The sequence below is a fragment of the Danio rerio genome, chromosome 20 (genome assembly GCF_049306965.1).
Source record: "Danio rerio strain Tuebingen ecotype United States chromosome 20, GRCz12tu, whole genome shotgun sequence".
Classification (NCBI taxonomy): Eukaryota; Metazoa; Chordata; class Actinopteri; order Cypriniformes; family Danionidae; genus Danio; species Danio rerio.
Window position 1 is genome coordinate 41,116,515 of NC_133195.1, and position 144,179 is coordinate 41,260,693.

Below are 144,179 nucleotides of genomic sequence, written 5' to 3' on the forward strand. Positions count from 1 at the left end.
TAAAATGTAATGGAAATAAAGCATTTTCAATATATTTTTGAAAACTCTATTATATATATTTACACAGCCATAATGTGAAAATGGAAATAAATAACATTTAATAACAATAACCCAATGCATTGGGTTAAATTAAATAACCAAATGCATTGGGTTAAAATAACCCATAGTTGGGAAGGTGCTATAATAACCTGTTGGGTTATATGATTGGGTATTTTAACCCAATTATTTTGACAGAGTGTGCACATAGAATACAGTAAAGAGGAACAGTTAAAATCTGGATTATTTTCAACAACTAAGGTTACAAAAATGTATGTATATATATATATATATATATATATATATATATATATATATATATATATATATATATATATATATATATATATATATATATATATGTTAGGAGCTTTACAGAAGTAATCTTTAATCGAAATTAGATATTAATCCAATAAACATCCATTCAATAATAACTGCTTAGTTAATAAAGTTGCTTTAGTTTTCTATTTAGAATTTCCTCTTTCTGGTCATATGCCCCCAAAGTAAATGTTTTGTTGAGTTTGGGGCCATTTAACTAACTTCATGTTTAACTGCTCTAAAAGTGCTGGGTTGTTTTAACCCAACATTGGGTCAGTCAAATATGGGGGAAAAAACCCAACATTGGGTTAATTTTATAAATGAAATTTAAATCACACTTTTTAACCCAAATGGATGGGTTTGTTTATATTTTGACCCAACATTAAGTCAAAACAACCCATCATTTTTGGAGCAGTTAAACGGCATATATAATCAGTAAGAAGATAATCTAAATAGAAAACTAAAACAAACTCTCTGCCATGTACAGGACTTGCTTATTCTAAAACATGCGCTTATAGCCTGGAGATTTGATACTTATTCATTCTACCTCTGAAAAGGTTACAGTGATAGAACGTTTAAGATATGTTACTTTAAAGAATACCCTTAGGGTTTGTTTTAGGACCCCTAAGTGTTTTTGACACGGGCTAGTTGTGTAGAGTAGGAAAAAGGCCCTTGAAGCGACAGTTCAGCAGTGTGCCGTGTAGAAGAAGGCTTGTCTATTAGCCCCGCCCCACCTGCGCTTTCATTGGTCCTCGCCAAGCCTATAAATCTACTTACAGTAGCGGCAGACAAGCCGAAGCGGAGTAAGCAAATCCGACGAGGATGCGCACATCACGCCACCTCCATCATCGTCACTCTCATGCTGCTGAAGCCGGTAGTTATCGCAAACGTGGTGCCAATTTAGTCCGTAGACAATAATTACAACGTATCATTTGTGTTGTTAACAATTGGACGCTTCTTCCTTGTCTTTCTTTTATACGCCTACCGCTCCAGGAAACGCACCCAAAGCCACCTGGCATGCAGTGAAAACGTTCATATCACAAGGAAAGCGTTACTTTTGTCACAATGGTGGCAGGTGAGTTTCTCCAGGAGCAGCATGTTCTGCCCGACAGCGCACCTGAAGGAAACACAGACGAGGACAGCGGCTACAAGGAGCTCTCCAACGGGTCGGTCCACATCACGCTGGACCCGAAGGTGCTGGAGCAGGAGCTTCCACCGCCGGATGAAAAAGAGGCGATGCTTCCCGCCGAACAGAGGAGCGATGCGCTGGAGACCAGACTCTACTGGAGGCGCTTTGCGGTCCTCGCGGTGTTCAGCCTTTATTCGCTCGTCAACGCCTTCCAGTGGATCCAGTACAGCATCATCACGAACATTTTCATGGACTATTATGGTGTAACAAGCATCGCCATCGACTGGCTCTCCGTGGTCTATATGGTCGCGTACGTGCCTTTAATCTTCCCTGCGACCTGGCTGTTGGATAAGAAGGGGCTGCGGGTGACAGCGCTTCTCGGTGCCGGGTTGAATGCCCTGGGCGCGTGGGTGAAGTGCGCCAGCGTGGGGCCCGGCCTGTTCTGGGTCACCATGACCGCGCAGATCATATGCTCAGTGGCACAGGTGTTCATCCTCGGCCTGCCCTCCAGAATCGCCTCGGTTTGGTTTGGCCCGAGAGAAGTTTCCACGGCCTGTGCCTTTGCTGTGTTGGGCAACCAGGTGCGGGCTTTAAATTGCATTACTTCAGTTACACATGTGGTTAAAGATTAATGGGAATTTACCATATTGTTAATGTGGTTTTACAGTTAGCAACAACCAAGCACTGTTAAATTTGTGCGTTTACCGTAATAAATGGATAATATCAGGGTAATAGTTTACAGTAAAATGTAAGAAATTAGCTGGAAGCTTTGTTTTTAACATCGAGGATCCATTCAAGCATTGAAATGCCTTTAAGCATTCAGCTGGTTAGAAAATTATTTTGTTATTTTATAATAGTGGTTTTAAGGGATAAACAGTTTAGGCATGTTGCTCATGTAAGAAATTTTCAGTATTTACTAATATTTGTTTGAGATAGATACACAACATTATTTTTTATATATTGTATTTTTAGAAAGATAGATAAAATAAAGTGTAAATCCAGTGGATTTGTTTTCATTCTTAAGGGTTGAGTCCGTTTTCATCAACCTTTATTATTATTAAATAACTTTATCATTTCAAGTATATATATTTTATAAAGTTATATTTATCTACCTTTACATTCTTTAAGCATTTACTAACCCTCCTTGCTCCAAACAATATTGACATTCTATCTCTCATTAAAATTAAAAAAAAAAAAAAAAATATATATATATATATATATATATATATATATATATATATATATATATATATTGTGTGTGTGTGTGTGTGTATGTATGTATTTTTATTATTATTTTTTTTTTGTGAACAATTGTTTTTATTATTTCAGTTTTTATATAATATAGAAAGAATACAGCATATGAGTAAAACAACCCCGAATCCCCACCCGCTACCCAGGTAGACTTGGTCTATAATAACAGAAGTTAAAAGATTGCTGTAAAAAAAAAGAAGAAAAAAAGAATAATGTTAAACCAAATAAAGAGTAGAAGTTAAGTACAAATAAATAACGATTACATCATGAGATACATAAATTACATATGAACAGAAATGCTGTACATTAGAAGGGAAACAAAATATTTAACAATATTAAAAGCTATAATCCAAGACTTAAGCATTTTTTTATTTATTTGTATTATGTATGGAGTTGTTTGTAATATGGTCTCTTTATTTCCCGTCAGCTTGGTGTGGCCATAGGATTCCTCCTCCCCCCTGTACTGGTTCCCAACACCGCAGACGACAAAGATCTCATGGGCCACAACATCAGCATTATGTTCTACGGGACAGCGGCAGTTTCAACTTTGCTCTTCCTTCTAACAATATTTGGTAACAATCAGTATCTGCATTTCACATTGTTAAAACCTTTTTCCCCACAAGTTGAGTAACAGAGGTTGAAATAAAGACACAGATATAAACAATCCTGCTAAACAACTTTCTCTTATTCAGTCTTCTGAACACTATGATTTCTGCACTTTTTGCTATTATGATGATTCAGAATGCATATAAACAAGTTGTAGCATGTTGAAGACCTTGGGCATTACCATTGCATATTATAATGTGTATCGCCAGAATAAAGAGCTGTATAATAAACACTGACAGCAGCGATGTATGCAACATTAACATTTTGAGGAGTATCAAAAATAATACAAAAATGTTTATCTCTTAACAACAGCTGGAAACATGTTCAGAAGTCAGTTAATGAGGATTAGAACTTCATTTATGTGTTTTGTTTTTATTCAGTCATTAAGGACAGACCTCCACTACCACCCAGCAAAGCTCAAGCTGTTCTTTCCACGGGTCCAGCCGAAGACTATTCATACAAGAAGTCAATCATTAACCTCTTCAGAAACAAGCCCTTCATTCTGCTCCTCATCAGCTATGGTAAGAAAGACAATTGTTCAGTAATAGAAATAGCAAATACTGTCATGACTTCTCATACTTAGCATTTTGGCATAAGGAAAATAACACATTTATAGTCTACTGAGGTCTGTCAAAAATAACTACACCCTAGCAATATTTTATACTGTGTGGTCTCCTAAATTTTTAAATGTTAATTGCAATTTTATTAGGCTACATATTTCTTCTAACACATTTCTAGCTATGTATCTTATTTACTTCAGTGGTATTTAAGTTTACATTTATATATTTTTTATTTTTTTATTTTTTATATTCATGAAATTAGTTTTAATTTTATAATTTGTGTTCATTAATTTTCCTTTAATCTGTTCTAAACCACAGTTTTGTTTCTTTAGCTTTCGTAACTTAAAATTTTCCCAATTGCAATCATTCTTTATGCCATTTTATTTTATTTTATCATGTTCATGGTTGATAGCAAACCTTTCTAATACTACTATTATGCAGCTTCATTATATAAAACTGACATACTTTACATTCAAAATGTTTCACTTTTATGTTAACATTTAAATTAATCATTTGATACAGTATATGTATTTAATAAAAACATATATCAGATGTTCTTATGTTTAAAAATACCACTAAAGCAGTAATTCATTTCTTTAAATAAAATCTAAACCAACCCTTAATCCTACCTATGCCACTAAACCTGTTCCTAACCTTAATCATATCATTCATTGGCAACAAAAGTGTTTTGCAGTACACCATAAGCATAAGTGCATTGTATTTACAGGTAATCTTGTTTGTTGTATGTACATAGTAGTAGTTAAAGTAATAATAAGAAGAATACAGTTTATTTGTAATGCGCTTTTTTTAAACTCAAAGAGCTACAAGGCAAAATGCCAGCAACACAAGGCAAGCAAAACAGCACAACAGTAAAAGATGCAATAAAACAATAAAAATATGAACCATAAGACAGAATAAAAAGTTAACGAAATGATCATCCTAAGTTAAAAGCTATGCTAAAATGGTGAGTCTTAAGAAGTTTCTTAAAACATTACAGAGAGGCAGTATTCCTAATGCTGATGGGGGGAGTGCATTCCACAGCTTAGGCACACTGTGAGAAAGCCCTCCCACCCATGGTCTTGAGTTTACACCATGGCTGATACAAGGTAAGTCCCGATGCAGAACAAAGACTGCGGGCTGGAGTGGCGAGGGTCACCAGGTCACAGATGTAACTGGGTGCTAACCCATGCTCTACTTTAAAAGTTAAAATCAAGGTCTTAAAATCAGTCCGTGATTTAATAGGAAGACAGTGCAATTGTTGTATCACAGGAGTAATATGGTGGCGTGATTATGTGTGTGTCAGAACCCACGCAGCGGAATTTTATATATTGTAGTCTTCTGAGAGAACTTGTAGGTAAACCCCCAAATAGTGAATTACAAAAATCAAGATGTGATGTGATAAAGGCATGGATAAGCCTCTCTGCATCTGGTCGTGAGAGAAATGGTCTGATCCGTGCAATATTGCGGAGATGAAAGAAGGCAGTTTTTGTTAAGTGTTTGAAGTAGGAGTTATAACTGAGCTGTGCAAAGAGCACCCCAAGGTTACACACCTGGGTAGAAGGAGCCAGTTGAACGTTATCAACCGAAAGTGAAAAATCCTTGTACTGGCTAACCTTAGTAGGGGTGCCAATTAATAAGACCTCAGTTTTAGAACTGTTGAATTTAAGGAAGTTTTGATTCATCCAAGATTTTATTTCTAAAAGACAGGCAGATAAAACTGAACTGAAAGTCTGCATGAAATCAAAATTTACAATGTATATTTTGCTAGCACACGTTGTTAGTCTTAAGGTGAACAATTAATGTGTTCACGTTAATCCACTGATTAAAGCCTGGTGTGCGTTAAGTGATTGGCGCAACCCACTGCGCATGCCTTGCTCGTTGCTGTGCATTTATACTTCTGCCCGTTGTTGTGTTGCTCTGCAATAACACTTCTGAAACGTTAGCTGGCAGTAGGTTTTTATGTTCCTCTATGTGGTGTTTCTTCGCTGGTGTTTTGTTTTTTCTGAACTCTACATTATCATTTTGAGGCTGGAATCGGCAACAACATTAATCATAATGTAAACACAAAATAAAACTTTCCATCTGGAGCTTCTTCACGTGATTCGACACTTGTAAACACTTGCTCCATCTGGTTTGTGTAGCTCGGTCCCACCCACTCTCGTCACCGCTACCAAGCCGTCCAATCACGGAGTTAGCGCTATGCGTCGTTGCGGCTTGTAGTTACATTTTTTGAGAGGTGTGCGATGGACATGGCAAGGGCTATGCATCCATGCGCAGACTGTGCCGTAGCATACAAGTTCGCTTGACGCAGAAGTATAAATCAGCATTAACCAATCCACTTTGCCTTTAGTAATATTTAATCAAAATCTGACAATTTGCTTCCACTCTGAATTGGCAGTTCTTCTCTGATGATGTCAGTTTGACGGCTTAGGCACGCCCCCTCCAACTGTTAGTTTGCTGCGAGTGAAAGATGAGTGGACAAATGCAAAAATTAAATCCGGCCCCTACTTAATATTCTGTTTCAGATGGAAATATTGGACTTCAATAAAAGTTGAAGTAATGTCTGGTTCACGCAGACTTTAAAAGTCCTTTAAAAGTTTTTTAGATGTTAGTATCAGTATGTTAGTTTTAAGGATATAAGCGAGTCTCCTCCAAAATAGTGGCAAAATTTGCATTTAAAAATGTAGAACTGAGATAAATTTCCAGGGCGGCATGGTGGCTCAGTGGTTAGCACTGTCGCCTTACAGTAAGGTCGCGTGGGTTTCCTCCAGGTGATCCGGTTTTCCCCTACAGTCCAAAGAAATCCAGTACAGGGGAACTGAATAAACTGAATTTGCCATAGTATGAGTGTGGATGAGTGTGAATGGATGTTTCACAGTACTGGGTTGCAGCTGGAAAGGCATCTGCTGTGTAAAACCTATGCTGGATAAGTTGGCGGTTTATTGAAAATGAATGAATATAAACATCCAAGCTTGCAATTTGTCCCTTCTGCCTAAATGGATTAACAATTTTATTCAGTTTCTCATTAAATCTTGACCAATCAAGTGCTCTCTAGTATCTGACATGCCCCACCCTCTTCAAGATGCTTTTCATTTGCTTTTAATTTGATGCACTTGAGCTCAACCACTCTCTATGGCAGAGCTGTGATAAAAACAAAATGCTATTGGCTGTTTTTTTTAAAGGCAGGAGCTACTCTATGTCCCACTGTCTCTTTATCTCTTAACATCAAATAAATGAATGCATAATTCAAAGCGCTTCACGGGATCTTTAAAAACACTTAACATAATGTGAGAAAAGTTCTGCATTTGAATCTTTTATCTGCTCATGTTTTAGGTATCATGACCGGATCGTTCTACTCTGTCTCTACACTCCTCAATCAAATGATTATTACTCACTACAAGGTAGGTGACCTTTATTATATACTATTCATTTTCATGTGCAGCAATCGGTGTAAGGATTTTTTCTGTCTCCGTTTCTCCATTTTCACAATGGAACTGTTTGATGGGAATGGGCGGCTGAGCACCAGTTTTTTTGTTCAGGCTTTTGCAGTTCATTAGCAACTTTCATGCATGCCTGCTACTCATGATAGGGTCCAAATGAAAAGACAAGCACTGAATGTACTGTACATTACCAAGTTCGATCTGTCCAAATGCTCTGCAGGCTTAAGTTGGCTTAAGTTTGATGACCATGTGATCCCTCTTATTGTGCACTTCAGTATCTGGTCGTGAGAACCGTTTAAAAGGGGAGACGGGTGATTGTTAGGCAAAGTGTTGTAGTAGATTAGGGCCAATATACATTCTGCTGAGACTGATCACTTAAGCAAAAACAAAAAAAAAAAAAAAAGATTTAGCCATTTATTTTTGACCTCAACGGTGTTTTTTGGTACCTGAAAATACCTGAAAAGAATTATACAGTTATTGTGTAAATACATTTATTTTGGTAACACTTTAGAATGATGCTCCATTGGCTAATGTTAGTCTATGTATTTACTAACATTTACTAAATATGAATAATCTTGTAAAGCATTCATGATTCATGGTTCAACATTTACTTATGAATTATTAAATTCCAAAGTTTACATTAGTTAAAGCACCGTTAGTTAACATGAACTAATGGTATTTAACTTAAATAACATTAGCTAATGTTAACAAAGATTAATAAATACGTAATAAAAGTGTAATGAATTGTTTGTTCACGTTATTAAATACATGAACTAACAATAACTAATGGACCATTATTTTAAAGTGTTACCCATATTTTATGTTCATGTATATTTTCTTTAATCTGTTATTATAACGCACAGTTTTGTACCTTTTATCTAAACTTAACCTCAACATAACCTCATTTCTTTTTGCGTTTTTGTCATACACAATGAAGATTTTGATTGTTTGATCATATTTATGGCTTAATTTCTTTGCAAACCTCTGCAGTTTATTATTATTGCAGTTATTGTGGTCTCTGTGTAAACTACAATAGCATGATTTTGTGACGTCATTCTCATGGGTATGATGTGTTCATACTATCAGACTGCATGAATACTTGACAACTAAAACAATAATGGTTGATTACACAAGAGAGTATGTGCACAGGTTTGTAGTGTTTCATTCGCAAATTTGCTTCGCCAGCTACTGACCTGTACTATATAACACTGTTTTTAATTATTTAAATAGGTCTAGGTAAGCAAGAATTGTTTTGACATTTTTTATACAGAATTTTCTTTGTTAGGGCTGTGCACCCACCAATGCTTTTTTCAACCAAGGGTAGCACATTTTTCCATTTGGTCTCAATGGGAGCATTGGTTTTAAAAAGATACAGAATAAAAATCTTTATAAATTCTCACCCACTTGTCATCCAAGATGTTAATTTCCTTCTTTTTTCTACTGAAAAGAAATTCAGTTTTTGAGGAAAACGCCCTAGGATGTTTTCTTCATATAGTTGATTTCTAGGGTGCTCAGTAGTTTGAACTTGTAAATTGCAGGTACAGTGCAGCTTCAGAGAGCTTTACATGGTCCCAGCCAAGGAATAATGGCTTTATATAGCAAAAAAGTCTGGCTTTTTCTTTAAAAAATAAAAAATTAAATAAAAAGCTTTTTAATCACAAATGCTTGCGTCACAAATTTAGTGTCAGCTAGTGCCAGTGATCAACTTTAGGTAAAAATAATTGCTCATAACTTTCACCTTTTTAGCCAACTTTCCAATCACAGTGTAGGAAGGGTAGTTATTAACAGTATCCATAGGTATTTTACAGTTAAAGTCAGAATTATTAAACTTTTTACATTATTATTAAACCCCTTTGAACATTTTTTTCCTTTTTAAATATTTCCCAAATAAGGTTTAACAGAGCAAGGAAATTTTCACAGTATGTCTGATAATATTTTTTCTTCTGGAGAAAGACTTATTTGTTTTATTCCGGCTAGAATACAAGCAGTTTTTGATAAAAAAAAAAAAAAAACATTTTAAGGTCAAAATTTATTAGCCCCTTTAAGCTATATATTTTTTGATAGAATACAGAACAAACCATCATTATACAATAACTTGCCTAGTTAACCTAATTAACCTAGTTAAGCCTTTAAATGTCACTTTAAGCTGTATAGAAGTGTCGTGAACAATATCTAGTCAAATATTATTTACTGTCATCATGGCAAAGATAAAATAAATCAGTTATTAGAAATGAGTTATTAAAACTAATGTTTAGAAATGTGTTGAAAAAATCTTCTCTCCATTAAACAGAAATTGGGGAAAAAATAAACAGGGGTGCTAATAATTCAGGTAGTTTAATAATTCTGACTTCAACTGTATATCATATCTACCAAAACATCTCAACTTATTCAAATCAAGCATGCACTGCTAGGTGTTTTCACTTTGTTTTCTTTGGTGGACACACTGTCAGCTGCTGGTTTCAACTGGAGCCCTAATGAATTTGCTTTTGTAAGCTTCTAATATAAAGTCTTAAGATCAAGGCTAACATGTTTGAAAAATGATTGAAATGTTAAGTTACACACTTTAAAACACCTTTTAATCTTATACAAACTTGTTGTTTTAGGGTGAGGAGCTAAACACAGGCAGAATCGGCTTGACCTTGGTGGTGGCTGGAATGTTTGGCTCCATACTTTGTGGAATCTGGCTGGATCGTACTAAAACCTATAAGTAAGTATATGCTGAACAGGTGGATTTTATCTTTTAATCGTTTGCTTGTAATTTAAAGTGCCCTATTATGCTATTTTAAAGGTTCTTAGTTTTGTTTTGGAGGTTTCCTACAATAGGTTTACTGTACATGCATCCAAGGTCAAAAAACAACTATATATTTCACATCTTCTCATTTAAAGAATCTCAAACGATTTGCTCAAAGTTTCATTAATTTTAAATTAGGGCTGCACGATATTGGAAACATTTTACATTGCAATTTTTTTTCTATATAATGCGATATAAATACAATTTAATCAGATTACTTAAATAGCTCTATTTGCTAAGGCATTACTTTATATTGAGTGGGATGATTCTGTAGAGAAGTGAAATATAAATATAGTTTTTGTCATTTATTTTTTTCAGAATTAATAGCCCCCTTTGAATTTTTTTAAATGATGTTTAACAGAGCAAGGAAATTTTCTTCTGGGGATTCTTGTTTTATTTCAGCTAGCATAAAAGCAGTTTTAAATTTTTTATTCATTCATTCATCGCACCTGGAGGAAACCCACTTGAACACGGAGAGAACATGCAAACTTCACACAGAAATGCCAATTGCCCCAGCCAGGGCTCGAACCAGCAACTTTCTTGTTGTGGGGTAATTGTGCCACCCACTGGACCACTGTGCTGCCCCTTTTTATTTAAACACCATTTTAAGGTGAAACCTAAGAGGGGTAATAATTCTGACTTTAACTGTACATATAATAAACCAACTACAGCCATAAATAAACACAATGGAGCAAATCTCAAAGTGAAATAAACCATGCTTTATGGTTTTCTGGAGAGAGTAACTATATTCAGTACAGAAATTTAATAATCAAATGTAAAATAACACTGCATAGTCTTCATCATATAAATAATTAAATAAAACTAATCTTCATTAAACTTCTTTATGCTCTATTCAAATGTTTTAAACTCTCTTACAATACTAAAAACACATGCAGATGATAAACTTTCAGTCTATTGTGGTTGAATTATGCAGTGACTCCCGAAATATCCTGTGTTTTAACCTATGGTCATCTATAATCAGACTCAACATTGCATATGTTGCGATGTGACTTGTGGATGCACACAATGCGATATATGAGACATTGTGCAGCTCTATAAATCCCTCCTTTAATAGGGAACTCTGCACGGTAATAGTCTTAGAAAAGGTCTTAAGAGTTATTGAATTTCAGTTTCTAATGGAGTTGATTAAACCATATCAACTTGAGCCAATATTTAGTGATAAATCATTGGAAGGACTAGCTCACAGGTGTCAAACTCAGTTCCAAAAGGGCTGCAGCTCTGCACAGTTTAGTTCCAACCCTAATTAAACACACCTGATCAAACTAATCGAGTCCTTCAGGCTTGTTTGAAACCTACAGGTAAGTGTGTTGGAGCAGGGTTGGAACTAAACTGTGCAGGACTTCGGCACTCCAGGAATTGAGTTTGACACCCCTGAACTAGCTGATCAACCTGAACCTCCATGGCAAGTATGACTTAAAGGGTTGGTTTACCCTAAAATGGAAATTCTGTTATTAACTACTCACTTTTTATGTCGTTCCAATACTCTGAGACCATTGTTCATCTTTACAGCACAAATGAATTCCAAGAGACTCTGACCCTTGTTATACAGCACTGGTCCCGTCCCAGACAAGTTCAGAAATGGAGTCAAAAACATTGTCAAAACTTTCCATGTGACTTTAGCAGTTCAACTGTAATAATAAAAAGTTTGAAGAACACTTTTGTCCTCCAGAAAATTTGTAAAAATGACGCCAATTTCTTGTCAGAGTAGGGTGCGTTTATCCAGGAAGCCAGTGAAGAGTGTAGTCTGCCATTATGCAAATGTTTATGGATGTAGATCAGTTTCGGTTACAGAAATGAAACTGAAAATATTCAGAATCTGTTGTTCTTTTATAATCACAACGTCTGGTGCCCACATAGCAGACATGCATTAAGTAGTACAGTTCATTCAAAATACAGACAGGAGACCTTTAAAGGTTTTGCATTGATGTTAACACAAATTACAGACATTGATTAAACATTCATTATTTATTAAAGTGAATGTTTAAAAAAACAAACAAAACTGTGGCACTTTAAAGGGGTAGTTCATCAAAAGTATATATTCATCATTTATGCACATCCCAGTGGTTCTAAACTGTTATAAATTAATTTCTTTCTTTTGTTTAACACAAAACAAGATATTGTGAAAAATGTTGAAAACCAGCAGCCATCAACACCCATAGTGGGAACAAAAATACTCTGGAAGTCAATGGCTGCTGTCTTCCAACATTCTTCAATTCAAGATATCTTCCTTTGTGTTTAACAGAAGAAAGAAACTCAAATAAGTATTATGAAAGTATTAACACATTAGCTGTGGGTCTCTAAAGTATTAGATTTTCAATATCCACAGCAGCTAAATTATAATTGATTATTGTACAAATGTTTTTATTCACTAGTTTAATTGTATTGGGTCACATTAACAAACAATTTTGGTGAACAATTGTACATTTCCAATAGAGCAGAAATATTAAACCAAGCAGCTTTCTGTTCACCAATAAAGATATTTTATTTCGATCAACTTAAAGGTGTAGTAGGTGATCTGCCAATATGCTAACTACTTAGCATATTATCTTTGGACGGCAGGGTAGAGACTGTGTTTCAAAGTCACGCCTCCTGAAATCGCGAATGCGTGTACTGAGACATGACAGCAGACAACCCACTAGTCCATGCCATTCACCAGTTAGAAATGTAGTTATTGGTTGGCTGGTAGGCTACAGGAATTTTACTTGATACTAAGCCACACTTAAACGCTATTTCAGAGCGAATGTTCTTATTCGAATATTCCATTCTTTCACTGGGAGATTTCAGTGGCTGAACAACACGTCTGTGCATATAACCCATTCGTAACACAACACTGTCTTAATCAGCTCTGCTTGAAGCTAAAATAGTTTTAAAACAGAACATTACCTGTCTAACAGAAATACTTCAGCCGTGGTTTCGTCCTTATTCAAGCATGCCAAACTAACTCCAATATTGATTCAGGGTTTTAAAAAGTTTAAATTCAGCATTTGATTTTATCTCGACTGTGACTGTCTTATGTGCACCATGTCGTGAGTGCGCAGCACTCATGCAGATGGGCACGCGCTAATGGCGGATATGAGTGAACAGAGATGAGCAGAAGTCCTAATCTACATTTGCTGACAGACAGTCTGAGCTACTTATTAAAATTATGGGAGATGTCGGCCTAACAATATTTAATTGAATGAACATTTATTATTTTATGCCCTACCAAGAATATAAAAATACATATAAACACATTTAGATAATTTACTGTAATCATTACTATTGGAGTGTGATAAGACTTTCGACCAACACAACAAAAAAAAAAATTCTGAAGACAATCGCATATTGCACCTTTAAGCATTTATAAAAATTTGCTAGGAGGTATTATTCAGCTTTACACCAAATTCCAAATTGTGTAAAGTTCTGTTGAAAAAAAATGGATTTTGCCTGTGAATATTCACAGAACAGTGGTAAATATGATCACACTCTCACTAATTTGGAATAAATAAACGTACGGCAGTTCCCAACCAAACTTTGTGATCTATAAAAAACAAACAATGGGAGAATGTGCTCAGCTCTAAGGCCCCGTTTACACTAGTGCGTTTTAGTTTTAAAACGGTGTTTTAGATCAAAAACCATCGGCGTCCACACTAGCGTTTCACTTCGCGTTTCTGAACATATCTCCGTCCACACTACGCCAACAAAAGCGTATATCACGTGATCATTGGCGCACTGTGGGCATGCGCGTTCTAGTATAAACAGAAAGCATGCGTCTCGCTCGGCATTTGGTTATTGTTAGTCAACACACGGCGGTTGAACAATAAACGCGATGGCAAAGAAAGCAAGAGAGGTACTTTTGTGGACAGATGACGAGGTCGAGTTGTTACTAAACGTAACAAATAAATAACTGCACAATGGTGCATAAAACAGACAATAGTGCAAACAACGCTCCCATTTCTGTGTCCATGTTGTTGTTTTCAGTAATGTCTTCCGGTAGCGTTAAAGCCATGTGTTATAGTCATGTGATAGGGGCTTGACGAATAAGGGAAGGATACGCAATGACACAAAAGCCCCAATCAGGTAGCAAATCTCAGCAGTCCCGCCTCCGTTTTCAGATGTCTCCGTTTTTCCTCATCCACACTGAGACGGAGCAGCAGCATTTTAGAATGAAAACGGCCTCTCCAGCGTTTTCGAAATGCTCCGTTTTCAGTGCTCGAGAACTCCGGCGTAGTGTTGACGAATGGCGTAACCGAAGCAAAACTTATGCGTTTTAAAATGAAAATGCATTAGTGTAAACGGGGCCTAAGAAGTAAATCATAAGTAACATATTTAACTTAAATATGGACTTAATTAAAACACTTTACATCATCATATAAGCCATTATGAGTCATAAAGCATTGCCTCTTCTTGTTGAATTGCTGAATGCCTTCTCCATTGTAAGTCGCATTAGGCAAAAGCAGCTACTAAATGACTACATGTAAATGTATAATCATTAATAAATTAATAGTAAATGTATTCTGCCGTACGTTTACTTTTAGACATGTTTTTACACAATGTTTTATATATTATAAGACCCCAGATCTGAAAAACTTGCCAATTTTTGACTTTGTTTTCTCACTGTTTAGATTGACAACACTGATCGTCTATGTGCTGTCCTTTATTGGAATGGTGGTCTTCACATTCACACTGAACGTGCATCTGCTTGTCATCTTCTTCACTGCTGGAGTTTTAGGGTAAGCTTGTTACTTGAGTTCAACTTACTCTCTGCGATAAATGTCTTTCTTTTTAACTTGTTTCTAGTCTAATATCTAATAATTCTGAAAACAGAAAGCTTTTTCTAGGCAAGTGAAAAATATTGTCTTGTTTTTAGAAATGATACGTCAAAATTAAGTACGCTTTTCTTTAAAACAAGCAACGAAGAAAAAAAATAGAGAGTCAAGGCATGTAAATGCATATTTGTACTCTTTTCATTATTAAAATGACATTAAGTGAAAAGATATATAGGAAAAATATTATCATGCATATTTAGAACACAATTAATTTGATGACATATTAAAAGATTTTAATTTACAGTGAAAGTTTACCAAAAAAAAGTACATGTTCTCACTGTTTACTCACTCACTGTGGTTCTAAACTTTAATGAATTTCTTTCTTCTTTTGAACATAAATATAAGATATTTTGAAGAATGTTTTTTTTTCAACATTTTTTAGAATATCTTTCTTTGTATAAGTAGCTGAAACATACTCATAAGCAGTGCTCAAAATGAAAGGTGATGCAGGGAGATGGCATTCTACTCACCACAAAGCCTCACCTTTGTAAAATTACCATCCCCCCTTACCATCCCCTTTAGATTAACAACAATGTGTGTAATGTAAAAGTTATCATGCAAATTAAATATTAAAGTTCTCTCTTTATGGTAATTTATGACTTACAAACATTGACGATTGACCAATCAGAACTCAGTATTGTAAAAAGTATTGTTCACATCAAATTTAATATACTTAATGATAATACTTATTATTTGAGATTATAAAATATTTATGCATTAACGTTATCTTTCAAAAAGTCTACCCATCTGTCAATCAGACGTTTTTATTCAATTCAAATATAAAATAGTTTAGAACGATCATTTATTTATTTATATTTTTAAATAAGGACAGGTCAGAATAATATGTCATGCCTTTTTTTACATCTGTTTAACCAGTGGTTACCAAAGTGGGGACAATGAGGGGGTCGCTTGGTGATTTGCAAAAATGTACTTTCTTAAACTATTAGAATTACCACATTTTATCCATAACCTACAGAAGAAAAAATATAGTTAATAGTTACATAAAAACAACATGCAAATAAAAAGCCATCAGCCTTTTCATTTTTTGAAAGCAGATTGATTTTATGGCACCAGGTTAAACTTACTAACACATTTATGGCACTCATGTACATTAAAAATAAATACAGACCAAAACTGAACATGGAGGATGGTCTCCATGTGGCGTTCTTTAAAATTAAATGATTAATAGACTTGGACCTATTATTATGTGTGCGCAGTTGTGTGCAAGGTTTATATATTTATAACCACCTAAGAGAATATTGGGGATCGTGAGTCACTGGCATTGTTATTTTGGGTGTCGCAGGCTGAAAAGTTTGGGAACCCCTACGGTAAGCCAGGATAATGGAGCTGATGATTGTTTGACTTGTATTTCGACATTTTAAGTCTTTGAAACATTTGATTTGAAGCAATTGATCACCTCTCTTTGTCTGGAAAATAAAGTCGACAAATGTGATTTGATCACACGCCTGTTCTTTTGTAAATATTACATATATATATATATATATATATATATATATATATATATATATATATATATATATATATATATGTATATATATCACAATATAATATTGCAATATAAATATTACAAGAGAATGTTTTAGGAAACTATTGTCAATTATTCAGGTATGTTTAAAGTTGCCCTGAGAAGAAGCAGTGACAGGTTTTTCTTCTCTATTGTTGTCTGATTCCCTTAAACATGTTTGTACATGCTGATCATTTGTACTCACTGTCTTCCACGTAGGTACATATGACTCATGTTACTACTTTTTTTTACTTAAGGTTTTTTATGACTGGTTACCTTCCAATTGGGTTTGAATTTGGTGTTGAAATCACGTACCCCGAGTCTGAGGGCACATCCTCTGGTCTTCTGAATGCATTTGCACAGGTATGTGTGGCCTGCTGTTGTTCGATTTGTTTTTATTGTTTCTAGGCTTTCATTTCCATACACACCCTGGTAACTCTTTCAGATGATTTGACTTGGTCCCCAGCATTTAGTCTGTTCATATCTGATATTCTGAAGAACTGGTTCAGATTCTGCTTTGAGTAACTCACTGTCTCATACTCTTATCTTTAATTGTAGGTGTTCGGTATCATTTTTACTCTTATCCAAGGGAAGCTCACAACAGATTACAACCCACTCAGCGGAAACATTTTCTTGTGTGCCTGGATTCTCCTTGGGATTGTGCTGACAGGTTGCTTTTTTATTTACGAACCGTTTTATTGATCAGTATTGTTGATGAACAACATTAAGAAGCTTTTTTTTTGTTCTTGCAGCTCTGATTAAATCAGACCTCAAAAGGCATGATGTCAACGTGGGCAATATTAACAAAGCACAAGCAGTAAGTGTTGCTTTTCATCCCCTTACTGAATTAAATCTACCAAAAAGACTTAGAGGCTCATATCTTATAATGTAATGATAATATGGAGCAATAGATATCACTGTGTTCATAATCAGTTTAGTGCCAGATCAAAGTCAAAAAGGACAAAAGTCGAGCTGTGTGCCTGAGAAGATAAACTATTTTCAATCTGTCCATTGTTCTATCATTATCAGTGTTTAATTCCTCTCTTGTTTACATTTTTGCATTGGTCTGATGCTTTTAGCTAAAGTTGTTTACACTGCATTGAAGACACATGTTTGACAAGTCCTTGTATTTCCTGGAAATCAAATTCACAGCATATCTGTTGCTAGACTCACGCTGTACTACTAGCTACATATTGTTCTATCTATCTATCTATCCATCTATCTATCTATCTATCTATCTATCTATCTATCTATCTATCTATCTATCTATCTATCTATCTATCTATCTATCTATCTATCTATCTATCTATCTATCTATCTATCTATCTATCTATCTATCTATCTATCTATCTATCTATCTATCTATCTATCTATCTATCTATCTATCTATCTATCTATCTATCTACCTACCTACCTACCTACCTACCTACCTACCTACCTACCTACCTACCCAYCCATCCATCCATCCATCCATCCATCCATCCATCCATCCATCCATCCATCCATCCATCCATCCATCCATCCATCCATCCATCCATCCATCCATCCATCCATCCATCTATCTATCTATCTATCTATCTATCTATCTATCTATCTATCTATCTATCTATCTATCCACTGTATCTGTCTGTCTGTCCAACTGTCTGTCTGTTCATCTACCTATCTACATGTCTGTCTGTTTGTATGTGTCTGTCTATCTACCTAACTACCTGTATTTATCTGTCTGTCCATCTGTCTACCTAACTGTCTATCTATCTATCTATCTATCTATCTATCTATCTATCTATCTATCTATCTATCTATCTATCTATCTATCTATCTATCTATCTATCTATCTATCTATCTATCTATCTATCTATCTATCTATCTATCTATCTATCTATCTATCTATCTATCTATCTATCTATCTATTTATCTATCTATCTATCTATCTATCTATCTATCTATCTATCTATCTATCTATCTATCTATCTATCTATCTATCTATCTATCTATCTATCTATCTATCTATCTATCTATCTATCTATCTATCTATCTATCTATCTATCTATCTATCTATAAATCTATCTATTTATCTATCTATCTATCTATCTATCTATCTATCTATCTATCTATCTATCTATCTATCTATCTATCTATCTATCTATCTATCTATCTATCTATCTATCCATTCGTCTATCTGCCCGCTCGCCCATCCATCCATCCATTCATCCATCCATCCATCCATCCATCCATCCATCCATCCATACCTGTCTATTAATTTCTGACATCTGTCTGTCCATCTATCTAACTAATTGTCTGTCTTTCAGTCTATCTGTCTGCCTACATATTTATGTATCAACCTACCTATCTATTTGTCTGTCTGTCTACTTCAAATATACATAATCATATTTTAAAGTCTTTGATTCTCAACTATTAAATAGTTTTGCATTTTGCCTTTAACTGGTGGGATGTGCTCAAAATAACAAACTTAAAAATAATCAATGTAAAAATGTATGGCTTTTTATGGAAATGAAGAAGAGTTCCTGCTCCTAATTAGGCATCAGTTCATCAAGTGTATTTCCTCTAAAGGTTCCCACTGAACTGCCTTCAGACAAAGCCTCCAGCGACGTCAAGATGGAGTCTTCAGGTTTACCTCACGAGACCACCATTTAAGTCTTTACCGTCTCCAACAGCACATCGAACATCAGAACTGATCACAGACCGTCCTGAGATGACTTGAAATCTCTTTCTGCAGTAATCATGTTATAGTACAATTTTCAGTGAAAACAGACTTTAGTAATTGTTCACAAATATACTGTGACTTCAATCTAGGTTGAAAAGGACAACGTTTACCTTCAGTACGTCTCTTAATTATCAAAGCATGGTACTTTTTATCTGTTTCAAAAACTGTGGACCAAATATTCCGTATTTAAGAGGCTTTCTAATGCCCGTATGCACAATCCTGTTAGTGTGATTAGACAGCATGTTTGTTTGCTTCGTCTCAAGGACCTTTCTGATTGTGTGTGTGTACTGTAAAGCAATTTTGTTCATGTTGTGAAACACCCAAGGCCATGAACTCCTATTTTATTTATTCAGGATGATGAAGAATTGCCATGCTTTAAATGAAAAGTGTTCTGCAATCTAAAAAGCATCGCTCGTAAAGCGTCCACAGTAAGTGTGACATCATTTTAAGTGCTTATGTAATCATCGCAAGGTAAAATCAAATATTGTGACCTATCACACCATTAACAGAGATCAGACTTGTTTAGTTTTTTCAGGAAAGCACAAAATGAACCTGTCGGCATTTGTACCACATAAGAATGCTTCCTTTAAAGGAATGTAATCTGTCTATGAGAGTGCATTCCTTACAGGCCTAGCGAGGTTTCGTGAAAATGCCATACCTCAGATGTGTGGTAGAAAAAAGCACTATTGTTTTATACGCCTAGGTTTACTTTCCATTAACTAATTTTTGTATTGTAGAAGCATATTTATTGAAAAGACGTCTTTTTCAGAATTGTTTTTGTATTTATTATTATTTTTTTGCTTTTATCTTTACTGTTTCTACTTAGTGTACTTGGCGGTTAATGAAGGCAACTGTGCATATTGGTCTTTCACAGGATTACCACAAATGATGCTGGGAAATTCAGTGTAAAGTACCACTTTCTGCAAAAGCTCATGTCTCATCTTTTCATCTCTGCTGTTGTAACAATAAAAATAATATTGCTAAACAAAATGTGATTTGTTGGTTTTTGTATAGAGCAATATATTGCTTATATATTAAATCAAATGGCAGGGGGTTTTAAGCAATATATTCAGTTGAAATCAGTAGTATTAGCCTTCCTGAATTATTAGCCCCTCTGTACGTTTTTTCTACAGTTTCTGTTTAACATAAAAAATTTCTAAATATAACATTTCTAAATCTAATATTTTAATAACTCATCTCTAATAACTGATTCTTTTTATCTTTGACTGTACGTAATGTTATACAAGATAGTATTCAGCTTACAGTGCAATGTTAAGGTTTTATTGGGTTAACTAGGGTAAATAGTGTGCGTGTGTGTGTGTGTGTGTGTATATATATATATATATATATATATATATATATATATATATATATATATATATATATATATATATATATATATATGATTATTAAGATAAGTTAACCATTTTAGACCTATAAAGTACATTTCCCTGTAAATCTTCCATAAATGAGACAAAAATAATAATGCCAATAAACTTTTTTGTCCATTTCAATAGGTATCAGGTCAAAACAGTTGTACTTTAAAAACAATGTACTAACATGAAAATAAAAATAAAATAATATTCTAAATAAACTCAACTTTATTTCTGAAGGGTTTTAAATTAACAACAGCATACGGTACATATAAACAATGTATCATAAACACATGCAGAACCTCCCAAATACATACAAAACATGATAGGCTAATGAACATAAGTGTTTTCATTTACCTCTGAAGTGACTCTAAAGTGACTAGTAAAGTATCTTACACTGTTTTTTTAGGACAGTATAAGATCAAATTGTTATTCTGAAGGTTACAACTTAATACAGACAATAAACCATTTTAACTTCAAAATTTTAGGTTTTTATTATACGGACTACACATTATTTGAATCCATTGTTTTAAATAATCAATAAAAATTACTAGGGATAGTTCACCCAAAATTTTTAATTCTGTCATTACTCACTCTTCATCTGTTCCTTTTTAAGTTTCTTTGAACTCAAAAGAAGATAGTATTTGTTTTATAGCTTTATATAGCTTTATTCAAAATACTTTGTGTTTCAACAGAAAAAACAAGAAACTCATACAGGTTTAGGATCACTTGAGGTTGAATAAGTGAACAAACCTTTTAAAGTCTGCTTGATTTAAAGCTTGCAATCCGCCTCATTTTAAAATCTGACAGGCATCAATATAGACGCGTGAAAAACTAACTTATACTGTAAAAAAAGATAGCACTCATCACATTGATTATAATTATTCAATTTATTTTTTCTCATTTTTGGGTCCCTTAGACAGCCTTTCTTTTTTCTTTCTTTTTTGAGGGACGTTTTAGAAAGTATATTAAGTAGAACGTTTAAAAGAAGCGAGGGGAAATCAAACACGAAACAATCGCGTCCTCTAGTGGTCACATATAAACACTTGTCATCAAATGCACTTTTCTGCATTAAAGAGATAGTTCACTTCCAAATTAAATTTACTTACGATTTACTCTCCCTTAAGCTGTTCCATACCATTATGAGTTTGTTATCTGATGAACACTATCAAAAATATTTTGAAGAAAGCTGAAAACTTGCAACCATCGTAGTAGTAGTAGTAGTAGTAAAAAATATTATACAGCACTTTGAGAGGACTCATTCTACTCATATCCTCTCTTTTGGAGATCTGTGAGAAATAGGGTGTAGTTGCAAACCACTTTAAAATGTGTTTTAGATTCTTAACCATGTTTTAAACACTATTGTCATATTTATTGATTCTCTAGTGTAAAACCTGAATGAAAGAACGTTACTTAAAAAGGGATAGATCTTTCCTATGTTGAACACAAAAGAAGATATTTTGAAGAAAGCTAAACAATCTGTAACCATAGACTTCCTTAGAATTTGTTATTCCTATAAAAAAGTTGATTGTTACAGGCTTTCAGCTTGTTTCGAAATATCTTCTTTTAGGTTCAACAGAAGAAAGAAACTCATAAATGTTTCCAATAGTTGTCAAGTAGCCTAAACATTTCTCATTTGCATGTAATGGTCTATCTTGGTGTACAAGTACAAAATAATTAGAGCCATATAGTCTGTGCATTGGATCCTAAAATACATTAAAAAAAACAGATGAACTATTAAAAATCAACAAAAACATTTAATAAAATGACCAAAATAAAAGTAAAGAGTTCAGTCTCAGTCTGGTAAATAAAACATCCACTATTCTCTTTGCTGTAATATAGTTACCAATAAATTGTGACACATCTAAATAAAAAACCTGAGTTTATGGTGGTGTTAAAGAGAGGTGGACATTGTAACATAAAATTATACAGAAAGCATTAAAAAACAGCAGTAAAATACTAAAATATTTTAAAGGTAGGCCTAGTTTACTCAAAAATGAAAAAATGTTCTCTGTTTACTCAAGTGGTGTAAAACGTATGATTGTCTAATTCCACTGAACACTGAATAAGATATTTTGAAGAAAGCTGAAAACCTGTAGGCTGTCACCATCTTCCATTGTAGGAAAATAAATATCAGTCAGTGGTTACAGATTTCCAGCTTTCTTCAGAATAAGATAAAAACATGTCAAACATGCCAAGAAAGCCAAACATGTTTGAAACAAGTGAGGGATGTGCAAGTAAAACAGAATTTCACTTTTGGGGCGAATTATCGCTTTAACTTGCATGTGAGGGCATTTATTGATATCCAATCTAATGTAAAACCTGAATGAAATAATGAACGTTACCTAAAGAGAGCTAGAACACACCAAAAAATTAAAATTAAATTGTTTATATGTGTATATAATTATTATTATTAGATTTTTTTTTTAAGAAAGCTGGAAACGTGTAACCTCTGACTTCCTTAGTACGCTATTTGTTTTTTCTACTATGGAAGTCAATACAGGATTTTTCTTCAACACATATTATTTTGTGTTCAACAGCTGAAAGAAACTCATAAATGTTTCAAATAGTTGTCAAGTAGCCTAAACATTTCTCATTTTTTATAAAATTATATGGAAAACATTCAATAAAACAGCAGTATCTCAAATACTTAAAATATTTTGAGGCCTATACCTCACCCACAAATGAAAATGTACTCCCTTTTACTCAAGTGGTTTTAAACCTTTTAAACCTTCATAATTGTCTTTATTTTGCTGTAACCATCTTCCATTGTAGAAAAAACAAATAGCCTACTATCAGTCAGTGGTTACAGGATTCTAACTTTCTTTAAAATAAGCAAGAAACATGTCAAACAAGTCAAGAAAGTCAAACATGTTGGAAACAAGAAAAGGGCGAGTAAATAAAACAGAACTTTAACTTTTGGGCGAATTTTAACTTGCATGTGTTTTGAGGGCATTTATTGACGAAAAGGATTAAAATGCGCTAATTATTTTACTTCTTAGAAAAGAGAATCGATAATTAAACAGTTGATGATTTCAATGTGACTTTTAGAAAATGTATCTTTGCATTGTCTATCGCTTTAAATGCACAATTTAAAAGCTCACACAAAAACCCCCAGCTGGATACTCAACAAAGATTCACGCCCACATCCGCTATGTTGACCAATCGCATACATGTAAGTTTACCTTATATGGAATTGAGCCCGCCTTACTTTGTTGCTTCATCCAATGAAAACCCGTCAAAGCGTGATTGGCTGTTGTTTATGGCAATACAATAACAGTATCAAAAACGCTAGAGTGAGTGACCATTTGTTGAGACCGTCGGTGAACGCGGCAACACGCCTACATGGGAAGATAAATCATTCATTGATACTTTACAATCAAATGTTAAATTGATTATACAGCCCGTGTTTCCTCTTCGGCAGTCGGACGCCTCCTCGGTGTTTTTAACCAAAGAACGATTAATTTAGTTCCTGCGGAGATCCGAAGCTGAACGCCAAACTACAATATGCAGCTTATTGGGAATAAATGACATTTTCTGAATTTCATCTCCTCTGCACGCACCTTCAGCCATTGGTTTCTACAGAAATGGTACCTAAAGCCATTTTTTCTATCCTTGGATCCTCTCTAAGCCACCAAAATTTTTACACTTGAGCAGAACTGAGAGGTTTTGGCACATTAATATGCATGCTCGGGGCGCAACATGTCTTTGTACATGAATGCTGGGCGATCATAAGTGATTTGGGGAACAGCAAGAGGAACCCCCACCATCGGAAGACTTCTAACAATGACCGGACCAAGCGCCACCAGCAGCGGCTCCGCGGCCAAGATCAGTAGACACGGACGGTCCAAAAGCACCAGTGCATACTGTCACAGCACGGGTCCTGCTGCTGAATCCTCCCCGTCCACTGCCGCAAATAACACCGGCAGGTCGTCCGGCGAGGAAGAGGAGAAAGACGGCGGGGTCCCGTTTTTCGTCAACAGGACGGGCTTTCCCATAGAGAGTGTCACCTGGGAAAGAATGTGGTCTCATGTCGCCAAAGTTCACCCTGATGGACAGGAGATGGTGGACAGAATACGAAATGCAACACTCCTCCCTAAAGTAAGTAGAACGGAGGGGATTATGTTTGTCTGCGCTTCAAAACATCAAGCTGCATCCAACATGTTTTGGGGAGACATCATAGATGCTCAAAATACCTTAACACCTTTTTTGGCTATCATATTGATCTTGAGTATCACATTGCCCATGTTGTGTTGATATATGATACCTCACAATGTTGCCTTGAAGTGTGATACCCCAAAATGTTGTCTTGGTATGCAGATGATTTAATATGATCCCCAGAAGCCTGTTACCCCAAATTGCTGATAGAATATGTGATAAATATACAGCTGCAATCAGAATTATTAGCCCCCCTGTTTATTTTTCCCCAATTTGTCCTAATTCCTATCGAAAATTAAAACTTAAAGTGGCTAATAATTTTGACCTTAAAATTTTATTTATTCATTTTTTTTTATTAAAAACTGCTTTTATTCTAGCTGAAATAAAACAAATAAGACTTTCTCCAGAAGAAAAAACATATTATCATACATACTGTGAAAATTTCTTTGCTTTGTTAAACATCATTTGGAAAATATAAACAAAAATGTAAAAAGGGTTTTCTTAGTGTTGGCAGATTTTTTTTCTCTTATGAAGATTAACTCTGGTTTTATCACCATCAAAAACTCTGTGGTTTTAGTTTTAACCACAATATTCACGGCTAAACCTTTTTTAGAGAAGCTGAAATCAATACAACAAACAAACAAACAAACAAACAAACAGTTTCTATACATTTACTACATTAAACTATAAAAGGGTTGCGAAACATTATATGTGTGTTTTTGTACAGATGTCAATGTACGATTGGACAATATACAGTGGTTCTTTTATATTTTTAATAAAATGTTTAAAGTACTAATTTAGTACAGAACAAAATGATTGTTTTATATCCTGGTATATATATATGTATAGGTATACAGTAAGTACAAATTTACCTCTTTCATAGGTATCAGCATAGAATACCTAGTATAGGATACATGGTACCATCCTGTTGTTTTCTGATGCTGGTGTTCAAATGTTTGGCGTCTATTAGATTTTTGGTGACACTTTCTGCTGTTTGTTTGTTTGATTGATTAATTTATTAATGTAACACTATTTAATTTCAATCAGGTTAAGAAATACAATTAAATAATTTTAAGTTAAAATTAAATAAAAATTTATATGAACTAAGATTAATAAGTGTTTTTCCTTGTTAGTTCATGTTAAGTGGAGTTCATGCAAAAATGAAAAGTAAAATAGGTTAATTTACTTCCCTCCAGGCCATCCAAGATGCAGCTGACTTTATTTCAGTTAAACATTAAAGAAGATATTTATCTAAAATTGTGGTCTTTTAGCGGAACTTAAAGAGTATAAACATTTACAAGAAGAATAAAATTAAAGCCAGAGGCTCCTAATGATACATCGAGGTCTTAAGGAGCAAAAACAATTGGTCTGTGCAAAAATAAGTAAATAAATAAACAGCTGTTAACTAGATTTTTATGAATATCCAAGTACCCCATTTACAGCAGTGGACATCAACATTGGCCTATATATGAAGTGTCAGGCACATTTACGGGAAAAGTGTGTTTATATTTAAATGCCGTCTCTGAAACTGCCATTTGCTTGACCCAGTTTCCACACAGAGGAAGTGTAGACATGTGAGCGGATTTACTCATCCATGCTTTTCCAACACTGTGCTATATTGTCTTTTGCCATAATTTCATTACAAACCAGTCAAACGAGAGCTCTGGTCCAGTCACCGACAGCTATGCAGAAACATTCCTCCATTAATACACATTAAATGAGTAATGATGCCATGTGACCTTCCCTGAAAAAAGTGATTCACTTGATTTACTACATTAAGTTTTTAAGTATGTAGTTGCAAACAATTTATATGGGCTGAATGTAAACAAACGAGTATGTTCAACTTAGCCCATATAAATTATTTGCAGTCACTATACCTTAAAAACGCATAGTAAATCCAATAAATCATTCTTTTTTAGTGTTGTAGGACATTAGGATTAAAGACGTTGCCATTTTATTAGTTCGTCAATGTTGCTTTAACCTCCAAACTTGTATATCTGATCAGGCTTAATAGAGCATTCAAACGAAGGACCTCAAAGGGGATAAAGCAAGTCTTAATCACAGACTGAGTAATCCTCAGTGCTCAGACGTACGGCATTCGCAGGGTCAAGCTGTGTGTGTTTATAGTGGCTCTTTTGTTTTAGTTAACACTATTGTGCATTCCTACACTCTACAATGTGCTGATGCGTGCAGAACAAAGGCGTCTGATTGGTCAGAAGTGCCGAGTAAGATCCCCAGATGTTAAAGTGATTTATTAAGGGACATTCCTCACCAGTTGGTGTTGAACAGGTGTGTGGGGTCAGTCCGTCAGATTAGGAGTCACTCAAATGATTGCGACTCCAGCCAAACATTTGTGCTGGATCTGTTAGATTCAGAGTGACATTCCATGGCAAAGACTGTATTGATAAAGAATCAGTGTCCTGTGATAACCTTGGATATGAGGAAACTGCACTTATTGTGTAAACAAGACGCATAGCTGTGCAGCAGGGTTAGGGTTGGTGCAGAATATTTGAAAGTTAAATTAGCTGTATTTGTACAGGACAGAATGTGTTTGTTCTTTATAACACAGCTGTACTTAGGCATGTCACGATATCTATTTTTTGTGGTATGATCTATAGCACCAATATTTATTGCGATTATATTTTTGTGATATTAAGACCATTTTGATACTGTAATAGCATCAAAATGCAAGTACACTTCCAAAAAACACATTATATTTTGAAAAATTTAAAAAGCCTTTATTCACATGCATGTGAATAAAGGCTTTTTAAATTCTTCACATTTTTCGAATGCCTTGGACTGATTCTTGTTGTTGTTTTGATGAATCCCTTACCCAAAGAGCACCGACCAAACATTTGAGTTACCCCAAAGCGCTTTTTGTTTGTTTTTCCTGGATTAAAACACATTATATTTTACTTTTAAGAATGTTTCATTTAATCAGTCATTGTAATGTACAGAGTTCATACACATTTTTACTACTAAAATTCCATGACTTTTTCAAGACTTTCAAGTCCAGTTTCATGCAATGTCTTCATATGCGTGGTAAAAGAAAAACAAAGCATGTTCAAATTTATTACTGCATATCGTAATACATGCAACAATGATCTATTTAGTTTAAATTTATATCAGTGTAAAATGTATTTAGATAAGGATTACACTACACTAATAATGTGAGATCATGTGATTGGCCAAGGACAGAAAAGAAGTACAGACAACTAACCTATATTCAAGTATACAAATATCTGTTTTCCATGACTTTTCCAAAACTTCGTGGGTTTTTTAGGTTTTCCAAGGAAAATGTCAAGTCAAAATTCCATGACTTATCCTGGTTTTCCATGACCGTATGAACCCTGATTGTAGCAATTTAATAGTTGGAATCAGAAACATATATGCTAAACAAATAAATAATGAAAAATGTTATCAAAAAAGTGTAATTTAGAAAGAACTAGAAAAAAATTGACTGATTTATTTTCATTCCTCAGGCACCCATGAAACTATACTATAATAATTTATAGTAAATACAGTAGTGTTTTTAACCATACTGACACTCCTTCAATAGAGATAGAGAGGCTGTGCAATCATCTAAAATGTGGCTAGAATTGGTATTTATGTATGGGCGATATATACTGCATCACTAAAAATGATTGAGGTCATGTCCATGTGTTTTGCGATTAGTCAGTATATTTATTATTGTGCCTAGTTGTACTTTTAAAATAATGCTTTGATGTTATCCATTTGCTAAAGTGCTATTAGGGGTAATCCATCTAATTCCTGTTTGCCTGCAAATAAATATACCACTGTTTCCACGAAAATATTAAGCATGAAGTTAAAACAAACATAAAATGACAGTAGGCCTGCATGATTAATCGTTTTCAAATCGATAATAAATCGGTGATTTATTTCAATGCGCTACCAAATGTGGTATTTTTATAGCATATAAGCTTATTTTTGAGTTCGTAAGCACATTATACTGAACAATGTAAATAAAAGTAACACAATCTAAATTAATCTAAATAAGTTTTAAAGGTGTTATATACAGTATACATTTTTCAACACATTTCTAAACAATAGTTTTAAGAATTCATTTCCAATAACTGATTTATTTTATCTTTGTCATGATGACAGTAAATCATATTTGACTAGATATTTTTTCAAGATACTTCTGTACAGCTTAAAGTGACATTTAAAGGCTTAACTAGGTTAATTAGGTTAGGGTAATTAGGCAAGTCATTCTATAGCGATTGGTTTGTTCTGTAGACTTTCGAAAATAATGTAGTTAAACGGGGCTAATAATTTTGTCTATAAAATGGTGTTTAAAATATTGAAAACTGTGTTTATTTTAGCCGAAATAAATCAAATAAGTCTTATTCCAAAAGAAAAAATAATATTAGACATACTGTGAAAATTTCCTTGCTCTGTTTAACATCCTTTGGGAAATATTTGAAAAAGAAAAAAAAATTCAAAGGGGGGCTAATAAATCTGACTTCAACTGTATATAATATTTTTTATATAATTAATTTAATTAAATAGAAAATACTGTATTTAATTTCATAGTTAATCATAACAACTGGCAACTTTATTGGAAAGAATTGCAACAACATTTAAGAGATTTCATTGTACATATTGTAGTGTTCTTTGTGATTATGCTTTGTCTTTCTTTGATGCTGTTAAAACCACTGCATCAAACTTGTAGCTCTTCTATGAAATGGTAGTAAATCACATTTTAATTCACAATTTTCATCAGATAAATTGCAATTCGATGTGTTTTTCTCCAAATCATGCAGCTCTGAAGGATCATGAGCACTGTTAAAAATACAGCTTGTCATCAAATAAATAAATTACATTAAAAAAAAAAATTTAAACAAAATTAACTACTAACTTCACAATATTAATGTTTTCATTGTATTTTTATAATAAATAAATACAGTCTTGATGAGGATTTGATCATTCTATTAAAGCATTAATCTTTGTAACTATTAACCAACTATAAGCCTTATAATGGTAAACTATGGCATAAATGAGTTGAAAACTACATTGTATGATATCCTGGTGTTTTCTGGGCAAAAAAATGTGCTCATCATTCATTTTCTTTAGCATTTATACATGAATCATTAGCTGACTACTAAAACTCTATTTATGGATTACATTGGAGCCCTACAATACTAAATAATTATAGTTTTAAATCTTTAAATTTTGTAAATATATATAGATTTACAAAATTAATATATAAAGACAAAATAATTTTTTACATTAGTCAGAAGTGTTTAATAATAAAAAATGTAATGGCATTTATTATGATCACATATTCTTTTATATATTTTATTTATGACAGTGCACAATAAGGAATAAATCATTTTCATGCATGTCATTTGATGTGGACACCAAAACACAAAGAAATGTTGGTAATCCTTTGGTAATATTATTTTTTTGGCTTTGGATATTGGTATAATTATTTTGGTACAATGCCATTCGGGATCATACATAATGTTTTTTCTTTCTATAAAAACTGTTACATTTAAATTGTAGACTTTTTTTTCATACTGACTGAAATGTCCACATCTGTTCTGTTGGATGGAGAAATGTTTTCTGTAGCTGGTATCGTCACCTACAGTAAGTCAGCCTCAAGTTTCAGCCCAGTCCCACTGGTGGGCAGAGGTCAGCTAATGGTCCTCTGAGTGTGGAGTGTGGCCTATTTATTGCTGACCTCCTTTCTGGGTAGCAGAGACCCAGTTGATCCAGTGGAGTAGAGCGTAGATGTAAATGAAACCTCTCTCTGAGAATTCAGACGGTCAGAATCAATATTCAGAGTGTCATTTGTGTTTAGATACACTTTCTGGAAATCAATACTAAATTTAAAGCCTGAGTGTAAATTAAACCGATACCAGACTGCCTTGATAAGATTATTTAGAGCCCTTATTGTTTTATTTTATTTTTTTCTCTGTTGTTAGGTTGGTTTTTGAACAACAGGAAAAACAATGCTAAATGTAAACTATACCACACTGATATATTTTGAAATATTAATACAAACTTTACAATGTTTTAAAATGTAATTTATTAATGTAAATATAATTTACAGCCTAAATCTTCTGCTGTGGAATTTTTCAGAAATCCCTCTACACTCAAATTCTTTTGCTGCTGGTTCAAACTGCTTATTTAATACTATTGAACAAACACAATTCTTACGTTTTATGTTTTATGTTCAATCCACTTAAATTTGTAAAAATGATTAAGTTAACTTAAGCAATTTGTGTTGGGACAACATGAAGAAATTGTGTGGAACCAAAGTCTAATTTCACTAGGTGGCCAACATTGAAATGCCTCTCGGGCAGTATGCATGGACATTTTGTCTGAAGGGGAAAATATCAAATTATAAAAAAACTGTTCGCCAAGCTTATGATTACATTACATATCTGGAATCACCAATAAAATCAAAGTACAACTGTCTCACAAGTTTCATTTCTAAACGTTAGAATCAAACAAAATCAAAATTTTTTCAGGTTGCCCGAGCTAATGCACATGCGCACTCAAGAAGAACGAGATCATGACACCAACCTCCTTTATGGCCATGTTTACACATTATCATCCTCTGAATAATGATAAAGTCATTCACAACTTGGTCTTGATGGCGAATCTCCTCCAGAAATGACAGTGACTCTTTGTTCCTTTGTTCCTATCATGTGATGTGCGCTTGACAGGATGGACTGTATCTCACGTACGTTTCATACTAGGGCTGCATGATACATCGTTTCAGCATCAAAATCGCGACGTGCACACCTGTGATAGTCACATCGCAGGAGGTGCGATGCAAAGCAAAAAAAAAATTATATATATATGTGGAGCCGAACCCGAATACGGTATTCGGATAAGCACGAATAGCATGTTTTTACCAATGCTTATTTCAAACAAATACTTGAAAAATTATTTGTATTTGGGAACAAGAAAAACATTATATCAAAAAGCTGCGTTTCCTCATGAGACCGCAGTGCATGCCCGCGTGAGTGAGTGAGTGAGTGAGTAAGTGAGTGAGACAGACGTTCAGGAGTCGGGGGGCGGGGTGGGGCCGAGGTAAAAGGTGACTGACGCAGGCTGCTGCTCCACACAGCAACAAAGAAGGCTTGGCAGAGCGAAAAATACTTTACTGCATTACTATTTTTGTTGAATAATTTTTTGTATTTGAACTGGGTTCCAGAGGCAGTTTATAAACTTGTATCGTACTTAAAGCGGAGTTTGATCGGTATATTATTCCATTACGCTGCATTATTGACGTCTGCAATCTGTTGCTCTCTGTTTACGTAACTTAGCTCTGTTAGCACGATAATTAAGACAATAGACTGTTGACAGAGTAATGTTAACATTCGGTTATAAAGGTTAAACGATGCTTGTGTAGTTGTGTCGAATTGTATGCACTTATAGGAGTTTTATGGTACGTTTAAATTACTATCATTTGCAGACAGCAAGATATATGCTAAGCTAGTTAACCTTAGCATAGCTTCCCGTCACTCATAGATACATACATATATGCCCGTCACTTATTAACTTTTAGGCACCCAAAAAGATGAGTGAAGCTGCTGCGGAGTCGTTCTTGGTCCTCCACCAGCCAAAAAAAAAAAAAAAAAAACTTGCTCTAGTTCTTTGTGGAAGAATTTTACAGTCAGTGGTGCAGCAGATAAAACAGTGATACTGTATGTAATGTGTGCAAAAGTATATCTTAAGTATATATATATATATAAAATATCGCAATATATATCGCAGGGAAAAAAATATCGCAATGTCAATTTTTTCCAATATCGTGCAGCCCTATTTCATACAGATTACAAAACTAAAAATCTTTTGTTTTCAAGTGTTTAATTTAAAAGTAAAGATTTCAGGCTTTATGTGGATATATTTCTTATGTCTGTCAAGCAAGTATTCGCTAAGAATTCAGTGTGTTTGTTGACCGCAAAAAGTGTTGTAAAAGCATATGTCTGGTCTGAGCTTCTCTGCTGAAGAAACGTCATATCATATGCATCAAATGTCTATATCGATTGATGATTGGCTCTTGTACTAGTAGGCGGGGCTTCATTTGCCATGTTGATCGTTACACTTTTCCCCATTTAAAAGGATGCAAATGACATATCTTGTGTGTTCTATAGTCTCTGGTGGAACCCAGCATTTTTCACTGTGCAAAATGCTAATTTGGTGCTCAAAAACATTGTTATTATTATACAGTTTGAAAACATAATATAGTTTCATAATTTTGCATAAAACACAACATAGATTTGCTAAATTATTACTCCTTGATCACCAAAAAAACAAACGTATACAGGTAAAACTAAAATAATACCTGTGATGATACATCAAGGTTATGGAAAAAAATCGCTTTGTGAAAGTAAGTTTGGCATAACAACAAAGTTAGGTGGCTGATCTGAAATATGTTTTGTTTATTTGTATACAAAAAATTTTGGTAGTATTGAGTTGCCATTTGTGTCCAAGTTGAGTACCACTGTATGGGGAAACAGTACCTAGCTAGTACCCAGTTTGTTCAGAAACACTATTTTAATAAGGCTTTATACTTTTATGACATTTGTCACACCTCAGGTTTCTGAACACCTCTATTTAAGTAGTGTGAAAAACAGTGTGAGTTCATGGGAAGCACTTCTGTCTGCTACTCAGAACAAGAGCACTGTTATTCTGCAATTATAACACAAAGATTTTGTACAATGCATTTCTTCTTTATTATACATTTGAAGTCTTTAAAAGTCAAGACTATCTTCCTGCGGTCTCTCATTTTGTTGCACTGGGCAGAAAGAGATAAAGAGGAAACGGGGGATGATTCCCTTTCTCATTTCCTCCTGTGACCCAGTAGTTCTGCAGCACATATGCAGCTGTGCTTATTGAAAATAAATACAGATTCTTTCAGTGACAAGCTTTGGTTTGATGCTGTTAAAGTGTCCTAATAAAGAGCCTGCTTCAGATAGAGGGCAGCCTCTTTTCTAGCTTTCCTTAATTACTTCTTTTCTTCTCTTATGAATGGAGGCTAATGTGTGAGAGGATGACCTTTGTTCATTTCTTAATCTCTTCACTGTCCTTTAGCAGTTAGAAGTGTCATTGTAAGGATGCAAATGATCAGTGCGCCACTGTTTCTACAGATGACAAGGACTTTTCATGCCATTGAGGCATCAGAATCTGATTGATGAATCTGCTTGTGGCTGCAGGGGTGGAAAGGTCAATCCAAAATCACAAGAAAAGGTTGCCAACTTTAGCTTGGTCAAAATAAGTAACCTTGTGCTTTTTAAAATACATTTTTATTTGAGACTACAGGAAAAATTCTGAAAGATTCTTAGTTGTTTGAGCGAGAGATAGTAATGCAGAGTTTAGACTAGATTATATTTGTGTTTAGTCACTGTGATCCCTGAGTCCCTGTTGTCACTGTTGACTTCTACATTTTCATGGACAAGAAACATTGCTTCTCGAGTTTTTTAACACAAACATTGCCTAAAGAAGCATGATAGTACTATTCAACCTTTCCCACATTGCTTATTTCTATTCTAATGAATTTGTCAACATGATTGAGAAGAAGGCCTATTCAATAAAGAATACAGTTGACAGTGATGAGTATTAAATGGCGCACCAGTAACAAAATGAATTGCTGCATGGTAAATAACATCCAGTTTGTGAAGGAGAGTTTTTAAAGCTGATGTATAAATTAAATCCCCATAATCCAGAATGGGTAATACTGTTAATTTGACCAAATGCTGCTTTTTTATAGTGCGTAAAGGGAGACTTGTTTCTGTAAAGAAAACCAATCCAGGCTTTAACTTTTTTGAGCAATTCATTTATGTGAGTTTCAAATGACAGGTTACCATCTAACCAGATACCAAGATATGTATAATAGGTTTGACTGTTTTTAAAATGTACAATTTTTCAAAGCTGAAAAAGCAGGATTTGACCGCTGCATTTATCTGTTTATCAAATCTCAAGCCATCATCAAAGATAACGACCAGAAATTTTCTTTCTTTTTATTCTCATGTAAAACAGAAGTTTACATGCGCATATAGAGGAAGCATATATTGCTCAAAGAGAAAGTGGATGTACAGAATTTGTTCATATATTTGTGAGTGTATTCAGAAGTATGATCTCTGACATGCATCTGATGTAAATTTAATACTATTTAAGAAAATAAAAAAAGATAATTATTAAACAAAAGAAATATATCTGCTATAGGAAAGACAAGATGTCTGCAATGTGGGAGTTTTTGACATCAGAATTGCACTATGTAATTGATTTTGGGAAAAGAAAGATTTTTCCTTGAAGCTGATTTGATGTCCAAGAACATTTCTTATAATTTTCTTATTGCTTTACGTTTTTTAAGATTCTTAGATGAATAGAAAACATTTCTGTTGCATTACTTGTCTTTATTGACACTTTTGAACGCGTCCATGCTGAATAAAATATTAATTTCTTTTTTTTATCACTTAAAGTAATTTTCACTGAGAGCATTCAGAATACCCCCTGTTTATGTATAACTTTTAATATATAAAGTATATATATTGAAGCAAAAGAACTATTCCATGAAAGACGACATTTGAAAATAAACAGTTCAACATTATCTTCTGTTGGATTCCAGGTCATGTGGGACTACATGAAAACAAACTGGCAGATGAGGCAGTAAAACAGGCTATTTTCTTGAAAGTAACAGAATGTTTAATTCCTCCTGAAGACCTGAAACCTACAATTAATCTGTATATAAATGAAACATGGCAAAGGAAATGGGACAACAACTGCATGAATAATAAAATACATGAAATTAACCCAAAAATAAATGAAAGACACTTTGCAAATTATAATTTTGAGACCAGGCATGAACAAACTGTGTATACTAGCCGTTTAATTGGACATTCTAGGTTGACTTATTTGTATATGCTGAATAACAAACACCACCTAAATGTAATTTACTGCCAAGCTGTTCTTAGCATCAAACATTTTGTTGGAACTTGGAAGTTTGAATACCATTAGACAAATCTTTTATAAGGGGAGTACTTTGATGGACATTTTTAAAAAGGTACCACTAGGAAGAATCTTAAGTTATTTATCAAAATTGAACTGAAAAATCATATTTAACTTTGAAAATGTTTTTTGTGAATTGTATTTATTTATTTATATTTACATATTTGTCTGTGTAACTACTTTTATTGTAATACAAATTAGTTTTTAATCATGTAATATTTTTATGTATATCTATTTTACCATAAAGTAGCCATAAGTTGCTAATTTGGAAATAAATAAATGAAAAATCAAATCCCTAAAAGTAATGTTTTCCTATCTGTGCAGTTTACTATCTGCTAATTCTCTCTCTGTTTTCACAGCACTCCGTGCCATCAGTTCCAAACTTTAAGCCATCAATGTCTGTGCCTGATTGGCTCCATGCCGTCCAGAACTACATGAGAAACCTGCAGTATCCTTTGCCCTGCACAGTCCATTTGTTCTGAGGAAGTTCGACAGACGCTTTCTAAATCTCTGCTTCTCCTTAATGCATTATGGATTCATGAGTTCTCTTTTCTTTTGGAGTGTCAGTTATGCTTTTTCGTTCAGTGTAATTTATTCAGCCGGCTTGAGTTACTCAAAGTACCTTTTTGGTAGGAGTGTCAGTCATTTTAATGTAGACTGAGATTAGCCACAGGCCTGCATACTTCCACTACATTAGTACTTGGAGTTTTCAATCTCATGCTACACTTTAAAGTCTGCCAATGAAAGATAGGGCTTTGATATAGCTTAAGTTGAACATTGCATAACAACTTAAAATACCCATATTAGGCTTTTTTGGATATTACCGTTCATGTAGCTGTTTGCTAATGTAAAAGTGTTGCAGTGCTTCAAACAATATGCAGTAAAAGTTCATAATAAAAGGAGAGATTTTCCCCCAAAACATAGAACGGTAATACTTTAAAGTACAAATTTTCTTAACTTTTGGCTTATTATCTGTCTAATAGTAAGATATTGGCTGCTTATTAATGCTTCTAAAGTACACATTCTGCATGATCTTATTCTACATAAGCAGCAAATTCAGAGTTTGAGCCCAAAGGCATCATTTTTTTCTTTCTCTTTTTTTACACTATCATTTTTTTCCCAAATATATTTGACTTTTTTCTCCTCCCTCATTAACAGCACACATCCACACCCTTCTTATTTATATGTATATACACATATACATACACACATATGTAATATATTATATTATACTATATAATATTATATATAATAAAATAAATAAATAAATAAGTAAATAAAAACAATTTTTTTAATTCAAACTGAAAAATAGAAAATTATAAAGTAGCAAAAACAATAATACAATGAAAAAAAAACATGTTTACAAACACACAATTTACATAATATTCATATATGGTTCCCAAAGATAGTCAAAGTCCTTCTGCTTGCTTTTGATGATAAAAGTTAGTCTCTCCAGTCCAACACAGTTCAATATTTCTGCTTTCCACAATTCTATGGATGGAGCATCCATCTGTTTCCAGTATAAAGCAATAGCCCTTCTAACTTGAAGAAAACTAAAATCTAAAATTTTTGTCTTTCTAATTGTAAGTTCAGTAGGATACAAACCAAGAATACAGAGCTGGGCATTTAAAGGGATTGTAATATTAAACATGTCTGACATGCATTCAATTATCTCTTTCCAGCCCAAAGCAATAGTTAATGCTTTTATTAATAGTGAGAATGGTACCCTTGAATGAAGAAAGCACTGACTCTAAACTGCCTGAAACGAGTCATCAGCAATTCCAGCTTTACTTCCTGCACAAACTAACAAACATTTATACGAAATTTGCATAACGGCAGCATATGATCTCCATTGGCTGCTTGCAAACAACTTTTTTTGGGCATTGTAGTTGTTGTTAATTCATGAAAGAGTTTGGTTTGTTAACATGTCGAGAGGAAAGCTAGTCTTTGCTTCCACATTTAATGTATATATAGTTGGGCTGCTCAATATATTGTTTCAGCATCGATATCAAAATGTGTGCATCAGCAATAGTCACATGACAAGAAATGCAATTTTGAGTCTGACTTCTAATTAACCAGGAGCTACAAAATTGTATTTAATTACTGTATTTATATGGATTATATATGATTTATGCAAAAAATAAAAAATAAAATAGTGTTACACAATTGTGAGAACTTGTGAAAATTGTGAAAACAAGATTATTTTGCTAACCCAACTGGCAGATAATTTTACTTCTTTTAAGGACAAACTCTTAGTTTTAACCTATTTTTTCTGAAGTTGAAAACAAAACCATATTTTTTCTTGATTAGGAATTTTTAGATATTAAGACTACAAATGAGACAAAGCAATGTGCATGCATATTGATTATTCCATTTCTATACCTGAATACTGTTAGACTCCCCAGAAAACGATCAAATAGTGCTATTCAAACATCTTGTGAAACTGTATTCATATCGCAATATTTATCGCAGAATAATTATCAGATTTTTCCAGTATTATGCAGCTCTTATATAGGGCATCCAAAGTTTTAACCGTAAAAATTAGATGTTATGAGACACTAACAAGGTGTGGCTAAATATCAACTTTGATATAAACGGCCTTGGGAGTAAGTAAGTAATGTTTTTTATTTTATTTTATTTTTTAAATACTTTTGTTGTTTCAGAAAAATGTGATGCATACATACTGTATTAGTAACCAAATACCAATCAAAGAACAACTCCCACCCCATCCCGAAAGAGCCATAAAAAAAGTATGTAGTCACATGCAAAAAACAAAAAAAAAAAAACACATAAACAAATAAATGGAAAATAAAAAAGTAACTAAAATAAGATAAAATAATAATAAAATAAAAAGGGCAATTTAGTAAAAATTTAAAAAGATAATTAAGGTTTATACTTCTGTGTCAAGTGACTGGCATAACCCATGCCACATGCAACGCGCGTAGCTGTGCATTTATACTTCTGCACGCTGTCTCTGTTGGTCTGCATTAACACTTCCGATATGCTAGTTGGCAGTGAAGTGTTATCGTTCCTCTGTGTCTAGTTTCTTCACTGGTGTTTTGTTTTTTCTGAATGCTTCCTGAATGTACAAGTGACTCAAACTCGCTCATTTTGAGGCAGGAACCGGCAGACGTGCAACAACTTTAAAACACAAAACAAAACTTTTCATCCGGAGATATGGGTCAATGCGTAAGCTGCGCCGTAGCATACGCGTGAGCTTGACGCAGAAGTATAAATCAGCCTTAACACAGTCACATAGTTTGGGTTTACTAAACGGTCAGTCCATTCTTATTTAAAAAAATGAAGGAAGAAGGTCCAAATCTTGTAAAATATGTGCAGTTTTTGTTTGATTGAGTAAGTCAATCTTTCCATTGCTATACACAAAGACATTTCCCTAATCCAGAGTGACAAAGATGGACTATGGACCATACTCTTCCAGTGAATGGCAATCAGGCGCTTCATATGCAATAGACACAGATTTATAAGCTTCTGTTCATATGACTTCAGTGATAAGGCAGGTGGGAAAAGACCAAGAATACAGATTTTAGAGCAAACAGGGATTTCTTTACCAATAGTTTTAGAGATTACACATAAGTAATGTTTAATGGATATGGTAAAACCAATGCCATGATTACAGTTTGTATCACTATTGTTTGTATAAAATGTTGAAGAAGCCTGTGGATCCTGATCAAACTATATGCAGAATAGTATGTAGAATAGAACAAATGTAGAAATTTCCCACTGTCGACCTTATTAAATGCATTAATAACATTTACTTATGAGAATTTGCAGTAAAGTGTTATTTGTTGTACTTTTTTTGCGATTTAAATTTGTTTGAAACATTTCTTTAACATTTATTTACGGTAAAGCAATTAGTGTAGAGTTATTTTTGTTATTATACCCGTTAAAGAATGCTTATTTTATATTGTTATAATACTATATATTGTGATTTTTAAAACTTCAGCAATTATTACAACAATACAATTTTATCCTAGCAGATGCCTAGATTGCTCTAGCTGCAGATATTTATAATCATAATTTTATTTGGTTAGAATTTTAGCGTTTGTACTTCCACAAATACAGTGATATCAGTGGCGGGTAATGAGGATGTTGGCTTCTACAGGATATTGTTCGCAGCTGTGCATTTTGACACGCATGAGTCACAATGAAGCAGCAGGAAAACAAGGCTTCCTAAATGAGGCATTCAAACATCACGTCCTCTCATATCTCCTTAACTGCTGACAGATACAACCATACGGGAACGCAGTTCTTTGAGATTAAGAAAACCCGACCTCTGAGTGGGTAAGTGATGCCATCATCCTGTCCGTCTAGCCTGTCTTTCCTGTTTTTAGTCTTTTTCCTGTTCCTTTTACTTCTATTTTATGGTCTAAATGGAAAATCCCTTTCTAAAAAAGAAACTTTTGCATGTGTGATGGAATGCATTTACAAAATACAGAGCTTTTATCTTTGTTGAAGCCATTGGTCCTGCTTGACATTTGATTTATTTTGTTTTGAAGGTTGATGGAGACTGCGAGAGAGATGATACGAGAATCCCTTCCCATCAAATGCCTTGAAGCGGTTATCCTTGGGATGTATCCTTTAGCTTTAAGGACAGAATTTTGTCTTATATTCACATAATTCCTCTCAATTGTTAGAATATAAAAATGTTTTTTATTAATTGAATTATAGTATAATAAAAACATAAAAATATAAAACTTACAATGTAAAAAAATGTTGCTTTAAATAATCCATAAATAAGAAATACATAAACAAATAATAATATATAATTGCCTTAGTAACTAATTTTAATATTTAATCTATATAAGACTAGCTAAAACAGAAATAAAAATGTAGTAATGCTAAATATGACACAAAATAAATAAACAAATTCAAATAAATAAATAAGAATTGTAATAAAAATATTAATAAATAACCCCCCCCCCCCCACACACACACACATAATAATGAATAGCATAATAATACAGATATTACTGTATATTAAAGGGTCATGAGCCACCCTCCCCTCTCCCCATCTTAGCAAGGTGTTTTTAGACCTCTAGTTTGAGAAAAGGAAAGTATGTGAGTCCAGTTTTGTTTAGGTGGGATTGTCAAATAACGAAAGAGGGAAAGGGTTTGCATGAAAAGGGGAGTTTTGTTATGTGCAGTACAGCTGATTTTCACTCCAGCAACAAAAACATAGACACGGGAGATGGACAGTGAATTGTAGAGCAGCTTTTACAGCAGATCTGAGAGCTGTGTGGAACTGGAGGATTTTCAGTCCATGATATTATAGTGATATTACTGTAAACTTAGTAATATTCATTTTGACTAAGCTATGTCTTTAAAAATGCAGCACTGCTGACGATACTAACTTTGCCATCTGAATAAACATAAACAAAGAACACTGATAATCACACACTTACCAAATATGGCAATCCACACCAACTAGAATCACATATTTTTTTAAAGGAGACAAGCGACTCACAAGTTGTGGTCTCATTATGGGGAAAAGAAAACAAATTCTTGGTTGCAGCACATTTATAAATGCAACACTGACCCATGTCTCCGAACAATTCTTCTACTACTTGTTTAAATTACGGTTAGGTGGCATGGTGGCGCAGTGGGTAGCGCTGTCACCTCACAGCAAGACGGTTGCTGGTTTGAGCCTCAGCTGGGTCAGTTGCCATTTCTGTGAGGAGTTTGCATGTACTCCCCGTGTTTGCGTAGGTTTCCTCCAGATGTTCCATTTCCCCCCCACAGGCCAAAGACATGCGCTCTAGGTGAATTGGGTAGGCGAAATTGTCCGTAGTGTATGTGTGTGAATAAGAGTGTATGTGTGTTTTCTAGTAACGGGTTACACAAGCAAAATGCATGAATCCTTCACACTCATTCAATTATACAAACAATAATTAAAGCTCAATAAGGCACATTTAAAACATTGAGTTGTTTTTATTTAATGGTGACGTATAACACTCTTGAATTATGGCTAACACTTGCTTTTTCTATCAAAAATCTAGAAATCTAGTGCAAAATCAAGCAAAAAGTGCTCATGGGTAGCTTAAATAATGTGTCGGTGCTCTTTGGGCAAGGGATTCATCAGATTAAACAGCAAAAATTACTTAAAGGCACTCGAAAAATGTGGAAAAATTACTAAAAAGCCTTTATTGACATGGCTATTCCTAAAAACTGTGCCCACAAATTCGGCAATTGCTTGCCCTCATCAGAGTGTCAGTGATCATGTGCATCTGGAGTTTCTTTTGAATACTATGGTCTCATGACTAGAATATCTAAACTATACTAAAATAGTATATTGAACACGAGGTCAACCCAACAATCATTATTAATTCAACATTGAGAGATGAAAAAAACTGTTAATGAAAAAAATAAAAATGATGGTGAGTGTCTAGTGTTTTTGTTTTACCTTAAATGTCTGTCGGTCCCTAAAATGTAAACCAGTTCTTATAAAAGAAATCATCTCCATCAGACACATGCAACTCTGTTCATTCGTGCTGAGGAAAGCCCCGTTCCTCTCTTACTTCCCTTACTGTACTTGATTTCTCCATTGCTAAAATTGGGACTGAGTACTAAGCAGCGATCATCAAAGGCAATGTGCTTCAGATCACTGTCTTCCCTCATGAACCCCCACCGCTTCTCAACTCGATGCTTTTAACTTCAGCTGTTGCTAGGAAACTAGTAGTCGTAGTAGATCCTCCTGAAGGTGGGTGCAGATTTCTGCCTATATGCAGTGGATGCAGCTGTGCCATTCAGTGCCAGTGGGAAGAGTGAGTGTTTTCAGAAGCTGTTAGTGTCATTTAGCCATCAGATCAAGGCCAGGGGTGAACACAAGGTGAATGTCAGCATCGTCTATTCAAATGCCATGTGTCGAAGAAGAGCGTTCTGGAGATTGTGGTTTGTTTCTCTAGAGCTGCAGTGTGGACTTCACTTTGAGTTAAGCACTTCATGGGTCATTAGCTGTAAATAGTTGCTTTCTCTCTGTGTTGAGTTAAGCGGGAGGATGAAGGGTTGCAGTTTGCGTCACTTTAAGATTTGTATCTTTGTGTACAAAACCCCTTTTTTTAATCTACAGTGCTCTAAAGGGACTTCTTGTAAAGAAGATAACAGATGAAGAGGATTAGAGTATCAAAGAACACCGAGGCTTTTGTTGTTGTAAAGTTGCTGTAAGCTACAAAAAAAAAACAAAAAAAACAAAGAAAATGGGTGTTAATGAAATAACATGTTTTAGTGACAGCCCTAAGCACTGCAACAACCTAAAACCAAATAAACAAACAGCCCAGGCTCATTGGAAATACGTGCCTCAGCCTACATTTTTGCAAAACATAAAATACGTTGCTTTGGGTTAGTTTTGTTGCTTGTTTTAGATGACAAATCCACTAGAGGGCATCTGCGTTTTTGCATATTTGAAATGCATTCGTTTTAGCGCAGGGATCTCCAACCCTCAGGTCTCTGTGAAAGAGTTGCTACCGGGCCACAACAATGCAAAAATACTCTATTTATGATCCCATTTTATTGTGAGATTCTCCTTCTAAGATCCAATATCCATTTTGACTTAGAATACTTAACAATATTGTTTTTTATGAGGGCCGTGCCTGTTATGTCACCCACTTAAGATTCAGCTAATACAGCATGAGTGGGAAACAAACATCTCACGAAAGTTTCTAATATGGTTGCAGAATAAGCAAGCTCAATGCTCACATCGAATATAACAGTGAGTTTAATAAATTAGTTTTAGTTTGTTGTTGCATGCATTTGTGATTTGCAGATGTAAAATCGCATTGATCAAATTTTTGTTCTAAATTGTATTTACTTGATGGCACCTCCCCAACCACTGACCTAAACCTTTCCCAGTAATGCTTTCGAAAGTAGTATCACCTTGATTTCATCTCTTTTGTGGAACTGTGCTTCACCAGAATCCAAGCCGAGCTCTCTGCATCATAGTTACATCACTGTACAAATTGAGCTATACCATGAAAACTGACCATGCCAGAAAAGTTGTTCATAAGGGCAGCAATAAAGTAGATGAGGCAAACATATTAGTTTATAAATCATAGGCCATGTTTACACTGTCAGGTCTTGATGCCCAATTCCGATTTGTTGCCTATATTAGATTTGTTTGCCTGTTCATTTATACATTCTTTTAAATGTGACCCATTCATGTGTTTACACTTGCTATAGAATTTACGATGCCGTGCATGCGTAAAGGCGGGTTTTAGCATCTGCGCCACACTAGCCACCATGGAAGAAATTGTCTTGTTTTTAGCTCTGTGGAATATGCGAAGTTCGCCCAACTTTAAAATGATTTTGAGGCAGAGAAGGAGGGAAAGGCCCGTTTGTGGCACATTTTGATGACGCAATATGCTACCTATCAGATTTTCTTACGAGTGTAAATTTTTATGTGGAGTAATGTTTTATGAAGCTGTAATATCGCCCTAACCTTCTTAATCCCTAACCCCAACCTTGGGACTATTCAAGTAAAGTGTTGGCAGCACAATCTGATGGGTACGTAGGATAAAATGACAGAACACCAGTTATGATCTCTTACTGAACCAATAGCGCTCTCCTACTGATCTTGTACTTAACCAATAGCGCTAACCAACAGTTGTCCACGTCGCAATCAAGCTGTACCGAAGAAATGGTTAGTTTGGAAAACCCAATAGACATCAATAAGTTGTTTGTGGTATTTATTTGTAAAGGGCTACATGAACATAATCATTTATTCATCAATAATATGCCCCTGTAAGTATCATTAGTATAAAAAGGAACCAAAGTTTTTAGCGTCAAGCTTCCCAATAGCATTAATTTTACCTAGAAACTGCAGTCAAACGGATGTTTAAGTGCGTTTTTGCAGTTTCACATAAATGTAGCCTATAGCATGTTTTTCCAATGAGCCTGTTTTGGGAATAAAAAAAAAGTCAGTGGTCTGAACGGGATGATCTTGGCCTGCTTGCAAGCAAACAAACTCTGGACCAGTTCACTTAAGGTGAGAAAGCAATCTGGTCCAATGGATGCTCAAACCACTGTACTTTGCTTTTATATCGCAAGGTGGAATATTTGGTTTTTAATTTTCACTGCCTTCAAAGTTTTGGATAAAAATGTCTTATTTTGTAAAAGGCATCAAAGACTGTCTGCATATTCAATGAAAAAACAATCCGGGAAGCTATAGCAGAAGTAGTAATCCCAGCAGGTTTGGGAACGCGTGTGCTGCAGATAAGAATGTTGAAATCCACAGCGCTGCCGTCGAGAGGATCACATGGCCCTGCTGATGGGTAATGTGATCCTCTGCTGTCTTCTCATTACAGCACTGCTGGGGGGTTTAGTGGGTGTGTGTATTTGTGTACACACCACACACACACACACAAAGAAGGTACTCAAAAGAGCTGCAGAGGAACAAAGTCTACTGAAAGGGTTTGTGTTTACTTCAAATAACAACAATGTTTTGTGTGCAAAATAATACAAAAAGAAATAATTGGCTCGAGTTCACTTTTTTGCTTTCTCTGTGGCTCACATCTTATGTATGAAGCACAGAACAATATTCTAAAAGCTAAAAAGTTTACCATTCTCACAACTGTTCATGATCCAGTCAAACCCTGATGAATATAAATCGGTCTCGCCCTTTTTTACTCTTTATTTTTAGTTTTATTACTGTTTTGACCTATACACTACAATTAAATCCACTAGATTCGTCAAAATACCTCCAGCTTTAATTATATTTTGTAATTAGATGGCAAATGGATGAAATTATATGATATAAATGTCCACCTCACCTGATTTATATCACCACATTACCTTGTTATACAATGATAACCAATTAAATTTAAACAATTAAACTTATTAGCTAATATAGCATGCACATATATAAAGAAACCACATATCGGAGTCATTAGATGCCAGAGTCCCATGCAATCTGTTGATCAATGCGATGGGAGCATTTTTATGGTTCAGTACCTATGTCTTCAACAGTGGTGATACTTTCAATAGTACGGGCAGTGTATAACCACTCCTCGCCACACGACATACTGATCCAGTGCGATCAATTTTCGCCAACAAGTAATCCTATCCACCTTTTGTCCAGTTTTTAGTTGGAAATTCAAGAAAACTTGAAGCACTGTAGCCGTTCAGTTCTCGTAAACCTTTGCTCAAACTCTTTTCTACATTCTAAAAGACCATTTTTATTTAAGCCTTATGCAGCTAAAAATAAATAGGACACATCATTACCTAAGGATTATTCTAATGCACAGATTGCGCTGTTGTTCCTGTACAAAATTTAGTCATTCTTATTCCTTTAGTTCGATATATTATATTATATTGTATTATATTATATTGTATTATATTATATTATATTATATTATATTACATTATGGCGAAGCAGTGGCGCAGTAGGTAGTGCTGTCGCCTCACAGCTAGAAGGTCGCTGGGTCGCTGGTTCGAGCCTTGGCTCAGTTGGCGTTTCTGTGTGGAGTTTGCATGTTCTCCCTGTGTTCGCGTGGGTTTCCTCCGGGTGGTCCGGTTTCCCCCAAAGTCCAAGGCCATGCCGTACAGGTGAATTGGGTAGGCTAAATTGTCCGTAGTGTATGAGAGTGTGTGTGTGGATGTTACCCAGAGATGGGTTGTGGCTGGAAGGGCATCCGCTGCATAAAAACTTGCTGGATAAGTTGGCGGTTCATTCTGCTGTGGCCACCATTGGATTAATAAAGGGACTAAGCCGACAAGAAAATGAATGAATGTATATTATATTATATTATATTATATTATATTATATTATATTATATTATATTATATTATATTATATTATATTATAAATTAAAATATCTTATTCTATTAGAAATTATTATATTATATATATTATTATTATTATTATTATATTATTATTAGAAGTTATTACATTATTTTAAATTATTATTATTATTATTATTATATTGTTATTATAAATTATAATATTATATATTATTTTTATTATTATAAATTATATTATAAATTTTATATTATATTATTATTATTATTATTATTATAAATTATTATTATATTTTATTATATTATATCATATTATATTAGATATTGCAGTTTTGTTTTATTTTATTTTTTTACAAACAAAGTAAATTTATATATATTTTGTTTGGCCAATTCACCCATTTTTTTCTGGATTTCTCAATAAATATAGTTTCAAAATCACTCAAAACTGAATTTTTGACCAGCAGTGTACATATACCTAACATACATTCTTTGAAAACAAGTTTTAATGTATTTGATGTTTAATAGAAAACAAGTAATAAAATCTAAATAAAATCAGGCCATTTTAGTTTGTGGAATGTTACTTTTTTGCAATTTTACTCTAGAGAATGGCCTTTTTTTGTTTATGCACCACTAGGCTCATTGATTAATAGATGAATACGTTTGTGTTATGGAGTACCAGCATATTGTCTTTGAAAGGCAGATGGAAGAGAAGTGAAGCAGTCCCTGGACACACACACACACACACACACAGATTTGCGCTATGTGGCAAACTTGGCAGCTTGTTGCGATGCCCGATAGCAAAAACGACACTGGTTACTGACAAATGTGATGATAATGATTAATTTAAAGGGTGCTTGCAAAAGAATCAAGCATCATTTCCTCATTTTAGCAATCTCAAGGCTACTTGAATTCAAGATTTAGCATCAGAAAAAAGAACTGCAGTTTTCTTTTTTGTTTTGCTTACTTAACAAGGATGTTATACATTAATAAAACATTTATGTAAGTGTACCAGAATTATTCAAAGGCTACTTTCCCTGCACTGAATGCTACCAGTTGCCCTTACATGATTAAAATACACACTTAAAAGGATTTACCATTACATAAAACAATCCATTAACACAATCAACCAATATTCAAGAGAATAGATCAAATACAAAAACAAGTGAATTAATTCAACTCTATTTTCCAATAGCAACAGAAGACAGAGAACAATACAAACCACACAATATACATTACAAAAGACAGTTATGCCAATACTTCCTCAATCTAGTAATGCACATCAGTAAGACTATAAGATTTGTCAGGATCATTAAACTTCAATTCTGAGAATTCTCCAGTTAACAAATAGGTTTATACATCAAATTTCTTATCAAATGATCAAAGTCTTACCGAATAAATCACTTGCACTGCATTCGATTGTTTTTAAGCAGAATCCTCATACAATCATTGTACGCAACCTGCAGCTTAAGGAGACTCTTTTTTTTAAAAAAAATTATCCTACAAAGGAACTGTATATAAACAACTGCATTGTGTTCTAAAGAGTTTTACTTTAACCTGCTCCAAACACGTATAAAACTTTCTCACCAGCATATTGGCTAGAACATATAACTTTTGTCCTTCCCTGTACATATCATTATCATCAGTAATGATATGCACTAAGTATTTAACAGTTTTACTAATGTTTAAAACTTGCCCTGACAAAATAAAAACAAAACAAAACAAAAAATCTGGCAAAATCACATTTCGTTGGTTTTATATATCATTGCTACACTCTTTAGTATTATATTGCACATCATATCTCTTTCTGTAATCTGCACAAATATTAAGCAGCTGCTGAAAACTGATATGGACGTAGTATTTGTGATGTCACCCATAGGTATCTGATGAACACAAATGAAGCTACAAGTGGGCTTGGCCAACTGTCGCTATTTTGTTCGCACGTCATCGCGCTGACCGGGGGACACCAAAAAAAGGGCAAAGAGGCGGAGCGTGGGTGGAGCTACAGACACCTGCTGGCATTTTGCTTAGACTGGGTTTTCTTTTGGAGAAACGCTTAATACTTCATTACTTGTGCTTGGTTGTATACTATATTAATAAAGTGTTTAGTCTTTTAAAAACACAGCTGTAATACATTGAGCCACTAAACATTGTTCTTATTATGTTTTTCTACAGGAGGAAAACGCAAATTACTTCCAAGTACTGTGTTAGTAAATGCAAGGCTATTTATGAAATCCAGGCATAACACTGTTTGACAGTGTTTCAGATGACAGTGTTTCAGAGCCTACAGCTAATCAATCTGTCAGATTCTGGAGTGCATTACAGGTCTAAAGAAAAACATAAATGGTGAATGATTTTAAATAAAACAAATACATTTATAGATGTGGTATATAAGAATTTCATTCACCTGGGAAAGGGGGGCCACTTGAATGGTTTGTTAACACAATTAAGTGCACAGCATGCCATATCATCTGATAATTGTAGGAAATAATTCCAAAAGGCAATTGGCTGTGTAAAGCCACATAAAAACAAAAACAAAAATATGATGTATATTTAGCGGAGTTCAGCAGCTAATCAGCCGGAATCAGCTGAGGTGATGTGACTGTGACCAGCAAGACCTAGCTGCCACTCAAGTGGCCACGCACTTAATTATGCAAACCTAATATAACTCAAAATAAATTAAACGGATAAGTTATAAAAAAAAAAATTACCCCCTCACAGTTGTCATGAAGTGTAATATTAGCTATATAGACCAAAATTGTTTTTTGTACCAGGCTGTAAACACATATTTTCTGCTGTAAAGTTGGCCATTTTAACATTGGGGTCAATAGAAATGTGCTCTATTTTGGAGCCAGGCCTAGTGGAATTTCGATGAATTGCAGTTTCAGTTACTTCTGCATTAGCTTCATGAGGGAGAGAAGCATGTTGTTGCTTGCTGAAAACCAGCGCTACTTGTTGAATAATAATAATAACAAAATGCGAAGACGGATTGTGTAATGTATACCTTTTCTTGTTTTGTTTCTCAAAAAAAACAACAAAAAAAACCCCACAAATTCGGGCAAACAATAGTAGGATAGCCAGTAAATAAATCCATACTTCTAATTTTTACAAAGTACAAATGAACTACTTCTTTAAATGAACCCTGAAAATTGTATAGGTATCTACATCTCTGGTAATTGTCGGAAAAATTTTTAAGTGGTATAAAGAAAATAGATAATAAAAAAGATTATAAGAGGGGTGAAGTTAGCCCATGAATAAACATGTAAATCAAGCATATATTTGCATACTTAATCATATTTTCCCAGCTCCACAGATTATAGTTATATGATACCCACCGAGGACAAACACCAGTCATTTGACTAATGTGACAGTTGGCTTGGATGTCAGGAAGAATTATTATAACTATTTTAGTAGTTGCAGATGAGTCCTGGTGTGAACTGTGCTGATACGCTCACAGTCTGGTGACTCCTCATGGCATTGACTGCCGCATCATGTGTGGCCATGCCGCAGTGAGCACTGATCGCTTACATAAGACTACAGAACAGATCAGGCGGATGCAAAGAAAAGCCCAGGGGGAAGGCCAGTCTAGCCGAGTGTCTGCTGACCAAGTCACTTCAAGGAAAAGGAAGGATTTGGTTTGACTTGAGAAGATGTTGTTATATATGCACCTTCATTTGTTTAATGGTATTTTTTTAAACTGGATTTGATTAGTCATTGCTACAATGCTAGTGTTTATGGTGTTTATATTTGTAACTTTTATAGAGTTAACATCTATCATATAGTTAACATAATAACTTTATATTATATAGTTAACATATGGGGCGTCACAGTGGTGCAGTGGGTACAATCGCTTCACAGCAAGAAAGTCGCTGGGTCAGTTGGCATTTCTGTGTGAAGTTTGCATGTTCTGCAATTGATCGTGTGGGTTTCCTTCCACAAGTTTAAAGTTTCTTCGGTTTCCCCCCACAAGTCCAAATACATGTGGTATAGGTGAATTGGATAAGCTAAATTGTCCGCTGTGTGTGTGTGTGTGTGAATGAGTGTGTATGGATGTTTTTAGTGATGGGTTGCAGCTGAAAGGGCATCCACTGCATAAAATATATGCTTGATGAGTTGGCGGTTCATTGTGCTGTGGCGACCCCAGATAAATAAAGGGACTAAGCTGAAAAGAAAATGAATGACAGTTAATGTATCATTAAAAGTAGGTTGGTATGCGTCAAGCGCATAAGTATGCTACGGTGCAGCCTACGCATTGATGCATAGCCCCTCGCCGTGGCCTTTGGCGTTGCTGACGCGTACCTTTCAAAAAAATGTAACGCGTACACGTAGCACAAGCTCTGTGATTGGTCAGCTTAGTAGTGCTGACGAGTTTGGATGGAGGTGAGAGCCGCGCGAGCGTGATGCTGCAGGTGTCTACAAGTGTGGAGACTCATGAAGGAGCTCCGGATGGAGACTGCTGTTTTGTTTTTGCCTTATGATTAAAGTTGTTGCATGTCCATCGGTTCCCGCCTCAAAATGAGCAAATTTGAGCCACTTGTACATTTAAGGAAGCGTTCAGAAAAAACTAAACACCAGCAAAGAAACTCGACACAGAAACATAAACACCTACTGCCAGCTAGCGTTTCGCAAGTGTATTGCAGTGCAAAAGAAACATCGCGCAGAAGTATAAATGCACGGCTACGCGCAAGGCTTGCGCCGTGGGTCACGCCAATCATTTGATGCAGAAGTATCCACCAGGCTTCAGGCTTTATAATAATATGTTGCTTGGTTGCTAGTGAGTACTAGGTGGTTGCTAGGGTGCTTTTTCTTTTCCTTTCTTTTCTTTTGCATTCATTATGTGTTTTGTTGCATCCCAAATGACACACTATACACCAGTGTTTTTAAACCACATTTCTGAAAGACCACCAGCTCTGCACATTTTCCATGTCTTTTTAACCAAACACACCTGTTTTAGATTCAAACGCACCTGATTCAGCTCATCAGCAGAGCCTGAAAGACCTGTAATGGATGTGACAAACAAAGTAGACATCCAAAACATGCAGTGTTGGTGGTCCTCCGGGAACAGACGTCAGAAGTCAGACATACTGTACACTGGTTTGGTGATTCTAGGCCTCTTTTAACCTTTTTTTTTCAAGGGCAGGTAAATTTGGGTGTCATCAGCATTGAAATTAACTAACATCCCATGCTTCGTAAGGATGGACCCCAGAGGAAGTATACAATGATAAAAGAGAGGGGCCCAAAATAGAGCCCTGAGGAACTCCAAAATAAAAAATAGAGCTAGATGAAGAAAAACCATCAAGAAAAAGAGAAATTTTCAGTCTTTCATTGCAATATATAAGAATTTTATGATTAATTGTGTCAAATGCAATGCTTAAATCTAATAATAAAATGAATGCACTACTTATACTATAGAATGGCAAATAACAGAGCGATTTGGGATTCACCTTTTTTGTTTTAAATGTGATTGCTGGGAATTGTGGGTGTTTTTTGCTGTATTTAGAATGGGGCAGGATGTCAGAAAAATACACCGGGGGTTCACTCTCTCAATTTTTGTCAATTTATGACAAAAATAACAATGATTTATAATGAATTATTTAGGTTAGCTGGTGGTTTCTAATGCAAATGTTGTTTTTTCCAATGCTATAGTGAGTGTGAGCATTTCTATGCAGCTTATAAGGTATTAAAAATGGTTTTTACTGCGTTATGTGGTTGCTAGGGAGTTCTGGGTGGTTGCTAGGTCATTGCTGCAGTGTCCTTGTTTGTGCTTTCCAACTCAATGGCACACAGTGTTATGAGTAGATGCTAAACGATTGCTGTGCAACGTTAAAGGTGTTTATTGTGCTGCTTTTCAAAACAAACACACTAGTGTTTGCTGTTCTCTGTCTTATTAGAGTCTCAAATGAGAAATCTGTCAGTTCATTGCCCGATTAACAAGCACAGCAGCTTCTTATTGACTTAAAGTAAGACAGCAGATGATTGATTTTCAGGCAGTGCGAGTAAAAAAGTTCACTTACTGAAAGTTCAAAGACAAGTCAGATTTGAAAAAATCAATAGTGCACACCAAGTTAAGAGAGTATGGGGAGATTTTGATGTGTTTCATGAAACGCTTTGCTTTCATTCTGGAGTAGTTTGCCAATTAATTATCACCTCATTTTCAAACAGCTGCTATTTTTAGGCTTGAAAATTATTCTGATTTCACCCAACTTTTTTGATTAAATGCATGTTAAATGAATGTGAATAAATTCCTTGACTTTATCCCATTAGCTATCTAACCAACGGTTTAACTTCTGTGGAACGGTTCCCTATCAGCTTTAAAACCCAATTCTCTGGGCACCACTTCCATCACGTGGTGTTGGGCGTTTACTGTAACGGCCGCTATGGCACCCTGGGCATGAGTCGACGTACTGACCTTATGGACAGATCTCTGAGCTTTCGTACACTCAGCGAGTTGGTGTTTGACTTCGAGGACTCGTACCGCCGCTACCAGCACACCATGAAGAAGATAAAGATTGGTCTATATGTACCGCACAATCCACACGTTTTCCAGCCTATTGAGTGGAACTATCTGGTGATAAATGCCAGTAAGCAGGCCCGTGAAGACATGCGTAAAGAGCTGGAGAAGCATGGACGTGACATGAGGATGAAGGTGAAGCACATTATAAACTATATTTGATTCTATTATAGATTCTATTTATGTTTTAAATTTGATTTGATTGGTACATCCACTGTTTTAAGTAGTTTTAAGATTGCTTATATTAAAATGTTTATTTGATTTGAATATATTAAACCTATTAACATATCTGCCATACCAGCCAGTCCAATAGATCCATCTATCCATTCATCCATCCAGTGGCATTCCATCCATCCATCTATCAATCCCAATTCCAAACTATCCATTCAGTTGTCCATCTGTCCATCCATCCATTCCAGTCCATCCATTCCCGTCTGTCCATCCATCCAATTCGTTCCATCCATCCGTCCATTCATTCAGTTCCATACTATCCAATTTGATCCATCTGTTCATCTAGCAATCCAGCTATTCATCTAATTCAGTCCATTCATCCATCCATCTATCCATTTGTTCATCCCAGTTCGCTTATCCATCCATCCATCCATCCATTCTATCCATCCATTCCAGTCCACATGTTCGTCTGTCCATCCATCCCCAATCCATCCGTCCATACATTCTCAGTCAGTCGGTCCATCTATCCATCTATCCCCAATCTGTCCGTCCATCCATTCCCAGTCAGTTCGTCCGTCCATCAGTTTCCATTCTCAATCCATTTGTCCATCCATTTCTAGTTAATCCATTCGTCCATCCATCCATTCTCAGTCGGTCCATCCATCTTTCCCCAATCCGTCCATTCATCCATCCCCAATCCGTCCATCCATCCATCCATCTATCCATCCCCTATCCATTCATCCATCCCCAATCCGTCCATCCATCCATCCATCAATCCATCCATCCCCTATCCATTCATCCATCCATTCTCAGTCCGTCCATCCATCCACCCATCCATCCGTTCATCCACCCATTCATTCTCAGTCAGTCCGTCCATTTATCCATCCATCCTTAATTTATCCATCCATCCTTAATTTGTCCGTCCATCCATTTCCAGTCAATCTGTCCATCCATCCATTCCCAGTCAGTCCATCCATTCATCCATCCTCAAACCGTCCATCCATCCATTCCTAGTCAGTCCATCTATCCACCCATCCCCAATCTGTCCATCCATCCCTTTCCAGTCAGTCCATCCATTCATCCATCCCCAATCCATCCGTCCATCCATTCCTAGTCAGTCCATCCATCCATGTTCGTTCAAATTTAGAGTTTCTGTGATAGGCAGAGTCACATAACAAGAGTCATGATTGTCTGTATCGTGTGTGCTATATAAGCAAATGTTTTAGCCTGGATCAGAGTCTATGTTTGTCCTTGAACATCTATAAGGAGTTAGACCAGGAGTCTATGCTGTGTGAGTGTAACGTGGGACATGTTTATCATGTAGACAGTAAAAACTAGGTCATGTTCTCCCAGTTTCTCAGATGCGGCCTTGACTTTATGGATGACCGCAGTCAGCTGCGACATAGTTTCCATGAACCACATATGCAGTCAGAGAGTGGAAATTGCACTCTAGATGTTGGAAAGCAATGTAGCCATCTTTTTATGGATGTTGAGGAATTCAGCACTCAATCATCAAACCTAAATGTTTTTGCAATCTTGCATATATTTAAGCTAAATGAAGAGCATGTTACAGGAAGGGAAAGGATTTGCAGATAAAGCTTGTGCATTTAAATCAAACATGAAAACGGATGCTGTTTTTATTTTGCAATCCATCTTCAAAGCCTCTTGGTGCTGAGCTCATTTGGCATCATCAGAAAGGAGGTGATAAAGTCATTTATAATAAAGATAAATGTCAGCTTTATAAGACTGAAAACATTGCACTGTCAGATTACCTCTCATAGCTTGTGCTACTCATTTATGGAACAATAATTGAAAGAAATGAAAGTTTGGGAAATCTGCTGTTTAGTTGCATAACAAAGTTAATGAACATCATCAAGTAAATGAATGTAACGTGGAGTCTTTTGTAACGCTAGCTTTATCTGTGCTGCAGACACTAATGAGAAAACACTATGAGAGCATTTCAGCTTAGCTCCCTGTGGTGTGAAATAGTTCAAGTCATCCTCCTTTAATAAACTGATTGTAGATCTGTTGTTTCTTAGTGCTGAACTCCTGGTGGGCTGATGATGGGCAAAATTCCTCATCTGTGCTGTTCTCAGCTTGCCTTTTACCACTTTGTAGATTTAAAGCTCTTTTTCTTTCTAATTGCCTCAGTCTTGATTTTATCGAAAGGAAGATGAAAACTAATTTTAGTACTTCATTGAAGATATTCGAATTAACATATTAAGTAAATCTAAATCCATTCAATCTAATCTATACAAATCAAGTCATTTATTCATCCCATGCACCCATCCCTCCATCCAAACTAGTCCATTGCCATCCTATCCTATCCCATCAATCCACTTGTCCGCCCATTGCTCAGTCCATTAAGTCAGGGATCACCAAACTTGTACTTGGAGGTCTGGTGTGCTGCAGATTTTAGCTCCAACCCTAATCCTACACACCTGAACAAGCTAATCAAGGTCTTACTGGGTATACTTGAAACACCCAGGCAGGTGTGTTGAGGCAAGTTGGAGCTAAACCCTGCAGGGACACCGGCCCTCCAGGAACGAGATTGGTGACCCCTGCATTAAATAAACTAATGAATATAAATATATCTCAATAAATATGTTCGAATTAACATATTGTTTAAGTTTCTTAGCTGTTTGTGTCTCCATCTAGTTCCATTCATTCTAATTCATACCATTCAATTCATTCATTCATTCCATGCACCCATCCTTCCATTCAAACTAGTCCATCCATCCATTAATTCTATCCAGTCCAATCCCATCCTATCCCATCCATCCATTTGTCCACCCATCCCATTCCGTCCATAAATAATCAGATGAATATAAATTGTTTTAAATTTACCGTATTTTATTGCAGATTCTTAAGTCGTCCAGTGCTCAGTCTCCAATCAAAGAACGAACTCGAGGCAAGTCTTTATCACCACGCCGCCGACCAGGCAGCAGTCCCCAAAGACGCCAACATGCCCACAGAAGAGACAAATCGTAAGTAATGGAGCCTTTGATTTTGTGGAACCTCAGAGAAATAAACTGTGAAAAATTTGCAGGGAAGTCGCCCAAAAAAAGTCTCTGTCAAGAAAATAAGTATAAATGCGGTCCTAAGCTGCTATCATCAGTGACTCACTATGACTCAGGCTGTGGAAGCTTACAAAGTAATTACTTCGGATCCATTTATTAAACGTCGGCACATTTTTCTTTTACTTCTTCACTTTTGGGATGCGATTATGCTCTTGTAATGTGATTAGACATTTATTAGGCTTTTATTAAAAATCCAGATTGGCAGATTAACTGCTGGATCTCCAATATGGTAGGAAATTAAATAGGAAAGAAATTTGAGCGATGTGACATGATGATTGACAGGGCACGAAACTAAGCAACAGAATCATTCTTTAATGTGGAAGTAGTATATCCCAGTTAGGGCTGCACAATATTGAAAAAATCTGACATTACAATATACAGTGGGGAAAATAAGTATTTAACATGTCATGTTTTTTCCTGGGAATAATATTTCCAAAGAAGCTGTTGACATGATATTGAACTAGATTTTGGTTAAAACCCAAACAATACAAAAAAAATAAATAAAAATAAAACAAAAAAAAAAAATCTGAAAATTAGTTCTGTGTGTCTCGTCTATCAAATCTGATCTTTATTTTGTATTTTCTATTGGATTCGAGTCAGGTGATTGGCTAGGCCATTCTACAGCTTGATTTTCTTTCTCTGAAAGCATTTAAGAGTTTCCTTTGCTGTGTTTAAGATCATTGTCTTGCTGAAATGTCCATTCTGGTTTCATCTTCATCATACTGCTAATGTAGATGTTGGATTGAAGCAGTTAATATGAATTTACAATGATGATGGTTGCTGAAGAACTACTGAAAGATTTCAGCTTCTGTCTGGGCTTTCACTGCCTTTCTACACCTCCCTTTCTTCATGTGTTCAATACTTTTTTCCTGTGTCATTTCATTTAATTACGCATAACTTAATTTGTAAACTAATTAGATTTGTTTTCTTTGCATATATATATGGATTTATTTAGTTGCTACCAACATCCTGGAAAATTTTCAAGTCAACGGCACCTTTAGAAATATGTTTTCTGAGAAAAATGGTGACGTGTTCAATACTTATTTTCCTCGCTGTATATTGCGGTATGAATATAATTTCACCTGATGAATTGAATAGCTCTATTTGGAAAGATTTCATATATTTACAAGCATATATAAATACAACAGAGTAAAGATAAAAGTGAAATAAACAGTGCTTTGTGGCTTTCTGGAAATAGAACAATCAAACATACAATAACATGGACACCATTTTATAATTTAAAATATCTTTATCTTTTAAACTTGAATAAATAATCTAATCCTGCGATGTGACTATTGCGGATGCACTCATTGGGATATAGATGCTCAAACAATATATTGTGGAGCCTAGTCCTAGTGCTTGGATACTCCTCAGTTACTGTATGCACTCAGAAGTATGTACTTTTTCTTCACAAATAGAATACATGCATTTAGGACGCAGTATAGGCGAACTAAAAAGCAGCAATTGTCTAAATTTATAAGCTAATGATAGCTTAACCCTCAAGTAATTAGAAAATTGTCTTCGCCAAATCAAACTATCACCAATAACTTTATGCTTTTGAATGAAACCATAGTTATTCTTTTTGGTCCTCCACAGCATTCTAACAAACCACCTACCGATCTCGGTGTATTAAACTGTTACTCCACCTGTGAAGTTAAAAACCTTGGTTTCTACTAGACAGTAGTCTAAAACTTGACAAACAAATAAGTTAAATAGTAAGTACAAGTTATCATCTACAACGACAAGCCAAAGTTAAACCCCTCCTAAGCAGGAAAGGTTATAAAATAACTTTATAAAAGGACTATTCATGATTTTATTTATACGCGATAAGATTATTGTAATTCTTTATATATTGGTCTACCTTCATCTTTTATTTCTAGACTTTAAATGGTCCAAAATGCCCATTTGCTCACGAGTAGCCACAAAAATGACCATATCACACCAATTTTGCAATCACTACATCGGTTGTTGGTAATTTCCGAATAGATTATAAAATTTTACTCTTTGTTTATAAAACATGGTATAACCTAGCGCCACCGTATCTTTCAGATTTGATCGCTACTACCAAACCCGATCGCTTAAATCAAATTCCGACTGCCATCTATTGCAAACATACTGATCTCGTCTCAAATGCAGGGGCGATAGAGCTTTTGCAGCTGTGGGTCAGAAACTATGGAATAAGTGACCATTAAAAATCACAATAGCACCCGCTCTATCTATTTTAAATCGATGTTAAAGACTCATCTTTTTTCGAGTGCATTTAATATTCCCTAATAGTGGTTCCAGGCTATCCTAATTGATTCTTTCTTGGAAACTTCTACTGTTGTTACTATTGTTTTATATTGTTGTTTTTATTTTATTGTATTGCTGTTTTAGTCAGGCCCGGATTGGCTAATCGGGAGGACCGGGAGAATTCCCTGTGGGCCGGTCCGTTTTTTTGGCCGCGAGGGCCTTTGTCCCTAGCTCCAGAATCTGTTGCTCTCAGCAGTCACACTTTTTTAATTAATTTATTTATTTACTTGACCACAGTATTCTTATTCATTATTTCACCGCAGATCTGCTCTTTTTGAATATAACCACCTCTCAATATACAACTGTTGTGGTCCAGTGGATAGCACGTTAGATTACGATGTCGCCGACCCGGGTTTGATCCTCGTCTGAGTATTTTTTTTTTTTTCATTTTTATTGTTAAGACATATAATACTGTTAGGGTTATTGAACATTTGAAGTTCTAAAGCAGCTGTTTTCTCAAAAAAAAAAAAAAAAGACGTGATAGTGTAATTAGAAACTCAATTGGAATGACCTTATTTTAATATAGTCAGTCGTGAACTGAGGTGGGCCGGTCTGAGGCTTGAAACTCCAGGGCTGAAAAGGAGTCCCACTCCAGCCCTGGTTTCAGTGCTACTGTACAGCACCTTGGTCGACCAAAGGTTTTAATTAAGTGTACTCTAGAAATAAACTTTGATCTGATTTGATACGCATGTTTTGCATTCATGCAGTGTCCTTAAAACCCGGTGTGGCTTTGATGGTGACGCTGTGAAGCAGGTGGTGGTAATCTGTTGACTAATCTGCTCTAGCACACGGTTGCCCACTTCTCACGTTACCAAAGCATGTTTCTCTCGACCAGGCGGTTGACTTAAGGATTCAGGGTTTCTATAGCAGCGTGGCACAAGTACTTGCTCTTTTCTTGTGCCGAGTGCACAGAAAGCCCCTTTTAGCACTGATGATCGCTTTACAAGGCCGACCTCGGGCTACTTTTGTTTGTGGTGTTGAGAGAATAAAATTCCTTTTTTTAGTTCTGCCCCTGGGAAATATAGGCAGGAACAGAGGCATAAAAAGTGACATTGTGATGAATCGCAAAGCTTCCTCTCCAACAGAAGTTGCGGTTTTAGCTAGACATACACACAAAACGGTCTATAAACTAGGAAAGTTCTTAAAAAAAAAGAGTTGGTTAAACTGAGAGGCTTTTTAAACACTGAATGTGCCCCTCTCTTTTGCTGTCAGTACAAGCTGGTTTGGTGTTTGCTCTAATAAGATATGAGTCCAAAGCAACAGCTGTGGTGGACGCGGACATCACTGACATGTCAAACTGAATTAACCAACGAATAATCCTTCTACAAGAACATGCAGCGATAATAAGGAGGTCTTGTTGCATTTTAGCATATCAGAGCTTAGCGTTTGATGATGTAACTTCATCCTCTGATGCAATGGATTATGTTGAAGCTGGCATGCTTTCATTTTTGTGTGTTGGGATGCAACTATTAAGCATCATTCATGTTCACCACCAGCAGCATTAAGGAATTTAGCATGATATATAATGCTTTCATTACATGAAGCAGATGTCAGTTAAATAAATCAGGCTTTTCATTTCATTGAATGGGTTTATCCAAAAGAATTCAGTCGTCCTGTAGTATTGAAAAGTTCAATCAATTGATTCATTTAAATAAACACTTTGGCTTTGATCATCAAGTCTTTGTTTGGATATTTGTTTTTTCAATCATTGTTTTTTGATTGTATTTGTTAAAAAAACTACATTAAAGTTTTATATCTGAAATAATTTGGTTAAAACCCTTTATTTTTAAGTACTAGGGCTGTCGCAGTAAATCTGGATGGTTCAATAGCCAAACACACCAGCATAAGTTTGCACACCGCTGCATATACAGCTCTGGTGTCAGTTTATTATGCATTGCATATCTTAAAGGGCACCTATTTTACCTTTTTTTAAAGATTAAATATTAATATTATGGTTCTTGAGTGTGCCGGTTTAGGTTCAGTTCAAAACGCAATTCTGATTTTTTTATTATAGTGTGTTTAAAAAGTGTCATTTTGGGGGCGTGTACACAGGTCATTGTTTTAGGGGTGTGTTACTTCACATGAAAATTTATTTCGACTTCCTGCCCAACTTAACAAGGGGGCAGAGCCAAGTGCTCTCCCGCTCTGTGTATGGCAACACTCAGGCAGACAGAGAGAAACAACATGAATAAGAGGACCAGCATTTAGTTGTACATGTACGACCCAGACTCATACACAGACCAAGCAGAGACTACTGTTGAGGAATCAATATTCCTAATGTGCCAGAATGTGTCAGAGTGGTAGTTACAAAATCATTTGTGTTTTTGTATAGTTTTACAGCCGCTATGTAATGATGCATGTGTCATCCATATAGGGACGCAGCGATTAACCGGTTTCACTATTAACCATGCTTTAATTTGTCACGGTTAATTAATCCTAAAGGCTTCTTAACACCTGTTTCTGCACCGTACAAAACTACGACAACTAAACAAAGTTATGGCAACTGTGTGCTGTTTTCCAAGCTTGTACACCAAGACTAAAAACCACGCACACTGGATTAACTGAGGCTATAACTAAGGCAAGTTCGTTATTTCCTATGGAGGTAAGTGCACACGAGGCAACGCGCTCACACTTTACAGCCGCACCTAGTTTAGATGACTGAAGTTGATGACTGAAGTTTAAGGAAGACGCAATGAAAGTACACATGTTTGCAAACCCACCTAAAGTTACAAACAATGGCAACAATGAGAGCGATCATGAGGTGAATGTTGATCCGCCAGCCGAGATCAATCAAGTTTGAGTGCTGAAAGACTCGGTGGATCAGCTGTTTTTAATGGCCTGAATCTCAATACGTTGCATTCACTGCGTGTTCAGAGCAAATAGCCGCTAAATGTAAAATCTCTGTTGCTCATTCGCAGGAAGACGATGAAGGCTCTTGTGTTGAGCCCATTGAGCCTTACTTCCAAAAATAGAGTAAGGGTGTTTATAGCAGCCCAATATGACTGTCTATACTCTGTACCTACAAACATTTCTGTCCAAGCAGCTTGAAACGTAGCTTTTTCACCATAGCTGACCTTTAAATAAGATTGTGACACCTTTATAAAATATTTAGCCTTTTTTGTTAAATCCCAAACACAAATCAACAGAAATTAAATAATGCAATATCTAAATGGCAAACTTTTTATTTTCATTATACAAATAGTGTTAGTAAAAAAACAAATAGCATACTCATTAAGCTGAAATGGGCTATTTTTTTAAATAAATAAAACAAAATGTATATATTTTTATTTATTGAAAACATATTAAACATTTTTTTTTCTATTAATATAATTTGAGCTGACTTAAGCTACACAAATTGTACATAATTGAAAGGCTCTGACTGTGCTTTCGCCAGATTTTCATTGATAATGGCATAATGGCAGCTGAAAGGCCTTTATACCTGTTACTTTTATAGCTTAATTTGATGGATTTTACAGAGGTATCAACTACTCCTAACAGTCAGCTGGTACCGGCATCCATTGTCCTTTTTGAGATTTCTCTGTGACTTGACACTTGTGGGGCAGTTGAACTTAATAGATGGCTGGATGACAGCGAGACGAGATCTCAGATTTGCTGCATGTCACAAGAAGCTTTCTGCTGCAAATTTTGCATATTGACTTATTTAAGTTGCCTTTTTGTTATTTTTTAAACCAAAAAATTGCCAGACTGGTGACATAATTTTCTGTTTTAGGAAAAGATCATCTGCAATTGCTTCAGTCTTAAAACACGATATGCAGACTAAAAAATCTGACTCTTGTGTTCATTTATTTGAACTGTCATCGTCCTGGCCAACGTTAAGTTACATCACTGTTTTTACATTTAAATCCTAATCTAATAATGACAAACTATACATCGTTGGAAAGGTCTTCTGAATGCATTTACCACAGTTTTTAGTTGTTTTTTTTGTTACATATATAAGAGTATTAAATTAAAACTCTTACTGTCACTCTACAAAATTTGGGACTGTTTATTTTGGTTACCCTTTTAAACCATAATATTGTAGTAAGAAATCATAATAAAATATAGGTCATTTGAAAACTTAAAATTACTAGTTTATATCTAGTGATATTCTGATAGATTTTATTGAGCAACAGTTACTTTGTAATTTAAAACAAGGATACTCATCAGAGTCGTAAAGAATTACTTTGCTACAGCAATCCACATGTAAAATTTGCTTTAATATTTTTAGAGGTTAAATCAAATCAAACACCACCAAACTGCCCATACTACTTTAGAATTGTGTGCCTACTTTACAAATATTGTCAAAAGTATGACAAAATACATTTCATGTACAGTATATTCCTCAAAATATAATGGGGGCACCTTTCTATGGTCATCAGTGGAAACTGTATGTCATGGTTTTAATGTTTGGTACTGTGGCCAAACAAAATCTCACTGAAAGCTAATGTTTCAACTTCAAATTTGGAATATAATTTGTTCAGATTCTTAGCTCTGGTTTTTATGTCTATTTATGCTGAAACATGTTTTATGTATTATAAAAAAATAAAACACTTGTTTCATTTTTTTTTATAAACATAAAGGCACATAACATTTTTTATGTCACATTTTGTGTCTTTTTTAAAATTGAGACCAAGCCTAAATATGAACACCAAAGCATCGAAGATTGGCAGTCATCTAGGTTAAACATGTCTTTTCATTAAGGGGTTAAGGGGTTAATATTAAGTGCAAAATGATGAAGTGCAAAAAAGAAAGGCATAGCATTGAAAAAACATGATCACGGTGGTTGCTGCAGTTTATGCGGTTGCTTTTATTCTTCTGCACGTTGACATTTTCAATTATTCCACTCTATTAAGTATATTATAACAGCCCTATTAAGTTCTTTTTAAGTATTTGATGTGACATCTTAAAGTCACGTAATATACTGGAAAAAAATGCAAGCCCTTTCACAACTGTCAAAGAAGTGTGTTTGTGTTAATAAACAAACGAAAGATACCACAGCAACACCCCTGCTGTTTTGTTTAATTGCATGTTGTTTTATAGCATTGGTATTGTGTTCCAAAAAGGACTCTATCATTGTGTCTTACTTAATGCTGTAATTATTTAGTCAATCTAATGCACTGAATGAACCGCAAAGGCTATAAAATGATCCCAACTTTAAGGTCTCACACCCGTGAACCTCCTGCCTCCCGATCGGAGCTATTTTTGCTGCCTTTCATAGCACCTTCCTGTCACATGACCTGAGATGTTAATTACTGCACCCCACACATACGCTCGCGAGCCAGGCAGCTGCTGAAACACACCACCCATTTAACGTCAGCATCACCCTCAATTACACAGATAAAGTGCTCAGCACACACATCTCTTGGCAGACCAGTTTGTTAATTCACTTACAGTGGGAAGAATTATAAAGTTACTAATGAAGTCATGCTGAATCTGCTCTCCAACCCCCCACAGTTCTGCTTTTTACGATTATTATGGGGTTTTGTCACTGTGATGTAGTTTTCCAGAGCATGTGACAGCGCCTGAAGCACTCGAAGGAAACTTACACAAACAGAAGAACAACACCTCCTTTATAAATACACTTCTTAAAGGCATAGTTCTGTCAATAATTGATGTTCTATCATTACAGTATTTACTTTACACTTATGTGGTTTCAAACATGCTTGCTGTGAATTCTTGTTCCATAAGTTGTTTAAACATATTTTATTAGATTTTTAAATACAGTGCTCAGCATAAATGAGTACACCCCCCACAAATCTCTCATTTAAATTAATATTTTCTATATGATGCTCTTCAATATTCTATGTGTGCAGATGCATTAGTTTATTCAGTACTGAAGCCAAATCTGGAGCTAATCTAACAAAATAACTTCCGATAACGGTTCAAAAATGAGTAGCCCAAATTTATATATTAAATCAAATTTTCAAAAATAGCAAAAATTAAGAGAAAAAAAATATATATACAGTATTGTTGAAATGCTGTAGTTTGCAATTTTTTTTGCAATATTTTGCATGCATTTAAATGTATTATATTTCCATTTCTAAAGATGTTCTGTAACAAAAATATTATTTTAATAAATATATCTGTTTAATAAATCTGTTTTGTTTATATTCACCAATAGGGTGTACTCATATACAGGTATGCTGAGCACTGTATATTTACATTTACCATTGTAAAATCTTTGTATTTATACTTTGTAATGTGTCTTGAGAAGCTTCTTTAAAGGTGCTAATGTATTATTATTATTAGTATAAGACACAAAAGTTGGCATTTTTTGAACAAACTTTGATTTAAACCTAACTTTGTTTAGCTTTTTAAGCTAACAGAGTATAGAAAGCTCAAAAAGGGATTCAAGTAAATGATTTTATGTTCAAATCTTTTATTGCGAAAAAACAAAAATATTACAATACAAATTGTTACATAGTGTTATCTTTTGTTGTTGTTGTTTTTAACAAAAGGTAAGAAAATAGGGAATTTAAAAAATGATAGGGAAAATTTATTAATATATTAATCAGTGAATATATTAATTAATAAATAAAGGAAATAGAAAAATAGAAACGGGTAATAAAAGTGTACATAATATGTACCTGCAACCAACTGAATGCAGTCATTCAACAACTACAATCAAATGTTCAGATATGTTGTTAATGTTTAAAGTATGTATAATTAAACAGTATAAGACAATAGTAGTTCAAAACAAATAAATAAAATGACTAATAAAAAAATAAATTAAAATGAAGGAGAGTGCATCTATTACATGGAAGGCAAGATGTTAAGAGACCGGAAGTGAATCATAAAACATTGACACTTTTTAAAGAATTAGTTTTCCCAGAGCATCTAACTTTTTCCAACTTCAGAAGTAAATGATTTTTTAAAAATCAGAAAAGGGATCCACACGGCTTGCAGTCTGTAATATGAAGTCTTCTGAAACTACTCAAAAAATGATTTCAGCAAAATTGTTGCAAACAATTTATATGGGTTGAATTTAAACAAACAAATTAAGTTTAGTAGTATTCAAATAAATTAAGTAAATAATTTGTTTACAACCACGTAACTTTAAAAAAATTGGCAAATCCAAGGAATCATCTTTAAATAATTTTTTGTGTGTGGAACATTTTGCTAAATTTTGTAAGCCTGTAAACATTTATGATTGTGTTTAGTTTTTTGGGGAAGGGTATAACAGCACAACAACATGAGGAAGAACAAAACAATGGTCATGCACACACTTTTAATTTTAGAATTGACAACCGCATTTAAATACAAGAGTGAAGTAAATCCCCTTAATTAAGCCTCATTGTGTGTACAGAGCACAGCTCACTCCTATAATTGTGACATCTGACTAATTGAGCAACATTCAGGCGTCTTTCACATATGCTATCCACTGTATTTTTAACCGGTTTAACGTTACAACATCACACCCTTGTCATGTTCTCCAGTTTAAACCATGAGCAACAGAGGAGTCATGTTTTGTTTACGCTTAGAGGGCTGTTTCACAGATCGCAGTCTTAAAGCGTTGCCATGTTCACTTATTAAAAGCATCTTTGAACTTAATTTCGGATGGTTGAATGTAAGAAAGGGACATATTTAACCATTTAAAAATTGTAAAAAGTATTTAATTTTTTAAATCAGAATATCACAATTGAATGTTTCATAGTCAGTAAATTAATTGTTAATTTAGGTCAAATGACAACATTAAGGTTTCTAACTTGCATTTACACAACTGTACATCTATTTTCAGCATTTTCCTAAGCACCAAACCAGCATATTATAATGATATCTGTTTTTGTCCTTATGATGCAAAAGAAGCAGCCTTTAGTACAGTCTTAAGATTTGAAAATTGTTATTTTTTAACTGTAATATGATAAAATAATTTTAAGAATAATTTATTTTTATTGTGGTCAAGTAAATGATAGGAATTTCAACTTTCCCCCCAAAAAATATTAGTAAAAAAACATTAACTTTTTATTTAAGGACATGAAACAGCCAGAAGATTAAATTGAAAGATGCATTTGAATTTTTCAGACTTTACACATCAGATCTGTTGAGTGAACGGTTGAATTCCTCTGGGAAAGTGAAATTCAGCTTTGGTACAGCAGATCTGCTCCTGCCCTTTTCCTGCGTCTCCTCCCTGTCAGAGTGCATTATCTCCACTCAGGGCTATTTCTAACACACAGGATGTTTGCTTGTCTACAGACTCAGCCCCACCTCTACTGTCTGCTCCTTTCAGTTCAACTCGCATATACACTTTCCTTGTCCACTTTGTACATCTTTGAGTTTGCAGTGTAAAAAACTTTGTTCTTCATCTGTCAAAAAAGTAGTGCATTGGGGGGAAAAATTCATTAAAATGCCTTTGTGTCCAACAGTGGCGGTATACAGTCACATCGCACTGCTACAAGTGTGATATTGTGTTTATACAACAGTTCGACTACATTATTGTGCATATAAAAAATTAAATCAAACACGGAGAGTCTCAAAATGCTTTTAAATGAGAAAATACTTTTTTCCTACATTCATTCACATCTGCAGTGAAGCCAGAACAGCAGAAACCGTTGCCAGTTCACAAATGTCACTAGTATTTGAATGATTCTCCATCGTAATGTCTAAAGTGATGACAAAACAGGTGATTTTTCTGGCATTTTAGGATTATAAGGCTGAACGGCATGAAATGCCATCAGTCTACAGAGATTTCCCAGTATTTCTTCTGTTGCTATCGGGATATCACAATAATTAAACCTGAAAAAGCAACGCAATCACTACCAAATTACTGTTGTGTTTGCGATAAGGAAATTGCGGGAATTTCTTCTTTCTTTCTTTTTACTGCAGTAGCGAAAACAGAACTCGTTATAAACAGATGAACATCACCAGTTTAAAGACTTAAAGATGAGTTCCATCTCACACTCACACTACAATTACTATGGTGTAAATACAGCACTGCAACATACAAAAGAGAGAGATCGACTTAGAATATCACTTACCAGTTTTATAATGATTTGATCAGCTGTAGTTTAAACTTACTCTGAATTTTTCCTCCTCGTAGGGCTTATTATGTGGTCTCTGTCGCCATATTTTGGATGAACAACGTCAACCGTCTTTGCTCAAAGATGCACTGTCTCTCAGAAATTATAAATATTTTAAAATAAGCACTATCCTTCTAAATAAATTATGTGGGTGGAGTAATACACAAGGGTAATATCGCACTGCTATCAGCCAATCAGATTTAAAAACCAGGCAGAACTGTTGTGTATATATATATATATATATATATATATATATATATATATATATATATATATATATATATATATATATATATATATATATTATTCATTTTGTCTATTTATTTATTTTATTATATTATATATTTATTTATTTCTATTTAAAAAAAGGCTCTTAGTTTGAACTTTTTATTCATTAAAGTATAGTTTTAAAAAGTATACATTCTACTAATAAATCTTCAACATTGATACTAGTTAAACATTTTTCCATCATATTTTTTTTTTTTTAAATCAGCACATAATGATCTGTAAAGGAACATTGAAGACTGATAATAAAGCTGAAAATCTAACTTTTTTACATCTTAGGAAAAACATTAAACTTTAAAATATATTCAAACAGAACACCGTTATTTTAAACTGTAACAATATTTCTTGAACACCGGTCATAGCATGTCAGATATGTGTTTTCGGGTGGAGTTATAACAGTTTTTTTATTCTGACTAGCTATTCTGGTTGTGGTTTCTTATAATGACAGACCAAGTTGCTTCTGTTTTGTAAGTGATGTATTTTAATCCTTCATTCTCAGTCTATCATGAAGGAAAGTGATTGTAAAAGGCATAACTTTAGCATGAAAGTCTTGCTTTGGCACTCCTGTGTGACTGATCGCCTGGCACTGAAGGACCTGCTTCAAATAGCCAGCATCAGTCAGAAGAACATGAAGGCCTATTGATTTCTTCACAAGGGTAGCAGCATAAAAGTGAATGGTTAAAGAGAGTATGATAGAGCAACAACAGTTACGGCAGTGCTGGAGGTCTGTGATGGAGCACTTTGTTCTTCAGCAACTCTGTGTTCTCAGCTGGACTGAAGGTTGAATGTGAATGTGAATATGACTGGAACACACCTGTGGGAAAAAACAAGAGAGATTCAGACTAATGGTAAATCGAAGCAGTGGTTAGTTCTGGTTTGTGGACAGTGTACGTGTTACTGAACTAAGTTGTCAATGCTGTCATTGTGTTTAAAGTCTGCATGAACCGAAAGCTGCAACCTTTTTTTTCGTAATGTGACAGTTTCTAGAGAAACAGAATATCAAATTAGAAAATAGTGTGTGTGGTTTGTTTTTCTACTGCAAGCTGATTGGATGTAGTATAGTAGGTATTTCATTCAGCAAGATTGGGAAAAGGGTTTCAGGAGAGTTATTTCAACCTAACAGACACCACCTCCTCCTCATCATTTCTGTTTGTTGCCAAAACTGACAGTTGGAGGGACATCGTCAATCATGTTAACCAGCTCAATACCTCAGACAGACCAGCAATAGGAGATAACAAAATCAAATGGTTAGGTGTGATTTCATTTGTACTTTACTTGGTGTGGCTGGGACACACCAAGACGCTTTGTTAGGTCGTCGGTCAGCAGCGGTTCATTCTGTTTGTTTGGTGTGTTTCACATGTTGCTCTTGTTTGGTTAATGTCGGATCAAGTTGGTCCATTTCAGGATTTAGAATCGGCATTGGCCATCAGTATAGTTATAGGTGAATCAGGTAAACAAAATTAGCCAAAGTATATGATTTTGTGTGTTAATGTGAAAGTGTATGGGTGTTTCCCAGTGCTGATTTGTGGCTGGAAGGGCATCGGCTGCATAAAACATATGCTAGAGTAATTGGTGGTTCATTCTGCCGTGGCAACCCCTGATAAATCGGGGACTAAGTTAAAAGATAGTGAGTGATGGATTATTCGATTATCTGCAATCAAACAAAATTTTTAATTGTCTTGTAGAATTTTTCTTTACAGATCTTACACATTTGCTACTGTGGTGTTTTGAAACTAACATAACGATCTGTCTTTGCAGGCCAGCAGCACTGGACAGAAAGCCAGCAGAGCTCAGCACCCTCAGCGACGGCTACCAGATCCGCATCTGAGACACTACAGCACTGATGTAACAGCTTTATCCTCCACACGTCCTCCCGCAGTCAGATCCACACATTGTTTAATGCAAATTGTGAACTGTACAGTATATTTATCCTATTTTTAGTTCTGCTTCTGTGTTAGAGGGAAATTGGGTGCCCTTCTCAAATTTAAAAGTGATTCAAAAAAGGTTTTAAACAAGAAAAGACATTCGTTTTAAGCCATAAAATGTTGAAATAGTTCATAATTTAAGTAGAATTGAACCAAATTTCTTGCTAAAGAATATGTTTGTACCCTAATAATGCTCAAGTATTTTAGAAAGCTTAAAAGTGTGACTGACAAAAATATTCACGCAAATGTGGGGGAAAACTGTATTTTTGGACAGATCGTCACTAGCTGTGAGAGCTGGAGTGTGAATGGATTGTGTTTGGCAGAGAGATGTGAACCTCGGTGCCTCACTATTGGTAGTTTTGGAGACTGACTGTCAAGAAGCTATTTTGCCAGAGGCGTAAGGACACGAGGGACCAGAGCATCAGAGAATCCGCCATTCTGCCCACAAGAACTATGTTCAATCCACTTCCTTTTTGTTGATGTTACCTCCACACACCTGTAATATGGATGGAAATAACATGTTTTATTGATCTTTATTGAAAGTTTGAGGCTAACAAACATTGATAGGTTTTGTATGTTTTTTTCTTATACAATATCATGGTAGCGGTTGTAGATGAACTTTTTTTTATTTAAATGTTTTTATTATTTATCATTTTTCGCTATTGTTTTTAACGTTTTTTTAAGCCAGTACAGTATTTTATGGTTCTGTGCATTTTCATTTTACTTTTCTTTTGATGAAGAAACTCTCAGAGGTGTGAAGGTTGAAGTGCTGTCCACTGCAAATAATCCTGAAAGTTTCACATATTCATTTAAATTTTATATTTTCTAATTACTTTTTTTATGCGGCAGTCAGGAACCACATTGTTAATGACCATAAATCAGAGGGTTTTTACAAAGCCCCTAAAGCAGGGCTGCCCAAACTCGGCCTTGGAGGGCTGGTGTCTTGCAGACTTTAGCTTTAACTTTCCTCAAGACACCTGCACGGATCTTTCTAGAAAGCCTAATAAAAGATTGATTTGCTAGCTCAGGTGTGTCTGATTGGGGTTGGAACTAATCTTTGCAGTACACCGACCCTCCAGGATTGAGTTTGGGCACCCCTGGCCTAAAGGGACATGGTGATAGGAAAAAATATACTTCAGTGTTTTTGTGTTAGCTTGCAAAACTCTGAGTGGAAAAAAATTGGAGGGGGAACAATTTTTAAGTGTATTTGCTAGTAAATGTGGAACGCTGTACTTTTGTCAAGTTTTGCAAGGAATTGCAAAGATATTAAAGTATCATCAGGGTGCGAATTACAGGGGGGTTTGACCCCCCTAATTAACACTTGATCCCCCCTGAAGGACATCAAAGCAAGATGTATAGGGTAGGGGGTTAGCCCTTTAATAGTAAGAAATAGCTTTCTCTGATCTCTGATTTATATCTTAAATATTAATAATTAAAAATGTATAATATAACTATACATTTGACACCCCATAATGATTCATACCTTTGGAAATGCATAATCGTGCTAATCAATGCTAGGAAAAATACGATTCAACAGTCTGAAATTGGCAGTTCGCAAGCACCAATAGACATCTTAAATATTCACAAAACATGCTTCTTGTAAAATAGATGTTTATATCTGCATGTAGCCTAAAAAATGTAAAATTTAGACATAATTTGTATAGTTTGACCGACAGTAACGTCTAAAATAGTCACGAAATATCCCCCAAAATGCTAAAAATGGGTACATTTTATCAATAAATGTGATATAATTTAAATACATTCGTAAATTTGATTCAGCGAAGCATGCATTACCAAACTACTACAGAAAAAGTTGACCCCCTGATCGTCAATGTCTAATTCGCACCCTGAGTATCATGTTATATCGAATACTATAGTTCAATGCTTTTTTTTTTACTGATTGCCAAGTTTTGGGAAATAAAACACTGAGACTGAACTCAATAGTTTTGCGTGGGAATGCAGTGTTTCTCAAGGGAATGAAATGCATTGAAATGTAATTTTTAGATTTTAAATTGGGAGGAAAAGCTATATTTAAAACTTATTGTAGTGAAGGCAAAGCTTCACGAGGAAATACAAGTAAAGACACACTAAAAAGAGGGTAAAATTGTAAATGCAAAGGATCTTGGAGGAATTACCACTATGAAACTTAAAAAGCTTCTTGGAAAAGCGAAGCATTGAAATATAAATTCCTCACTTCATTTTTTTCTATCCTCATGTCCTCTTAATTCCAAAGTAAACTTCTGTTTTATGCATATGTGAGGGTCTGCTTACAGTGTACTTGATGTGAATTTCGCCATTTGAGCAGTATGCACAATACTTTACACGCAACAGTATGATGAGAAATATGACAGCGCATTCACTGAGCACCAATATTCGCAAACATCATTAAATGAAGTCTACTTTCAAAGGTGCGTTTGACTACACCATTGCTAACATATGCATAGACTAATAGGATATCATCTCCTAATCAACAGCATATCACTTCAAACTTTACCACCTCATGAGAATAAGCTATGCACGTGGAGCAGATCTGCGCTATGATCTGTTTTGCTCAACAACAGACCTATTTTTAAAATTGTAGCAGTGACATTGTTACTAAGTCTTTGTGGGTTGTGCGAGTGGTTCCTCTCTGAGCGTTGTTTATTGAGTGCTGTTGACTAAACTACCACATTATAGCTCATTCTGCCTTGTAATTGGTACCAGCTTTCCTATCAGAAGCTATCAAACCACACAAGTGCCAGACCACTGAGTACGTCAAACTCATCCTTAAGGCTGAGGGTTTTATCTTAGTCACATGAAGATTAAAAAAAAGGTCATGAGTTTCAGTGACATATCTAATGCTGAATTGTTCAGACTCTTTATGGGAGAGAAGGGGTCTGCTGCTTTTTTTTTTTTTTTTTGGTATGTGAAGAACATCATATTGTTACAGATTTTTTTTTATCATTTATAACTTGCTGTTTGGAAACTTATTGTGTGAAATTGAGTGGAAAAAGTAAAAAGCAGTAGTAAAAGCATTCAAGTTTCTGGTTTTAAAGAAATGCAGTGATCTCCCCTTAAAGGTGCTAAGATGAGACATTTTACCCATATTGTGAAAGTCAATATTTTAGCTTTTGTATGATTAAAGAGCACATTAATCTGGCTTCTGTAGCACAGTGATGGAACTGCAACAAGTTTAATATTACACATCACCAATATATATTCATAGGTGATGTAAGTAATCAGATTATAGATGCTTTTGTGGAATGTTTGTTTCCATGTCTGAAAATACAATCAGTTTGAATGACAAAATAGTTTAATCCAATTTTATGGGAAATGTTTTTCTCAGTAAGAATGTTAAAAATGTGACTTTATGAAGATCTCACTACTTCAAGCCTATCCTGAGTTTCCTGTGTATTTAAATGTATCACAAAAATAAGGACTTTATAAAATAAGTGACCCTCAACATATTTTCCTAAGCCTTGCAACATAAATCCTCTTTTCTGTCTGAAATTTGTGTTTCTGGGTCACTTCCATTTCCTCATAAGCAAACATTGAATTAATTTGTTCACCCTCAGTAGCATGTTTTAATAAAACAAGTTTTTTTTCTGTGATGGAACGTTTACTGTGTTTAATTACGCGCGCTTTCCGGGATACGCGATACTGATTGGTTAGTCAAGTGAATAAAGACCAAACGGCGCCATCTTGCGTGTAAATGATCCATTGCATTAATATCATTTTCAGTTGTCTTGTTCCTTGAATCACTATTCACATATGTGTCAATGGACTGGGTGGTAAAGCTATGGAGTATTTTCCAATACTTTCCGAATAACTACATTTGTTGATTAGCAAAGAAATCTAGTTTTCAATGTCTCTTTTTGTGTGTGTCCTGCCATCATGATGTCGTGTTATCTTAAAAACAGCTTATTTGCTACAAAACCAGTATCCAAGCCAATTATTGCTTGCTACCTGAGCAATCACGTAACGTTAGAGATAATTTTATCACAAAATGGATGCAAATAAATGTCACGTGACAGGCCCATAGCCTGCCTGGTGAAAGGAGTGATTCTTTTTTTCTCAAAAAGTGAACTTTTTTGCATTTATTTGCCTAATTTTCTTTTAAATCGTTAGATCTAAATACTTCATTTTGGTGATATTTTAAGCACCATTTATAGCTGGATTAGCTTGTTGAATGGCCATCATAACCACACTTGTTTGATGTACCAAACATTAAGGATTTAGAAGATAGAAATATGAATAAATACTTATTTTTAAGTTTATTACATCACATATCATTAGAAAAAAATCAGGAATCCAATAATATATAAATTTAAAAACTGCAGCCTATTGTCATTTATGCAAATAACAGGCTAGCATATTCAACTACTCAGTCAGAATTTATCAAATTGAATACATAGTAAAAGTGTAGAGCTTTGTGATTTTTTTTTTTTTAGCCTCTCTTGAAAGAAAGTACATTTGCAGCCAAATGAGTATTCAAATTAATTAATATGGGCCGCTTTCGGTGCTTAATTTTTTTATTGGTCATTTCTGTTTCAAGAATAATGTTGAAGAATTTTAGTAAAAGTTACTTGTTTACATTGGTCAAAACTGATTAGCTGAAGTCTCGATAGCCTACAGAGGATTCCACTTGGTCTAACACCTTTTCGATTGGTTATTTTTACAATTTATGATGGCAAAGCAGTCAAAATAGGACAAATGAGCTCAGGTATGGGACAAATTCCTGACCTTTGTCAGTGAGTGGTGGGTTTTTCGAACCACCTGAACCCCCCTAGTGTGAGCGTGAGCTACACTTACTAGGCTACCAATGGAAAGAAAACAAAGAATAGTATAGCCTATCTACTTCTAAAAGTGTAGTATTAAATTAAAATGGGCCCTATAAAAAAAGTGTATTAAAAATTCTTTACCAGCAAATAGCCATTGTGATAACTACCAAAAATTATTTCATTATTTTTTCATCCTTTAAGTTTGTTTACAGAATGTTAAATAAAAAAAAACACAACTTGGATTATTAGTATTATTATTTTTAACATTAAAAAAAAACAAGTTACAACTTCAAACTAAAATAGAAGCATCTATGACTTTTTACTTAAACTGCACTAAGAGGAAATTGCGGCTTTAATGAGGACATTGTGCCCTAAAGTCTCGGATGTAGCCTATTTTTGTACTTCTAGTGTAAAATAGATTTCTAAAAGGAAATGAAAGTTACAATTTCAACTTATTTTTAATAATGCACAAAGGTTAAAGAGTTAGTCAGTTTGACTCACAACGTCATTTTTAAAAAAAAAATACATTTTGTCGCTTGTAATTTATAAACTTTGTAAGGTCCTGAATACTGTTGGCCGCTGTCTCTGTAAGGAGCTGTTCTTGCCAAAACAGAAGCTTTGAGATTAAACCAGGTGATGTAACATCAATGTTGCCCTAAATCTCAGAGTTACAGAACCCAGTCTGACTGAAGTGTTTCTGCACAGTGGGAATACGCCCGCTTTAATCTGCTTACAAAGACAGCGTCACACACAGGAATATAGCCGCTGCGGATTTACAGAAAAATCCGTCATTTCTCATCTCCTCTCCCAAGATAAAAAGACTCCAAGAACACCCAGCATTGTCTCAGGTCGGTCAAAGCATGCTCTGCTGAAACGCGTCTTATCAGCTGAATTTTAATAATCCAGAAACAGAGCTGAATTCTTTAAAAAAATATTCACACAAAACCAAACCACTGCAGAAGTAACTCAAGGTGTCAGCAAGTTGAACTTCACTTTCTAATTATATTCAGAACTGCAATGGCTACCTGGTGTGCACAGTCATGCAAAGATAACTTGTGGGGAACAAATTTTTGTATATTTGATAAAGCATTAAAAAGTTCATAGTTCAGCTTTTTGTGTCTGCATAGTGGCAGATTTAAAAACAAGACTAAAGCCCCATGTTATTAAGTGAGATCTTCACTAATGGACAAGACTTTCTGCTTCTGATGACATTTACAAGGAGAAAATGCCATTGAAACTTGATCAAATGAAGTACATATATTTATTAAAAAAATGAATGTTTTTGCCATTAGAAACTGGTTATATCCACAGACTATTGCACTTTAAACTCCTTCTAAAATTAAATTTTGCAGATTAGGCCCTTTTTAAACAAACCCATGGCACTTCTTGTAAAGAGTAGGGGTGTAACCCCGGTGTCCTGGCCAAATTACCTCCCTCAGCCCTTTGTCCACTCAATCATCCCCAACCGCTGAATTGGCTCTATCACTGTCTCTCCACTCCCCCTATAGCTGGTGTGGTGAGCGCACTGCTATCATTGTCCTGGGCTGCCATCGCATCATTAAAGTAGATGCTGTACACTGGTGGTGGTGACGAGAGACCTCCTCACATGTTTGTAAAGCACTTTTGGTGTTTGGTCATACACAATAAATGTGCTATATAAATGTATAATACATTACACAGAGTACTATAAATGTTCAAACCACAAGTGAGAAGTAATTTTCCAGCTTGTCTCAGTTGCTTCAAGTCATTTAATTTGACTTGGCTTTTTTCTCCAAATTAATCCTAATGTTAATCCTCAAATGTATCACTGTTAAAACAAACGAAACATGCAAAATTAAAGATTTTTCATTGTAGCAGTCTCTGCTCACATTATATGATATTGATGTATTGCTGCCATCCAATGATGTGTGTTTGTTTGCTTATTTACAATAATACAATAAGCTTAATACAGGGGTGTCCAAACTCAGTCCTGGAGTTTCGGTGTCCTGGAGAGTTCAGCTGCTACCCTAATCAAACACCTGAACCAGCTAATCAAGCTCTTACACTGCAAAAAAAAAAAAAATCTTAAAGTCTCCAGGACACCGGCCCTCCGGGACCGAGTTTGGACACTCCTGGCTTAATATATTACTTGTGATCCATCACAAACGCCAATAACTGTGATCAGGGTAAGGTTTTTGACAGATGTAGTTCACATAGTTTGTTCATGTTGATCAGACTTTTAGCTTTTATTGGAAAAATCATGAAAAAAAAGGTGGAGAAATTTTTTTTACAAATACGATTAATCAAGTAGTGTAATTGAGAAAGGTATTTGTGTTAACTTAAGACAATCCAACTCAAATATATTTCAAACTTAGATCATCAGAAAAAAAATGTTTGTAATTTTATATATTGTCCTTTTTATTTCAGGAAAGTAAAATTACACATATGCCAGCTTGAAGATAAAATTATTCATTTTTCATCCTCTTTTTTTTTTATCACTTTAAAATGACGCAAGTCTGAAAGAGATATTTCGTAAAACCTTGAAAATAAAAAAATATTAATATCTTTATGAAATCACTTGCTTGGTGTCAAAGCTGCCTTGTTCCAAAAAAAAAAACATCCCTCATTTGGTTGTTCCAGCAAGCATTTCACCATCCCATAATGCACCAGCTAAAACAATGTTCATAATGACACTTCTCGAGCTTAAAGGATCTGTAAATGATTTCTTTGCTTCTTTCTTTTTCTGCCCCAACACATATTCAAAGGCAACACATATGATATTCACAAGCACTTTTGTTCTGTCAGCTGTCGGCTTGAGGGTGCAGACGAAAACGTGTCAGAAGTGGCAGGTGGTCAGAGGAGTTGTGCTGGTTGGGAAGGCCATTAACCTTCTGGAGTTCCTCTTCTCCCACTAGAGCTAACCTGCCCAGCAGCTGTAGACCCCTCTCTGGCGGAGCACTGTACTCTGGGTAAAAGAAGGAGGGGGACATTGTCATGGTAACCAGCAGCAGCATAATCTTTCCTGTACAATATACTGCACTGCAGAAAACTGCAGCATCACAGGTCACGTGATTACAGGAGTGGTGATGTAACATTTACACTGATAGTCTAGTGGCATCACCTTTGAGGATATTAACAGGGCTCATAATATGGATTTATTCATTATTATTATTATTTTAGCATGTTCCATAAGGATCACATATAATGTTAATTCATATTTTTTTACTCTAACAGTAATATGCATGCAAAAAAACATTTATTTTCAACACTTATCCTGACCCTCTATGTCAGGGGTCATTAATCTCGTTCCTGGAGGGCCGGTGTCCCTGCAGGGTTTAGCACCAGCTTGCTTCAACACACCTGCCTGGATGTTTCAAGTATACCTAGTAAGACCTTGATTAGCTTGTTCAGGTGTGTTTGATTAGGGTTGGAGCTAAAATCTGCAGGACACCGGCCCTCCAGGAACAAGTTTTTTGACCACTGCTCTATGTGAACATCCTGCTTTTAAAGTGCCCCTATTATGGATTATAAAAAGGTCATATTTCGGTTAACAGGCTGACAAATCACCGATCAAAAAACACTTATATCATCTAAAAATTTTTTTTTTTAAATAGATATCGTGACAGGCCTAATGGAAACTACATTTTAAATCCCTGGAAAGGAAAATTAATAACTTGCATATTCAGTGAAGCTGCGGTCAGATAAAGTACAGCTGACTGCTTTGCTTATGAACAAAATTCCCTTTGCAATCTCTTCATTGCCCTCTGCCTTGTTTACAAAACAGAGGAACAAAACCTCGTCACAAACCTGTTAGAGTTTCTCTTTTCTGTTGAACACACAAATTATTTTTAAAAATGTTGGAAACCAGTTACCATCATCTTCCATAGTATTTGTTGTATATAAAACACAGTTACTGTCAAACTTAGTTCCTGAAGGGCCGCAGCTCTGCACAGTTAAGTTGCAACCATAATTAAACACACCTGATCAAACTAATTGAGTCGTTCAGTCTTGTTTGAAACCTACATGTAAGTGTGTTGAAGCAGGGTTGCAACAAAACCATCTAGGACTGCGGCTCTCCAGAGTTTGATGCCCCTGCGCTAGAGGGTGAGAAAGTACATTTTCATGTGGTGACAGCAACCCCAATAGCTGCCGTTATTAATAATCTAAGTTTGTATTTGGAAGAAAATGTTACATCACACACACCAACTACCGAGAATGAATGTATTTTCTTGTAGTTTAGACGACAGTAATTGCATAGTCGAACCTGCTTGTGCCATCACGTCTCCCAGAGCCGCAGAGTAGAAGATGTAATCGACAGTGATGGCGGTCCGTGAGTGGCATGTTGTGATCTCGGGTTGACCGCTCTCTTTCAGGTGATGCGAGTACGCAGACGTCAGCCTTAAACAGTGCTCTATGCTGGCTTCGGTAAAACTACACAACAGATCACAGGAGTGAAGAATGAATACTGTTCGAAATTAAAGGTCAGCACATCACAGGATTTAAATAGGACACATCGCTTTGAGCAGTCCAATCTCTTCTCCTTAAATTTGCTGAACAGCACTGACTGTCAAGTGAGCTTGGCTTTAAAACGTTGACAATAGATCTACAGAAATGAAAGGCAAGGAGTGTAATGCTGTAATGTTTACATCAAAGGGCTTGAATGAAGCAAGGCACTGTATAGACAGATATAGATTTATATTATATTTAAATACTCGTTTTTACCTTTCCCTTTCAGTCTGCTCCAAATCTCTTAACTCAGAATCTGTGAAAATAATTTAAATTGGGTGTTAGCAGTTGCATAAAACTTTTATTACAAAACATGTTTGCAGCCTGGACTAGCTATAGGTTTAAATGAATGTGTAAGACTCAATGTTATTTGATTTCCAAGTACATGTTGTTGCCCGACACATTAGTTATGTTCAAAAATATAGATATCATTTTATATATATATATATATATATATATATATATATATATATATATATATATATATATATATATATATATATATATATATATATTGACATCACTGCAAATATATATTAACTATTAAGTATTTTTTAAATGACCCAGATAATTAAACATCTCTGCAAATCTGACGAGTGACTTACTGTATCTGTATCAAAAGTCATATTTAGTTATCTTGTGATATTTCAAAAGAAGCACTTATTTTAGAGCATATATGACAGAATTTCTATAATTTTTGTCTCCAGTATATCAGTTGTTTCATATTTAATACTTTACAATTTAAAAAAAAAAATATAGATAGCATTTAATAAAATGTGTATATATACACAAGTGTAATTTCCTTGAGTTACATATACAACAACTGATTTGTACAAAACAAACAATTTGTACATAGAAATTCTATCATATATGCACTAAAATACGTGTTTCTTTTGAAATGCTACAAGATAATTAAAGATCACTGCAAACATGACAGTATTCGGTATTTATTTTGAAATGCCAGCAGATAATTAAACATCACAAGTGACTCATTTCAGAAGTCATATTTGCTGTGATGTTTAATTATCTGGTGGCATTTCAAAAGAAACACTTATTTTAGTGCATATTTGATAGAATTTCTATGTACAATTATTTTTTTTTGTCTCCAGTATGTTATTGCATATTTGATACAAAAAAAGTTTAAAATATAGATAGCATTTCATTTATATACATTGACATGAGTGTCATTTCCTTGAGTATTAATATACAACAACTGATATACTGAAGACAAAAACATATAGAAATTCTATCATATATGCACTAAAATAAGAGTTTCTTTTGAAATGCCACCAGAAAATTAAACATCACTGCAAATATGACACGTGACTTACTTTAAAAGTCATATTTGCAGTGATGTTTAATTATCTGGTGGCATTTCAAAAGAAACTCTTATTTTAGTGCATATATGATAGAATTTCTATGTACAAAGTATTTTTGTCTTTAGTATATTAGTTGAGAATTTACAACAACTGATATACTGGAGACAAAAACAAGCTGTACATAGAAACTCTATCACATACACAGTAAAAGATGTTTCTTTTGAAATGCCACTAGATAATTAAAGATCACTGCAAATATGACATAAAAAAAGAGCTTTTTTTAAAGGGATGGATCACCCAAAACTGAAAATTCTGTTATCATTAACTCTCCGTTCTCTTGTAACAACTCTGTTTGAGTTTTTGAGTCTTTTTAATGATGAACAGAAAATAAAAAAATAAGATTTTTTATAAATTTTGTAGTATTTTATTTTCATGAGATGTAAATAATAGTTAAAGACTTTGAAATATTTTCAAAATATTTTCTTTTGTGTTCAACAAAAAAAGGAAACTCCTCATAAAGGTATGGAACCACACAAGTAAACTGCTTTATAAATTTTCATGTTTGGCTGAACTATCCCTTGAAGAAAAGGTCTTTTGTGTTTATTATCTGAAGCCACTTGCTTTAATAAATTGAATCTAATCTAATTACATTCATACATTTGCAAGTATGACAAGTGTTCTGGGCTAATTTGTTTGCTTTAACTTTAATAGAAGGGGATCAAAAATGTTTGAAAGAAATTAATGCATTCAAATAATCTCAAAAATGTCTCCACATCTGCTGTTCATTTGAAATTTCTATGCGTAAAAAAATACAGAAAATTCTCAGTTACCTCAATTTTTTTTATGTTGCAATAATAAAAAATATAATGCAATTATTTTTAAAATTATATCAATAATTAGAATTGATTCTGGAACACCAATTTGCATATTAGATTTCTGAAACATCACGTGACCCTGAAGACTGGAGTGCAGAATTAATGGATTGAGTTTCATACGTAATGGGTGCGGTGGCATGGTGGCTCAGTGGTTAGCACTGTCGCCTCACAGCAAGAAGGTCGCTGGTTTGAGTCCTTGCTGCGTCAGCTGGCATTTCTGTGTGGAGTTTGCATGTTCTCCCCATGTTGGCGTGAATTTCCTCCGGGTGCTCCAGTTTCCCCCACAGTCCAAATTCACTATAGGTGTATTGTATGTGAATGTGTATGCGGGAGTGTATGGATGTTTCTTAGTACTGGGTTGCAGGAATGGTATCCGCTGTGTAAAACATATGCCAAAATAGTTTGTGGTTCATTCCACTGTGTTGGCTTCTGAAATATAGACTAAGCCAAAGGAAAATAAATGAATGTAATGGGTGCAGAAAATCACCTCTAGTTTGGTTTTCATACTGGCACTGCTGAGAGATGCCTAGACTTCTGGGCCAAATTGGCACATTCAAAATACGCTGCCCTCTTGGGGTCTCCTCCTGTCCTGACACCTAAAAGAAATCAACAAGTATGAGAATTTAGTAAATGCCAAAAATGTTTCAGGGAAAAAAATAATTCCAAGATTCTCTACCTTCCCAATAGGCATGCCATCGTAGTCCAGCCTTCTGTCCTTAATAAAGCGATAGAGGGGTGACCAGGGAACAGAGTTAAAATCCCCACAGAGCAGCACAGGACAAACGCTGCTGTCAGGTAACTGGGACACGCGGCTTATCTCTGCCAGCAGCATAGCCAGCTGGGCCAGTTTAATGTCCCCACGTCTAGGGTTGTAGAGTAAATGTGTGTTAGCCACACAGATGTTGGAGAGAGAGACATGAGGGTCAATGGGCCGCAGCAGCACAATCAGGCCCACGTTATCTCGGTCCATGAGCGGGACGCCACGGCGGAAATACTCCACAGGGTGACAGGACACCAGAGAGAAGCGTTCGCGTTTGAAGATCACTGCACATCCGTCAGGCTTGAGACCCGTTCTCCGCTTGAATTCACAGTGGTAGCCTGTTTTAAGGGCAGAGGATTGAGGCGCTTATCCACACTATTTATCCTACTTCAGTAAAGTGTGATTTAATTACTGTGATGTGAAGACTATTTCATTTAGCAAACTATTGTAATTCACTTAGTTTTTATGCTTGAAACTTATAAAAATCAGTATATTAGAATGATTTCTAAAGAATCATGTGACACTGAAGACTGGAATAATGATGCTTAAAAATCAGCTTTACCATAACAGGAAAAAATGTCTAAATAAATTACAAGTTGTTACACAAATATATACAGGGTTCATACACATTTTTACTGTTAAAGTTCCTAGCCTGATCTCATGAGGAAATGTAACTATTAATTGTTTTGTCAGTTTAGTGGCTAATTCGAACAAGTTCAGTCGTATGAAAGTTTAAAAAGGAGGCATGGCATCCAAACTCACCCCTAAACCCAACCGTCAGTTGGTAAATTGTATTAAATTGTATGTATGAGATCAAATAAATTCATACCAATTAGTCATTAAATAAAAAGGTTATGAATTGCAGTGAAATCATGTTGAAAATTCTTTGACTTTTTTAAAAACTTAAACTGGGCTCAACAATGAGAACTGCCTGTTGGGTCGGGGCCAGTGTGTGAGATGCACGGGACAGTAGACAGGATCGTTACTGGCCTTATCTGGACAGTGCTGCCTTGTCACTAAAGTTTAATCTGGGTGCGACTGTCAATTGAGTGCAAATACGGACTTAGTATCGAGAAGGAGTTTGTGCTGTTAAGCCTTCAAATGCTACCTTCATGTGATTTCAAAAACACTATATTGCTTTTCGGTTATCTCTTTGGATGTTGTGAGCACGTTATTTTTTTTCCGTAACAACCAGTACAGTGAAGACACAGCAACAAGGTGGCAACATCAAATTATGATGCTAAAAAAAACTTTGAATGACTTCATAACAGACGTTTACGTAGATACGACACAACAAAACAAATGAAGTGATGATTTGTACAGTTTGCTGTCAGTTTGGCAGGTCAGCCACCTTTCGTTTTGCAATAAAATACCTGCCTACTGCTACTTTTGTTTGCATAACACTTTGAATTTTGTTCATTATACATTTATTACAATTTTTTAAATATCTGAATTCTAGATTTACAAACATTTAACACATTAGTTTAAATATGTGGCTAATAAATAGCCATTACCTTTTTTTTCTGTGGGGCAAGTGAAAATATTGGCAGAGCAAGTAAAAAGCTGAACCCAGCTGATTGGCCCAGTAGAAAAAATCCTTAGAGTTGAAGCCTGCTTAAAAGTAAATTGTCTACGTATATGTGATAAATAATAAAAAAAAACAATGCGTGTTCAAACTGATTACACCATATCGCAAAACGCGCAACTATCTGTTTGTTTACTTTTAAATCTATATGAAATGTATTAAGATAATGCTTACACAGCACTAATAATGTGAGAGCAGGTGATTAGCCAAGGACTGAAAAGAAGTAAATTCAACTAACCTATATTTTAATGTATACAGATATTTGTCAAACACATTTCCATGACTTTGTGGGTTTTCCTGTTTTTCCCAAACTTTTCCAATAATTTTATTTAATCAACAATCCATAAACATTGGCATATATTATCTTCTGACATATCTTTAAATAATAAATTTCAACATAATCCACTATTGACTTTTAAAAAATCCCAAACTTTAGCAGATATGATGATAAACTCAGATATAGTAAGAAATAAGAAATTCACTTTTCTACAGCGTTGTTTTTCGTGCAGAAATTATACGGCATGTCAGAATTTAGTAAAGTGTAAGTAATTTTTGAATCCAGTAACAGGTGAAAACATTAAGATAAAAACCTGTAGTACCTGCTCTACTCGTAATGTGGTCTATATGTTAAAATGTCTGTGCCAAAAGACAAGATATATCTTCGGCAGTAACAGGATATTTTTTTTTCGGACATGACGTTAAACAACTAGAATGTATATGAATTGAGGAAGTATTTGAGTCACAGAGGAGGTCATCTGAATAAAAGATTATTACAAAGAGAAGCGTTCTGGATTCATAAATTAAGATCACTAACACCAAGAGGAGTTGGACCTTTCTGTGTTCCTTTAATGGTTTGTTGTTTATAAGATGAAATGAGATGAAAATGTACGTTTAATGTTTTGGACTGTTGGAATTTCACTGCACTGATGTAGACATGAGAATAAGTGAATGATGATAATTGATATGTCATTTTCCTGCGCAATGGAGATGTTTTTTTAAAGGTGAAGGAAAATATTAATTACAGTACATTAAAACGAAAATGAGATTGTTTTTAACTCTTGAGTGGTCGTCTAACTAATGAAGTAATGTGATGACCGTTTAAATCCTGTATATAATATTACAGCTTTTAACTTTATGATCAAATAATAAACCATTAATGGGGATAAAATCTTTACTGTTAAAAAATATATGTGTAATACAAAAAATAGTCTACACTAAACAAAAGAAAATTGACCTATACAGAAATCAAGGAAGAATAAATTACCTAAAGATTCCAGTGAGGGCTTGATCTGTTGTTTATAGTGGTCCTCTTGCACCTCCTGCAGGCACATTATCTATGGGGGAAAAAATGTTGCAGATATCTTGTTAAATGAACTGCAAATTTTCATCGGTTCAACATGTTTTGAGTGTGAAAGTGGCCTAAAATACACAGGCAAGTCTTTCACAAACTTACATCAGCACTGTACTGTTCCAGCTCTTTGATTATATTAGGAAACCTATTGCGCCAGTCCAGAACAGGAGGATTACAGTGTCTGTAAAGGTATGTGTTATCACAGAGCAGATCTTGAGAGAGGATATTATAGGACATCACCGAAAAGTCAAACGGCCATTTTTGCTTCCCTCGGTTCACAGATGGTGCAGCTTTGCAGAGATGAGAAAGATCCTCCCAGTGTCTCTTCAGCTCTGTGAACAGATACGATTGTGGATTTGTGCATAAATACAGGGGTAGTTGACAAATAGGCAGTAAGACATTTGTTATATTTATGTAGTATGAATTGTATCGTACATATGTCCTATGGTGTGACATAGCAAATATTTATTAAGAAAAACACTTATTTACATACATACTATTTAATTTATATGGCATTATGAATATTTTTTTCTCCATCACGTGTCGTTTTCAATAAATTGGGTTACTACAGAACTTTAAAAACAATTTTAAAGCGATTTAAAAAACAATCATTTAACAGGTGCACGTCTTGGCCTTCAGTCACATGATCTTAAATGTGGTCCTCAAACTTATAAAATCTTCTGTGGAAATGTTGGTTTAAAATTAGCATAGTGACGCATCAGGGCCCATGTTTTTCAAAAGTAATCCAGTGGGATTTTGGATCATGGATTGTATCAAATCTTGGAAATGGGTTTTTAAAAGTAACAGAGGGATTTCGAATTAAGATCAGACCATGTAATCCAATCTTACATTTGATTTGGATCAAATCTGTCATTTGAGTTATTCAAAACTTTCAATCCAGATTGGGACCTATTTGATAAAAAAATGGATTTTCCTGATCAGAAGGGTGGATTCAGTTGTGATTTAAAAAAAAAGTGAACGATCACAAAATTAATGGTTACTGATGATATATATATAAACATCTAATAAGATATGGTAAACAACAACAAAACTATTTCAAAACAGTATTATATTAGAACAAACAGTTTTTTTTTTAAAAGTTTGTTAATTACCAGGGTTCATACACATTTTTACTACTAAAATTCCATGACTTTTCGGTGATTTTCCCAAGATTTTTAAGTACATTTTCATGACCTAATTATTCATGCAATGTCTACGTGGTAAAAGAAACAATGCATGTTCAAATTTATTACAGCAGAGCATATCATAAAACACACAACAATCTATTCAGTTTAAATTTATATCAATGTAAAATGTATTTAGATAATGCTTACCCTGCACTAATAATGTGAGAGTATGTGATTGGCCAAGGACAGAAAAGAAGTAAACCTATATTCAAGTAAACAGATTTCTGTTTTCCATAACTTTGTGGATTTTTTCTGTTTTTCCAAAACTTTTCCAGGCCTGGAAATTGCCATGTCAAAATTCTATGACTTGTCCTGGTTTTCCATGACCGTATGAACCCTGGATTACAGTGTTTCTGTTTCTTACCATTAAAACAAGCAATGGCTGTTTGTGGCCACTGGTATTTTACTTACCAGTGGTTCTTTGCTAAGCCAGTAGGCTACACTGTTGGTTCCATTTAAGGCTTTGATCAATAGGATTTGGTAATGCTGAAATTTGGTTTTTGGATCACAGTAATCCAACCCAATGTTCCTTTACAAAACTGTGTAAAAACTAAGATAGACCAGTTAACCCTGGAGAGCAAAACATGGGATTTCTGGCATTTTCAAATCTGCACCCATTTGATCCATTTAATTTTTTTTTTTTTTAAACTGTGCCCAGAACACCATAGTTTTCAGTGATGAAATTTAGATTCACAAAAGTTTCTATGCTTTTGGAAATATATGGATGTATGGGGAAAAATGCCATTTACTAAAATAGCCACTTGTAAAATTAGGTCTGAGGTATTAATTAATGATTGCATTATTTGTTTTTTTTTTAAATATTTATAAGAGTTGTAATTTATTGAACTATGCTTGAGACGCTCACAGCATAGGACAGTTTTAAGATTTGGCTTAAAACTGCAATAACACAGCAGTTTTAACAAGAGGTCCATTGAAGACATAGAAATGTTTAACTATTTACTGCATTTGAAACAATCACAATACTAATTATATAAATTTTTTGTCATGTGTGACAGTGAAAATACAACATCATATCAACAACCCACAAACCAGTGCATCCAAATGAATGAATAGCACCATCCAAATCATTTACCAGGTACGGCTGAAGTCCTATTTGCAACTTCAATGCTAGATACATTGCGCAGCCATTCAGGACTTCCTTTTGGACTCCTGCTGCCTTTCGGAGGTGAATGTTGGGGTGAGCGCTGAGATATTTCCCCTTCTGCGCTCTTCCTCCTCTTCTGTGGTGGGGGTCTGTCAGTGCTCTCCATCAGACCTGCAGAAAGGTGAAGGCCTCGAGTGTGGGGCAGTACTCCAGTTTGCCTCCAGGAGCTCCACTGGTACGGATCCGGAGGTCTCGGGGGTCTATTGAACGGGTGTCTGACAGTGCTGAAGGAGGATGAGGGATGCTGCAGCTGTGGTGGCTGCGTCCACCATAAATGACCAGGCTGATACCAGTGTCTCCAGTGGTTGTAGATGTTCTGAGCTGGCGGGAAGCCTACTGTACTCAGGTAACGGCCAAACATGGGATGACTGCAAAAAGTAGAGCCATTAAACATTTGTTTCAGCTTTTTCATTTTTTTAGGTTACATATTGTCTGTAAAAATATATATTTATGCTACTCTTAAAAAAAAATTTATTAAGGGCTACTAATGTTTAAAAAACAGCAATTTGAGACATTCAGTAATGCACATGAATTATACAGTCAAATTAAAGAGCATATATAACATAACTTATTATTTCATATTAGATAATAGATGTATTTAAACAATTAAAGTTTATTTGTTTATTTATTGCTACATTAACAACTCATTGCCATTTTAAAATAAATAAAGTAGATAAATAACAACTAAATGTAAGGTAATAAAATAATTTATTTACTTTAAATAAAAAGGAAGAGCATGTAAAATACCAGGGCTTGCAAAATCTGGTAGCCGACATCCAGGGGCTTTGCTTTTTCCAGACAGGCTACAAAATCTATCTCAACCAACCCGAAAGGTTGGTGGGAGTAAAAGTATATTTCAATGCCTTTACATCCACTCAAAAATGTGATAATTATGTATATACTGTGCTGCTGATACTGCAGCAATAAATCCACTTTTTCTTACTTAAGATTCAGATACAGAAATAGCCTGAGCAAAGTTTAAAATTTAGTAATCATATGTGTTTTACTTAAAAATCACTTTAACTTGTCTATAGCAGCATAATCTAAAAACCTGGATTTGTTCTGTTAGCTGTCACACGCCACAGATGTTTCATTTCCTCAGCACCAAATAATGACTTCAACAAAATTTCTAAGGTTTTTAAAACATGAAATTTTATTCAGGGACAATTTAAAAATAACCGAACATGCATTCATTTCTTACCTCAGAATTGTGAAGTTTAATAGGACATGTCTTTTGGTTAAACAAGCAGTTTCACATCATGGTGTTCACATGAGGCCTGTTTAAACTATGCTGAATTTAAATATATATCTTTAAGCAATTACTCAACTAACCTGAAACAATGTTCATTTTGCTTATATGAAAAAACATTAATCAAATAAAAATGTTAAATATTATTTTTGGTTATTTCAAAAACAAAGACATATAGCCTATAACAAATGCCATTATATATATACACACACACACACACACACACACACACACACACACACACACACACACACACACACACACACACACACACACACACACACACCCTGTTTATGTTTTTCCCCAATTCCCCCAAACGGAGAGCAGATTTTTTTAACACATTTCTAAACGTAATAGTTTTAATAACTCATTTCTAATAACTGATTTATTTTATCTTTGCCATGATGACAGTGAATAATATTTGACTAGATATTTTTCAGGACACTTATACTGTGACATTTAAAGGCTTAAATTGGTTAATTAGAGACTTTATCCTGAAAAGTGAATTTATTAATTAAGACTTTCTCCAGAAGAAAAAAAATATGATCAGGCATACTGTAAAAATTTCCTTGCTCTATTAAACATTATTTAGGAAATATAAAAAAAAAAACTCAAAGGGGGGCTAATAATTCTGACTTCATACATACATACATACATACATACAAATATACATATGTTTTTTTTTATGTTCGGGCTACAAAAAACTGAAGAGTGCCTAGTGCCTACCAGAGATTTAAAAATTTTTGCAAGCCCTGAATACCAAATAAAATAAGACTTGAAAACCTTTCTTAATCTTTAAATGTAATGGTTGCACTAATTTACAGTATGCGTACTTAACGTGTACCTACAGTACACTTACCTAAGAGCACTGGGCTATATAAGGTTAGAATCAGGGAGATGTTTAGGTATAGTACGTTTCCGTATGAATATAATGACTTTGGAAAATACGTAGTACGAGTGAAATGAAGTGCCGACGTTACCAATTTTATAAATGACAAAACGCTGGGATCGACAAGCATACTGAAAAGTACACAACAACTAAATGAACAGGTGGGCAGACAGTGTTTAGATAGTGACACGTTTGATGTAAAAATCTGTTCATTGTATTTCTTCTTACTTTATCGTGTCGTATGTATTTATCGAGAATAGTACATTGTTTATATAATTTAGTTTGTTAAAATATTTTATAATTATAATTAACAACAAACCCACTTACAAAATCTCCTGCATTTTCCTTTTGACAGTTAGCAGCATGAGCAAAACTCAATCAAATATGAACTTACTTTGGAGACACTCCTGGTCTGGCATAGTTAGCATTAGTGTGTCGAGGCATGTGACGCCCTTTTCTCATAAACCCACTTTTCTGGGCACCATCTCAGGTAAGCGAAACCCCAAAAAGTGTGAAATCACGTCTAGCGATGCTACAAGCTAGCAAAACAAACCCAGATATGATGGCGTTTGAATATGACGTCAGAAGCCAAGTCCGAATCCGACTAGTAAATGATTCATTCGAATCGAATCTTCTTAATATATAACAGTGTTTGCGATGCACGGAGAATGTGAGGCGGGAAATGTAAGTTCATTTTAATTACTAACAGCAGAGATAAAAACGAACTGGAAAAGGTTTATTTATTGAATGTGTTACCATTTTATGTGCACGCACTAAAGAGAGTTGTTTAAAGTAAATTCGTCGAAGTTTAGCTCGAAATGTCTTGTTTAAGAACTGAATCACGACTGCAACAATTGCTGAAACGTTTATAAATGTATCATTGTGACAGATCTATATGAATTTGTGGATTCGATGTAAAGTAATGGTCGGACAGAACTAAGTTTGTGAAAATTTGTTACTATTTTTGAAAGGGTTCATTAAAGAGAACTGTTCAAAAGAATCGATTCGCGGAAAGGAGTCAGACTCGAACTAGTCATGACGGAAAGCATTATGTGACAAAATACTACAATGGCCCTATCCAAACAAATCCAGTAGTTTTAGTAAATGTACAAATGTCTCATGTTTATAAACAGACCATCTAACTGATCAAACCGAGAACGAGTTGCCGTTTTATAACGTATTGAATTGCAGGATTGATTGATTTCGATCGTACAATATGTACACCGCTAACGTTACAGTGAAATCGCGTTTCACTTCTAGTTACCGGTGAATTTTACCGATGAAACTACATAGAAGTTCATTTATTTCTTACCTGAAAATCCGCGATGAACGCACCGCGGAACTCTAGATCCAGATGTTAAACGATTGCTGTCGGTGTCCGGGTGAAATGCTCAGATTTTCAGATCGTGTCTGTCCTGTTTGTCTTCTCTGGCTGTGGATGCTCTCATGCTCGGTTATTTTGACCGAACATTTGTGTGAAGACTCACATATGCAATATATTAGTCACAGCGCAAATGTTTGTAATTTAATAAACATATTTCATCTTACGAAGATAACAGTTACTCGCATCTACTGGAGACAAAACAGTCCAGCTGGGTTATTTAAACAGACCATTGAATAACACTGTGGTGTTAGTACATCTTGAAGCCACTAGAGGCTACTGTTGCAATGTGGATTTCGAACTAAGCTTTGTTCATTGTACTCTATCCAGGGGTTCCCAAACTTTTTAGCTCGCGACCCCCAAAATGACGATTCCAGTGACTTGTGACCCCCTCTATCGTTGGAGGTGGTTATAAACAGGGATGGGCAGTATTTATGGTACATGTATTTTTAAATTTGCAGTATTTTGTAATTTGTATTTGATAGAGTTTATGAAAATGGGCTAATTTTTGTATCCAATTACTTCAGTGTCTTGTGTTTTGAATAAAAAAAAACTGTAAAATACTTTGTAAGAAGTCTACATGATGACATCTTAAAAATGTGGCCTCAGATTGATGCTTTCTCAGTTATTTGCCGAGGCTTGAGATCAGAACAGAAAAATAATTAAGCAGGTGGTCAATGCTAATATGTAATGGCAGTATAGTATACTATTGAGATGGAATAAAATATCAGTCCTTAAGAACAGGATGAGGAGCTTTAGAGCATCCTCAGTGTCCACCTCAGGGCTGCAGGTGGAAATGCAGAGGATGTTTAGAAATGTAAAACATCTAAAGGATGGTGTACTGATGTTCATTAAAGGGACTAAACTGAGACTCCCTTACAGCAAGAAGGTTGCAGGTTTGAGTCCCGGCTGGGTCAGTTGGCGTTTCTGTGTGGAGTTTGCATGTTCTCCCCGTGTTGGTGTGGGTTTCCTCCTGGTGCTCTGGCTTCGCCCACAATCCAAAGACATGTGGTATAAGTGAATTGAAGAAACTAAATTGGCCCAATTGTATGAGTGTAAGTGTGTGTGTGTGTGTGTGTGTGTGTGTGTGTGTGTGTGTGTGTGTGTGTGTGTGTGTGTGTGTGTGTGTGTGTGTGTGTGTGTGTGTGTGTGTGTGTGAATGAGTGTGTATGGGTGTTTTTCAGTACTGGGTTGCGGCTGGAGGGCCATCCACTGTGTAAGAACATATCCTGGAATAGATAATTCTGCTGTGGCGACCTTTCAAAAATAAGGGACAAAGCCAAAGAAAAATGAATGAAAATTCAAATAGCCTCTTCATATATCACCCACCCTTTTTAAATATAAGATGGTGGTAATTTTACTGACCATGCAATGGATGAAAACAGAATGACGATAAACATATAGTACTATGTTTCAATTCATTATCTGCATTAGATAGTTTTCACTGTGTTTTTTTTTTTTTTACAGTTCATCCAGAGATCATCTTTAAGACGGGACTTTATGTATGAAATTTGTACAAAATTTATACTAAAATCAAAGAAAAGCAAAATTTTATAAATGTATATTTATGTACAGTAGAGGTGAATGAGGTTGCAGAGAAGCTGACTTAAACTTGCTCAGAGAAATGCTGTTGCTGCCAAGCATTGTTTACTTCACTAAGTCAGTTTAATGGTAAAGGGATTGATTTAAATAGGCCTGTCAATAGAAGGTGTGGGAAGAAATGTGATGCTCCCTTGTAAAAGTATTTAGTAGTATAATACAAAATACAGTATTTTGTTTTAATACATTTGTGGCTGCTGCGTTTTGTATTTTATTTTGGTACACATACACATAAAATTGAGGTATTTTGGATTTTATTTTAAAATACATTTCAAATACATTTCCATCCTTGGTTATAAGCATACAAACATTGCACACAACGATGCATACACACCAGTAGGAACTATATAACAAGCTTATTGTCAACACAAAAAAGTGCAACAGTCTAACAACCATATAAATTGTTATTGTCATCATTAGTTTAATATATTATTTACCCCTCTTAATGAGAATGGTGGGCAATGTTTACAGCACAAAACATTTCTTGGTTTGTTTTGGAGATCGCCACTTGGGGATCGTCCTCTATGTTCAGTCATGGCCTCTATTTTTAATGTACGTGAGTGCCAAAAAGGTGTCAACGTTTAACATTGTGCTGTAAAATCAATCTGCTGCAACTAATACTACTGTGTCATTAATTAGGCTTAATAACCCAGGACTCACAATCCAATGGAAAAAAATGAAAGGCTGATGGCTTTTTATTTGCATGTTGTTTATTTTGTAATTATTAAATACTATTTTATCTTCTGTAGATTATTGATAAAATGAGCTAATTCTAATAGTTCAATAACATATATGATGTACCCTCATTGTCTTGTGACCTCCACTTTGGGAACCACTGCTCTATCCAATTAACAGTTAGCATCGTCACACTTCAAGCTTGGTAAGCTGAATTCTCCATTATCTTGTTTGTATTTTGTCAAACTGTTCATTGTTATTTCCTCAGTACTTTTTTTTCTTAGTACTCTGTAAATATTTAGATAGTTTGAACCCTCAGATTTCAGATTTTCAAATCGTTGTACATCAACCACATTTCCTTTGTTTTTTGGGTTAATAATTAACCAAAAGTGTTCAGTTTTACAGATTTCTCTAAACCTTGGTGTTATGCGCAAACACTTTGCAATCTTCTTAATCTATCAAAAAGGTGCCGTTTTAATCTATTCTGTAAACTTGTCTCTTGAAACGTATTTCAAAAATCTAAAAACTGAAACGGATTGCAAAAAACGTTTTTACTCCAATTAAAGAAAAAAATTATGTGTTTTGTTGTTCAGCTTTTATTTCAAAACAGGACGATTGTGATTTCAGACTATTCAGTATACACAGATTATTCACTATTCAGACTATTCACTTTACTGTTCACTATGTGAACACAGTAAAGCACATGTTAAAGGATCGTTGCAGTCACTTTGGAGGTCAAAAATGAAATAAATGAGAAAACACTGAATGTTTTGGGGGTACAGATAACATAAACCACCGCAGAAAATAGTGGACCAAAGTGAAGGGATTACACTCTAAAATATAAAAGTATTTTGGATTGTGTCTAAATAATTTTTTGTTTATCACTAATGTTTGATTGTAATCAAAATGCTAACCAAATATGTTTAAATCACTAGGTAAAAGTAGCAAAAAGCAAATGCAAAAAAATGGGGTTCTCTATGCATTTACACACAAAACTACAGTGTATGGGGTTACATAAAATTATTGCCTCTAGATGGCACCATTCCTCCTTCCTAAAATTTTACATTTCTAAGTTATATGTAAAATATTATTGAAAAACTAAAGCTTTTATTTTTAAGACTACGAAGCCAAGTGTGATCCCTAAACGAAGAGGGCCAGAAGGTTTGTGTTAGCTATTGCCCTTTTTAAATTGTATCGCATTTTTAACTGAAGGCTATTTCAGACATAGTAATATACTGTTGCAGAAGTCTTGAATGTTTAAATGTGGTGAATAACTTATGTACAGTGTAGCGGTCTTGTGTATTTGTGTATTTATCTGTGTATTTATGTCTGTGAAGGCCTCTGGAGCAGGTCTAGGAAATCTGGAGCTGTGTTCAAAGTTGATTTTGGACATCAGGGTTGTAAAAAGTACTCTGCGTCCTTGAACAGTGTGGCTCTTCTTAAAATTTAGTGTGAACTACACACACACTCATTGTTTTTTCAGTGGTTGTTGTATTTAAGGTGCTATTAGCACCAAAAAGTTGTTCTTTAGGGGACCCCATTTAAGTGTTATCTTTGGGGTGGTTAAAGCCATCATGACAGGAAGTTGCTGAGACTTTTATTTCAGTATGTTGATGTACTTTCATCTGAAATGGACTATTGACTAGCGGGTGGGGCTTTCTTTTTGCACAACATACCTTTGTAGCAAACTAATGGTAAGAGTGGTGTGGTTAAGTATTATTGTTGCTGAAGCCGTCAAGCTGATGTCAACAGAGAAGAACCACCACAAACATGGAAGCAAACAGTCAGACTTTAATAAAAGATCATGGCAAAACAAACTTGCATTAACTTGCATGGATTTGTTCTTCACCTAAAGAAGAACAATGTGCACTAACTAAATAAACATTGTACATTTTAAATTCACTTTAATGACTTTAAGGTGCTCTAGTTGTTGTGTACTTAAATTGCTCCCCATGACTACAAATCAAAGAATCGTTTTTAGTGTTATTTTGAACCTTTTTTAGTGGAATGCTAAGTACAGTCAATTTGCTATTGAGTAAAATGATAATACTATACAATAAGAGCTTAGTCCCAGGCCCGGCCCTAACCGATTTGGCATCCTAGGCAAGATTTCAGGTGGCGCCCCGTCACATCGCAGTAAACTCCACTGCTAGTGCATAGTCATAAATAGCTTTTTGATCGACTACTACAAGCTGGGAAAACGTCAGATAAATATGCCAATGCAATTAACGTCATTGCTGATTAGATCTAATATTTACACATTTGCCTGAAGAAGGAATGATGGGAGTAGTTACATTACTATTACTATTTTCTATAATCGATCGATCTTGACTTAGGAAGTCCAAGATAGAGAGAGTTGCAATAGTCTAACCGGGAGTCACTTTCTAGAGAATGTGAAGTGAGAGAGGACATCAGTTTCCAGTTCCAAGTCTTTTCAAGTTTAGCTGTATATGACCACAAAGATTGATCAAACTTGCATATTTTCAGATAAACTTGCCTTCCGTGTTAATTTCCAGTGTAGTCACGTATTCACAAATCCCAATTTTTTTGTTAGCTCTGATAAGTCGGATGATCAACACTCTCCAACCATCCGCCCGGCAGCATGAGCCGACCCACTGATACTGTCCATTAGCTCATATTACTCTGTGCATTTGTGGCATAAGTACCACTTTCAGGGAACGTTCGTTTAAAATCTTTATTTGGGGACACTGTCAAACTAAGTAAATAAACAAATAAATACACAAAAAATGTCTTGATTTACTAAATATAAATTGGTTGGGTGGTGGGAGTAATTTGGCATATAGAACATGTTGATCAGTTTGACACAGCAAGGGACGCTAGAAGAGGAGGTGTTGTGCTGTAATTGGAGGTAATACTGAGAGAAAGACTATAATTAGGAGACAGTGAACTGCAACATTCTGCTGCTTTTTTTTTTTGGATGCCTCCGAAAGGATTCATTATTTTTAGTTCTGCTTTAAAAATTTTCCTCGCTAACTCCTCCAAAGATTATTATGCAAAATCCCTGCTATGAAAAATTAACAACTTCTTTCATAACACTTGTCGGCCTCAGCAGTTTTGCGGTTCACCTTGGTCCTTTTGACCACACGGGCATCAAATATTAACATCTGCAGATAACCGCAAGGCAGGAAAGGCTAAAGAAGTGTCACGGTAAATGGGTCAAAGTAGAATGGAGATCTTGCATTCATTTAGTCTGATGTGTGAAATGTATTTCCAAGTCTTTCCTTCCCCAAGGACAGTATGAGAAAAAGGTCATTGAGAAATGAGACGCTATGAAATGCAATGATACTTTTCTTATACAGCAGTTCAATTTAGGATGGCACAGCAATGAAACAAAATTGTAAAAAAAAATCATGCAATTTAAAAAAAAAGTAATTATTAAGCCATTGTATAATTCACGCCCTGGTTTATATATATATAAATGCTGCTTATATTTTTCCCAGATTCCCTGTTTAATAAAAAAATCCAAAAGAACAGTATTTATATGAAATTAAATGCTTTGTCTCAATAAATATAAATATATATATATATATATATATATATATATATATATATATATATATATATATATATATATATATATATATATATATTTATTGGGCAAGGCAGTGGCGCAGTGGGTAATATATATGTATATATATATATATATATATATATTAGCTATTTAAGTCAACTGGTGAAATTGTATTCATATCACAATATATACAGCAGAGAAAACAATATTGCAATGTCAAATTTGTCCAATATCTTGCAGCCCTAATATATATTAACCCGGGTGCAAATTTTATATTGAATTAATTAATGAATTCAAATATTAAATATTCCACTTTAAATATTTAATTCAATTACATCTAGGCTAATTTATTAATCAAACTGATTTAAGTGTTATGAGGGACATTGAGTGTATTCTGACCTACAGAAGTGTCTGGCTATTTCAGCAGATGTGTTGTTTATAAAAACAAATATTTTTGATATGAAACACATGGTGGCAAGTTTGCATACCTGCACTCTGATAAATGGACGGGATTGCACTTATTACTGTTTAACTTCCATGACATATGCAAGCAGGTGTCTATTAAAATACAAACTATGCATCTAATTTTACTTTATTTCTAGGCTATGTGTAAATACAAACACCTATTTTATCTCACATGTCTATTTGTGATCTAGATCAGCTGGTTTCAGACGGAAAAATTAATATTATCTTGCGTAGACTGCTTGGCGCAATATATTGCATGCATTCGCAATGGAATGAACCTTCATAGGGGTGGTCAAGTGTATTTTTATATGATATTGTAATTAATACTGTTATGTAGGATACAGGTCAGAGTAAACTATTTCAAACTATTTAAAGGGCTGTCCCCCCCTTACATCTAAGTTTTGGGTTTGGTTTTGGTGGGTTAATTAGGTTTGGTCAGCCTGATCTCATGAGGACACGTAACTATTTTATGTTTTGTCAGTTTAGTGGCTAATTTGTGAAAATTTGTACTAGTTCAGTTGTATGAAAATGTAGGATTTTAAATAGGAGTGACACCCAACCCCACCCCGAAACCCAACTGTCATTGGGGATGAGTAAATCGTACTAAATTGTACAAATCAAATTGTACAACTTCATATAATAGTAACTAAATCAAAAAGTTACAAATTGCCGTTAGATTGTGTTAGGTTGTTCAAACACCCCTGTAGTTCACACTCTGCTATTAACCCAATGAGCTCGTATTTCCCCCCCCCCAATAAATGCAAACACACAGTTCAGTCGCCATATTTAAAGTGATTCCTTGCATTTTCCTCTTTAGTGTTTTCATTAGCGCTATTATGATGCAGTTGATTTCAGCTTGTCATTTGTATAATACAAAGTGGTAGAAATGCAGTTTGATATTACTTGGTCATTGTGTGGTATTGAAGCCTTAGAGGTTTATTACGAGTCCGTTTTTTATGTGAAACATCAGGTGCAGGCATAAATGCCGATTAGTAGTTTAGCGAGCAAAGGCCATTGCCATTTCACTCTTTAATAGGATCAAGCTGGAGTGTAAAATGTGACTTGAATTAAAATATAATTACCTTACAGCAAAGACCGGTGGCTCAGATCTATTGATTTCATAGTAATCGAGTGCGACTCTGTGTTCAGCTTGTTGGAAATCGAGCCGCTGTTTAATCGGTCTTGTTTTATCTCTGCAAAAGGACTGATCTTCAATCAGATTTGAGCACATGTGAATATTATTATAGGGAGAGAAAATACATTTTTGGCTTATGTTATGCTATAGGGTTCATTATAGTGTGTTATGTTGGAAAAATACACTATATATGGATATTTGAGGTTCCATAACTATTTATGATATCACAATATTGAAAAAGCGACATTTACGACATGTGAGCTGGACCTGGTCATGAGGGACAATTGTTGTAAATTGAGATTTACAGTATATACTGTATATAATCAGAAAGTTGAACAAATAAGCTCTCTGTTGATGAGTGGTTTAGGACAATATTTGACCAAGATACAGCTATTAGAATATTTTAAGAGTTCAGATGCAAAAACCCTAAGTGCTATCTGAAATTTCAGTCGAAAATGAACATTTTTCTCCGCCCGCTTTATGTTGATTTATTTGACTTAAAAGACAGTGAAACTAACTTATTTTTTGCCATAGAAGTGAAATTACTGACCCTACACATAAGAACGTCACAGAATTGCTCATTTTAGAAGGACATTTCACATTTCATTTAGAGGTTTTTGCATCTGAACTCTTCATTTGTAACCCGAAGGTGCAAAAAATACTGATAAAATCACCTTTAAAGAAGTTCAAACTAAATTTCTTAGTAATGCATCAAACAATTAAGTTATGAAAATACATTTACAAAATTTCTTCATGGAAGTTGATCTTTACTTTAATATTCAAACAATTTTTGGTATGAAGTAATTTTGACTCATACCATGTGTTTTGGGCTATTTCTACAAGTACAGGATACACGTGTAACATAAGACTGATTATTTTTTTTTTAATTATATTAGCAGCATGTCTGTTTTCAACATGGATGATAATAATAAGAAATGTTTCTTGAGCATCATTTTTAATAATCATGTGACATTGAAAACTATAGTAATGATGATAAAAATGTAAGAATCACTATAACACAAATAAATTAAAATTAATTATTTAAATATCTATATAATTATATTGTACATAATTAGGTCTCATTGTCTTTTCAAATAAATACATTATAATTTTGCTTATTTGTTACAGACCCCAATTTAAAAATCACTCGTGATCCCAAGACAACGTATAATATAAATAATCAACAGCCAAAGTACCCCAACTAAATTATTCATTAACATAAAATAACCAGCAAAACAATTCAAAATGACAAGAGATGGGGAGCACAACAACATAAATACCAACCTAACAAATCTAATGAATTTGAAATGAAACTGAATTTTCATTCCACATATGTCTGATGGATTGTTTTGCAGCTGCTTTGAGGATTGTTTGACGATGGATCGGTTTTATTTGTGATGATTGGCTATTGCTTGATTTCCAAGTGACACAGATGGCAAAGGTTGAGCTGGACAGATTAAAAGCAAATACTCCTTAGATCTTCTGATTATTAACTCTCTCTCCTTAATCCTCTGTGTGCACAGCTGATCTCATGCCCGGATCCCTGCTGTGTCTCCTCTGGAGAGTGGGCCGATCAAAAAAATAAATCTGTATTCTCAATATCAAGAACATTCACGGGTTTAAAAATGCACATGCATTGCGGTTATCATTATTTAGATAAGATGAAATGTGGTGTAAATCAAATTCTAATGACAACTTTTTTTTTGTAAAAAATATATCTTAGAAAGAAGCCTCTAAGAATTACTGAAGTTGCATTTTTATTTTTATTTTTAAAATATAGAACAAACACAGAAAATGTGAAATATTATTACAATTTAAAGTAAGTGTTTTGTACTTTCTTATAGTTTAAAATGCTTTTTATTTTTGTGACTGCAAAGCTGAGTTTTTAGAATTATCCATCCTGCCTTTAGTATCACATTGTTCTTTAAAAATCATTCTAATATGTTGATTTTTACTTACAATACAGTTTAAGTCAAATATTTCCATGTGAAATTCGTATTCTTTCTCAAATACTTGTTTAATAGATATTTAAAACATCAAAGACATTTTAACAGTGTTTCCTATTGAGGCTGATATTGGAAAAATCTGACATTGAGATATTTTATTGTACTCTGATATACATTAAGATATGAATAATTTCACCAGACTTCCATAGCACTATTTGAAATTAACCGATTAATTTAGATTGTGATGATTTTGTAGGGGAGAGAATCATGCAAATTAAATATAATAAACAAATGAATAGTAATGGTTAGGATTAGGATTAAAAACATAGATAAACATAATAGAGCAACTTCTGGGGAGTCGAACAGTATTCAGATACAGAAATTGAATAATTGTAAAATAACATTGTGCAGTTTTCATTTTTATAAATAAAACATTACAATTTGTGCCTGCACGCTTACGGTTAAATGCCCTAAAAATTCAGACAAATGATAAACTTGACTCCGTTATGATTAAACTCTTCAGTGATTCTACAATATCTCATAGATTCCTAACTGCAGCTGCTGGTCAATTATTATCCTAGCATATAAAATCAACATTGCAGAACCTGCGATGTGACTATTGCAGACATGCACATCGTGATATCAATGCTGAAACTATATATTGTGCAGCTCTATTTCCTTTAATCTTTTAATTTCAACCCAGCCTCATTCTGAGAAAGTACCCCTATATACATTTATGGAGAGCACAAAATACTTCCCAGGATGTATGTTTTTTTGTTTTGTTTTTGCAAATCCACCAGAGGCCAATGTGTATGCTTTTTCAGATCTCAAATTTCTCTCGCGAGTGCCATCTGTGCCTGCCCTTCTCACGTAAATCCACCAGAGGCCCAGTTGACTGACTGAATGACTAACAGATCAACTGACCCACCCTCCTTCTTCCCTAAACCAAACTAATGGTGTTTTTTAAAAGCACTGATTGACCAGCGCCCACCCACATCCCTAAACACAACTGACAATATTTTCAAAAGCAATCCAGAAAAAGAAAAGCCCTCGCGACAGCTTGATTTATTTATAAAACATTTACGACATTCTCACCTTGTTATGTACTTGGTTATTTTATTTTTTGGCTTTTGTTTTTGTCTTAGCTGCTTTCTGGAATGTTCTTCGCTGGACTCAAACCCCATCGTTGTGCTCAACTTCTCTCTGCATTTCAAGTCCACCGACATACTCGGCGAGCTAATGGACAAACAGGTAACAGCGGGAAAGCCGTCCATACATAGGTTATCAGCAGTGGCGTAGCGCAAAATTTTCAGAATAAGCCCATGTTGTTTAGTTTGGCTGGAATAACAGCTATTTTAATTTAAAAAATTCCATTAGCCCCCTTTATACACTTTTTTTCCCAATTGGCTTGAACAAACCACTGTTGTCTAAAGTACTTTCCAAGCTAACCTAAATAACCCAGTTTAGCCTTTAAAATAAAGTTTAAGCTGTGAACTAGTACCTTGTAAAATAACTAAAAGAGGACATTGTCATCATGGCAAAGACACAATGTAATAATTATTAGAATTAGTTATTAAAACTAATATGTTTATATTTAGAAATGTGTAAATCATTGAATGGCACTTGAATAAAAAAATAAATAATAAAATTTTCTCAAGACGTCTAATTATTTTGACTTTTTTGAACTGTACACGTCTTATTATAATTAATGTTAAAAATAACTGTACTGTCTAATATTTTTGTGGAAACTGCATTGTGTTTGCCTCTGGATTCTTAAGGAGGAATGTCTTTTTTAAGTTTACATTTCTTTCAGAAATGGCTAAATGGTAATATATAATGAAAAATAAATCTGACTGTTATTATATAAATGTAAAAAATGCACTGTCAAAGTAAGTATAGGTTCAGTAGTTAACGAAAGCACTAATCACGGTTGATTGACAGCACCAGCAAAGCTACTGAATCAGACAATGACCCTGATCATGTAATCAATCTGCCTTTGTAATCCTCTGTGGTAAATCTATTCAAATGAACTCTAAACTAACAATGTATATATAAAACTCTCAAGTGATGCTTTTAGTTAAATGCAGCATTTCATGTGAAGTGTCCTATTTAATTAAATAAATTATTTGAAATGTGAATATAAATGTGAATTATAGAGACTTAATGCATAACAGTGATTCCGAGGCAAACAGACCACTTTATTTAATTTTTTTTTTACTTCAAACTGTATTTATCAGGATTGTTTTGCCTATTATAAGTTGTTATTTCTCGCTCTTACTATAAAGATTGAGGAATAAATTAAATAAAAAATAGAAACACCCTTTAAGACAAGATTTATAGTGTCAAGGTGTGAGGTGCTTCGCATTAAAGGGTTAGTTCATGCAAAAATTAACATTTTAATCACCATTTATTCACCCTCATTTAGGGATAGGTACTGAGAACTGGTATTACTTTGGACTGGTATGTAATTGAGTTCATAGTGGTTCCCTGATGCCCACAAATTAGACACAATATCCCGGAAATTGTGGAGGCAATAAGGGAGAGAATGAGCCAGTGGAAAGTGCACGGAGGAATATGCGATCAAACAGTTTCACACTTTCTATTAGATATGCTGATATTTGAAGGGCCTTGCATTTATTTGACCAGTACATAAACAACATTGTATGAGATTTGTGCAGTGAAATGATTGTACAAATTCATAAAAACTGTGGCAGAAAATATTAGTGGAATAAAAAATAGTTAGATGATTTAATATTTGTGTTAGTATAAATGGTAGCTCATCGTACTTTCTAGATAATAAAAATGTATTGAATGTACATATGTCGGAGTTGTAAATAATTTATATACAAGCTTTAAAATGGTGTTTTAAAGTCTAAATGTTTGCACCTTAACATAGATTGCTTAGATTGAATTAACTCGGTAAATACATATTACCGATGGCACAATGGTTAAGAGGTTAGCACTGTTGCCTCACAGCAAAATGGTCGCTGGTTTGAGACCCGGCTGGACCAGGTGACATTTCTGTGTGGAGTCTGTGTGCAGTCCAAAGACATGTGCTATAGGTGAATTGGATGAACTGAATTGGCTGTAGTGTGTGAGTAGTGTGTGAATGCAAGAGTGTATAGGTGTTTCCCAGAATGGGTTGGGGCTGGAAGGGCATCCGCTGTGTGAAACATATGTTGGATAGGTTGGTGGTTCATTCCGCTGGCGACCCCTGACAAATCATGGACTAAGCCGAATGAAAATTAACGAATATTTATTACCTGTTTATTTTAATATGATAATTAAATAAATAAGTGATTTAAATTGCTGATAAAATAGCATTTTTTTAAAGTTAGTTATGTCGTAAGAAATATAGTTATAGCAACACTCAACAACAATATTGCATATTTGTCCAGTATCGGGCAGCCCTAATTTTTTATAGCTGGTATCGATAGGCAGCATCGGAATCTGTATCTATCGATAAAATCTAAATCAGTGTTTCTTAACTATATTCCTGGAGGAGCACCAGCTCTGCACATTTTCGTTAGCTGCATCTCAAATTGCATACTTATGCACTATTCTACGCCATTTTGTAGTATGAATAGTGTAAGTAGTGTGTTCACACTGAAAACTCTAAAAATAATATGTGCACTTTAATTACCCGGATGATGCACTCATTCAGCCGGTAAAATGTGTGTAATGATGGACACTTCACGCTCTCAACGACCACAGGTTTGCTCACGTAGAGGAAGGGGTGGAGCTATCAGGCGCACATGTTGGATAACTTTATTTATTTTGGATGGTAAAAGCAAAATTCTTCTACGAGATTGATTATAGCGCCTCCCGATGGTGAATGCAGTCATAATCGCGGCAGGTATTATTTGATAATTCGGTCGTTTATTACACTGATTTGGCAACCGTCAAACGTTATTATGGAACAGTTTGAATTTCCGCTTAGTAAAAAAACATTAGTGCTCTATTTGGGAGGACACTTCATATATACTATCCTGTTGATCTAGTGCATGAGTGCATAGTGCAGGGGTCACCAAACCTGTTCCTGGAGAGCTACCTTCCTGCAGATTTCAGTTGCAACCCTGACCAAACACACCTGTTTGTAATTATCAAGTGCTGCTTTAGGTACTATTAATTGGTTCAGGTGTGTTTGATCAGGGTTGGGACTGAATTCTGCAGGAAGGTAGCTCTCCAGGAACAGGGTTGGTGACCCCTGGCATACTGTATAGTGTGCCATTTGGAACGCAGCTTCTGTCTCTTTAATCAAACACGCCTGATTCAGATCATCAACCTATTAGCAGAGAGTGAAATACCTAAAATGGGTGAGATGGACGAAGGAGACATCCAAAACATGCAGTGCTTGAGGTCCTCTAGGAACGTGGTTGAGAAACACTGATCTAAATGATACCCATTCGTACTCTAAAGTGGTTCCAAAACTTTTTCTGCTTAAAAAAAGTTATTTTAAAGAATGTTGGCAACTGACGAATGAAGTCAATGGCTACTGGTTCCCAACATTCTTTAAAATATCTTCTTTTGTGTTTAACAGAAATATCATTTGCATTGCATAGAAGCAAGTAAATAAAACATTGTTCATTTGTTTGGTGAACTGTCCCTTTAACGCACTGGGGAAATACGTTATCTCATTAGCAGCTCTGTCTTGATGGGTTTTGGCAGTTTGTTTGAAGAATGCTGGCAGTTCTGCTACAAGAGCTTTCTAGGTTGGGAGACAACCTACATTTCAGGCCATTTGTTGTGGTTTTTTGTCAGCTCTGGAAGCGCGCTAGGAAGCAGAACCCACCGTGTTATGTTCAGAAAAGCGTGATTATCCTTCCTTACCTTTTCTGCTAGCAGTCGGAGTCTGTGTAAATAAAGGCAGTCTCACTCCAGAGGGCTCTTGTGTTGTATTCTTTGTATGAAATGTTAATGAACTGAGTGATACCGGAGACCCTCGTGGTTCGTTTCAGGCTGTGGAAGTTCTACATTGTATTCCGCTCACTGACACCAATATTGTGTTCAACCGTTGTCTCAATTTCCAGTTGATTAATGTACCAAGACGTGGGAATGCATCTTTCCCTGTAGGGATGGAAAACGCATGCCAATTTGAAGTGTAATTTCATGCACTTCTACTACTGAGGCATTCAGATGTGTAAAAAAAGAGAGACAATTTTAGCCTTGTATTCCTCGCGGGATCAAACGGCTGGGTAAATGGGCTCGCATGATCTGATAGCTGAAGGGTGCTGCGAGGCTTTTATGAAGGTGTTTTACTGGCATCGGAGAGACTCGAGTGATCCATAACCAAACATCAGACACAATGTGTATTCTCAGCATGTATCATTCTGCTCAGGTTTCATGAGCTGTATCAAACCAGGATCTTGTTCGCTGAAATTTTCATTTTGAGCTCCGTGAATGGGCTTCTGTAAAACGCACTTCAAGACCGATGCATTGCAGATGGAGCAGGCAATAATGTGAGGTGCATTTAGGATGTTTTAATTTCCCTTTAGCTTTTATATCACACCCGCAGTTCTGACAGGACCGAATCTAACAGGCTTTCTGCTATAGACTACTTCTTGTGAGATCTTGTGTGTGGAAACTTCAGTCTGCCACAGAATGAAATTGTCTTGTTTTCAGAATTGTTTGTTTCTTACATTTGTAAGTTAAAAATTAATGTAACAATTGCAAGTTTATATCTTGAAGTTTGGAAAAATTGAAGTCATAATTGTTATAATGTCAGAATTGTGAGCACATCATATCTATCCATCCATCCATCCATCCATCCATCCATCCATCCATCCATCCATCCATCCATCCATCCATCCATCCATCCATCCATCCATCCATCCATCCATCCATCCATCCATCCATCCATCCATCCATCCATCCATCCATCCATCCATCCATCCATCCATCCATCCATCCCCCCCTCCCTCTATATATATATATATATATATATATAAACAATATTGTGGTTGTCTAGCTAAATAAAAAGCACAGAGCACTTTTTTTCTTCTTGTCAGCAAAAATAAGGCAGTGTGGTTTAAAAATAAAAGAGAGACTAGTGTTCGCTGTTTCAGGTTATTCAGAGTTGTAAGAGTTCACAAATCAAGATGTTATAATTATTGCAATATCAACAGCAGCAATCGTGCATAATATGCAGCTGAGTCAGTGGTTGCTTAGGCACATCAAAAGTGCAGCGCACTTCTTTTTTTCTTGTCAACAAAGTAGGCAGTGTTGTTTGGTTGCTGTTTCAAGATACCTGGAGCTTGTATGAGTTCACAAATCAAGAATATCACAATATTATTAAATATTACAATTACTGTAACAATACAAACAGCTGTGATAGCGAACAATATGCAGCTGAGGCAATGGCTGCTTAGTTAACGTTCATTAATGTTAGTTAATGAAAATACAGTAGTTTATTGTTAGTTCATGTTAACTCATGGTGCATTAACTAATGTTAACAAGCATGGACTTAGATATTAATAATGCATTAATAAATGTTCAATTATGATTAATAAATGCTGTACATGTGTTGTTCATGATTAGTTCATGTTTGTAAATGCATTAACTAATGAACCTTATTGTAAAGTGTTACCCAATTATAAAAATATCAACAGCAGCGATCGCACACAATATGCAGCTGAGTCAGTGGTTGCTAAGCGACGTAAAAAGCACAGCAACGTTTTTTCTTGTCAACAAAAAAGGCAGTGTCGTTTGGTCGCTGTTTCAAGTTATTTGGAGCTAGTTTGAGTTCACAAATCATGAATATCACAATGTTATTAAATACTACAATTATAACAATATCAACAGCAGCGATCTCACACAATATGCAGCTGAGTCAGTAGTTGTTTAGCGACCTAAAAAGCACAGCTCACTTGTCAAAAAACTAAGGCAGTGTGGTTTGGTTGCTTCGAGTTATCCGGAGCTTGTAGGAGTTCACAAATCATGAATATCACAATATTATTAAATATTAAAATTATAACAATATCAACAGCAGCGATCGCGCAAAATATGCAGCAAGTCAGTGGTTGTTTAGCGATATAAAAAGTGCAGCTTTTTGTTGGCAAAGCTCTTGCCAGCAAAAAAAGTTCTAATAACAGAAAAGTGTGTTCAGTGTGCTTTAGGTTGCAGGTTCTTAAGGTTTAATAAGGTTCCATCTTACATATCAAAATGTTTATTTTCAATAACCATTTTGATATGTAAGAGATAATAATCACCATAATTTTTTTATTTATCATTATCCAAAAGTTAAAGCAGCCGTCCGTAGAAACGCAACAGCTAAGCAGGCTGAGCAAATATGTCCAAAAAAAAAGAGAAAGAAGTCTAAAAAGTCAAGTCTGTGAGTGCATATGAAATGTGAATCGAAAACATGAAGTTGTGATCGTCCCCCAAACTTGACTAAGGCCAGAGTAGGAAGTTCATTTGGTGACTAAGCTTCTCACATTTAGCTCCCCGCTGTTATGCTAGCCCTGACTACACTGTGTGTCAGAGATGTGCGAGGAGGATATCAACACATCCGCTACAATCCAGTCTCTGCATAATTTACAGCTCTGCGAACTTAAAATAGAGCCGGGTGCAATTGCAAGACGTGTTCCTGCATAACATTTGTCATAAATTCCGAGGAGACTGCAGACATAACGCATAAATGAAATATAGCACTTAATTAGGCGAAGGCTTGATTATAGCCCTTGCTGAGGCAGCCATTACTTTTCCTAAGACTTTAAACTGATTGCTTTATCATTTCTTGTTTTCATGTCGCTTCGAAGGAAACTGTTTGTTAAATGAATAAATGGTATTGATCAATGGATAAATAGCTCTAAATAAGCCTGTGATTATCTGAGTGGTAGATTTATTCGCAAAAAACACTGAATTGCAGTAGAAAGCAGCTACAACTGGATAGAAATTAGAAATAACAGCATGATTGTGAATCGAGGGGCTGTTTGTTGGATTGGTTTGGTAATAAATTTGGTAGTGCAATCATGTTTAGTAGGGTTGCACAATATATCGTTTTAGCATAGATATAGCAGTGTGTGTACATCCAGTAGTCACATCGCAGAATCCAATGTGGAGTCAGGCTTATAGTTGAGCAGGTTCACAATAATTTTTGGAGTCATTTCAGTTTAACCCTTTAAGGTGCACTCCTTAATATCATTTTTTTTGGCTTGCATCTTGTATTGAATAACTAACTGACACCGCTCTGATAAATAATAAATAATATAATAATAAATAATTAAAAAATGATGATAATATATGGATAAAAGGTCAACCAGATGGTTATGAGACCTGTTAAAGGGTTAAAAAGCCCCTATTATGGGTTTTTGAAAATGACCGTCCATGCAGTGTGTAACACAGCAGCACTAATAGAAAAACATCCAGCTGAGGTTTAAATGTGAAAGTGCACCATGTTTAAAACTATTGATTTTTTAATGAAATAATCAACTCAGAGTCGAATTTATGAATCGAGTTGGGTTCGGATCTTTTATCTGAACGCATCAACGTCGACACGGTACATTTTCAAATATGTAGTGCGGATACGTTAAAACATGAACGTGCCTTTCTCTTCAGACACTAGCAGAGTGGGGGGGGGGTATTACTGGACTGGTCATGACACGAAGATGACGAACACTGACAGATGAAGATTTCGGCTGTGGGGAATAAAGTGTTAAAGTTTATTTTCACCACAAGACCACAGCATAGCCAACCATGTGCTGTGTTTGTTCCTGTCATTTAAAAAAAAATGTATACAATAACCTATGCTGCAACGCAGGATTCATCGGTCATTTGGACTTTGTCAGACTTTGACAGGGACCTTGTCAGTAACTGTTACAGTTCATATGGACCAGTTTCTTCTTTCTCCAGATCATAACAAGTGTAATTAAAAATGTTTCCTCGTTTTTTTGTAGTTGTGTGTTATAACCTGTAATCACTCCGCACTGGTTGTAATCACATATCTATTATAGATCAGTGCTTATTGAAGTGTTAAATCTTGGTGGGGCCTATGCATGCCTATCAGCCTGTTGTTAAAGACCCAAAAACCAAAATATGGCCTTTTATAATGCATAATAGGGACTATTTAACCATAATAAAGGGTTTTAAGGCCTGTGCAAACAGCTTAAGCTAGTTGTAAGCGTTAAGGCCCAAGGAATTAATACTTTTGTAGCTTTACCAAAGATTAATTGTATTTAATAATTTACACAATGAAGAGCCCTTGTTTTCTATTTATGTACCTGTATACTGCTAAACTCCTTCATTTGTGTATTTACTCTATTTATCTCTGCTTGTAATTTGTTTATTCTAATATATGTAGATGCACTCCCCTTCAAAATCATCCCAAGCAATCTAAAACTGTTAGTTATCTTGTGAATTTCGCAATATAAATTGCAGAAAATCTAAATATTGCAATACACGCTTTTTTTTTGCAATATCGTGCAGCCCTAATGTTTAGGATACTACACATAAATGACATTTAAATGTTGAATGAATTGCACATGTAGTAAATATATACACATTTTTATCTTTTGACATATTCTGAGTCTGACCAAGTCAAGAATCCTTATTTCTCCAGACGGATCAGCTGTCAAGCGACAAACGGTCTCATCGGACAATGCAATAGATCTTGATAATTGTGCATTTGCTTTGTATCTCTGTTTACCCGAGGTCGATAAGCAATATGCTTACAGATGGATGTATTTATTTTGTAGACAGTGATGGATGAGTACAGGGGAGAAATCAATCTCTCTTTCCTTTTCACGTATTGATCACTTGTTCTGGAGAGTTCCGTGTATCGGGACATGTATTAGAGGCCAGGATGTGAGGAAGTGTAAAGCTGTTTAAATCAGTGTTGTTAAACGTGTGTGACAGTGAGATTTTATTTGCGTTGTTGTTGTGTGTCTTTGTGGCTTTAACTGAGAACACATTTGTGCACTGGTAATAGAGCTGATAACGTCATTTGTGTCTGTTGAAGCTTTTAAATCGCTCTTTAATGTTCAGTACATTGTTGGAGGATGAGATCATTCATTTAAAGGTGAAGTATGTAATATTTGTTGGGTGAAAAAAATTCATCCAGATTATTGTTTATGGACTGCTACTAGCATGTCATGCATAGGTTTTTTTACCCTGCAAATATATAAATATTAAGACACCAGGGTGCCATGTAAACATTTAGAGTGCTATACTCAAATCTGTCAATCTATTTTCAGCTTGACCAATAGTGAATGTTTGGGGTGTGGCTAATATAGCAGCCAGGCTGAGCCAGAGGGTGTTTAGCTGGTGTTGGACCATTGAAAAAAAACTCAGATTTGAGACTCTGGAGAGTCTGGACCGCAAATTTTATATTAAAGTGGTTTGTGGCATTAGCAAAATTCTAAATTTTTTAATGACTAAAAACATTAGGAAATTAAGTAAAGATTATGTTCCATAAGGATATTTGTTTGTAAATGTCCTACTGTAAATATATTAAAAGTCAAATTTTGATTTTGATTTGAAGTGAAAGGCATTTTCTTATTATTTTGGTTAGTTTTTTTTATTTCTCAGATTCCAGATTTTCAAATAGTTTGAATATCAGCCAAATATTTTCCTATCATAGCAATATCAAATGAAAGAAAGTTTATTCATCTTTCAGATAATGCATTTAATCAGGGCTTGACATTAACACCCGCTAACCCCCCCAAAATGTGGCTAGATTTTACCTGTGGCAGGTTGGGATAGACACCCCCACAACATTGTGATGTTAATGTTTACAATAATTCACAGTTATTATAAGTTCATAGTTTTTAAGTCAAATGAGTTGACTTAAGTGCCAAAATCTGGATTTTTTTTTCATGATTTACTTACCTTTGACTTGTCTCAAACCTGTTTCTTATTTCTGTCGACTTTGAAAGAAAATCTTTTGAAGAATGTTGGAAACCTTTAACCATTTACTCATATAATCATTTTTCCTACTATGAAAGTCAATGGTGACAGTTTTCTAACTTTTTATTTTGTGTTCAGTAGATACTCATAATCTCATAAAGGTTTGGAAACACTTCAGAATTTTTATTTTTGTGTGAACAATCCCTTTAAGATCTGGTTCAATTTCAATACGGTTCAAAATGGTATTTTAGTCATTATTATAATTATTTGCTTCTTTATAGCATCTGCACAGATAGACCATCTGTATGAATTAATATATCATTCCTGGCTATAGCAAAAACTGTACAAGCCAACTTTTTGCTATTTGTTTAAAACCCTATATAGAACTATTTGCAAAAACTGATGCTTGCCACAGCCACGTTTCTCCCTGCCTTGCTTAAGTTCGACATTAATTAAACAAGATGTTCAAGCACCTTGAACATGCTTGAGTGCAGAAGTAGAATCTGCCTATCTTGTGTTTTCCCGTCAGTGGTCTTGGACAATTTCTGAGCACTCCATTCTGCACCGAGAGTTTGCGCCTCAAGTAAAAACCCACAGGACTACCAGCGTGTAGCGGCGGTTTCAGTCTGTGCACCGTAATCATCTTCACAGCCTGTTGTTATCTCCACAAAACAAAATCCAACCTGCTGTCAAATTACTCACCATTGAACAGCTGCTCCTGAGAGCCACAATGGCATTACAACCAGGCTTGTTGCCAGCCCCTGACCCAAATCACAGATTTCTGAATGCGCACATGCTTTGTTTTTTTCCTTTAAACGTTCTCCAATATGTCCAGCTTGGCATTGCATTGACAGAGATGGAGTCATAATTAATGCTCAGTCCCTGGACTTGTACAAGGAAGTTTGATATATTGTCTCAGTGCACCAGGCATGTTAACTTCAAAAATATTACAGCAATTTCTCCTCACAGGGAATTATTTGGCAGTTTCTTCTGTGCTCAACAGGACAATCTGTCCTGTTGCTCTAACCAGAAAATAAAACTTTTTTTGTAAAGCCAACATAGTTGCATGCAGTGTTGGGGGTAACTCATTACAAGTAAGGTGAGTTACACAAAAATATAGCTTTTCTATGTAATAAGTAATGGATTTCTATAAAAGAATCAGTAATAATATTAGAGTAATATTAGAGCAATTGAAGTATTCTGTTGATTATTTTGAATACATTGACGAAAAGGAAAAGAGAATTGTCTTAATGGACAGTGATTTTATGTAACTAATAAGACAAAAGTACATAAATAGTAAACATATTAGGGCTGCAAAATATATCATTTTAGCATCGATATCGCAATGTGTGAATACCTAAAATCACATTGCAGGACTTGCAATGTGGAGTCAAGTTTATATTTCTCAGCCTACTCCTGTACACCCCGTACACACATGATTGTACAGCCAAACACAGCTCCAACGTCATTGTTAAATTTGCTGATGACACAACGGTGGTGGGCCTAATCACAGATAATGATGAGACGGCCTACAGAGAGGAATTGCACACTCTGACACAGTGGTGTGAGGAAAACCACCTCTCACTCAACATCAGCAAAACCAAGGAGCTGGTGGTGGATTTCAGGAGAGAGAAGAAAGAACACACCCCCATCACCATCAACAGAACACCAGTGGAGAGAGCCAGCTCTTTTAAGTTTCTTGGAGTCCACATCGCTGAGGATTTGACATGGACTGCTCACACAGACGCAGTGCTGAGGAAGGCACAACAACGCCTCTTCTTCCTCGGGCGTCTCAGGAGGTTTGGAATGAGCTCCCACATCCTCCGCTCCTTCTACACCTGCACTGCACTGTGTCTGGCTGTATCCAGGGCCGGAGCTAGCTGAACTGCCGCTCTAGGCAAAGGACGATCACGCCGCCCTCAAACCGAAAGTGAAAACGAAAATGACTGGTTATCAAAGTAAAGAACCCTATTCTGCCGCCCTAGGCGTGGGTATAACTGCAGACGCGGGTGGTGCGGGAGATGTTCGGATGTCGCCCTCTCTATTCTGCCGCCCTAGGCGCGGATATAACTGCGAACGCAGGTGGTGCGCGAGGTGTTCGAATGCCGCCCTCTTTGCCGCCCTAGGCTGTATCACTACCTGGTATGGAAATAGCACCAGCAGCAATTGCAAAGGCCTACATAGGATTGTGCGAACTGCTGGACGCGTTGTAGGAGGTGAGCTTACCTCCCTCCAGGACATCTACACCAGGTGGTGCATGAGGAAAGCCAAGAGAATCATCAGCGACTCCAACCACCCAAGCCATAGACTTTTCTCTCTGCTACCCTCAGGCAGACGGTTCTGCAGCATCCGATCACGCACCAGCCGGCTGAAGGAAAGCTTCTTCCCTCTGACTATCAGGCTAATGAACACTTAACACACCTCACACAGACTCTTCCATACCCCTCACTGCACACCATCAATATGTAGCATGCACCGCGCTTTCGCTGTTTTTGCACTGTCTGTATTTTGCACTGTCGTTGTATTTGCATAAATACATCTGCTTTTACATCTGTATTTTGTACTGTCTGGAGTCAGCACCCAAGCTTTTCACTCATCATAGCACATGTGCTGCTGATGATGTGACAATAAAAGTGATTTGATTTGATTTGATTTGATTTGGTTGACCAGGTACATTTTAGATCACATACAAATTTTGTAGGCATTTCAGTTTAAACATAATAAAGTGAATGTTTACCAGTTGCTTTTGCTTTTAAAGGCCTGTGTAATCTTTTTAAGCAAGTTTAAAGCTTTTGGGCGCAAGGCATTGTTACGTTTGTAGCTTTAACAGAGTTTAATCCTTATTATTTATTTGCACAATGAAGAATATACAGCTTTATTGTACATTTGATTATTTCTGTACCTGTATTCTTTTAGACTGCTTCATTTCTATATTTGCTCTACATTATTTATCTCTGCTTGTAATTTGTTTATTATTTATATTTTATGCGCTCTCTTACAAAATCATCCCAATCAATCACAAGTTATCTTGTGACAATTTGCCAAAAATGTAAATATTGCAATGTATGCATTTTCCAATATTGTGCAGCCCTAAAACACATTACTGTAAACATTTTATTTCATTAATTTGTATATACGGCACGTGTAACTCTGGGGTCAGGAAGTTCTCTGAAAAATTATTATTTTTTAATGTGTTTTTTAAATTTAAATAAAGGTGTATGTTATACAGTGCATTGTTAATTACAGAACTACTCAATAATAAGGAGGGAGTAACTCAATATTTGGGGGAGTAACTCGATATTTAAATGCATCACTTTCAAAAGTAACTTTTCCCAACACTTGTTACAAGTGAGGTATAGGTACTGTAGAAGTACATTGAAACTTGAAGCAGGTGAGCTACAGCAGCAGAAGATCAGACTGATGAAAAAGGTTGCCCTGTTCTGGTGAGATTATAGATTTTTTATACGACATTTATAGGATATGGGTCAGTAAATGATGTGAACAATTATCAAGATATTATCAATGGATAAAGGATTATTTACACCATATACATTTTGCAAATCTTCTCTGTATGATATGTAATCAAATACATTTGCCTAAAAAATGTATGTACATTTGTACATTTTTCTGCCGTGGTCGGTTTGCCAAGTAGCTCACTTTGTATGCTGTTGCTTGAGTTCAAGTCAGGTGAAGCTCAGTTTCACAAAAGATGTAAAAGCAATGAAAAATCAAGGTAAAACTTTCTTCTGTTTGCTTTTGAAAACAATATAAGTTGGGTTCTGGGAAGAGCCTTCTCTTGGACATGTATGAGAAAGGCATGTATCTGAAACGCAATCAAATACACATCAAGTAACAGATTTCAAATTCTCAAAAATGCAGACAGCGCCTTCTAGGAGATTTTTCATTTGTAACATGTAACGAAAGGTTAATAAAAGTGCAACATATTTTATGTTTCACAAAAAGGTAGGCTGAGACATGTATTTGCAATAAGCTTGGTTGCGTAGTTGCCCTTTAGGAGTATAAAGATACCACCACAGTGACTGCTTTTTTCTACAGACAGTTTATTCCATTAGTTTGAATTCCATTTCTGTATAGAATTGATCGTAGCTTTTAGCATATTGAGATGAAATCCCACATCCACCGCTTGGAGAAGCAGCTTTATTCTGACATTATAACCTGCTTCTATTTCTCATTGCACAATCTGATCAGCCCTTTGTGTAGGAGGAATTCATTAACAAAACTTTACCTGGAATTGTCTTTATGGTTGCTTAGACTTCTGCACTGTCTGTAATGTCTGAACAAATCCCTATTTGCACAGCTTGGCTGCATTTAAACTGCAAGAGCTGATATGCAGGTCCAATGCTTTGACATGTATTTTTTCCTCTATACTCTTTCTGGTTTTTAATCTTTAGTCAGCATGATTTTTCCATTTGCACTGTATAAGAATTTTTTGTTAGGACTAAGAACGTGCTTGCAAATGATTTTGATATAAGTTGTCAGTTTTAAATTGCTTCATAAAAGCTCTTATAAATGTTCTTATAGGCATGTTTTGATACCCTTTGTTTTTTGCCCCAAACAATGAAAGTCATACTTTATGCTCCTTTAAATATTAACTGTTGAACATAGTGTAATGTAGCTGTAAAATGTAAATTATTATAAGAATGTAAAATGTCTGCACAGTTTTGTGCATCTTGTGACAAATCAATAACACTGATGTATTTTAAGTTTAGACAGCTCAAACATGCAGTTTTGTCTAGACCAGGGGTTCCCAAACTTTTCAGCCTGCGACCATCAAAATAGCAATGCCAGGGACTCATGACCCTATACGATAAATATACAAACGTTACGCACACACAACAATAGGCCTATATAAACGCAATCATATTGACAACATAAAAAAAAAGTAGAACAGTCTAACAACCATATCATTTTTATAGTCATTTATAATTTTTTTTAAAAATTTGATTTTAACCTCACAAAAAGAGACTGGTGGACACAATGTTTTCAGCACAGGTCTATTCTTAGTTTGAAGTTGGAGATCACCACTTAAAGATCATTCTCAATGTTCAGTTGTGGCCTGTATTTATTTTTAATGTATTTGACTGCCATAAAGGTGTCAGAAAGTTTAACCTGGCGCTATAAAATCAATCTGCTGCAGTTGATGCTATTGCTGTGTTGGTAATTTAACGCAAACACATCAATCCTATTATTGAAATAATTTTTTGTTTTCATTTTACATGATGTTGTTCTTATGGGTTAAGGTTTCACTATTAACTACTGTTTTTATCTTCTGTGAATTATGGAGAAACTGTGGTCATTCTAATAGTTTAATAAAATTTATTTGACTTTTGGAAATCACCAAGCGACCCCCTGTCATTGTCCTGCGACCCCCACTTTGGGAACCACTGTCTTAGATTAGCATTAAACAAAACAAATAAAACGATTTACTCCTAAATGAAAAAGTCTATTCTGGTCTGGTATAACTTACCACTGAGAAAAGTCTCGGTCAGTGCGCTTGTGATGGAAGTTTTAGTTCATCAACTTGTTTTTTTTTTTTATATTTCATCTTTAGACCCAGGCTTAAATTGATATAGTAAAATTACACCACCTTTAGTAGCCTGCAGTGTTGTAAACTGCTGAGGATTTAGCAACCTTTTAAAAACTAAAATTCAGACATGGTGTTTAGATTCTGACATATGCTTCAAGTGGTAAACCAATAACAACAATCTGGGCCAATCAGAAAAGAGTAGACCCTCACAAAGGAGAATTTCCAAATCTTTGGCACCCTTTAAGAAATAAAGTGAATCTAAATTATGAGATGATTAGTTTTTGACATTGGATTTTTTTTTATTTGTATTTGATTGTATTTTTTAAATGTATACAATCATTCAAGCATAATTAAGAAGCACTAATATAGACATTGTTAAATAGATATATTATGCATAAATATAAAATGAACAAAATACACAAAAAACACGAACATTATGTTATGGAGATAAATGATTGGGATAAATGACTTTTTATGAGCATTTCTTCAGGCTTTAGGAATTCTAAACCTGCGTCCTGATGGTAGCACTTCAAAAGCTGAATAAAGGGGTATTATCTTTAAAAATCGCAATTGCTGTTTTTTCTATGAATGAGTCAAATAAAATCTACATCGAATGTTGTTTGTGACCAGTTATCTTATTTTTCTGATTGATAATTTGCGATACTTTCTTCTCCTGTTAAGGGTTGTGTTACCAAACCATGAAACAATATTTTATGTGAGAACACTCTCAATTAATGATCTTTATGCCTTGTTTAAAATCTGTGGACTAACATTAAAACTTGCGGAGGAGACTGAGGCGCTGACTTGCCTTCTTATAAACAGCCTTATAAAGCTTATTCGATCACAAATCAAAGTGCTGTTAAGTTGTTTTGTGGTGTTTATTTGGTGTTATGCAAAGAACTGCACAACATTAACATTGTCACTGTCCCTTTTAGAAATGTGTTAGAAAGGGTTATCCAAGGCCAACTACAATTTATGGCGTCATTTTGTGCGTCTGTGTAAAGGGCTGTTTCATTGTCGCATGGATTTACCGTATCCGAACATTCCACTGACTAACTCACCTTGCTTTGTTTATTCGCTGTCGGCTTATTCTCCGAGTCAGTTCAGAACCACTTTACAACGTCACACAATAGTCAACAGACAAGAGATAAGCCTGGATCTCTCTCTCACACACACACACACACACACACACACACACACACACACACACACACACACTGCTGCTTCTGGCTGCAGCTTCAAACACCTTGAATCTCTGATAGCGTTTCACAGATCCACCTCCGGAGCGTGCAGTCTGAGGTCAGCTTTACTCAGCCAGCTGGAACAGCTGTCCCGGCATTTGTTTCACCAGAGAAACACTGATCGCCTCAGATGTACCTCGCAGGTCCTGTCAGCTCTGTGCTGCTTCCCGGCGAGAAACATGCTGAGTGAGCGCCACACACACACACACACACACACACACACACACACACACACACACACACACACAACTTGTTTTACTTGAAATTTTACATTTTCAATGCAATAGCACATTGTATTTATGTTGAGCCTGTGCTTTTTTTAGTATTTTGTTATGGTTAGGGTTCAGATGTTATAGATCATTTTGTCCTTATCTGCTGTTTGTTGTAAGATGGGAGCTGTAGCATCTGCCTGCAAACTGGCACATGGAGACCTGTTTTTTAATTTATTTTTTGGTAACACTTTACAATGAGGTTCATTAGTTAATGCATTTACTAACATGAACTAATCATGAACAACACATGTAGAGCATTTATTAATCATAACTGAACATTTATTAATGCATTATTAACATTCAAGTCCATGCTTGTTAACATTAGTTAATGCACCATGAGTTAACATGAACTAACACTGAACTACTGTATTTTCATTAACTAACATGAACAAAGACAGTAGTAAATGTATTGTTCATTGTTTGTTCATGTTAGTAAACGCATTAATTAACATTAACTAATGAACCTTATTGTAAAGCGTGACCTATTTTTTGTATGCTGGATTAGAGTTAACAGTGCAAGAGCAGGTTAAGGTTTTTATAGTTGCCCTAAAAGCATTCAGAAGTTTGGGGTTGGTTAGGCCTTTTAATGTTTTTGAAGTCACTTATGCTCAACAAGGAAATTATTTAACCCTGGCTCATTCTGAAAACGTACCTCTATATACATTTCTTGAGAGTGCCAAATACGTCGCATGAGCTGCGTTTTTTTTGCAGTTTTTGTTTTCACTTTTTGACGGAATGTTCGACTGACCCACCCTCCTTCTTCCCTAAACCCAACCAAGAGTGTTTTCAAAAGCACCGATTGCCCCACCCGCCCACTTCTCTAAATCCGACCGACAGTTTTAAAAAGCAATCCAGATAAGATAGGCCCTCGCCTGATTTTTACCACGTTTTCAGATTTTCCACATTTTCGCACTGTTGTTTGCTTGTTTGTTTCATTGTTTTTCTTCTGTTTTTGTCTTACCTGCTTTCTGGAACTGCTCTTCACTAGACTCGAACTCCGTTGTCGTGGTCAACTTCTCTCCGCGTCTCAAGTCCGCAGATGTACATATAGTGAGCTAACTGGACAAACTGGTAACTGTGAAAGCCGTCCAAATGGAGGTAAGCAGTCAGCTGGTGAGCACGAAAAGGAATGATGTCGTACCGCCTCGTAGCGTTCGTTTTAATGACGAAATGCAGCAATACGTGCTTCTGGATACATAACTTGTAATCTTCAGAAATGTATATTTACTATGTATGTGCTACGTTTTCCGAATTTGATTATTTAAATACATTCTTATTGATTCTTAATAGCATTCTTAAAAATAAGAGTTAGTTAACCAATGAACTCTTATTGTGAGACCAAATAATATAGAACTCGCATAGAACTTTTTTAAAAAAAAACCTTTTATTATTTTGTTTTTGGGGGTTACATGTACCCATTTTGATTTTTGAATTATACATTTTGTTTTAATTTACAAGTAGGTTAAGGATTATGAATTTACAAATAAGTTTTATAATTAGGTGTAGCATATTCCTATTAAATACTGTTCATGGATTAGTTTTACCATGCATTTTTATGCAGTTCATTTATATATACAGCTTAAAGTTAATTGTTTACTGTCAATTTATTATGATTTTTAGTGATGATTTTTACACGGAATTGCAGACCTTTTGACCCACAACATAAAAACTGTACATGAAGTTTGTAAACAATAACGGTTAAACATCAGAGTAAATTATTACAAATTAGGATTAAGGAAAAACAAAATATCTTATTTTCCCATGGGTTTCCTCCGTGTGCTCCTGTTTTCCCCACAGTCCAAAGACATGCTGTACAGGTGAATTGAATAAGTTAAATTGGAAGGAGTGTATGTGTGTGGATAAGTGAGCATAGATGTTTCCCAGTACTGGGTTGCAGCTGGAAGGGCATCCGCTGTGTAAAACATATGCTGGATAAGTTGGTGGTTCATTCCGCTGTTGGCAACCCCTTATGAATAAAAGGACTAAGCCAAAGAAAAATGAATGAATGAATGTTTTTCTGCGACACATGAGGAAAACAGCTATAAAACACTCTGACAATGGACCAAATGTGGATTTTAATAGAGGTTTTGGGCAATCACTTCAGGTTATTGTGTCATACGCCACTACATTTTATTCGCCCACCATTGTCAGGTGTGACACGAAGTTAATTTATGAGCGTGATTACTTTAGATTGAACAAACAGCCAAGCATCAAGCTGGTCAAACTGATTGCCAACTACTATCCTGCTGTCTATGATTGACAGCGTGTTGCAGACTGACTGAAAAATGGATGCTGACAGCTATTAGAAATCACTTCTGCACATCCGAAGGCTCTAATCAACATTATATTTGGCTTCTATCCAGCTGTTCTCCTCAGACAGATGTCTGCAGGCCTGGATGCTAGATTGAGTTTCTCCCTTGTGAACCCTGGACAAGGGAAAGTCAACGCAATTGACACTTTTGCTCCTAAAATGCACCAGAGTGCTGTAATCCATTAACACCGTTATACAGTAAAGTCAAGGGTCACATTAGGGAGATCTTAAGGACGTGTTCATCTCAAACCAATCAATTTTCTCTAGGGAATCATCAGGAATCTTTTTTTAGTTCCTCACAGCCACTTTGTAATTGTTTTTTTGATCATTTAGCATCAATAGTCTTTTATCGATTATTATTACAACAATTTTTTTAATAACTTGATTAATTTGTCAGTTGCGTAATGCAGCGTTCTCTTCGTTATAAGATTTACTGCAATATTATTGCATTGTACAACTTGTTGCTTAGCAGATTGTTTTGTTCATTACATATTGTTATTATACTTAGCTAAACTTAGCCATAACTACTCTAAAGCCTCAATTAATGAAATCCTAATTTTAAATAATCTGTTACTTAAAATTAAATATAACTTAAACATGTAAAGAAAAAACAAACAAATATACACACACACACACCCCTTAATGTTTTCAAAAAATTGTTATATTGCAGCCGTTTGCTAAAATCATTTTAAATTATTTAAGGTAATTTTTTCCCCATTAATGTACACACAGCACGCCATATTGACAGAAAAACGAAGAATTTGTGACATTTTTGCAGATTTATTGAAAAAGGAAAACTGAAATTTCACAGGGCAGCACGGTGGCACAGTGGGTACTGCTCTCAACTCAGCAAGAAGGTCGCTGGTTCGACCTTGGCTGGTGTAGTTAGCGTTTTTGTGTGGAGTTTGCATGTTCTCCCTGTGTTCGCATGGGTTTCCTCCGGGTGTCGTAGTATATGTGTGAGAATGGAAGTGTATGGGTGTTACCCAGTGCTGGGTTGCAGCTGGAAGGGCGGTGCGAAACATATGCTGGATGAGTTGGTGGTTCATTCCGGTGTGGTGACCCCTGATGAATAAAGGGACTAAGCTAAAAAGAAAATGAATAAATGAATGAAATATCACATGGTCCTAAGTATTCAGACCCTTTGCTCAGTAGTTAGTGGAAGCCCCATTTGATCTAACACAGCCTTTTTGGAAAAGAAACAAGTTTTTACACCTGGATTTGGGGATTGTCAGCTGTTCCTTTTTGCAGATCCTTTCCAGTTCTGTCAGGTTGGATGGTAACTGTTGATGGACAGCACTTTTCTAGAGTCTCTGCAGAGATGCTCAAATGGGTTTAAGTCAGGGCTCTGGCTGGGCCATTCAAGAACAGTCATGGAAATATAGAAATATATTTCTAAACTTTTTAAACTTTATTTAGTTTAAAATAAAACTAAAGCAGCTATAGTAACAAAAATAATTGAAAAAACAAACAAACAAACAAAATGACAAAAATAATTGAATAAAATTAAATGAATGTTGAAATTATTTTAACTGTTTAATGAAGTGACTTTTGTAGATATTTATTTACATTAGTTTGAGGATAGTGTATTGTTTGCAAAACTGTGTTTGTGTGTGTGTGTGTGACAGAATGTAACAGGATAACTCAACCCATAATTACATGACCAATGCACACACTTACATGTTCCAGACTCAATATATATATGTCAAGTTATTAACCCTTTTGCTACCAAAAAAAAAAAAAAAAAATACTCATTAATCAATACTTCATTAATTTTCCTTCGGCTAAGTCCCTTTATTAATCAGGGGTCGCCACAGCGAAATAAACCGCCAACTTATCCAGCATATGTTTTACTCAGCAGATGTATTAACCCCCATACACACTCATTCACACACATACACCACGGACAATTTAATTTATTCAATTCTCCTGTACCGCATGCCTTTGGACTGTGCAAGAAACCGGAGCACCAGGAGGAAACCCACACCAACACAGGGAGAACACAGAAATGCCAACTGACTCAGCTGGGACTTGAACCAGCGACCTTCCTGCTGTGAGGTAACAATCCTAACCACTGAGCCACTGCCCCATAATGAAAATTTAACACATAAACAAAAACAAAATGAGCAAACTCTAAGCTGTTAAAGGATTTTTAATGGTGGTTAAGTGTTTTGCTGTGATTTTTTTACAGTCATTTCAATTACACTGGAACTGATTTTATTTTTTAGATAAAAAAAGAGTCAAATTTAAACAACCTCAATACATTCATAATTTAGTTAACTATATCCTAATTGTTTTGCTTAATGATCATCAACCTAAGGAGGTTTATTTTACTTTTTTAAAATGGCACATAGTTTGGTATTAAACCTTTGACTCACTTTCTTTCAATTGCTTGCGTTTAACAACTGACAAATTTGGGGTGCTTACATTGTTAAAAATAGCTTGAGTGTTCAGCATGATAGTGTCCCATCATTAAATATATCTATTGCTTTTCAGCACATTGGACATTGTATTGATTTGAGAATTTAAAGCTTCACTCTGTCTGTATAAGATTGCATTAAGTGCATTGGTCGGGTCTTATTCCGTATGAGGCTGACACATATAAAAACAACTAGAACAACTAGTGAATGAAAACGAACGGTGTTTCCTGTTTGAATTTGTGCCATGAGAGAATTCATATTGTTTTTTAATTTGACCTGAATATTAGAAAACATTTGAATGGCAGCACTCATCTTTAGCTTGCATAAGGGACTCGACGGAAACCGAGGCGATGCATAAAATGTAACAAACTTCTAAACACAAATGTTGAAGTCACAAACGGAGTCTACGCTCTCTGTGTTCGTCCTATATTTTGCCGGAGCTTGGGGAGGCATGCCAGAAAGATCTGTGTTCCTCTGTAAGTGTGTATGAACATGTTCAAAGTTAATTTACATCTTTATCTCTCCTTCTCTTTAAAATAATCAATCAGTGCTGCTCTATTTTCACTTCTGAAGCGCAGATATTCTGGCAGAGGCTGCAATCTTTCCTCCTTGTGATTTCATCTGTGGGATGTTTCCTATCAAAGCCAGCTATTCCTCAAACAAGCCTTCTATCCTCAATTTGATGCTGTTCCACATTTTGGCAGTGCGCGCACGTGTGTGTGTGTGTGTCTTTGTGTGTGTCTGTGTGTGTGTGTGTGTGTGTGTGTGTGTGTCATTGCTCATGAAAGAAGTGACATGAGCACTGATCCCTGTTGCTTCATCTGTTTCATCATCTCCATTAATGTCAGGTTCAGATATGTCTTTTATATGAGTGAATTTCACCCAATAGAGCAGCCATATCTTAGAAAACAGGATGTTTCTGGATCTTTTGAAATAAATAAAAAAAAGTTTCCTGTTGCAAGTAGACATGCTCTGGCATTTGTAAAGCAAATCTTTTTTTCTCACCAACAGAGACTGGTTGTGGAGATTTATGCAGCAGAATTAATATTAATGTCACATCCATGAGCAGATTTACATTTGACCACCTATATCAGCTCGCATTTGACATTCAGTGTAATAAATAAAGATCTTTTGTTGGCATCAAAGGTTACATGAAGAACCTTTACCATTTATTAAAATCTGTTCGGGCAGCACGGTGGCGCAGTGGGTAGCACAATCGCCTCACACCAAGACAGTCGCTGGTTCGAGCCCGGCCAGGTCAGATGGCGTTTCTGTATGGAGTTTGCATGTTCTCCCCTTGTTTGTGTGGGTTTCCTCTGGGTGCTCTGCGGTTTCCCCCTCAAGTCCAAAGATGTAGTATAGGTTGTTGGTTAAGCTAAAAAGTTGTCTTCAGTGTATGCGTTTGAATGAGTGTATGGATGTTTCCCAGTGATGGGTTGCAGCTGGAAGGGCATCTGCTGCGTAAAACATATGCTGGATAAGTTGGCGGTTCATTCCGCTGTGGCAACCCTAGATTAATAAATAGACTAAGCCGAAAGAAAATGAAGGAAAAAAATTAATCTGTTCATACCACAAAAGGTTCTATATAGAGGGGAAAATAATCACTTAAAAGAACTGTGTTGTTGTAACGAAGTGGCTGACACAGAGGGATCCATTTGCACTATTTTTATTAAACACAGTTTAATAACAAATAGCACACAGATGTTGTGCGTGCGCAAACTTACATCAAACACAGTAGTATATCGTTGTTGGGCTGGCGGCAGGTAAACACAGAATGAGTATGCAGGCATGGGTCAGAGGCAGGCGGCTAGTATCAGAGTCGGTAAGGCAGGCTAGAGTTCAAGGCAGGCGGCGAGGATCAAAGTCGGAATTCAGGCTGAGGTACAAGGCAGGCAGCAGACAGGATTGGGTCAGTAAACAAAGCAAGATCACAACGGGAAAGCAGGCAAGGATGAGAACGCTCAGTAGTGTTAGCCGGGGCAGAACAAGACTTCGCAATGAAGCAGCGTGTGTGTTGCTTATATGTGTGTGGAGAGTGATTGGGGAATGTGCTGCAGGTGTATGCCAATCAGTCTGTGAGGATGACGTAATGTCAATAGTCCGGTGATGATGACCTCTGCTGGCCAGCGAGGGAATGACTGGGACCGAGTCGGTGACAGTTGTATTTTAATATATTTAAAAATATAATTCTTGGCTGAGTTATTTAATTGTTAAAAAAGGTTATGGTGCTTAATTTCTATTTAAACTATTATAAACTTAGTTTAAACTTACAAAAAATTAGTAATATTTGATGAATAGAAATAGCTGATAAATGATAATGATAAATAAAAGTTTTGCAATTTTTATTATGACTTTGCTGCCAATTTTTGTGTGTAAAGTATGTTTATTTATTTAACAACAGTTCTTTCTGGTTGGTCAAATCTGATTGCGTGAAAGCTGTGCATATTCTTCTCACTATAACAGCACTGTTCCAGTCTCACATGTGTCTCATTCCACCCACAGCAGTGTTGTTCTGTAGTTATTTAATTGTTTAGATTTTAAAGGAGCTGTATGCAAGTTTTTGACTCTTCTAAAGCATAAAATTACCACAATATATTCGCAGATATGTAAGAAAAATGCTAAGTAAACAGACTCGTTTAACTGAAAAACAATGCTGAAGTCAGATATTCTGCTTTAAAAATGTGTACTACTTGCTGGAACGCTGTCTTTGTTTTAGTTTTAACCCACCCAATGCCAGTTTAGCCAATTATATTTCAGCACCTTGGGTTGCCTTCATGGAAAACAGCATATTTTATTCATTCAGTCAAAACTATTCTCAAAGCATGCGCCCGCGACCAAAAATGCGACCTCCGACAGTAACAGACCCGAAATGATACGCAGATTCAGAGTTCCACAAGAGGTGGTTATTAATTAGCAAATAATAAAAATATTATGAACGTAAATATTAGGTGAGCAGGCGAGCATCGCAACACCATGTTCTAACGACACACTATGTGAAGAAATACGCAGTGATGAGCAATTTGGCTGTTTGCACCAGACGAAACACGACAGAAATTTAAATACAGCCATTCAGAAGCACAGAATATGCACTCACTCATAAATTGGTAAGATTTATGATCTATTTAATACATATTAAATCTCTTTCACATTATTGCTGTTTTAAAACCAACTCAAGTATAAAATAAGCCCGGTTGAAGTATACTTTGAGTTCAGATGAAATAAAATTTAAGCATTGCTGAAGTGCATTTTAAAACTAGTTAAAGTACATTTTAGGTCCAGTTGAAAAATATTCTATGTTTCACATAATGTGTTATTACTATACTATACTATACTGTACTGTACTGTACTTTACTGTACTATACTATACTATACTATACTATACTATACTATACTATACTATACTATACTATACATTTGCAGAGTACTTCAAGACCTACTTTATTTCAAGAATAATCAACAAAATCATTCAGAAGAATTAATTTTAATTATATAAAAAATAGGCAGTAAAAGTACAATACAAACACAAATAACTGCACAGTTTTTGAATGCTTGAAAACTGTCATTTTCAACTTTTTCAATTGACAATTAACATATTATAACAGGGTGAAGTCAAATATTTTGAAATACAGGCTAAAGCACGTGCTCATTTGCAGTATTTAAAATATGGGTTACACTTTACAATAAGGTTCATTAGTTAATGCACTTACTAACATGAACTTATCATAACCAACACATGTACAGCATTTATTAATCATAATTAAACATTTACTAATGCATTATTAACATCCAAGTCCATGCTTGTTAACATTAGTTAATGCACCATGAGTTAACAATGAACTACTGTATTTTCATTAACTAAGGTTTATTAATATTAACAAATACAGTAGTAAATGTATTGTTCATTGTTTGTTCATGTTAGTAAATGCATTAATTAACATTAACTAATGAACCTTATTGTAAAGTGTGACCAAAATATGTTTCATTATGTCTAAAACAATTACAAATAACATACATATACTTTAAAAACACTCAAATTGGCTCTTTGGTGTTTCACAATGTTATACATGTTACACACAAAACATACTTAAAAAAAATTAGTGTGTTCTCTGTAAATACATTAAAATGCTTTTGTTTTTTTTTTACCAATGTAGTTGTAGTGTACTTTATAATAAATACATTAAAATGCAAACCAACACATTTAGAATGCATTTTAAGTAAATATGTTATTTGTGCTAATTGTGATTTTACCAAACTATCTACATTTCAAATACATTTGTAATATATTTAAGAGCTTTTCTTTTTCACCTGGGTTCACTTTTTTCACCGCTGAAAAAACTGATACACATGTTTATCTGTTACATATTTCAGCATTATTTTGAGCCAGTCCTGGAAAACGGAGAAGCTGCTATTAAACGATGGGTCGCTGCCAACTATATTGTACCCGCCAGCAGTCCTACCACCCGTAAGTAACCAGTTTCTTTTAAATATTTCCTCAGAGGCGGGCATTAAACATATAAATGTCATTTTAGCCTGACAGACGTGCGAGTAACTGAAATGACACAGTGACCCGAACCATTACAGTAACTCATCAGCACAGCGAAAGCCAGCAAATAATGCAAAACGCCAGTCACTGACACTTAGACTTATCTGGAGGAACTTAATAACAAGGATTCGCAGCAATAAGCTCTTAGGGCTGTCAGGCCCACATGCAGTTTATTTAAAGAGATGTCATGCAGGCAATGGTACGGTGGCCGAAAGAAAACACATGCAATTACACAAAAACGGCAGCAGAAAGATTAAGAAAGATCTTCATCCGTTTGACAGCACACATGCTGCAAATCCTCACTACGCAAACACAATTTTAACAAACACGCTGCTTTTTCTCACAGCACAAACAAATCAGTAAAACTTTCAGCATTTCCTCACAATGCAAACAATTTACGAAAACACGCTACATTTTCTCACGACACTCGTTAAAACATCGTAACACAACTGAAATGTTTTAAAGGGACCCAAAAACGTGACGGACTGCGTCTATTGCTCAGTGAAGTTGTAGGTGATCTTTTTGAAGTTTTGAGTTTTTTATTTGTTTATTTTAACATATTATACTATACTTTACATTAAACTGCAACGCCATTTCACAAAAGATGAGTTAAGATGTTGTTCTTCTATCCTACGTATATGCTATGAGGATAAACAACCAATACCTTAAGTATGGTGAGAATGAATGAATGACAGCTTTTAAAAGTGTCTGAGAGGCATCCTCTTTTTGCCCAGTAGGTCTACCTTGTGTTTTATTTGCTAATTTAATCTATTTTTTAAAAGATAAATATAATGTATAAAATTATACATCATTTGTATTACTTAATAATACCTATAAGTCTATAAGCTGTTTAAATTAATGGACAATGCACAGATATTGATGTTTCACAATGTTTTTACACTACATTTTTGAACCGGCGACGCAGTGGCGCAGTGGGTAGCACGTTCGCCTCACAGCAAGAAGGTCGATGGGTCGCTGGTTCGATCCTCGGCTCAGTTGGTGTTTCTGTGTGGAGTTTGCATGTTCTTCTGTGTGGAGTTTGCAGCGCCTCAAAAGGTTACTAGCTAGTAAATAATATATATGTATATATATATATATATATATATATATATATATATATACATATATATATATATATATATATATATACATATAGATATATATATATATATATACATATATATATATATATACATATATATTATTTACTAGCTAGTAACCTTTTTGTTACATAAAAATAATACATCTAAACTTAATCAGAGGAGCCTGATAGAAAATACTCATTTGCAAGAAAAGAGGTCTGATGGATTTAGAGATTTTGCATCTGAACTCTTCATATGTCTATAGATAACCCCAATAACCACCCGAAGTTATATGAACTTACACTAAGGTACCGGTTTTATTTATAATGTTTACTCCACAAATCTAAAAGCATTATTGCGCTAAATAATCTTTCATTAATATTATGAATGTCTGTCAAAAATGGGAAAAAGACAATTCAAAAGACAACTATAAAACTATTATGTGCTTTAAACCTGCAATGTAAGTTTTTTTTAAAGCATTTTCCCCTCTTCAAAATCATCCTGCATTACAGAAAAGGTGTCCTAATTGAAGAATCCCCTACATACATTCATCGAAGTATAACAGGATTATGATTGGAGCGACTTTAGCAAACTGCATGCATACGCAGGCTAAGCGGTGTGCTTTATCAGCTTGTCAAAAGTGTGAAGCGCAGGTAATGTTCCCCCGCAATATCTTATTATCCTACTCCAAATTGAAGTTTCATTAAAAAAGGCCCAATGGGTACTCGCTTCAGTGGCTGCAGATTTTCAAAGTCTGCCCACCTACAAGCAGGCAGTTTAATCAAAGTTAAATCAAGGAAAAATGAAATCTCATCAGCGCCTCATTTCTCTGTCTCCCCTGTCCTTAAATCAGTCAGAGATCCCAGGGCATCACGGCTTTGTTCTGAACTGGCGGTTTGATGCGAGTTTTAATTTAAGCTTTAGCAGATGTTTTTTTTCTGCTTTGTGAGAAAGAAAAAGGGTGAATATACTGCCACAGGTATTTCGATGTTAGCTGGATTTTGGGGTGAAAAGAACAGGCGCAGAAGCAAAAATAAATACAAGGGGGAAGTAAGAAATAATAATTTATTTATTGGTAAATCTTGCTTTCAGCTAAGTGAAATTGGTGGAAGGGATGAAAAGGAATACTGAAGTTTAAAAAAATTCATAATTAAAATGTATTTTTTATTTATCATTTCAATAGTATTATTTAGTATTGGTATTGGTATTGGTAGTAGTGGTGGTGTTTAGACACTTACAATTTAATATTAGAATATTTACAATAGGTAACAGTAATAATAGTACTAATTCTAATGTTAATCACATATTTTGGTTATATCTAAATAATTTATATATTACAATATCTTTTTATCATATTTCTATTATAAATTGTCTTACAATATTACAATACAATAGAAGACTCCACATTGATCTATAGAATGCATGCATACAAGTTCAAGGATTAGCTAAACTTGTTTGCTTAAAGAGCCCATATTATACATGAAATAGGGTCTTATCTTGGTTGTAAGGGTCTCCAACAACAGTCTAATATGCATGTGTGGTAGGCGGACCCTTTAGGTGCGTGCGTTGCGTGCCAATCACGTCAAGGCTTTATATGAGCAGGTGCGCGCTCCGTCTCGGGTTGGCATTTTGTTGTTTGGACCGGTTGATGGGAGTCTCTCCACTAGCCCTCCAGTGAGTAGAGCATGTTAGAAACCGTGAGTAAGATGGAATGGATTATTAAGTTACAGTGTATTTTTCTTTTAAGGATAGTGGTGGCAGTCTGAAATTAACCTGATTATGTGCGGCCAATTTATGGGCGTAATGTAGAGTTTATTCCAAAGGTAAGTTTTGTGTGTTAGAGTAAACGTAGAAAAAAAAAGGGAAAAGAGTTTTAAGGAATGTTGTTGTTTTGCAGAGTCTGCTAGCTGCTGCTTTGCTGTAATTTAAGTGGCATCTGGCCCTATTCTGAACGGCATTCCTACGCGTGCGTGCGTGTGTGGACATCAGACGCAAGCGCTTCGGACTCCATCCTCCTCCTTGGCCAATTCATGTGCGCTGCCTCATTCATGCGCGCTCGCTGTATGATTTATACAGGTCCTCAAACCATCTACGAGTGTTGCCGTCGGAAACCATGTTAGCCTAGTGTGTTTGTTATTTGCTTTGAGTGATGTGAGTTTGTACGAAGTGTTATTCCATTTCGTTTTTCTTTTTCTTTTTCTTTGTATGGGTTGCTTTGGTTGCTGTTGTCATTATTATTAGTTTATGATTATTATTTTTAGAAGTTGGTGTCGTTGTTATGATTGTAGTGATGATGTGACACTAATTTATTTGCTTAGTATTGCCCAATCGGAACCAAGGTTGGTGTGACGGTGATATTTTGAATTGTGTGGTTTGTGGTGTATATGATTTACTATATTTTGATTTTTTGTTTTGTTTGGGGTGTATGATTTTGTTTTCAACATCTAGGGGTCCTACATAGTGGTTCCTATTTGGGTTTTATTATATGCTGGAGTGGGACACATTGAATAACCAAGAAATAACAACTGATTACCAATTTCATTTTTGTTGATTGTGGGTGGGATTTATATTGGTATAGTCTTCCTGGTATTTGTATTGATATTGTTTAATGTTTTTTTATTGCTATGTATTTTTTTTGGTTGTGTTCTAGTATCACCACCCAACTAGCTTTATTGATTCGGTTTATGCCATTTGTGGGTGGGTTTATGGTTGTATGGATTTTTTTTGGGGTATTGTATTGATTTGTCTATTATGATTTTTTTTGTTGCGTCTATTTCCTTTTTTTTTTGGCTAAATGTATGGTGTTCTAGAGTGATATCGGGTACACATTGATCCATCTACCTGTCCATTTGTGGGGATGATGCTTTAAGCGCTTATGAATTCAGAGTTAGGACGGTGTCCTTAATTGGTGTTTTTGTTACTAGGAACACTGTGTAATTAAGGCAACATTTTTATTGTGATGTTGAGCTCAATGTTTTAAATAGTAAATGTAAGAAATAAAATTGAGATTTGCTTGAACCGTGATTACTCTGCTTGTCACTGTCCATTAACTTGGATACTTACCATTGGGAAGACCATCTTTGGGTTAGTCTTAGGGGTCGAGGGTCTACCCCTGAGTGCCCCTTTTACAATTGGCGTAGTCGGCAGGATTGTGACAAGCAGAGAATATCATATTGTGGGTTAGATTTTGGTTTTTTTTCTCTTTCTCGCCTACCAGTTTTTGTTGCATATTGTTCGGTGTGTGGTATTGTTATTGTGCGTTGTATCTTATTTTCTGATCTCGTTTTTTTACAGCAAAGCAGCAGTTGGCAGTTGGTGAGTTCGGTCGTGTGATTTGTAGGGGTTTGTGTTTCTGTTTTCCTCTTCCTTTACTTGGTGGTAAGAGCTAAGTATGGAGAAGGAATTGGAGGAGTTGCGACAGCAGGTGGAGTCACTGAGGGGAGAGAATGAGCGGTTGCATCAACAACAGTCGAGTCAAGCTGCAGCAGCCACAGCTTCATCGACTGTGAGTAGCATTCCTGCCCCTAGTCCCATAGTTGAACGGATAGTCTACGTTCCTAGGGAACGGAAGTGTCGTGTTTTTAGTGGAAGGGGTGAAGACAGTGTATTTGAATGGGTTGAGGAGATCCAGGCTTGCTTAAAGGGTCGACATTTGCCCTCAGCTGAGCAGGTTTTGTTTGTGATTGATCATTTGGGGGGTCCTGCTAAGAATGAAATTAAGTATAGAGCCCAGAAGGATAGGGAAACCCCAGAGCAAATCTTTTCGATTTTACAAGGACTTTATGGATACCCACAGTCCTACATTGCTTTACAGCAAAGTTTTTTTGCTCGGAGACAGCTAGAGGGGGAATCCCTACAGGAGTATTCACATGCTCTGTTTGCCCTAATGGAGAAGGTAGTCCAACAGGCTCCAGGGGGTATACCTAATTCGGACGTCCTACTTCGAGACCAGTTTGTAGAACATGTGCTTGATAGTGGGTTGAGACGGGAACTTAAACGGCATGTTAGATTAAATCCTACGTCCACTCTTTTGGATATTCGAAAAGAAGCCATTAGGTGGGTGGAAGAGGGATTTCACTATGAGATGAGGGAGAGAAGTAATTCTGTCCCAGTTTCCTCTGCGCTTCAGTATAGGGTACAGGGACAGATGGTTTCCTCTGAGTCACTTAATGTTAACACCTCAGAGTTAATGGAGATAAAGAAAATGATGAGAGCCCAGCAAGAACAGCTTAATTTACTTACTCAAAGTTTACAGCAACTCCAGTCCCAACAGGGAGGCGGTTATGCTAGACGGCAAGGACCTATTATTTGTAGGCGTTGTAATCAGCCTGGGCATATTGCTCGGAATTGTACGTCAGCGCAGCCTTACTCCAAAGACCAACAGGCCCGCGTATGTAGTAATGTACTTGCACGTGATGGACAGGCGGAAAACTACAACCCTCTGCACTGACGAGCCGCAGTTCAGAAGGGGTAGTACCAGGCTCTGCAGTTCTTGCCCCCCTTAATGAATCGCCTTCTACCCTTCTGGGTAAGTGCCCTTCGGTTATGGTTAACATGGGTGGGGTTAATGTCCCATGTTTATTGGACACTGGCTCTATGGTAACAACGATCACGGAGAGTTTCTTTCTAGCACATTTTGAGCCTTGGGGTAAGGAAAGGTTAAATAATTGTGGGTGGTTGCAGCTTCGTGCTGCTAACGGTTCAGTTATTCCGTTTGTAGGATATTTGGAGTTGGATTTTGTTATATTGGGTAGAGTCATTCATAAGAAAGGGGTCTTGATCGTGAAGGACCCTGTTCAGGGCCTCACAACTTCAGGGCTGCCAGGCTTATTGGGAATGAATGTGATAGGAGAGTGCTTCCGAGAGCTGTTTAATCAACATGGGACAGAGTTGTTTGATCTCCCCATAGTTAAGGAAGCCCCAGCATGGCAGATGGCAATGCAGTACTGCAAAGCTGATGGTTCGGGGAGGCCAGAATTTACCGGTGGACTGGTTCGTGTGAGGGGGAGGCGAGCTGTTCGTATTCCAGCCAATTCCTTACAGTTTGTTTCGGTTACATGTACTGCACACTGTGGAGCCTTGTCTATGGCCCTTTATGAGCCTTTGGATGAGGGGAACCCACTTCCATCGGGTGTATTGGCCTCCATATCACTGGTTTCAGTGCAAGCGAGCATTGCAAGAATTCCTCTGGTCAATATTAGTGAGCATGATGTTCTGTTGCAACCACGAGTAGTGGTGGGAAGGTTGTGTCCAGCTCAGCCGGTTAATTGGCCAGGGAATATTATTGTTTCTTGTCCAGGTTCAGCTCCGGAATTGTGCGCCACAGTCTCGTCACAAGTTGGGGAAATTGATGAGGTGAGTAAGGCAATTAAGGGATTAGAATTAGAGCATCTTTCCCTAGAGGAAAGGAGTCAGGTAAGGGATCTGTTGACTAGGTTTAGATCTGTCTTTTCAAGTAACGAGTGTGATTTAGGTTGTACTAGCTTAATCACACACGAGATCCCATTAATAGATCCTGCCCCCGTACGGCAGAGGTATCGCCGTATTCCACCATCTGATTATGCTGCTGTTAAAGAGCATGTTCAACAACTGCTTGCAAGTCAAGTGGTTCGGGAAAGTAGTAGTCCATTTGCTTCCCCAATAGTGGTGGTTAAGAAAAAAGATGGTAAGATACGATTGTGTGTGGACTATCGGCAGTTAAATCAGAAAACAAGAAAGGATGCATTCCCCTTACCTCGCATAGAAGAGACTCTGGACGCCCTTTCGGGAGCACAGTGGTTCTCTACTTTAGACTTGGTAAGTGGATACAATCAAGTTCCAGTGGCAGAGCAGGATAAGAGCAAGACGGCCTTTTGCACACCCTTTGGGTTGTTTGAATTTAATCGGATGCCCTTCGGGCTGTGCAATGCCCCAAGCACGTTCCAAAGGTTGATGGAGCGGATGTTTGGGGATCAACGGTTCCAAACATTGTTGTTGTACCTGGACGATATTATTATTTTTTCGTCCACCGTATCCCAACACCTGGAACGGCTGGAGTTGGTGTTTGGCCGTCTGCAACAAGAGGGCTTAAAAGCAAAATTGGATAAGTGCTGTTTTTTCCGTCAAGAAGTACATTACCTGGGGCATGTTGTTTCGAGGGAGGGTGTTTCTACTGACCCGGGTAAAATAAGCACAGTGGCAGAATGGAAGCGGCCGAACAATGTTGCAGATCTAAGATCATTTCTAGGGTTTGCAAGCTACTATCGTCGATTCGTAGAGGGGTTTGCAAGGTTGGCTGCCCCTCTCCATCGCTTGGTAGCAGAATTGATTGGCACAAAGAAAAGAAGGGGGTCAGGTAAACCAATGGAGAGTTGCTGGACCCCAGAGTGTGAAGAGGGGTTCCAGTATCTTAAAAATAAGTTGGTAACTGCCCCTGTCTTGGCATATGCTGATTTTTCTAAGCCATTCGTGCTTGATGTGGATGCTAGCCATTTAGGGTTAGGTGCAGTGCTTAGCCAGGAGCAGGGTGGTAAGTTGCGGCCAGTGGCCTATGCTAGTCGAGGGCTTAGGCCAACAGAAAGGAATATGGAGAACTATAGCTCTATGAAGTTAGAACTTCTTGCCCTAAAATGGGCAATGGCAGAAAAGTTCAAGGATTATCTCTTGGGCCATCACTGCACAGTTTATACTGATAATAATCCATTGAGCTATTTGAGTACCGCCAAGTTAGGTGCAACCGAACAACGTTGGGTGTCCCAGTTGGAGATTTTTGATTATGAGATAAAGTATCGCCCTGGCCGTGTAAATGGAAATGCTGATTCCTTGTCAAGACAGTATTCCTCTGGGAGGTCGAAACCATTGTCGGGTACACCACTACCTGAGAGGCTTCGCACAGCTGACAATTGTCAGAGGGAAAAAGGTGATTTGGTAGGAGCAGAGCAACATGCTATTACTGTCTTCCCACTGTATTCCAGAGAACAACTACAGCAAATGCAGGCAGGTGATCCAACAGTGGGGCCATTTCTCAGGTTCTTTTCTATGAAGAAGTATCCCTCAAAGGCGGAGCGGCAGTTAATGTCAAAGTTTGGGTTGGAGCTTTTACGACAATGGGGAAGATTGGCTTTAAAGGGAGGATTGTTGTATCGGCAACTGAAGCTCCCTGACGGGGGGGAGGAGATAGATCAATTAGTACTACCAGAGGTGCTGTGGGATGAGGTATTTCAGCAGCTGCATGATGGGCATGGTCATCAGGGCAGAGATCGAACTTATGACTTGATTCGCAGGAGGTGTTATTGGCCAAGTATGAGTGCATATGTGCAGGAACGCTGCCAGAATTGTTGGCAGTGTGCCATTTCGAAGTCTAGCAAGCCACCAGCACGTGCCCCCATGGGCCATTTGTTGGCATCCAAGCCCAATCAGATATTGGCGGTTGATTTCACGTTATTAGAACCATCTAGTGATGGGCGTGAGCATGTTCTAATTATGACGGATGTATTTTCTAAATACACTTTAGCGGTGCCAACAAGGGATCAGCGGGCGACCACGGTGGCTAGTGTTTTGGTCCAAGAATGGTTTTATAAACTGGGTGTGCCGGCTAGGATTCACTCTGACCAGGGGCGGAATTTTGAAAGTGCGGTGATTGCTCAATTATGTCAACTTTATGGAATCCAGAAGACGCACACGACCCCATATCATCCACAAGGGAATGGACAGTGTGAACGGTTTAATCGCACGCTGCATGATTTGCTCCGTTCCCTTCCACCTGAACAGAAACGTTCTTGGACCTCGCACTTGGCACAGGTGGTGTTTACTTATAATACCACTTGCCACCATTCAACTGGGGAGTCTCCTCATTTTTTAATGTTTGGTCAGAACCCTCGGTTGCCGGTAGATTTTCTGCTTGCTGCGGTTGAAGAACCGGTTATGGGTAGTGTGGAAGATTGGGTGGCAAAGCATCAAGAAGGGTTAAGAGACACATATGGAAGAGTGAAAGCCCGGCTGGACGCAGCAGCAGATTATAGGAAGACGCTGTACGATCAGACAGTGAAGGGTCAACATTTGATGGAGAACTATATTGTGCAGTTGCGTGAAAGTGGAGTTCGGGGTCGAAATAAAATTCAAAACCACTGGTCGACCACATTGTATAAGATAGTGAGGGCCCCGCGGGATGGGGGGCAGGTGTACAGCATTTCTCCTTTAGAAGAGCCTTCCCGGATTAAACATGTACATAGGTCCTTATTAAAGTTGGCACCTACCACTGTACAACCGACTAACCACATTGATTTAGGGTTACTAGATCAGGATTCTGGACAATGCGAGTGTGCTGACGATTCTGTAGCGGTTGTAGTTAAAACTCTGGGACCTACTTCTTCGGAAGATGATTTGTTGCTAATAGGCCAAGATAAAACATCTAGTGAGGTTTCCTCCTTGGCCCCAGTACATAACGTACCAGTTGGGGGGCCCTCTGTTGAAGGGATGGGGAGTTTACGGAGATCAAATAGAGTGACTGCAGGGAAGCATTCTAATCGTTATCATTTGCCCAAAGCAGTGACTGGTAATGTATCGGCTAGTTTATTGGTACAACCTGGGAATCCCTCGGAGCAAGAGTATGGTAGGACTTTTCGCCCTTGGTTATAGCTAAATCATTGGGACCATGATTGAAAAGCTGGGGGTAGATTGTGGTAGGCGGACCCTTTAGGTGCGTGCGTTGCGTGCCAATCACGTCAAGGCTTTATATGAGCAGGTGCGCGCTCCGTCTCGGGTTGGCATTTTGTTGTTTGGACCGGTTGATGGGAGTCTCTCCACTAGCCCTCCAGTGAGTAGAGCATGTTAGAAACCGTGAGTAAGATGGAATGGATTATTAAGTTACAGTGTATTTTTCTTTTAAGGATAGTGGTGGCAGTCTGAAATTAACCTGATTATGTGCGGCCAATTTATGGGCGTAATGTAGAGTTTATTCCAAAGGTAAGTTTTGTGTGTTAGAGTAAACGTAGAAAAAAAAAGGGAAAAGAGTTTTAAGGAATGTTGTTGTTTTGCAGAGTCTGCTAGCTGCTGCTTTGCTGTAATTTAAGTGGCATCTGGCCCTATTCTGAACGGCATTCCTACGCGTGCGTGCGTGTGTGGACATCAGACGCAAGCGCTTCGGACTCCATCCTCCTCCTTGGCCAATTCATGTGCGCTGCCTCATTCATGCGCGCTCGCTGTATGATTTATACAGGTCCTCAAACCATCTACGAGTGTTGCCGTCGGAAACCATGTTAGCCTAGTGTGTTTGTTATTTGCTTTGAGTGATGTGAGTTTGTACGAAGTGTTATTCCATTTCGTTTTTCTTTTTCTTTTTCTTTGTATGGGTTGCTTTGGTTGCTGTTGTCATTATTATTAGTTTATGATTATTATTTTTAGAAGTTGGTGTCGTTGTTATGATTGTAGTGATGATGTGACACTAATTTATTTGCTTAGTATTGCCCAATCGGAACCAAGGTTGGTGTGACGGTGATATTTTGAATTGTGTGGTTTGTGGTGTATATGATTTACTATATTTTGATTTTTTGTTTTGTTTGGGGTGTATGATTTTGTTTTCAACATCTAGGGGTCCTACATAGTGGTTCCTATTTGGGTTTTATTATATGCTGGAGTGGGACACATTGAATAACCAAGAAATAACAACTGATTACCAATTTCATTTTTGTTGATTGTGGGTGGGATTTATATTGGTATAGTCTTCCTGGTATTTGTATTGATATTGTTTAATGTTTTTTTATTGCTATGTATTTTTTTTGGTTGTGTTCTAGTATCACCACCCAACTAGCTTTATTGATTCGGTTTATGCCATTTGTGGGTGGGTTTATGGTTGTATGGATTTTTTTTGGGGTATTGTATTGATTTGTCTATTATGATTTTTTTTGTTGCGTCTATTTCCTTTTTTTTTTGGCTAAATGTATGGTGTTCTAGAGTGATATCGGGTACACATTGATCCATCTACCTGTCCATTTGTGGGGATGATGCTTTAAGCGCTTATGAATTCAGAGTTAGGACGGTGTCCTTAATTGGTGTTTTTGTTACTAGGAACACTGTGTAATTAAGGCAACATTTTTATTGTGATGTTGAGCTCAATGTTTTAAATAGTAAATGTAAGAAATAAAATTGAGATTTGCTTGAACCGTGATTACTCTGCTTGTCACTGTCCATTAACTTGGATACTTACCATTGGGAAGACCATCTTTGGGTTAGTCTTAGGGGTCGAGGGTCTACCCCTGAGTGCCCCTTTTACACATGCAAGGTCAAAAAACACTTTCATGGTCTTATAATCTGCATTTATTTTTACCTATATATTCCAGCGACTGCTGTATGAATCGTCCAGTGATTCATTTGTTCCCAAACCCCTCCTTAGCGCGAAGCTAATCTGAGCTGATTGGACCGATGACAGTCTGTTGCGATTGGTCGACTGCCTTCAGTGAGAGAGTGAAATGCCCAACAGCTAATCAGCAATATAAAAGTAATCACAGTTCATACACGCTCGATAGTGTAGGCGTGGATTTTAGCTACCAGTGGGTCAATGTAAATACAGACGATGGACTTGAAAATACAGACGACTAACTATTTTATTAAGCAAAAACTCCAAAAACAGTTGAGGAGATCTTCAAGCTTGTCTCACTCTGCTCTTTTCACACACACACACACACACACACACACACACACACACACACACACACACACACACACACACACATATATTGCCCTCGTCCTTGCGCGCGTGCGCACACACACACACAAAAACACAGACACACCTGGAGAGGGTGCTCGCTGCAGAGCCATTTGAGCAGAGCTGAGCTCCAGCGAGGGGGAGCATAAGCTCTCGCTCCTCCTCCTGTAAGCTGTTTTAATGCGTACACCAACCCCACCCCTAACCCTACCCCCAGTGACATCACTCGTAGAAGAAGTGCAAAAAAGGTGGAGCTCAAGCTCAAGCTCCCCCTCGCTGGAGCTTAGCTCGCCCAAATGGCTCTGCAGCGAGCACCACTTGCACACCTCCAGACGACAACGCGCACACACACAGACACAAACACATACACATACCTCCGGACGACAGCACACGCACACACACACACACACACACTACTCCTCCTCCACGGAGCTCCGTAAACAAAGCAGCATGCGTCACGTTTTTAACGTGGATTTGCACGCGACATGAAAATATAGCCAGTTAACCTGATACAGTACACGCGGTTACAAGTAGCAAATCACAACTAAATACATTTGCAAGCTAGAGTCAACGAGGCAACTTTAATCGCACGTACTTACACTTGAGAAATGGAGGAAGAAACCCATCCTAACGTCCATCAGTAAGTTACTCTTTACTGATTCTTCCTTTAACAAACGCAGATGAAGTATTCTTTGTAGCATGTAGTTTCCAGAAGTTTCCAGTAGTTTCCAACTGCTTGGCTATAATGCTGATGTTTCATCTTTGGGTAGAGACTCGATAATGTCCATCTGCAGTGTGACTTCAATCGACCGGCATGTTTGTGTGTGTGTGTTTGTGGGTGTGTGTGTGTCTGGGTATCTGTGTCAGAGGGCGGGGCCGCAGGTTTGAAATCTCCCGAGTTTGCGCGTGCACGTGAATAACTTGGTTTTGTTAGTACGGCTCTTTAAAAATGTGTTTATAAATAATTAAAAAAATATTACACTGTTTTTTTTTCATGACAATAAAGCTTGGATTGCATGTAAAGAACAAATACATGGGTTATTTTCTTTTTTTTTTGCAAAGTCTCATACAGGCTTGCAGCAACACGGGTATGCTAAATAATGTCAGAATTTTCATCTTTGGGTGAACTACATTATTTTTTTAAACCTTTACTGTCAAGAGAAAACGGTCCTCAGAGAAAAGACTAAAAATGTTCTGCAAAAGTTCCTTCCTCATACAGCAACCCATTACTGTACAAATAAGATCCCAGGTGGAAGCCTTGTCTTCCATTCAACCAGTTTATGTAATATATTGCACTCTCCAGAATATTGAGGAAATGTGTTCCCCATCTTGGGTTCATCTTCTTCCTTCTGATGTCTATAAAGCTATAAACAGCAGCATTATGGCCTTCAGCCTTTATTACAGTTTTATCACAGAGCATCACACCATACCATCAAAATGAAACCAGTAGTGATTGCTTTGAAGGACCTTGAGAAACCAATTTTTACATATCAGGAGCTTTTATTTGAGCTGTGATCAAATTGAGTTTTTTTTTTTTTTTTTTTTTTTTTTACAATTTTATTTGGGTTTCGAAGACTGTGCTAATGTGTCATTCATTACCTTCAGAATATGTCTTTCATATCACCAGTAGTTCTATATATTTATATAGTAGTTCTGTTCATGTTTAAGATGGATGGATGAATAGATAATTGGATAGATAGATAGATAGATAGATAGATAGATAGATAGATAGATAGATAGATAGATAGATAGATAGATAGATAGATAGATAGATAGATAGATAGATAGATAGACATGAAAATATTGTAATAATTATTTAAATGTTGAGATGAATAGATATATATTATTGTATATATACATAATATATAAGTTAATGTGTAAGTATATATATATATATATATATATATATATATAAACAGTATGATTTGACTGTACATCAGCAATGCTGTAAATCGGCTTTTAATATTGTGTTTATACAACAGTTCCGTGGCAGAAGTGTCTAAATTAAAACAAACCACCCCAGTGTCTTAAAAACACGTTCGTATGAGAAAACTGCCACATATTGAAATCTCAGGTTGTCTGTTTTAACAGTTCAAGCCAGCCTTTGCTGCCTATTTGAAAATGTCACTTTATAAATAGTAATAAAAGATTTTTATTCCCCTGATTACATTATAGTATTGTAATGTCTTACTGATGACAAAACAGAGGATTAGGCAAATGGATGTGCTATAACTCCAAATAGCTTACAACAAAATCAATTACTCTACTGAATGCAGGAATTTTCTTAACCCCACAAATGCCCAAACAAACACTGAATTAAAATAATATACAGAGTAATACACTGCGGTATTATGCAAGACAGAGAAGGAGACTGTGATCACCTTCACATATTCGTTCTTCATGTCAAACTCATCTTAATAAGCATAAGCATTAACCTGAATGTCCACTGAGACATCGCTGTTTCTTTTGAACAGCTATGTTTTGCTTCCTTTTGATAAAAATGCTATTGGGATTGATCATAATACTGATGGCAGCATAATGCAATGTCAAATGTAAATCATTACACTGTATTGCAATACATACACTGAAAAAAATGCTGTCTGCAGAATTGTTGCAAACAATTTATTTGTGTTGAATTTAAACAAACAAATTACATTTATTATTGTTCAACTTGATTTTTTTTTATTAAATTCAGCCCTGATAAATTGTTTACAGGCCCTTAACTTGAAATTTTTTAGTAAATTCAAGGAATCATTTTTAAGTGATTTTTTTCAGTATAATTGCCTTTAGTTATATATATAAAAAAAATTATATAAGAATATATAAATATATAAAAATTGTTAAGCAAATCAGTCAAAACAAAATGTTCTGATTTTGATATAGCATTTACACTCACTGGCCACTTTAGTAGGTACACCTGGTGTACCTAAACTTTAGGTGCCACTCCTGTCAGCTGAGAACGGGAAACTGAGGCTACAATTTGCACAGGCTCACCAAAATTGGATAACAAAAGGAAAAACATTGCCTGCTCTGATTAGTCTCGATTTCTGCTGTGACATTCAGATGGTAGGGTCAGAATTTGTCGTCAACAGCATGAAAGCATGGATCCATCCTGCCTTGTATCAACAGTTCAGGCTAATAATAGTGGTGTAATGGTGTAAGGGATATTTTCTTGCCACACTTTGGGCCCTTTTAGAACCTATTGAGAATTGTGCCACAGCCTACCAGAGTATTTTTGCTAACCATGTCCATCCCTTTATGACCACAATGTACCTATTTTCAGCTACTTCCAGCAGGACAAGGCAAAAACGAATCACCTCAGACTGGTTTGTTGAACATGTCAATGAGTTCATTGTACTTAAATGACCTCTACACTCACCAGATCTCAGTCCAATAGAGCACCTTTGGGATGTGGTGAATCGGGAGATTCACATAATGAATGTGTAGCTGACAAATCTGCAGAAACTGTGTGATGCTATCATGTCAATATAGACTAAAATCTCTTCGAAATATCTTGTTAAATCTATGCCATGAAGGATTAAGGCAGTTCTAAAGGCAAAAAGGGGTCCAAGCCGGTACTAGTAAGGTGTATCTAATAAAGTGGCCGGTGAGTGTTTATAACATTTATAAAACTTAATGTTGCATTATTTACTATTTGTTGCATTATTTTACTATTTGCTCTGGAACAAATAATAGGTGATCAAGACCAAATATTGCCCTTAGATACCCAAAACGAATTATAAATCACATTTTAGCAATATAGGCGGTGCAGTGGCGCAGTAGGTAGTGGTGTCGCCTCACAGCGAGAAGGTTGCTGGTTTGAGCCTCGGCTGGGTCGGTTGGCGTTACTGTGTGGCGTTTGCATGTTCTCCCTGTGTTTGCGCGGGTTTCCTCCTGGTACTCCGGTGTTCCCCACAGTCCAAGACATGTTGTACAGGTGAATTGGGCAAGCTAAATTGTCCATAGTGTATGAGTTGGTGGTTCATTCCGCTGTGGCGACCCCAGATTAATAAAGGAACTAAGCCCAAAAGAAAATGAATGAATGAATTTTAGCAGTATAGAGACATACAGTACACCATTTTCCAGAGGTTTTAGCAGGTTACAAACTGAATATGCTGGAAATCAGATATATGACATAATTGATGCACATTTTTTTAAAAAGACATTATCCTTTGAAATAAACTGCATATTTTGTATAATATTTTGCATAACTCCGTGTAACCTTAACCCTAACAGAATACATCTGCATTCTGACGTAAAAAAAAACCCATAGCGATGCAACAGCAGAAATATATATTGTAATTTGCATTTTTGCTAATCATATGACAGACCAATTGTAGCCGAATAAATGTGATCAGTGATTTTGAAGCAATACATAGTAGTGCTAAATTTCCGTAGCTCACCTTCACTCCTAAATTTCCCTTTGAAAAATGCCACGAAAGGGATTAAGACACCACACAGGTAATCATCGATTCCTGCTTCCAATTCACTCATGCAAGCAAAGTCGATATGAGCATCTGATTTCTCGACTCGTCTCCTCGGCCTCATCTGAATATCTTTCAAAGCCCTTCTGTCCCCTGAGGCTCTGGTTATTTTGTGTCTCCTGCTTGCAATCTCAAATTTATAACCCCTTATTTTTTCGCTGCTGATGTTTGCCTAGACAGAAGAAGAAGAAAAGGCGAGAAGTCTTCTTTTATTTCCTCTTCCCGGTATTGTTTTTCAGGGTCTAAATGCATTTGATGCTTTTCAATATGGTCTCCCAGGTATCTGCAATAAAGGCGATACAGTGGCAGAGAAATAACAGCTTTAGTTCGCATTATGACCCGTGCACCAGAATGATGAAACCTGCTATTGCCTGTCACAACCTCTGCTGTGCAATAGGTAATAGAAGATGCAATGTTATTTTTAAGTCAGACAGGCCAAGCATTTATGTAACATAATGCATTCAGCACAAACATTTAGAGAATTGCGGATGAAGGAAATGGTGGAGTAGACATGATTACGTGAACGGCATTTTGTGTGCCTGTGTTTGTCGGATGCTAAGCATATGAATAGATGATGGCTCATTCCTGCTTCAGAATGAAGCTTTCCAGGTTTCTTAGGTGACCTGAATAAATGTTTAGAGAA

General features: G+C 35.8%; 3 protein-coding genes and 2 long non-coding RNA genes across 16 annotated transcripts; 4 read left to right on the forward strand and 1 right to left on the reverse strand.

The window, feature by feature from the left end:
• Positions 1–1,149: 1,149 nt before the first annotated feature.
• flvcr1 (FLVCR choline and heme transporter 1) lies at positions 1,150–20,200 on the forward strand. Of its 3 annotated transcripts, XM_073932844.1 has the most exons (11): positions 1,150–1,228; positions 1,348–2,064; positions 3,162–3,306; positions 3,721–3,861; positions 7,234–7,301; positions 9,944–10,047; positions 14,757–14,864; positions 16,743–16,848; positions 17,044–17,155; positions 17,238–17,302; positions 19,057–20,200. In XM_073932844.1, exons 2-11 carry the CDS (start codon positions 1,420–1,422, stop codon positions 19,138–19,140), a joined length of 1,578 nt encoding a protein of 525 aa, XP_073788945.1. In that variant the 5' UTR covers positions 1,150–1,228; positions 1,348–1,419; the 3' UTR covers positions 19,141–20,200.
• A 3,685-nt stretch (positions 20,201–23,885) lies between these two features.
• Positions 23,886–73,340, forward strand: vash2 (vasohibin 2). 4 transcript variants are annotated; one of them, XM_073932851.1, is made up of 8 exons: positions 23,886–24,684; positions 36,087–36,175; positions 39,973–40,029; positions 40,245–40,319; positions 52,738–53,119; positions 56,018–56,142; positions 69,588–69,674; positions 70,029–73,340. In XM_073932851.1, the coding sequence occupies exons 1-7, from the start codon at positions 24,370–24,372 to the stop codon at positions 69,655–69,657; spliced, it is 1,113 nt and encodes a 370-aa protein (XP_073788952.1). In that variant the 5' UTR covers positions 23,886–24,369; the 3' UTR covers positions 69,658–69,674; positions 70,029–73,340.
• Positions 49,670–51,996, forward strand: LOC141379401 (uncharacterized). The gene is made up of 2 exons (XR_012396001.1): positions 49,670–50,701; positions 50,833–51,996. It is a non-coding gene; the product is annotated as an uncharacterized lncRNA (long non-coding RNA).
• Positions 73,341–76,710: 3,370 nt separating the features above from the next.
• Positions 76,711–91,004, reverse strand: angel2 (angel homolog 2 (Drosophila)). Of its 7 annotated transcripts, none has more exons than XR_011007689.2 (9): positions 90,692–91,004; positions 87,170–87,609; positions 84,992–85,221; positions 84,803–84,872; positions 81,870–82,291; positions 81,681–81,789; positions 79,216–79,255; positions 78,758–79,096; positions 76,711–77,458 (listed from the first exon to the last, which is right to left on the reverse strand). XR_011007689.2 is itself a non-coding variant. In XM_005160742.6 (9 exons), the coding sequence occupies exons 2-9, from the start codon at positions 87,600–87,602 to the stop codon at positions 77,295–77,297; spliced, it is 1,635 nt and encodes a 544-aa protein (XP_005160799.2). In that variant the 5' UTR covers positions 87,603–87,609; positions 90,692–91,004; the 3' UTR covers positions 76,711–77,294.
• On the forward strand, positions 79,751–82,293 carry LOC141379400 (uncharacterized). The gene is made up of 2 exons (XR_012396000.1): positions 79,751–80,838; positions 80,932–82,293. It is a non-coding gene; the product is annotated as an uncharacterized lncRNA (long non-coding RNA).
• Positions 91,005–144,179: the final 53,175 nt, after the last annotated feature.

Excerpts from the sequence above, each read along its gene's own strand:
- flvcr1 (XM_005160739.5), top strand. The coding sequence starts at position 1,420 with ATGGTGGCAGGTGAGTTTCTCCAGGAGCAGCATGTTCTGCCCGACAGC. Across the intron at positions 17,156-17,237 it reads CCTTGGGATTGTGCTGACAG|CTCTGATTAAATCAGACCTC; the intron begins GTTGCTTTTTTA and ends TTGTTCTTGCAG. Across the intron at positions 17,303-19,056 it reads ATATTAACAAAGCACAAGCA|GTTCCCACTGAACTGCCTTC; the intron begins GTAAGTGTTGCT and ends TTTCCTCTAAAG.
- vash2 (XM_005160740.6), top strand. The coding sequence starts at position 24,370 with ATGACCGGACCAAGCGCCACCAGCAGCGGCTCCGCGGCCAAGATCAGT. Across the intron at positions 36,176-39,972 it reads AACTACATGAGAAACCTGCA|ATACAACCATACGGGAACGC; the intron begins GTATCCTTTGCC and ends AACTGCTGACAG. Across the intron at positions 40,030-40,244 it reads AAAACCCGACCTCTGAGTGG|GTTGATGGAGACTGCGAGAG; the intron begins GTAAGTGATGCC and ends TTTGTTTTGAAG.
- angel2 (XM_005160742.6), bottom strand. The coding sequence starts at position 87,602 with ATGTTTGGCCGTTACCTGAGTACAGTAGGCTTCCCGCCAGCTCAGAAC. Across the intron at positions 85,222-87,169 it reads TAGGACTTCAGCCGTACCTG|AGCTGAAGAGACACTGGGAG; the intron begins GTAAATGATTTG and ends ATCTGTTCACAG. Across the intron at positions 77,459-78,757 it reads AGACGTGATGGCACAAGCAG|AGTACAGTGCTCCGCCAGAG; the intron begins GTTCGACTATGC and ends TCTTTTACCCAG.